This window comes from Mesocricetus auratus, unplaced genomic scaffold (assembly GCF_017639785.1).
Source record: "Mesocricetus auratus isolate SY011 unplaced genomic scaffold, BCM_Maur_2.0 Super-Scaffold_100013, whole genome shotgun sequence".
Classification (NCBI taxonomy): domain Eukaryota; kingdom Metazoa; phylum Chordata; class Mammalia; order Rodentia; family Cricetidae; genus Mesocricetus; species Mesocricetus auratus.
In genome coordinates this window covers 72707419-72818701 of record NW_024429196.1, presented here as the reverse complement: position 1 = coordinate 72818701, position 111283 = coordinate 72707419, and the positions used below count along the sequence as shown (strand labels likewise).

At 46.2% G+C, this 111283-nt stretch overlaps 1 protein-coding gene across 1 annotated transcript; it reads left to right on the top strand.

Moving 5' to 3' along the window:
- Positions 1-12663: 12663 nt before the first annotated feature.
- Positions 12664-107772, top strand: Auh (AU RNA binding methylglutaconyl-CoA hydratase). Its single transcript, XM_005066299.4, has 10 exons — positions 12664-12889; positions 23623-23690; positions 23801-23888; positions 41528-41614; positions 53285-53377; positions 54760-54816; positions 102226-102413; positions 103655-103705; positions 104484-104531; positions 107180-107772. Exons 1-10 carry the CDS (start codon positions 12703-12705, stop codon positions 107255-107257), a joined length of 945 nt encoding a protein of 314 aa, XP_005066356.1. The 5' UTR covers positions 12664-12702; the 3' UTR covers positions 107258-107772.
- The last annotated feature ends 3511 nt before the right edge of the window (positions 107773-111283 follow it).

The following is a 111283-nucleotide window of genomic DNA, read 5'->3' as shown; positions in this document are numbered from 1 at the left end:
GCCAGCCATTTCACAATGACAAGCACACAGTGTAAATGTTCTCATGCTGCCCATGCCAGGTCATGCAAAGGACCAGAAGTGCTGCCTGGTGAAATGGAGGTGGATTGTTGTGTGTCAGCGGTTAAGGACAAAAAGTCTCTTCTAAACAGAACTCCAAGTGATCTTGTAAGTTACTGTGGAAACATCTGATGGGGGCATCTGCGTTGCTTTTGAAATAGTTCACTGGATGTATGAGTTCTGCATTTGGATGTGGGTTTGTTTGCATGTCTCTGGGTCTCCATGTATTAAAAATCTATTCCCCATTACAAGAAGTTATGGGAGTAGAAGCAATCCCGCCATGTTTTTACAGGAGGAACCTTTCGAGGTAATATAGTATAAGATAAGGTCATCAGGTGCAGCCCTGTAATTGAATCCAAATGGCTTTATAAGAGGGAGGGAAACCAGAGAAACTTTGTGTGTGTGTGTGTGTGTGTGTGTGTGTGTGTGTGTGTGTGTGTGTGTGTGGTGTATAGATGTCCATTCCCCAACTTTACAAAATGAACCACTTTGAGTTTCAGCCAACAAGATGGTTGGGTTGAGCAAAAAAAAAAAAGGTTTGATGCTGTGTCTCTATTTTAATTTATTAAACTTAATTTTAATTAATTTCTTTTTAAGGCAGGGGCTGATATAGTCCAGGAGGGCCTGAAACTCACTTTCTGGCAGAAGTTAACCTTGAATGCCTGTTTCTCCTAAATCCTGAGTGCTGGGCTGACGGACATGTGTTCCATCATGACTGATTTATACAGTACAGGAAGCCAAAGCAGGGAGGACTCTGTGTGCTAGGCAACACTGGACCAACCAAACCTCATCCTAGCTGTCTCTTTTCTTCTGAATGTCCACTGGGTACTGCTTTTTTTTAAGCATACCCAAAAGTAGCTACATGCCTTTAATTCCAGCATTTGGGAGGCAGAGGCAGGCGAATCTCTGTGAGTTCGAGGCTAATCTGGTCTACAGAGCAAGTTCCAGGACAGCCAGGGCTACACAGAGAAACCCTGCCTCAAAAAAAAACCCTAAATAAAGTCAATAAATAAATAGATAAACAAATACATTAAAAAGAATACCCAAATGGCAGTTGTCCACCATGACAGGCACCCTGCATCAGCCTCCAAGTGGCAGCCGTTCAGCCATGGGACATGGGACAACTGTACAGAAAGCAGGGGTTCTTGCAGCTCCCTGCTGCAGCTGGATGGGAGCTAAAGTCTAGAAGAAGCTCCTAGTCTCCAGGCTTCAGCCTAGTTGAATCGGTGTTCTAATTTACAGACAGCTAGACAAGTGAAGTGACGTCAGGGGATGGCATGTGCAGAATTTCTCTACAGTCAAATGACAGGGATGCCTCTGATGGAAAGAGGGCTGACTCGTCTCCCGAATCATTGATAAATTCTATTGCTTAGAATAAAAGCAGGAGTTGCAGACAAAACCCTGCACAGAATCTAGTGATCCCATAAAGGGGCTTGCAGTCGGTGCTGAGGTAGAGAGTAAACATGTCCCATTGGCCTTAGTTCAAGATAGGAATGCTTGTGTGCTACAGTATAGGATGTGAAAATTAAATGATTAATTAATGAGTTGAAGGTATTGTGGTTTGCATGAAAGAGACTTCATTTTGATTGGCAGCTTCATCCTTGCCAGAAGCCAAAGGCCAACAGTGTTTAGAGCCCTGATTCCTGACTAGCTTCCTAAATGACTTTAGGGCTGTCTTTCCAGAGGGCATTGTTGTGTTAGAGTAGCAATAAAGGCCCACTAGGGAAAACCTCATGGTCAAGAGAACAGAACCTCTGGCCTGGGTGGAGACCTAACATTCCAGTTGGGTATGGTCAACCACTCTATAAAGGGACCACTCTTAGGAAGGTAAGCTCACCTTAGGCCATACTCAAGAGCTAGGCAGAGTAGTTCATAGTTTAATGAGATGCTGAACTCTTTCTCCTCTGAATCTCTGCCTTTAGCATAGTTGCTACCTGGGCTGACGCCAGGCAGTGTTATAAGTCTGCCTTCTTTTCTAAACACATCAGAAGAGGGCAACTTCTCATCTGCTCCTTTTTAGTCTTTTCTGGCATGCTTTCCTGGACACTTCTGGCTTCCTCGACCCTTTGGGTTTAGATTTTCTCTAAAGCTCCTTTCCTGGCCATGTGGCCGCTCTTGTCTGTTAATCCCACTGGTCAAGAAGAAGACCACGACCACAGTGTAAAGCCAATTTTGAAGCAAGCTTTAATTAAATACTGGCCAGGTGAATGTGCTCTGGCCAGGTCCACACCCAACTTCCTGGGAAATGGCCTAGAATCAAGTATGGCAAGGGTATAAGAAGGAAAACCCATAATCCATTGCATTTCCCATAAGGTCCAATCAAGGGCAAGCATACATCCTAACCTGTTTCCTGCCTATGTACCTTCTGCCAACATGTGATCAAGCACATCCGGTGCAGATGGGTCAAACAAATGTGTTTAGGGGAGTGAAAACATGTGGCTTGTTGTCTTCCATGAACAATAGCTTCCAACGTTTCAGGAACTGTCTGTCCTTGGGCAAGGTGCTTGCAGATCAGAGACATTTTTGTTTCATCTCTTAGGGATAGGAAAAAGATGTAAAGATATAATTGTAAAAACAGTATATACACATCTGTCCAGTATATACACATAATTGTCAAACTGACACGGCTTCAACTGAGGAACTGTCTAGACCAGATTGGCCCATGGACATATCCATGGGGGATCATATTGATTGTTAACTGATGTAGGAGGCCCAGCCCACTGTGGGCAGCATCATTTGCTGGGCTGTGTAAGGAAGATAGCTGAGCATGAGCCTGTGGGCAAACCAGGGAGCTAGCCAGCAAGCGGTGCTCCACCATGGTTCCTGCTTCAGGATCCTGCTTTGGGTTCCTGCCTTGACTTCCCTCCATGACAGACTGTGACCTGGGAGTATTAGATGACATAAACCTTTCTCCCCCTAAGTTGCTTTTGGTCAGAATGTTTTATTACAAAAACAGAATGGAAACAAGAACACACAGGTGTGTGTGTGTGTTTGTGTTTGTGTATGTGTGTGTTTGTGTAGCTAGGTATATTCAAATAAAATCTATAGGTAGAGGAAAAACAGAAAAAGAAGCCCTGATATGTTTCCTTACCCCAATGTATACTGCATTGGAAGTTACTTCTTCATGTTAAAGCTATTAGATCTCTTAAAGTAATATTAGCCTTTGAACCTGAAGTACTGGGAGGTACACACAGGTTATCTACAACTACTTGAAGTTGGTTTTTGATCCTGACTCTGCAACAGTGACCTTAGTTTTTGGAATGTATCTTTAATTTTGTTTTCTTCACTTAAAATATATACCACACAATATAGTTTTAAAAAATCTATAGGGGCCAGGGGTTGGTGGTGCATGCCTTTAATCCCAGCACTCAAGAGGCAGAGGCAGGCGGATCTCTGTGAGTTTCAAGCCAGCCTGGTCTGCAAAGGGAGTTCTAGGACAGGCTCCAAAGCAATAAAAAGAAACCCTGTCTCAAAAAAATCTATAGGGATTTGTGTTAGTTAGGGTTTCTATTGCTATGTTGAAAAAACATGACCAAAAGAAAAAGGTTTATTTGGCTTATACTTCCTCAGCACAGTTCATCATCATAGGAAGTCAGAGCAGGAACTCAAGCAGGGCAGGAACCTGGAAGCAGGAGCTGATACAGAGGCCATGGAGTACTGCTGCTTACTGGCTTGCTCTTCATGACTTACCCAGCCTGTTTTCTTATGGAACCCAGGACCACCAGCCCAGGGATGACACCACCCACAATGGACTGGGCCCTTCCTCATCAATCACTAATTAAGAAAGTGTCCTACAGAATCATCTACAGCCCAACTTATGGAGGCATTTTCTCAACTGAGGCTCCCTCCTCTCTGATGACTCTAGCTTTTGTCAAGTTGCCATAAGACTAGCCAGGACAGATCTAAAATGCCTGAAGGGAACAGGAAAACTCATCTCTACCCCTGACTTGACTTTCTATGTGGCTTGATGTAAAAAGTCTTGCAGCCTCTGGATTCATTCCTTCTCAGCAGAAAAAAGCTGTGCCTGTCTCTTGTTTGGGACTTGAGCAGAGCGCTTCTCAGCGATCCAAGCCTACAGCCTCACAACGAGACAGGAACACTGGCTCGGGAGAGGACATCCGACAGGATGGGAGTGGAGAAGACCCCACTTCTTGGGAAAGTGCACACCACAAAGGAGTCCCCAGCCCCCCCCCTTCAGTTGTGGTTTGCACCCTACGGAGTGCTCAACACTCAAGCTGCAGTTCAGGGGTCGGAGGAAGAAATTTCATTTCTGGGAAATATGGGAGTGAGCCGGAGTCTTGGAAAAGAGAGGTATAGAATAGGTGCTGCAGTGGTGATGGGAGGTTTGCCAAAATCCCTGGGGGCCTCTGGGCTCCATTTCTGCATGGAAGACTCAGCCACACAGCTAAGGCCAAAAGAACCCACAGGAGATTTCAGAACTGCACACTGTGCTCTCGAAGAAGAAAACTCTCTGCCCAAGTAGCTGCTCAGGGAGACACTGGGATGCCTGGAATGGAATCTAAAATTGTTAACTGGAAATCTCCATGCACACCTTTAATCCTTGCACTTGGGAGGCAGAGGCAGGTGGATCTCTGTGAATTCCGGGCTAGCCCATGAGCTTCTGGATGGTTCTCAGATCTCTACCTCCTGTCACAAGGGTAGGCATGTTGCAATTGTAGGTGTGCATCAACAAATCACACCTTTTGTTTTCACAGGGGTTCCAGGGATACAAATGGGGATCACCAGGCTTGAGAAACAAGTGCTTTTTTTTTTTCGACTGAGCCATCTCCCTGGCCCTAGTTTATTTGCGGTCTGTTGCAGTGTGGGATCTGAAATTAAATAACAGTCTCTTACATTTGACATTCAAGTCTACTAAGGCTCTATATTGCATTTGGAGTGGCTATTTATGTATGTTATTGTCAGGTCCAAAGGAAACCCCATTTCCCCAGATTCTAAAAGGCAGAAGGGGCAAATGGCTATCTGAGGTGCCTATTAATATATACAAAGCTCATGGTGGCCTCTAGACTCCCTCCATATCACAAGTACCTGTCTCACATTTCAAGGTCCTTGCTAGCTTCTTAGCCCTTCTCACCGCCTCCCCTACCTTAAATGCCCCCCAGCTCATGGGCTTTCCTCCCCCAGCTACTCCCACTCCTTATAACTCTGCTGTTTCTTGGTCTTCCAATTCTGTCTTCTGCTTCCCTCCTGCCTGTCTCTCCGCTCTCCAGCACTCTCCCTCTCTCTATCCCCCCCTTCATCCCCTCTGCTCCTGCTTCTGTCATGGCCAGGTTCAGGCTGCTTTCTATACTTCCTTCTCCTTCTTCTCTGAACTCTTGTGGATGCCTCTGAATGCTCTCTCTCTCCTCTGGATGCTCTCTGTCTGTCTGTCTGTCTGTCTGTCTGTCTGTCTGTCTGTCTCTCTCTCTCTCTCTCTCTCTCTCTCTCTCTCTCTCTCTCTCACACACACACACACACATCTACAATAGAAACCTTCCCCTTAACCATACCACAGAGTGGTCATCCGCTTATACAATTATCTCAATTTTTTTGGACACAGGGTTTCAAGTAGCACAGGTTGATTTTCCTGCCTCCATCTCCTGAGTGTTTGGAAGACAGGTGTGCACCCCGTCATTTAGTTTATGTGGTACTGAGATGGAGCCCAGGCTTGCTTCTCCAGTGCTCTGTGCACACTTAATTGAGCTAAGACACTCCCAGCCTTTGCACAGCATTAGAACCTTGAGAGGTGAGCCCTTTCGTATCTCCAAATCACCAAATAATGTTTTAAAAGTAACCAGTAAGTCGCACTGAGCTTTTCCTTTTTTTATTATATTTTTTATTTCAATTTTAAATAGCTTGTTCCCTCTCCCTCCCCTCCTCCCACATTCCCCTTCCCCCCCACCCTCCCACCCTATTGCCAAATCCTTCCACATAGGGGATATCTAGAATCTGTCACTTCACTCTGGGTAGGGTCCAGGCACTCCCCTAAGAGTCCAGGCTGAGAGAGCATCCCTCTTTGTGCTATAGGCACACGATGACTGTTTGTATTCCAGGGATAGACACTGATCCACAACTCAGGGCCCCATAGGTTGCCCAGGCCTTCTCGCTGACACTCACATTTGGGGGATCCAGATCAGTCCCATGCTGGCCTCCCCACTGTCGGTCTGGAGTCCAAGAGCTCTCCCCTGTTCAGATCAGCTGTCTCTGCTGGTTTTGCCAGCCCAATCTTTGCCAATTTGCTCATCACTCCTCTCTCTGTCACTGGGTTCCTTGGGTTCAGTTCAGTGATTAATTGTGTGTTTGCCTCTGCTTCCATCAGTCACAGGATGAAGGCTCCTGGATGGTTATAGACATCAAGTTCATTATCAGGAATGGGCATTCGAGGTGGTCTCTCCACTATTGCTTAGCTTGCCAATTGGTGTTATCCCTTTAGATCACTCGAGGTCACTCTGGTGCCTGATCTGTCTTCTATCCTATGATTCCCTCTTCCCCCTATTCTACCCCCACCCACTCAACTTCCTGATCCCCCATGACCAACTCTCTTCCTCTTCACCCCCTCTCTTCTTCCCAGCTCCCACTCCCCCCCCATCCCTCGCCGTGTTCCCCATCCATTCAGAGGATCTTGTCTCAATCCTCTTCTCTTGGGTTCTATGCATATATGCATATTTTTAGGTTCTTTCCTGTTTCCCAGACTCTCTATCAGTGGAAGTGCAGACTGGCACTATCCTGATCCATGTCTAAAATCCATATATTAATGAGTACATACCATGTTTGTTTTTTTGCGACTGGGTTACCTCACTCAGGATGGTTTCTTCCAGTGCTATCCATTTACCTGTGAATTTAAAGATTCCATTGTTTTTTTTGCTGAGTAATACTCCATTGTGTAAATGTACCACATTTTCTCTATCCACTCTTCAGTTGAGGGGCATCTAGGTTGCTTCCAGGTTCTGGCTATTACAAATAATGGTGATATTTTAATTTTAAATAGCTTGTTTTACATGTCAATCCCAGTTAAAAACAAAATAAAAACCCAAAGACAAAAACAAAACATGTTTTCAGGCCAGGCTTGGTGGTACATGCCTTTAATCCCAGCACTTGGGAGGCAGAGGCAGAAGGCCCTCTGTGAGTTTGAGGCCAGCCTGGTCTACAAAGTGAGTTCCAGATCAGCCAGAGATGTTACACAGAGAAACCATTATCTCGAAAAATCAAAAACCAAACTAAAACAAAACTGTATCATGGGTGCTTTCCCCACTACAAGAATCTATTTTTGTAGCACTTTTTTTCCTTTTGAGATTGGGTCTCACCAAGTATCCCTGGCTAGCCTGTAACTCTCTAGGCACACCAATCTGGACGCAAACACAGAGATCTGCCTACCTCTGCCTCCAGAGTACGGAGACTGAGACTAAAGGCATGGGCCACCACTCCTGGCAGCACAAGTGCTTTTAACAATAGGTTTGCTTCAGGTATCATGAGTGCAATAAAAATAACAAGAATAAACGTGTTTGAGAAAAATCAGCGTGTAACAGACTGGAGGCCTGACTGCAGGCAGCTGGCCCCTCCCCTGCAGGGGGGACCATGGAATCACCAGACTTCATCTTGACCTTGCTGCAACTCAGCCAGGCTCAGCAGCCCTGTACTGTGTTTTTTTTCTCACTGCGATACTTGTGAACAAATGCTTTATCCAGATATCCAGAGAGGCAATTATGGGCCTGACACACCAGTACTAAAAGAACAGCACTTCAAAGCCTTGAAGTAGATTCTATCTGCTGCTTTGGGGAACTGTTAATCTGAATAGTCATAGGAGAGAGAGAGAGAGAGAGAGAGAGAGAGAGAGAGAGAGAGAGAGAGAGCGCTGCTGCTCTATTATGAACCTTCTGAAAGCAGTGGCTTAGATATTTGAGATCCAGTCTCATGTAGCCTAGGGTGGACCCAAACTCAGTGTGAAGCTCAAACTCGCCTTAAGCTCCCTGGCCTGAGCTCCTGGTCCTGCTGCGTTTGCTGAGTGCTGGATCACAGGTGTGCCTGCTCAGCAGGTTCTACTCTGCGTGGATGGAAGCATTGCCGTACCAGTGTCTCCACTGTGAGAATACCCTGCCTAAGGTGATGAAGACCAAACACGCACCAGCAGATTTCCTAGGGAAAAGAGAGGCAGTAGCAGGGAGGTGGAGGGGGGTTATGAAGGAACTTTCACCTGATTTGCACTGGGCTCTGTAGCTTATAACAATGTGGCTGTTGACAGAATGCTTCTTATGGCTACGTGTGAGCATGTGAGACAGGGCACGTGTGAGCCTAGTTGGTTCAGGCTGCTGGCACTGTCACTGCCTGAGGCATTGCTACAGATTGGGTGGGGGTGCTAGTCAGGACACAGGGATAGGTCAGTAGGACTGGCTGCTGGTAACTGGGAGAGTCAGTCCTCTGTTGTGTAGTCTCTGTTGGTGAACACCTTGGTAGGCTGAGAACGATGAGACCTGGAGTTCTAGGCCACCCTGGCCTGTCATAAGACTTTATATAAATAATTTCTCATACTGAGTCATGACTCTCCCAAGTGCATGGAGTGAAATCCTCTGCCTTACTCTGTGGATATGAATTAGGGCTGGGAGGCTCATATGGGTGGAGCCTGACTGTAACATTGTTTGTTATTAAACTTGGGGGTTACAGTCAATGCCCCAAGTTAGGTCTAGCCACTTGTCTTCAAAAGAGCCAAATAAGAGTGGGAAGTGGGGAGCTGGTCAGTGGTGGTGCACGCCTTTAATCCCAGCACTTGGGAGGCAGAGGCAGGAGGTTCTCTGTGAGTTCAAGGCTAGCCTGGTTTACAGTGAGGGTTCCAGGACAGGCAAGGCTACACAAAGAAACTCTGTCTCAAAGAACCAAACCAAAACAAAACAAAATAAAAAAAGAGGGAGGTGGGGTGGGGGAAGAAAGGAGGTTCATTTAGAAGGGGAGCTAGGAGCAAAAAGATCCCGGGAAGCCTCTAAAACAGTCAGGTTGGCCAAGGCTATGAATATTTAAACAGTCCTGTGAAGGTGTGGTCTTGCCATATTATTTGGGCTCCAGTCTCATCATTTAAAGCTGCCGAAAAGTTGTGGGGACTGTGTGAGATCTCTTTCTAGGAGCCAAGTTTCCTCTCTGGCCCAGTACCCTTTCCTTCTCCCAGCATGAGACTTCTTAGGGAGACATTCCCTCTTCTTTGGGGCCCATTGTTTCAATCATCAGATTGAAAGACAAGAGTCCTCATCTCTGCCAGGCCTGCTGCAACAGGACTGCTGCCCTTCTGAGCAGAGGAAGGGACGCCAGGGACAGGCACAAACACTGGAAGAGTCACATGCCCACACCGGGAGAAGGTGACCATCTTCCATGCAAGAAGATAAGCCCTAGAAGAAACGGACTCCACCAACGCCTTGACCTTGGGTTGTAACCTCCACATCTACGAGGAAACAAACTCTGTTGTTTAAGCCGCCTGGTTTGTGGCAACCAGAGATGACTGGACACCCTGTCCTGCTCCCTTTACTGCACAGGACAGCAAAGGAGTTAGAGGACAGAATGCATTTCCCCTCATTAGACAAGTACGTAAGACACAAGGGACAATGAATCCCAGCGTTACAGCTGGACAGGGATCTAACCATAGATCTCTGGTTCTCTAGCAACAGAGAAGGGACTATCTATATCTTTCAGGAGAAGCAGGAGGGTGTACTGAAAGGCATATTAAAGAAGGGTAAAGAGAAATAGGGTTGGTTTCTAGACAGAGCTCTGCAGCCAAATCCCACCCTTCATCTGTGATGAAGATGACCAAATTGTTCTCAAAGTGTCCAGGTACCTCTTGCCTTTCGCTGAGTTCCATCTCAACAGACACATCAGAAGCTGAGAATACTCTCCTTCAAAACTCACTTAACACTTCTCAGGTGCTAAACATGCCAGCTTATCGACATGCCGCCCTGTTCAGTCTTGCTTGGGTTGTCACGATCCAGGCTGGGGTTGGGCGGTGGTGGGGGAGGGGGGTTTGCTGCTGCCAGCCTTTGAAAAGAGCCAAATTCAAAGTTGCTTGTTTGTTTGTGCATGTGTAATTGCATAAGGAGGAGGCCAGGGGACCTTACTTGATGTGCTATTTCACCTGGCCGGTTATTTGTGCCCTTTGAAATGTTCTTTGTAATAACTTGCAGTGGATTTAAAGCCCTTTCCTCGGTTCAGTGAGCAACTCTGACAAGAGACTGTCCCAGGGGAAGGGTGATGGGAGCTAATGCAGGGCTGGTTGGTCAGAAATTGGGCAAGCCTGGGAGCTCCAGTTGGAGGCCAACCTGGGCAGTGTAGGATGACCTTATGTAAAAAGCCAACTGACCAAATAAACAAATTGGGGGGGGTCTTTTCCCAGCACAATGGAGTCTTGTAATTTTATGTTGCCTCTGCATCTGTTTTAAAGATTAATTTAATTTAACTCTTATTTCTGAGACAGGGCCCAGTCACCCTTGATGCAGTTTGTTTACAGTTCTGCCTCACCCAGTTCTTCATTTGGTCCATTCAGATGTCAGATGTCTGTCTTACCTCCATATGGGACAGCCCATGGCACTGTCCTCATCCTACGATGATTGCCAGGTGTGCAGAGATGAACCCTCTGGCCACAGCAAGACTCAAACGGGGATTTTCTCTAATTAGAACCCACCTGGCTCTCCTCCTTAGTCAATCTCTTTCCCTCCTTCTCCCTCCCACTGGTTGGCCTCCTTTTTACTCCTACACCTCCTGTCTGCCTAGAGACTTCCAAACCAAATTGGAGAAAGCATAAATGTAACACTAACAATTTCAACACTTAGCGAAAGGAACATTGCTATCAGAAAAAGGATACAACTTAACTTTTAAGAACAACTTCCTAAGTGGCACTTGACAAAACTCACAGTGGAGGCTGTCCCAAGGTCATGACCATAGCAGAGGCAGACACTTGGAATTCCACTGGCTCTTTTCCTTCTGGATACGAGCCTAGCAGGTGGAGCATTGAAGGTGCCAAACATAATGTATTATATCAGAATTTCTATGGCCAGAGCGTAATCTACTGGTCTAGAAGGACTGGGAGTATTCTAAAGAGACATTCTATCTCTCCCTTTAGCTTTAGACTATGAGGTAAGTCTCCCCATGGAATTGGAATCGCCCCCCCCACTCCCACCGCCACCCACACACAAGAAATCTCATGCTGAAAGAAGGAAGACTGAATCTGGGGATTTCTCACAGACAACGCTGGGTCAGTGAGGAGAGGGACTACACATTAACCTGGACTGTTTGGCTATGCATGATTTTGTCTCTCTACTCAAACTTTAACTGGAGAAGGACTTGAAGCATCATTGGATCTGTTTGTCTTTCTTCCTAGTGTGAATGTGTTTGAATCAATCTCCCACTTCTGCTTCTCACTATTAATTTCAGTGATTTTAATTGGTTTACTGAGGACATGTGGTGATCGAGCCTGGTTTGTTGGGACTCTGAGGGTATTAGCGCCAACTTTTAAACTCCAGTAGCAGTGGTATAATTTGAAGACACTATTCCTAAATAGGCTTTCCCTGAGTGGACAGCTGAAAAAAAAAAGCCAGATAGCAGGAACTTCTCAAATAAGGCACTCTAACAAGTATCTTCACAGGTCTGATCTGAGGTCTCGGGAGGAGCCCTAGGCTCAGAACTGCACCTGGGCCTGAGCTCTGGCTGAGCTTTCCTTGAGGTGGGTTCTTGTTGGGACACTGACCTCCAGGAAGTCCCCATAGGTGGTCAGGAGGGCCCATTTCCCTATTTGCTGCTTCACTTACTAGGCTTATCAGGCACATCTAACGACAAGCAGAGGTCCCATGTTGAACTGCTCCCTCAATAAATCTAATCTAAGGGAAAGGAACAATTTTGCTCACTTAACACAATGACCTTGTGATGGGAGTCATTAGTATTGGAGCTCAAGGTCCTAGATTCAGCCACCTGTCCTTAATAGGCCAATTAGAGATTAGCTCAATGTGTCCACATTGGGAGGAGGAACAAAGGGGTCCTATGATGTCCTTGTCCCCTAGTCCATCTTCAAGGTTCTGATACGAGGTTTAGGTTTAAATAGAGGGCAAGTAGTATATCTAGCTGGGTAGTCCTGGTCAAGGCGAGGTCCCACCCATCACTGACCCATCATTATCTCCAGTCTCTCCTGCAAGATGGTCTGACAAATTGTCAGAACTCTTAAGTTCCTCCTCTGACTGGCCTCAAGGCTCCAAACTGCCCCGTCCCCACTTGGGATTCCGGAAGGAAATTCCATTTATTTGTGGATTTTTAACAGTCTGACACCCAAAGGGATGGATGAGTACAAGGGTGTGTCTTTAGAGTACCTTTCTCCCCGCAGGGTTGGTCAGTCACAACCCTAGACTATGGCCCGAGGAGTACAGGGAGGTAAATCCCTCTGATACTTGAGAATGTGTCCTCTTAGCATTTCCATAGCTTAAAGATGCCTCTTCTCTGAGGTGGCAGAGACTAATGTCACACTGGCAGCAATGCACACCTAGCCCTCGGTAACCACCAGGGCAAAGAGGGCCTGGGCGGGGCCAGACGGCGGGGGGCGGGGCCAGAACGCCAGACGCCCGTCGTGCGCGTGCGCGTCTTCATGCGGGGGCGGAGCCTGGCCGCGGGCGCCGGCTGTAAACAGACAATATGGCGTCTGCGGCTCCGGGCGCTTTGGGCGCCCTGCGAACCGGTCGCGTCCGCCTGGTGGCCGCGTGCTGTGCACGGCTCGGCCCGGTGGCCTGGGCTGGGGGTCCCGCCCCGAGGAGGGGCTACAGCTCTGAGGTGAAGACGGAGGACGAGCTGCGCGTGCGGTACCTGGAGGAGGAGAACCGAGGTGAGCTGAGGGCAGCGCGGGCGAGGCCGCCGAGGTCGGCCGGGCTGTCACAGCGGCCGCAGGGTATGGTGGCCCTCCCGGTTCAGCGCGCACGGTGATGCTGTTCCAGCCTGGGGTCTCTCCAGCCAAGGTCAAGGCCGGGGGGGTTTAGTACTGGGCCGGGGTTGCTTCTTGCTGTGTAATAGCTCCCTGCCACCTCTGGCGTCAGTGCGAGAGTTGTAGGAGCTGCAGCGGGGATGTCTTCTATTATGCGAGAGAATCTTAAATAAGGAGCATCGTTTTTCTTTTGCACATTTTATCTCGGAGAGTTAGTTTTTTGGGGTGGGGACTGCTGCACTCCACTTAAATCATTTTGGGCACTTTTAATTTTTTTTCCTTGCTGAGCCCCGTGGGGGGTAAATAAAGGATAGTCATCTTGTCCTTGAGCTCCGTATTCTGGGAGGAGACAGCTATTAGTGCCCGACAGAGGGTGGGGGGCGCTGAAAAGGTAAGATGTGGAGGAAGACTGAGGAAGTTTCTTTTAGTTGCAGTGTTGGCTTAACTATGGGGACGGAGAAAGTGGGGATAGGGTATTCCCCAGGAAGGGAGGGGGGACCATCACTGCATTTTGACACCCACTTATAGATTGCAGTCATCTGTTAAGCCAAAGGGGGTAGTCGGGATGGCTGTCCTTTAAGAAGCTCTCCCGTCTGTGGAAGGTCAGATGATGTTTGCCAAAGGCTGCTGAGAGCCCTGCAGGATGCAGGCTCTATCCCTCACTGTGTACACCGGCTGCCCTGGGACGGAAAATCCTCAGGCTCGAAGCTCTGGGATCACACAGGGTTGAGCCACTGAGCCCACTCCAAGGCATCCTATAGGCCATGGAAACTGACGGCTCTGGAGCAGACTTCCCTGCTCGCCAACCATCGAATGTGCCAAGCAGAGTTATGAGATGAGGTCGTTACTGTGCCCGATGAGGAGGTAGCCTGTGCGAGATGCTCCGCAGTATGGGGGATCACTTAGTTCCTTGTTCATTTAAGCCGCCTGAGACAGTGGAATGGTCAAAATGATGGAGTTGCCTATTTGGGAAGCCGCAGAGACAAGTCTGGTATGACAGAGTAGCAGGAAGCCCAGCTGGCAGCTTATACAGGCCTAGAATCATTACAGACTCGATTGACAGGCTTTTGGGTAATCTTAGCTGTGCTGGTGTTTCAGTTAAGTTGTATGCTGCAATGGTGGGTTACTTATGAAAGGGTTGGGAACAGGGCTAGTATGTATGTACCAAATTCTGTGTGCTTTTGTGAGTGCAAGTTCAACACAAATCCACCTAGATTATCTGGAAACTCCTTACGTTAGGATGTGATCGGACTGCAGGGGAAGGCAGCACATGGAAGATGATTTGATAAATGGAAATATTTTCCAACTATCTGAAATGTAAATGTCGGAAGTTAGGACATCCTGGCCTTAGGACGGACCCAGCATGCTTTGGGGCTTGGCAGAAATGACAGTGCAGGCTTTGCTTTGCTTTTACCGCTGAGCTAACTATAAGGAGTGCAGAGGAAACCGTGAGGGCCGGGTACCACAGGATGGGGTCTCTGAAGGGTTGATGACATAGGTTTAAGAGGGATACTGAGGCAGGTTGTTGGTGCTTTAGTTACTAGAGTTTTGCCATGAACAGACAGACAACAAACAGCTTGGCAGGAACCCAGGAGAGTTCAGGTCCTGGCACCAGAGACGCACAGTGTTGCGGAGGCTCTGAAGAGTGGAGTCAGGGTTTCTGAGGCAGGATGGTGGTCTCCTGCAGATCTTAGAGGATGGCTGTGGCTTCCCAGCAGGATCTTGTACCCAGGCTAGATGATTCCCAGACAGGAGGTAGGGGAAAGGGTTCGGCTCAGACTATGTCCACTTTGATGTAAACTCACTCCTTCTCCAGGTGAGCAGTCCAGTGCTCTCAGTGGGGTGCCTGGTGGTGGCCACGAGAGGGAAGGGCTGCTGCAGTTACTGCAACCTGAGTGGATTCCAACGTCACGTCCTTAAGATCCCCTGGTGGGTTTGTCAGCCTTTCAGGGATATGAGAACCCTCTGGGTTCCAGAGCAGCAGCACGCTTTGTCCGTAAGGTTTAGGCCAGTGGCAGAGCTAGGTATGTGCGGGATTCTGCAGACTTGCAGCTGTCCTTAGGGCTGTGTTGGTGATTTGCAATGGGGGAGGGGTCCTCAGAGAGCCACATCTCCCTGGTGGTCATCCCACTCAGTTTTAGAGTAGCCTAGTGGTCTTGGCTTGCAGCCTCACCCCCCCCCCCCCACACACTGGTGCGCTCACACACACTCTCCATGCTGGTGCGCTGGGGATCTTCTGCTTGCTGGCCTCCTCCTCTGGGCCGCCCCAGCTCTAGCCCTGCAGCTGCCCCTGACCTTGCGGTTCTGCAGCCCTTTCTGCTTAGGCTTCTGTGCATGCTTCCGGGAATGGCTTCTCCCTGCACCCGGGACCTTTCTTTTCTGGAGCGTGGTAAGCTTGGACTGTACTGTGGCCCCTTTTAAAGATGTCTTTGTGAAACCGCTGGGACAGTTACCAGCAGATAGCACCAACAAGCAAGTGGGCAGAGAAGCCATTCTTGACGTACCCTCTTTATCCTTCACTCTGGATGCAGAGATCTGGTGAGAGATTTCTTTGAAGGCTTCCGTGCTCTTTATTTACTCCACTTTTATCCACATGGCAGACGTATGCTAGCACACCTTTCTTCACGTTCTAAGAGATATATTTCCATGTATTTTATGTGATTATCTCAGTAAGAAAGTTACAGAGTTCTGAATTACTGAGGCATGATTGATGGGCCATAGTGTTCAACATGTACAGTTCGTCTTCGCAGGTGTGCTCTCTCAACACAATCCAAATTCAGGCCATTTCTACTTTTGTTCTTTAAAAGGATTTACTTATGTATATTCACACACATGTGCATATGTGTCTATTTGTGCATGTGAGCACAGAGCTCACTGGAGCTGGAGTTAACAGTGGTTTTGAACCACCTGATGTAGGTGCTGGGAACCGAACTCAGGTCCTCCTGTAAGAGCAGCAAGTGCTCTTGACCACTAAACCATCATTCCAGTTTCATTTTTAGATCATTTTCAAAAAGTCAAACTCAGTAACCCCTCTAGTCATCCACAGGATACTCCATTTGCTCCCTCTCAAGACCCCCGTCCCCCAGGAAAAAAAAAAAGGAGACCATCTCTTTTTTTGTCTCTGTAAGTTTGTCTACACTGACTGGCTCCGTTTCTGCTTCTTGTCATGAAAGGAATTGTTTTACTACTTTTATTTTCTAACTACTCATTTCTGATGTGTAGGAATCCTCTGGAGTTTTGTCCGTAGACATGGCTTTGCGTGCTTTGATAACTTCTGTATTTGTTCTAACGCTTTCTGTATTTCCCATATATGGCATGTCCTTTGAAAACAGTGGCTTTGCTTCGTTCTGAATGTCTTCTTTTTCTTGCCAATTCACACAGCTGGATTTACTTCATCCCACTGCTCTTGGTCTGTGGAGAATAGCATCCTGACTTTGTTCATTCAGTCTGAATCAGTTGAGGAATCCTTTTCCATTCATAGAGGGAATTTTTATCTTACTGAATTTTGTCAAGCACTTTTTCTGGAGTAATCTTGGTTTTTCTTGCTTAGCTTGCTGGTGTGATGAATCACTTTAAAGGCTTTTCAATAATGACCCACACCTCTACCCTGGAGTAAATCCCATGTGGTTGTGGTAAGTAGTTCTTTTGTTGGATTTGATATGCTTGTATTTTATTTGCATTTACACTTAGGAGAAATATTGGTCCTTACTTTTCTGTTTCTGTAATCTTTATCTGGTTTAATGCTACTCTTGTAGACTGAGGTAGGACATAGTCTGTTTGTTTCTATTTTTCAAGGAGCATGTTGAGAATTGCTCAGGTTTTTTGGTTAGAGGCTTATCAAATTACTCATCTTTAGAAAACACCCCTTTGGGGGCCAGGGGGATGGCTCAGGTGTTACAGTGCTTACTTACCATGCACGTGTGAAGACTGGAGTTTGAACCTTCAGAGCCACCCAGATGCCAGGAGGGCTTGCTGTGGTCAGTATTGTGATCCCATGTACGCAGGCAATCACGGACTAGACAAAGCTGGCTGGCTCTTTGCTCAGTGGAGAGAGTGCCCAATGTAGAGGCTATTGATGTCAGCCTTGAGTGCACACATACACATGCACACTTACACACAGATACACACACACACACACACACACACACACACACACCCTTTGTTGTTTCGGTGAACTTTCTGTGCTGATTTTGTTTTCCCACTGTCTTGATTTTGCCATTGTTTCTGCTGGTTTTCACCTCTCCCTTCCTTTGCATTTAATTTGTTGTCCTTGTTCCATTTTCTTTTCAAAAATTTTCTCTATTTTTTTTTAAATTCATGTACATTGGTGTTTTTTCTGTGTGAGGGTGTTGGATCCTCTTGACACTGTATTTACAGACAGTTGTAAGCTGCCGTGTGGGTTCTGGGTATTGAGTCCTCTGAGTCATCTCTCCAACCCCTCTCCTCTCTTCTCCCTCTCCTCTCCTCTCCTCTCCTCCCCTCCCCTCCCCTCTTCCTCTCCCCTCCTCCCCTCCCCTCTTCCTCTCCCTTCCCCTCCTTTCCTCTCCTCCTCTCTTCTCCCTCTCCTCTCCTCCCTTCCCCTCTTCTCCCTCTCCTCTCCTCTCCTCCCCTCCCTCCTCCCCTCCCATCCCCCCTCTCCTCCCGTTCCCTCCCCTCCCCTTCACTCTTTTCACATAGCTTTGCTGACTAGTCCACACTGGCCTAGAATTGTGATCTTGCCTCAGCCTCCTGAGTGCTGGGATTGCAGAATTGCACTACTGTGGGGTTAAGGTGTTTTCACCCTCGGTGCGGTCTGTCTCCCTGATGTTTCCTCGAGCTTGAGAAGAGTGTAAAGTCTGCTGTGACTGGGTGAAGCGTCTACGTTCAGTGAGTGGCTGGGTGAAGCTTTTGCAGTTGGTGAGCACAGCTGGGCTGTGTGGGTAGAAGTGAGTTACAGTCTGCACTCGAACAGGGTGCGGGTTTATCTCTTCCCAAAGCTCTGCTGGTTCTTCTACGGGTACAAGCGCATTAAGGAGTATGATGTCTTGGAGGAGCAGGACCCCTGCATTATGGAATGCCCCTTTCTTTCGCGAGGCTAGGCCTTGCTCTGAATTCAGCTCACTGAGATTAATATACCAGCTCCAGCTTTCTCTGATTAGTGCCAGCATGGTTTACCTTAAAAACAGTAATGTGCGTCTTTAGAGCCAGCCACCGGGTCTTGCTCAGTATGCACTCTGATGAATTTATTTGTTTGCTTGTTTATCTGTTTATTTTTAGGTGCTGGGTCAAATGCAGGGCTGAATCATGCAGGGCTGAAGTTTCCCACCAGCGGAGCCCTTTCTCCAGCCCCTGATGATCTCTTTAGGTCTTTGAAGCCTAAAGTCACTATTGAGATGATTGGATTACTGTGTATCACATCTGTACTTTCTGGTGTCTCGTTCCTTCACCCTCACCCACACGGTCTTGTTACTTAGGTGTTAAGTGTGTGCCTTCTTTTTTTTTTTTTGGCCTCAAATAAAACACAAATGAATTAAGTCTAACAATACATTAAAAGAACTATTTACCACAACCACGTGGGGGTTACCCTGGGGATGCAGGTGTGGGTCATTATTGAAAAGCATTTAAAGTGATTCATCACACCAGCAAGCTCAGCAGGAATAACCACAATTATCCCAGCACACTCAAAGCATTTGACAAAATTCATCATGATAAAAACTCACTGTACAAACTGAAGGATGCTCTACTGCCTGTGAAGGGCAAAGCCTGGGCACCAGCAGCATCAGACCAAAAGAACGGGGCACAGAAGTCACCAGTCCTTCAGCTGCACCCCCTTGCCCTCCGTATTTAGATGTAAAGGTGTGTTCTTTGTTTCTCCCGTGAACACCCACCCAGCCATGCTTGCATGTCTGTGTGCCTCTGCCCCTCTGCATGGCTGTTGTCTTCATGTTGCACTTCGATACTACTTTGATGTCTAGAATGGTTTTTGTCTGTGCAGTGACATCTAACCCAGCACCTCACTGTACACAGCAGGCAGGCCCTCTGCCCACCCCAACTACTGCCTCTCTGTGTGGTGCCTTGGCTGCTTCGTCCTCAGCCTGGCTGCGTTTTAGTATTTTCTTCATTCTTGCTGCATTGCTGCTTTTCAGGCGGACTTAGCACCACTGTGTTCAGAATCAGCGTGTGTTGAGTAGCTGAGAGGGAATTGTTACACCTTATGGCTTACTGTATAAGGACATGTTTAATTTGGCTAATTGTACTCTTCTGGTTTTCAGAGTTGTAGGCAGTGTCTGCCAGTAGGATTTGTCCAGATTTTGTTAGGAGTGTCACTTGGTCATCCTTCCAGCCTCTCCTCTCTGGCTGTTTCTAAAAATGTGATGTCTTCCCCCAGACAGCTTTAAAAACACCTCCTCTCTGCTCCCTTCCTACTAGGTTGTTTCTTACGACTATTTGATTCCATCTTTTAAAGAGTGGTTTTTATGGTAGTGGTGTTTTTCATGTGTTTTTTCTCTCTTAATGTATTGTTAAGTTCTCTTAAGTTGCCTGTTAGAAAAGTTGATACAGGGTTCAAAGGTTAAGACCCTTGCTGCTCTTTCAAGAACAGGTTCTATTCCTAGCACCCACATGGAGGCTCACAACAGTCCGTTTCCAGGACTCTGATGTCCCTTTTATGACATCCATGGCACCAGGCATACATGTACACAAATATACATGCAGCCAAAACACCCATACACCCAACTAAGCAAATTTCAAATTGCCTTTCTTGTGCATGTCTCATAATGTTCACAATCTCAGGAAACTGTGTGTTGGACTTGTGGATTATGACTCCCTTGGGAGCATTTTTCAGGCTGTTGATTTTATTGTGGGTGTCACACAGGTTCTGTCAGTAATTTTCAGTGGTTTATTAACAAAATGTTTTAGTAATAATGATTAACTTGGAATTTTTTTAGTAAAAATATACATCTTCATGATGAAAATTTAAAAGAAAGCATTATAGAAGCATGCCACATTTTCAGGCACTTTCATCAAAATGTCCAAACCTGTTCTGAGTTCTGCTGTGACTCACAACCTTTCTGGTTATGCTTTCTGAATTACTATTCTTTTGAGACAAAATGGAACATCGAGCCCCCTTTTGTCTCACACCAAAGAAGTCCAACACTGTCTATGTAGATACTAATGTAGGGGGCTAGTGTGTAGCACAGCTGGTGGAGTGTTTGCATGGCATGCTGGGAGTCCTGGGTTCAGTCCTCATTGAGTCAGAATCAGAGAATGTTTACCCCCTCCCCCCACTCCCCAACTACATAGTGAGTTCAAGGCCAGTCTGAGCTACATGAGTTCCAAGTTGTTTAGGTATGGAGAGCTGTGTAGTTAGCTAATTCTGTTACCATGAGTTTTGTGGGGTACGATAAACCTGTATAAACCTGGGTTCCTTCAGTTTACCAATGGTGTAGCTAACAATGGTGTGGCTTCCCAATGTCTTCTTCCATGAGTTAATCCTTTCTAGAGTGGTACCTACAGATATCTGCAGGTGAATTTTGCTGATCTCTTAGGCATTCTCTATCCAGCTGGCAGTCAAGATTAACCATTACACATGCCTGGTCTACACTGAGCTTCTGGGCCGTTGTCCAAGTGAAACCCGTTTGTCAGTTGTAGCTAGGTGTTCTGAATCAGCACTGAGTCCTCTGAAGGATTATGCTCTGGGTTTCTGCAGAGACACCACAATTCTCTATGCTCTCTTGTCGGACCTTAGTTCCCTGATAGATTTAAAGACTGCTTGTTTTGCAGCTTCTTTAGTTTTTAGTCCTTAGGACTGAGCGATGATTTCCAGTGCTGGGCTGCAAAGTGGAATTCCTGTTCTGAGTTTTAAGGCTGTTACCAAATGGAGTTCTTTTCTAAATTTATTTTTAGATTATTTATTGTTAATGTATAAGACACAAGTATTGCTGAATTCATTAATTAGCTCTGTATTTTTTTGTGGGTTTGTGGGATTTCCTTCATATATAGTCATACCCCTTGTGAGTGGGCAAAGTCTCTCTCTCTCTCTCTCTCTCTCTCTCTCTCTCTCTCTCTCTCTCTCTCTCTCTCTCTCCCTCCCCCCTTTCCTCCCTCCCCTCCCTTTCCCCAAGCTGCCTTGAGCTGAAGCCAGACTTTTCATCTTGGCCTGCGAGGACACTCTCTGACCTGTACTGACTTCTTTGTTTGTTTGGCTGCTCCTCCCTCCCTAGCTCTGCTCTCTCTGTGTCTGTTTTGTCTTTTCTCCTGGGTATCCTCTGCTCCGCATTCAGTCCTTGTGTTACTTTTCCTGTATGACAAAATACCTGACAGTAATGATGGAAACGAGGAAGGAGTTATTTGTCTTTTCTCCTGGGCATCCTCTGCTCCGCATTCAGTCCTTGTGTTACTTTTCCTGTATGACAAAATACCTGACAGTAATGATGGAAACGAGGAAGGAGTTATTTTGGGCTGGTGGTTTCAGAAGATTCATTCCTTGGTGTTTAGGGCCCATCATACATTTGGGCCGAACACCATGGTGGCAGGGATATATGGTGGAGGAAACTGAGCAGAGGGAGGGAGGGAAGATAGGAAGGGACCAGGGAAAGATACAGCTCCCACAGACACCACCATTCTCTCCAGCCAGGCCCACCTCCTACCCTTTGCTACTTTCCCTTAATGCCATCATGTAACCTGAATGTTTCTGGCCTGGTTGATCCCACCACCCTTCTCTGCCCCAAAGAAGCACACAGATGCTATAGAGTTCTAAAGCTGTTTGGCCTTTGGCTATGGTCTCTTATCTTAATCCTTAATCCATTTCTATAAATCTAAGTATCTCCACATGGTCTTATTTTACCAGAGAAAGGTTCAGGGACCTCTTACTCCGCTGGTGTCCTACATCTCGACTGTTCAGGTCTCCCCAGTTTGCCCCTGCTTATATTGTCTTTCTGCCCAGTACATCATTTCCTGCTTGTCTGTACAGACCTCCAGACCTCTATGGTTAGCTAGTGGCAGGCTCTGCCCAGCTACATCACTTCCTGGGATCACATGATGACACCTCTCTGCCTACACTTCCCAGAATCCTCCTTGTTTCCTAGTCCCACCTATCATCCTGCCTGGCCAATCAGTGTTTTATTCATCAACCAATAAGACAAACTTATACAGAAGAGCATTCCCCATCACCATCATCATACTAAGACTCTATCAAGGGTTATTTATTCACTCACTGGGTTGCTGGTAGGGGCCATCACAGCCACCCCTAGAGGTGTGCTTTGCTAGTTCTAGGCGTGTGTCAGTCCAGTCAAGCCTTCTTCCTGATCATTTCCATTTTCCTTCCTGTGCATCCAGCTCTGACTCTTCTCAGCGGTGTCTGGGGGAGCCTTTCCTTGGCCTTCTTTTGCCCCAGGCCATGTCAATGTGGTCAGAGTCACCATGCACTGCGGATGTTGGCGTGTGTTTAGTGGGCCAGCTGAGTACTATAGTGTGTGCTCAGTACATCTTGCCTGAGCGACTAAAGTGTCTTCAGATGGAAACTGAAGCTTGAATGTATGTAGTGTAGTCATTTGGGTGTGGCGCTAGATAGCCACCTACCCGTTAACGGCTCATATGAAACCTCTTGAAGATAACTGGCAGAGTGGTGGCTACCTGTGGGGCTGCTGTAGGATTACTGAGCTAGCACACCCAATGCTGTGGGCCCTGGGTGGCCGTCTTCAGTCAGTGCAGGTGTAGGCCTCTGAACCTTCGACAGCCTCAGTCCCCTGCAAAGCTTTTCTCCTCCCTGATAGTGTTTGGATGTGTGTAGTTGGCCTTGATTTAAGTCAGGAACAGATAAGGCCCATACACCGAGCTGGAGAAGGCATTTGTGACCCCCAGTGAACGTTTGTGCTTAGGGGAGAAGGTTGAGTGCAGGTCGTATAGAACTTGAGATCTACAGTTAAGGCCATCAAAGTCAGGTGTTTTGTAGCAAATGAAGGATTTGACACAAATGGTGAGTTTTGTGCATGGAACTGGCTTAGAAAGTTGGTCTGATAGTTACAGCTGGGGTGGAGAGCCTGGGTTCAGATGAGAGTTTGAGGAAATGGGGAGTGAGCAGGGAGAGCTTTTGTTACAGGGGAAGGATAATGAACTTTGTTTTATTTGGGTTGAGTCCAGATTGCTTGTGGATGTGAATACAAGTGTCGTCGGGTTAAGTGTGCAGGGCAGAGGTCAGGAGGAAGCCTGGCATAGACGTGCTAAGATTCTTAGAGCAGCAAGGCGCCTGTGGCTGGAGTAGCTGCAGGAAGCAGGTCAGAGGCCTGCGTGCAGCAACTGTTACTTGTGTATACCACTCTGGACGGTGATGAATGAAGTCGTGATTGCTGGTCTCTGCTGTGCCCTCCTAGTCTTCCTAGTGATTCAAACCTGTAAAACCTGCAAACCCATTGTGTTCCTTTCAAGGAGAAAAGTGGAAGGGCCCGTGACTCTCAAATTCTCCCCTTAAAGTGAGCCAGGAATATTAAGCACTTGCTTGGAAAAGGAAGCCATAACTGTAAAAATAACGACCCAGCTTTGCAAGAAGCCTTAGTTAAGGTGGCAGATTGGTCACGTGCAGGTTAGTCAGCTATACTCTACAGACTCTCAGCGCACCTCACTAACCCAAGTGTGTATACTTTTCTCCCCTCCTTAACTAGGAATTGTGGTGCTTGGAATAAACAGAGCTTATGGGAAAAATTCAATCAGTAAAAATCTTCTCAAAATGGTGAGTGTGAGATTAAGCTGTTTGCTTCTAATATTAAGATATATTGTTGACACAATTTTGAAAATGATTTTTTTTCCTTTTTCTTCTTCCCCCTTTCTATTTTGGTTTAGTTTTCGAAAGCTGTGGATGCATTAAAATCAGATAAGAAAGTTCGGACCATTATAATCAGGAGTGAAGTCCCCGGGATATTCTGTGCTGGTAGGTAAAATAATCTTTTGTTGTTGTTGTTTTAGATTTATTATCTTTCAGTGTATGTGTGGATCCATATGCTGTGTTGTGTAGTCACATGTGGAGGCTAGTAAGAGAATCCGGGATCTGTTGGGGCTGGAGCTACAGGCATTTAATAGAAACTACATTTCCTTGAAAAGCAGCAGGATAGCTTAACCACTGAGCCATCTTTCCAGCCTTCAGTAAGAGAATCTTACTGCCAAACTGTGGGCTGGTCGCATATTTCCTCTGCAGTGGCCCATTCTCCCTTAAGATGTTCTGTGGTTTGAACTATTACCAAATATTCCTCTTTGTCTCCTTTTTACAGTTTCATAAGAAAAGAATATCCTTAGTCTGCTAGCATTGGAAAGACACTTTTGCAACATATGGATTGTTTTAGAAGTTGAAAAAATGCTTGGAGCCATTAAGATAATTATTCGTAGTAAATGAACAATTCTTGTGAAACTTCAGTGGGAGAAACCAGGTCTCAGGCCACAGTGTTCTGCTCTGAGCATTTGATTGCTCAGAGACTCTTGAATGGCAACATGGGCCTCATCAGGGATTCCTAGGTGCAGGCCTGAGCTCTGGAGGTCGGTGTGTACAGTGTCTCCCACCCCATGAGTGTGCCCTTGGGTCACAGTGTTTTCACACTAGTGGCATGGTTGTACTCTCTGTCATTGCCACGTTTCTGTTTCCCCAGAATTAAAGATTGTTGTCCTGCAGTTTACTTTGTTAGTACTTCTGAGGCATGGTGTGGAATGGTTCTATTTGCCCTAGTAAACAATCGAGGCAATCATGACCAATAAGTAAGTGATAAAACTAATGTTTTCAGTAAAGTATGAACAGGGTGATTCCCTAATCATTCAGGGAACCGCCTATTATAGAGTTTCATTCATCACACAAGTGTTTATTTAATAAGAAGTAACTGCTGTGCCTGGGCCAGCTCTGAGAACACGGGATATTTACTGTTCTTTTGGAGGCGTAGTGTCTGTGGCTCATGCCCTTCAAGGTACTCATCTTTACAAGCCTGGCTTCACCCCAAACTACTGTAGAATTTTATGGGATTTGGGCACATCCAGTGCAGATGAGTTATATTTTGACTTCTGTAAGGTTTTACTACTTCCTTAAAACGCAGCATACCTAAAACGGTAATGCTTTACTGAGTGAGTAACTCAAGAAGGTGGTTCCTGCCCTTACATGTGACGAATGGTGTTCCCATTACAGGCTTCTGTTCTCTGTCTCCTGGGACAGCCGATGGGATGGCTGCTTCTAGGATCTTTCCCTGTGATTCCCTGTTCTCCAGAATTCCGGTCTCTGTGGAGCTTACTGTTCTCACAGACAACCACATAGTGTTTACATGCAGCAACCCCCTTCCACGTACTTTAAATCATCTCTGGATCACAGTGTAACAGCTGTGAAAATAGTGGCAACGTGTCACGTAGGGAATGTACACAATGGATTCAGGTGACATTTTCCTCACACGTTTCTGTCTTCTTGCTTAGTTGAATTGAGGTTGTGGAATTTGTGAATGCAGGAGACTTGCAGGGCACAGGCCACACCTGGTTCCTAGGAACTTAGACCCAGAGTGTTTGTTAGGATTCTTAGCCTGTGACCTTCAGGACCAGCTTTAGTCTGGAGTGGAGGGCTTTGAGGGACCGGCTCTGAGGCCTGCTGGGGCTTCAGGGCAGCTGGTTGGAAGTGTGGAGTGCTCTAGGGCTTTTAAGACTCAATGTCATGAATTCTAGACTGGAGATGGTGACATTCCAAAGGTAGAGCACTTCAGGTAAGCCTGCCATCCACTGGTACTGTCTACTGGTCCTGGTAGACCTCCTGATTGCCCCACGGTGATTATGCTAGCCATCCTTAGTTTCCCCTTTGTCCTCCATCTCTGAGCGATGCTGACTGAATGAGACTTTGGTGTTTTGGTACAGTCTGCTGTTGTCCATTGCAGGCTATGCAAATGCAGTAACATACTCTATTTGTCCTGTTAATTCAGCCTGATTACTTTATTCAGAGTTAATCTGCTATCTGGTTTATGTATGTTAAATGTTTTACACAGTCGGCGTATTCACATTTTAATTCATAAGTGTTTTTTGTTCAGTTTTGACTTTTGTTTTTCCTTCTGTGTTCTGTCAGATACTCAGTGTTTGTACTATAGACATTTTTTGGGGCAGTTTGTTTATTGTCCTAATCCACAGCTTTTCTCCAAAGGGCAGCCTTTTCATAAACACATTTGAGATAGTCCAGATGCTCTGTTTGTGTTTGTTTGTGTGAAGTACAATTCTATGTCACAAAAGAAACCTAATTGAGAGAATATTTAAGCTAATATAATTGTAAAGTCTTAATTTTGGTCAGCTGTGTTTGTTAGTTATTCAGCACGCACCTTGTACCCCACCAAAGCTTTAGTTACCTATTCAGGAGTACCGGAGGCAGTAAAACCTGGGCACTCTGCCCATCTGGATACCCTTTGAGAGCTCTGCAGCCCCCCACCTATTCTCTGCTGGTGCCTTGTTCATTTCTGAAGACTTAAAGCATCTGGAGTGGTCTTGCCTCTGGTTTCTGGAGCACAGGAAGCTGTTGCCTTTGAAAATCCTGTTTTGTGGTCTCAGGACACAATTTGAAATGGAACTCAGCTTATATTTGCGCCAGCTCATCCCTCCGACTGCATTCATTCGCTGTGCTTTTAGGGGCTGTTGACTTGTGTCTCAGACCATGTTCCTGTTTTCTGACAGCGTTTCCAACTGTAGACATTGTTTTTCCCTCCTTTCCCCTAAAACGCTGTGAAAGCAGGTAGTTATTGCATGCATTATGGAAAGGGTTCCCACATAGCATTAGTGTTTGGGCAGGGTGGTCTTGATTTCCCCCTTAAATCTCTTCTGTAGAGTTGAAACTGTGTTTTACTTACATTTCAAATCCAAATTTGAAAAGCAGATTCTAGATCAAAACATGTGAAAAAATATACAAAGAGAAGTCTTGCCGCCTCACCCTACATTCCATTCCTTCTCCAATAGGCATCTTACCATTTTTAATTCTTCTGTTGTGTTACCTTACTAACGCACACAAAGTCCAGGTGTAAACGTGCCAACTGGAGTGTTAATAAGCACATGCTTAGGGTGAAGACTGCGCCACAGTGTGGGATGCTGACAGCAGAGGGTGCATGCAGATGTCCCCAGTGTCACCTCAGCTGTGTGGACTGGGGGAGTACTTTTTCTTCAAACTTCATGAAATGGCAAGTTCATTTCATGGTATTAAGCATGTCTTTGAAGTAAGTTACTCTAAATAAAATACAGAGTGTATTAGTGTGTTTTTCTGTTTTGATAACTGACGTTGTAGTGGTAATGGAGTTCCTGAATTATTGCTAAAACTGTTGAAGGGAAAGGTCGGGACAGAAACAAGGCTTTGCGGAAAGTCAGATAAGCCGTGCGAAGAGATGGCTGGCCTCAGAGTGGTGTGTGGTGAGCAGTTCTCTTGACACTCCTGTGCTTCAGATGGAGCTCAGGACTTCTCCTTGCTCAGAGGTCTGTAGCCCAGCGCTGTCCTGTCTGAGACCTTGGTGGTTTTCTTTACCTTGACTTCTGACCTAAGACCTCAGTGGAGCAAAGCCCCCAAGCTCTCTGGAGTCCGTGTGCTCCCTTGCTGTCTCAGTGGCTCTGCAGACCAGGCACAGTGCGTGCTTCCTTGTAGGTTAGAGCCAAGCTTCTGGGCTCATGGCCGGCCTCATTGGAACATCACAGAGAGATTTGAGTGTGTGTGTGTGTGTGTGTGTGTGTGTGTGTGTGTGTGTGTGTGTGTGTTAGTGTGTTGGGGGATCAGCTCAGCATGGCCTTGTCTCCTGTTTTACAGGATTTGTATATTTGATCTTAAAGTTCGTCTCTATCCCCTCTTAGCATGCATACATCCTCTAAAGTCTGTTATTTGTAGATGTTTAAGATATGTTCAGTTTATAGTAATATCACTTTTAATGAAATTATGGAAAAGTTCTTTAGGTCAGGCTGCAGGAACATAGAAGCTTCCAGAAGCTGGTCCCTGTTTGTCTTTTGCCTCTGTCCTAACACCAACTAGTAAATGCCCAGAGCTGTTTTTACCATAATGTTCTAAAGTGAAAACGTAGCCAGCCTCGCCTTTGCCCCATCGCAGTTTCTGAACAGATGACACTCAGTTCTTGGTAGCGATTCCTCTGTGCAGGAGTCTAAATTGAGTGTTTCACTGAATGACACCAGTGTGGGTATTTTCCCCCAAAAGCCAAGGTCGTTTTGCTTCTGCTTTTGAATTCTAGTAAATTGTGTTATGACTAAGGACTCCTCACTACCGCCGTCAGCACACGTTGGTAAACGCTGTGTGTTCAGATGTCATGACGGGAATAGAATGTGGGAGTCTGACTAATGAAGAAATCTATTTAAATGGTTGCTTCAGTCTTTGGCTGTTGCCCTGGTGTGTTATATAGTCAGGTCTGTAGGAGAGAAGGGGCACAGGGTTATACTGCTGTTTTCTGTTACATGCAGCTTTTTACATAAAACATGGCTAAATATTTCCTTGAGGCCATGAATTACTTGTGATGACATTTACCACTTGTAAGTGTGTAATTGATGCTTTAGCCATGACGATACTCATGGTGTACTGAGTGTATTCATTTGCATAGTCTTCCCTATGTGACCCCCTTAAAAGGCTACTTTGTCTCCCCAGACAAAGGTTTGTGGAACTCTGCTGGGAGGTTGTGGGTCATTTGTGTCTGGCCTGTTTGCCTGTGTGCTAAGGTGATTTATATTTTCCTGTTGAGCGTTGCTTCCTGAGCTGCTGGCTTTCTGCTCAGCACATGGTAGTTGCCTGAGGTTTTTTTCTTTTTAGTTTTCTGTGGACCACATTTTCACCAGTCACTGTTCAGTCACTGTAGTAAATAACGGAGATGATGAACTCTGAAGGAGAAAAGGGTAATTTCGCTTCAGAGTTTTGGAGGTTTCAGTTCCGTGCTTGGGGGGCCTTAGGTTGGGCCTGTGGCAGCTCAGGGCATCATGACTGGGATGATGTGAAAAATCTTGGAGAGATGTTCACATTTAAATTGCAGTGGTTTTGGGCACATTCACAGACAAGTCTTTGTCAGTGTATGGTTTACCTCTGTTGGGTAAGCACTCAGGAGTGGAGTTACCAGGTCTTATGTAACTGTGCCAACCATGTACAAGGTTCTGAGTTAGAGGTCAGATAAAAAACAAAACAGGACCCTCCCCCCAAACTAAGAAGCTGTGTGTGTGTGTGTGTGTGTGTGTGTGAGAGAGAGAGAGAGAGAGAGAGACAGACAGACAGAGACAGAGACAGAGACAGAGACAGAGAGACAGAGACAGAGAGACAGAGAGACAGAGAGCGCATGTCTGAAGGTCTGAAGTCGTCCCCTGCCCTGGGTCCTGCTATGCATGCTGCCACACGTGTAGCCACGTGGCCTTGTGGCTTTAGTCTGCATTTCTCTCATGACTCTGCGCACCTTGTCTTGTGCCTGTTTTTTGGTACAATGCCAATTCAGATATTTTCTGTTTGTCCCTCCCTTCTCCATCACTACTTCCTCCCCTTTCTCATTCATTGTCTCCTTCTACCCTGCTCCTCCCCACCTCCCTTCCTTCTCCTCACTCATCTTTATAGGTGTGGTCTCCCTGTGTAGCCCAGGCTAGCCTTTAACTCATGATTCTCCTGCCTCAGCTTCCCAAGTGCTTGGATGGTGTCGGTGTGTGCCACCATCTTTGGCTTCCATGTTTGTATAGAATGCCTCCTTACTGAGTAGAAGTTCCTTATTTATGTTTGTAATAACTATTGTTCTTATCTAGCGTGCTTTACAAGTGTTTTCCCCCTCTCAGTGGCTTGCCTTTTCTTTTTTCCTTACATTTTGCTTTTGACCGAAGGCTGACATCAAGCATTGTTTAATGATTTGTGCCTTTCTGGTGGCAGCTCCAGAGTCACAGCTCCTTCCCCGATTCCCAGTGCTTTCCTTCCTTTTGAGCCTACGATGGATTCTGAGTTAGGTTTGTGTCTGTCTAATGAAGTAGGACTTGGAGTGTTAGGGCACAATAAATTTGTATATAGTTTCACTTTGGCCCTCTGTATAGAGCTCCTTGAGACCATGAAAATGCCCGTGTTTGGTCACGAGGTAGCCTCAGCAGGGCCTCTAAATGGATTAGAGGGCTTGATTGGTACCCTTGCCTTTATCTCCTAGCAAGTGGATGGGAGCCAGAGGTTGCTTTAGTCATTGTGGGCGCCTATGAAAGGGGCTGGGAGCCAGAGGTTGCTTTAGTCATTGTGGGCGCCTATGAAAGGGGCTGGGAGCCAGAGGTTGCTTTAGTCATTGTGGACACCTATGAAAGGGGCTGGGAGCCAGAGGTTGTATTCAGTCATTGTGGGCGCCTATGAAAGGGGTCTACTTCAAGAGCTCCTTCCCTGGACTCATCCATGTGGTGCGGGCTCAGCAGTGATGGGTCCCCCTTGCTCCTGTGGCCTATGTTGTTGATCTGTTTCTGAAGGATACCTTGATTGTAGTAGAGTTGGATATTGCTTGAGTTCCTTGGGTTGTTTTAGTGAATACGTTTGGGCATGGCTTTGAGGGAGACCCCACATTTGCATGATGGTTGGTCAGAAAGTCTTGTGATTGGTATTTGAGGGAAGACAGTCTTGCGTTGACTTCTGTGTGTACTAACTTTGGGAGCTTAGATCAGAGTTTAATTGAATTGTTGGATACTGGCTTGGCCAGAGACTGGAGTATTGGTGTGGATCCCTTTGGGGGGGGGGCTAGCCTTCAGGCACACCTGTGAGGGATTATCTTGATGAGGTTACTTGAGGGCTCCCGCATGCATCCCTGTTCTCTGCTCCCAGCTGCCTCTAGCTGCCCCCAGTACTGCCCTGCTTTTAGAGCTTGTGCCCTCAGACTGAACCAGATGAGCCCTTTCTCCCTTAAATTGCCTTATCCAGTTACTTTATCACAGCAACAGGAAAAGAAGCCAAGATGCCCCTTCTGCATCTGAATTTAGTCTTGCTCACAGGAGACGGAGTGTCACTTACCAAGGAAGGTCAAGTTGTTCAGGGCAGCCGGGCAGATGAGAGTGGGGTGAGGGTGTAGAACCTCCACAGCTTCTTTGGCCATGTCACTCTCCTGAGAACACCAGGTGTGCTCACTAACAAGACCTGAGCTTAGTGGTGTTAGTGGGGACCTTAAGTCCTTGACCATCGGTGACTGGGTGCTCACTTGCAGTCCATCACCCCTGTCCATCCCGTGGAGTGGGGTGGGGCTGAAAGCTCTTCGCATCTAATCACTGCTTTAGTTTCTGGTGACCAGGCCAACACTGAAGCTGTGCCCGGTCCCAGTAGAGTCACCTGATTGACATACCCACCAGCTTGGTTGGGAAGGCCTGCTCTGAATAACGAAGGGCACCATGGCTCCAGAGTTCAAAGTTTGGGACTCTGTACCAGAAAGTTGGAGTCAGCAACAGACAGAACTTTTATCATTATACAGATTGTTACTTATTTATCTTTATTTGACTTATTTATTGCATACACATATCCAATTCTCCTAGCAGCCATTTGTTGAAATGACTTTTTCCTCCCCATTTAATTGTTGAGAGACTTCACTAAAAGCATCAGATGCTATGTATGTCGAGTCATATCCAGGTTCTTTTTGTTGCTCCATTAATGAGCTGTCTCAGCTACTGTGTTATAGACATTGTATTAGTTTATTTTGTTGTTGTTACCAAATACCTGATAGTGTATCATTTGAAAGGAAAAGAAGTTCACTTAGTTTTGACAGCTGAAAATCAAAGTTCTGGCAGAACCATCAGGTGTGGTCTCTTGGTGAAGGTTCCCTTGCTGCATTACTTCCTGATGGATGATGTTATAGTAGCCCAAGCACATGAGTGACAGGAAACTAGAGAGCTAGTAAGAGTCACCAAACTTGCTGTTTTATCCCATCTACTCTCTTGGAGACTGACTGGTTCTGTGAGAACTGTTTGTCTTTTGGAGGTAGTACTCATGTACCCCAGAGATCTGTGCCTTCTGGGCTTCCCTAACAAATGCCCAACACCATTTCTAAGCACCATTACATGAGGGACCCAGCTCCCCAAATATGAGCCCTGGGAGGTCAAAATTCCAAACTATAGTGGCCATTTGGTTGAATTTATTTTCACACATTGTGTGATGCAATCATAGGTTGTATTTCTTTTTAATTTCACTTCTAGTTTTTTATTCCTAGCACATGGCTGTCCATACAACTGGTTCCATTGATACCAGTGTGAAACTTATGTTTTAGATTTAGGAGCCTTTAGGAGAAAGCTTGTTTCTTGTATCTTCGAGTGAGCTGGGTTTTTCAGAAGCTTTGCCTTTCATCCTTACTTCTCTTTACTTCTCATATAGGACTTTGGAACAGGTTGAGTCAACACGGTAAGTCCTGTCCTGGTCCTGTACTTGACCTCTGTCGAAGGCATTTGGTTAGCACCAGTCAGCTTGCAGCTGATGATATCAAAAAGATCCTGTACTTGACCTCTGTTTCCTAGAGATTAAAGACAAAAAAAAAAAAACAAACAAACAAAAAACAAAAACCAAAAAACCCTCATGGGCATGAATTGAATTTTGCCTGACTCTTGAGATGATTGTGTTTTTGTTCATCCCTGGAATGAGGCCTCTTGGTCATGGTGCTTTTGGGCAGCATGGAGAGTCATGATTTGCTGAAGTGAGTGAGGAAGTCTGCAGTTAGCTTCTCTCTTGAGTGTCAGGCTAATGCTGGGCTCAGAATGCTGCTTCTGGGTTTCTAGAAATGTATATATGAATCTTTGGTCATTAGCAGACGTAGCATAGTTCCAGTTACCTGTTTCTTTTGGGAGAACTTTGTTTGTTTACGTACATTGTTTTGTCAGAGTTTTCAAATTAATTTTCAGCAAGCTGTTCCCAGTCCTCCCGGTGCTTTTAATGTCTGTGGAGTCTGGAGTTGCTCACTGTATTTTATTTTAGTGTGAGACAGGACCTGTAGCACACACTGGCCGTGGCCTCACAGCTGCCCCGTGGCTCCTTAGGGCTGTAGGCATCACTGTCTTCTCTCTTTCTGCTTGTTGGTGGTTTTCTTGCAATGGGGTCTTCACCTGCAGAGCTGTGTGGCCTTTAACTTGGCATCCTCTTGCCTGAGCCTCCCAAGTGCTGAGATTACAGACATGCCCAGCTTGTTTTTTTTTTTTTTCAATCTTGATAAATTGTGTCTTTTTTCCTTAAAATATTGACAAAATAGTCATTTCACCCATCCTTTTAAAAGCTAGTTTCATTGCTTTGTGTATTTTTCTTTTCTGTTCTGTTGGCTTATTTCTCTGTGTGCTTTGGACTTAATCTTTCATTTCTTAAAGTAGAAGGTCAGGTCTTGCATTTGAGGCCTTCTTTTATCGTGTGACCTTTCACTGTCATTGTGCCTTTCCTCTCTTCTTTGAACACGCCAGGATTCCATTAACTCAGGACTCCTGTTGGTTCCAAGGAAGTAATTGATTGGCTGTCATTAACTTCTAACTCTGTTTCCATTTTCAGCAAACCTACTGAATTACTGTCCTAGATTTTGTACATACCGTTTTTTTTAGCACATAGGAAATACCCGTTAGTAATGACGTTGCTGGCTCACCTTGCCTTCCACACCTGTCCGCTCAGCACTTTCCCCCCACACAGCCCGAGTGATGTAAGCACACAGCTCCTGCCCAGCAGCGCTGTCCGGGTGCAGGCCGAGGCCCCTGACCTGCCCACGCCTGACTTCTGCTCTTACATGCAAAGGGGCCCGCAGATGTAAGTCGCAGATCTTGTGATGAGAGACTTAACTGCTTCATCTCCTGGTTCCATGTAAGATGATACAGTGTCCCCAAAAGATGGAGGCAGGGATACTGGGAGCCTGAAGTCACACAGTCATGCGAGGAGGGGACTCAAGCCCACAGAAAGCCAGTCTGGAGAAACGGAGAGGGGCATAGACACTTAGCCTACCTACCCTTGTGTCTCCAGAATCGCGGGCCTGCCAGCCCACCTAAAGATACTGGGGCATGCCCCATCTAGAGATACTGGTGGCTGCATCTTAAATCTGTGGTCACTTTCCTAGCAACAGCAGGGCAGCTGACACCAAGAGTGTTAGGTTTCACCTGCTCTGGTCACATCCTCTTCTGAGCTGATTCCTGCCTTTCTTCTCTGTCACCACCACCCCACAGCTCTTTTTCTCTACCAGGCAAAGCTCATTTTCTTCCTGACTCAGTGCACTGATTGGAAAGTGTTGGCCTCAGATCTCATATCCTTAGTGCTGTTTCCTACCTACCTAACCAGCCATTTTCCTTCCCTAGAAGTTTATTGATGCTGTAGAATTGGTTGTGAAGTTAAGAGCACTTACTGCAGTTGCAGAGCACCTGAGCTTGGTTCCCAGCATCCACATTGGCCTGCAGCCCCAGTGCATGCACTTACCTCACATGAATTTACCTGCATGAACGTGCGCATGCTCGCGCATGTGCATGCACACACACAGACACACACAAACACATACACACACATTTGTAAATAGTAAAAGTAAGTCCATCTTGCTGTTTGAGGCAGGGACTCTCACTGAAGCTGGAGCTCATCCATTTGGCTAAGCTGGTTGGGCACTGAGCTTCAGGGATCCCCTGGTGCTCTCCCCGATTCGGAAGTGTGCTTCCAACTCAGACCTCATGCTTGCCCACTCCACGCCCTTCTGACTTTCAGATTGTTAGTAGCCTGTTTGTAACATGCCGATCGTAGTGCAGAGTTTACAACACTGAAGCATACTGTCCTAAAATGCTGTTTAGAAAGGTTGGTAAGTTATTTCCCCTCAGTGCATTTGTGCTGCGGTCTAGATTTATGTTTCCTCATTTCATTTTATTTTGAATATATAAATATTAACATGGTTTCAGAAGTTAGAACTGCAAAGAGAGCATCTTAGAAATATTTGTATTCTCACTGCTGCACCTTTAGTTTTTTAATTTTTTAATTTTTTTCTGAGAGACAGGGTTTCACTGTATAGTCCTGGCTGTCCTGGAACTCACTCTGTAGACCAGGCTGGCCTTGAACTCATAGATCCACCTGCCTCTTTCTCCTGAGTGCTGGAATTAAAGGTGCAAGTCACCACTGCCTGTCTTGCATGTTTACTTTTGTCAGTTAATAGTACATTCTAGACATCATTCCATGTTAGTTCCCAGACCTGTGAAGATGACCTCTGTGAGAATGGGTGAGTGGGACTCTTCCCACGGAAGCCCAACTCAGAGTGCATGTAGATGGGGCAATTCATCTTGTGAAGAAGGTGGCTCTGAAGTAGACGACAAGGTTTGGGTGCCTGGCCGAAGCAGAAGTTGAGAGCGAGGGCATGTTGAGGAAAACTGAAGTGCTGTCCATCTGAGCCTTGCATCTGGCAGAATCCCACACCATATCTGCCCTTTGCTCCAGCTGGGGCCTGCTCAGGGTTTTGCTAGGCAGTTTGTTAAAGATGGAAACTCTCTGTTTATTAGAGTCCAAGGAGTGTATGTCCTGGAGCCGTCCCAGGCAGCTCATTCGCAAGTGTTGCTGGAGACCTGGGAGGCCACCAGGTCCTGCACCAGAAGGTCCTCGAGAGCCTCGCTTGCTCCTTAGCTTCACCTACCTGCTCTCTCTCACTGCATACTGTCTAGAAATTTCCTGTAATAACTGGTCTAGCCCTTAGGGTCCCCACTGGTCAAGATCACCCCCCTTTAGATATTATAGTTTATGTAGCAGAAAGTTCCATAGAAAATACATATGATGTGCTGTCTCATAGTAAAACAGGCTCTTTGCTTTCTTCCAATGGTGCATTTCCGTAAGCCCAGCACTTGATGGAGACAGGAGGTCACAAGTTCAAGGTCATCCTTGGGGCTCAGCAAGTCTGAGGTCAGTGTGCCCTTTCTGAGACACTGTCTCAGAAACTCAGAGGGAAGCCTGGGCTGGGGATGAAACTCCCGTGACATTGGAAAGGAGTCTGGTGGTTCTTGTGAGTTTCCACTTCCTGAGTTTTGTACGTTTTATTTACTTCCTGAGTCTGAAGAGCCTCCTCCCCAGGAGGGGCTGCTTCAGTTCTGTTGCCGAGCAACAGGAATGCATGGCTCCTGTGCATTCTTTCCCAGACTTCCCCAGCTTCTCAGTAGGTTACAGGGTTGAGCGCAATCTTTCTGAGTTGCCCTTCTTGTACAAAGGAAGTCGGTACCAATCTTCACTTTGTTCTCCAGGGAGAGGGAAAAGCCTTTGAGTTCCTGAGGGAGGCCTACACAAGTGTGACATTGAACACTTCCCTAGGGCCCTTATCCTGGTGATTTCCAGTCCTCCACTTTCATCTTCACTTACAGGCTGTTCAGTATTGACATGGACTATCGGATATTTCCTGAAGACTGTATGATTATTTCCCGCAGCAGTCAGCTGGCTAATCCTGCTGTAATAGAACTCCTTCCTGTGTACTGTGGAATATTTTTCTCAGCATGAGTCAAATTGAAAGTAAACCCTGCCCCATTCTAGCAAGAAATGGTTTCCATGCAAAGAAAATGAAGTCGTGAGATGGTGGGAAGATGAGATAATGAGAAGATGGGAGATGGTCCCCAACAAGACACACTTTCAAACACACAGTTTTACATGTAGTCTCTAAGAGTTACTAGGTTTGTAGCTTATGTATGATGTGGTCAGCTGTATTAATAGTATTGGCGATGGAATTCAATCAAGAAGAACTCTCATTTAAAGCTGCAGGGAAATTAGCAACACTTCAGTACATGCTTACTGGCAGAATAGGATGGAGTTATGAGTAAAGATTTCCAAGCATGAAGCCCAGTTGTGTCAGCGCAGTTTAAACTGCTATGGCGTGACTGTGCTCTGGGGGAATTCAGACGGGTGGGGATGCCACTGTGCCGGTGGTGGTGGCCTTTCTAGATTATTGTGTCTTGACAGGGGAATGCTTCTCTTTCAGAACTAGTTCATTCTGTAGTGCGAGGGCATCTTTGCTGAGGGCAGACTCTGAGCAGAGGGGCCTGGCCTCGCCTTTGCACTTCCTGGGGGGACAGTGGGCACCGTGCTGCAGCTGTCTCTGTTGCTGTCTCTCCCTCTCCCTCTGTTTCTCGATACAGGTAATATGCTGTTGACAGAGGGCTCTTGAAAGCTGGCTGTGATGGAGCTTTGTCACTTTCTTCCTAACGTATTTCCCTGATATATTTTGGGGACTTTCTTGCTATGTGAGTCAACAAGCTGTGGAGGCCAGAGAACACTTGCAGAAGAAGCTGCTTGTCTTCTTCCAGTTGGGGTCTAGGATTGAATTTGGGTCCTCAGGCTTGCCTGGCAAGCACTCTTACCCACAAACCAGGACATTATCTTACTTGTCACAGGACAGTGACCTTTGGTTCAGTGTGCTTCTTGCCCTTTATTTTAGCTGTTCTTTGTTCCTATATTTGTAAGCAATGTAGACTAAGATTGGGCATCCTCAGGAACTGGAGATGAAGTTAACTGTTGATAAAGACTTTGTGACATTGCTGACATGACAACACAAGCGAGTTTCAGGACTTAGTTGTGAGGGCAGAGTAGGGTCTGCAAATCACCCACGAAAGATCATCACTCACATATGCAAAAGCAAGAGCGTTTATTTTTTGAGAGAAAATCCCTGCATTCAGGGATCAGCTATACAACAAAATGGCGATGACCCTGAGAGAAGCTTGTGGGCTCCTTTTATACACAGCTAGGGGAATTCCAGGTACAGTTAGGTCATCTCCAGCAAACACAATTTGCTGAGCAAGGAACATTAATTTAAATTTGATTGGCTGTGGCACCTTTGGAAATGTCAGGGCAAGCCTGGACAAGTCCAGACATGTCTTGTCTGGGGGGGGATGACAACGGGGGACGGGGGGGGGGGATAGACACAGTTGTAGGAGCCACCCTTTTCTGCTTGGACGCCTCCAGTTCACGGTCCCTCCAAGAAATGCCATCTCGGCCACAGGAAACACAGGACACTGAAACTAAAGCCTGGTCTGTTGGCCTGTCACTCCAAGGTGGGTCATGGCACCTGTCAAGCCATGAATGGGACAGCTCCTCAGCCATTCCAGGGCCAGGATGAAGTAGGCCGTGGGGCTCAGGAGTGGCCAGGGAGGAGGCCACAGTCCTGCCCTCACGGAAGAATGGCCAAGTGGAAAACCAGTAGCAGAGCTGGGGGCCTGTGTCAAAGACTGGGCCATGGCAAGAGGGAACTGCTGGCCAGAGCCAGGCCTCAGGCCCTCGACCACACTCACCTAGGTACCCTGCTTCACCGCAGCTTGGGGCCGGCTCCGCCACCCCACCTGTGGCAGTAGCAAAGTTCAAAAGGATGGGTCATTGGGAACCCCTCCTGCTGTGGGTGGGTAAATGCTATAAAAGGACCCTGCAGGCAGGACTCAGTGAATGAGGGGAACTCCCTTCAGGGTGTCTGTAAGAAAGGAAGCAGAGTCAGGGGTATCACTACAAGCTGGGGGCCAGTCTGGTCTACACTCTAAGACCCTGTCTCTAAAACGAAACCCTGCCCGTGAGCAGCTTCCACTTGGATGAGTTCACAACCATAGGCACTCAGCAAGGCCCACAGGTGGGAGGAGTCCAGTTGCTGAAGGTTCAGGTGGTTATGAACAGTCATCACCTCAGACAGGCACATGGGATGCCCTGGGGTAGAATAAACGACAGAGACACTAGGGTAAAGCTAATGTCAGGCGGGGTCACAGGAAAAGGGTAGCTAGTATAGACAGGTCTCTGAAGATGAGTAGTCTCAGGCTCTAAGCACCCAGGAGGGAGAAGCTGCAATTGCTAGTCTTTGCTGCATTGGTCATTTGTTGTCATTCCTCATGAGTCTTGAAGTCCTTATGGGTAACAGAATGACCAATTTCCCATGGGTCCAAGGCCTTGGGGTCCAACATGGCAACAACCATCACTCAGATTGCTTCCTTAATAAACTGTTGCAGAGCCCATAGCTTCTATATGCACGGGGAAGTTAAAAACATCCATGCAGTGTGCTTTGTGTGAAAGTCAATCCACTGTAGTGGTCTGACAAAGAACCCACAGTGTTGTTGAGGTGGAGTGGTGGCTGTCTTTGCCAGCTTCTGTCACTGACAAATCCTGGAGATAGTCATTTATGAAGAGAGGGGTTGTTCTGGCTCAGAACTATGGAAGTTTTCAATCCATGACTGGTTGACCTTGTTGGGCTGGGTGAATGGGCAGACAGTAGGAGCATATGGGCAGAGCAGTTACTCACTTCTCAGGAAGGAGAAGGGGTTCCTTCAAGGGTATCCTCAATGACTTAAAGACTTTCTGGGTGAGGAAGCCTTGTCAGTGTATATCTTTGGAAGACTCTACAACCTCCTAAAACTCCTAACCCCTTAAACCACAGATGTTAGGTGATGTTCATATTAATGGATTAGATTTAATAATCCATTCTGTAGTGTTTATATACTTCAGAACATCATGTCAAACATGGTAAATATGTATAATTTTACCAGGCTAAGATAAATTATTTAAAACTACAAACATGAATGTAGTTTAGGGATCTAAAGCATTCATAGTGGTTATGTGGGGTTGGCTTATTCATCTGTAACACTGTACCGTTAGGATAGCTGTGTGTTCCAGCCATGTAGGGTTGGTACTTACATCTGTAATACTGTTATGTTAGGATGGGTGTGTGTTCCAGCCATGTGGGGTTAATGTATCCATCTGTAACACTGTACCGTTAGGATGGGTGTGTGTTCCAGTCATGTGGGATTGGCTGGTTTATCTAACAGTGTACTGTTAGGATGGGTGTGTGCTCCCATCAGGCCTACCTGTACTATTGTAGTACTTAGGGTTGGGCAGCATGTGCTCAGGGTTGATCTTGAACCATTTTTGGATGCCTGATAGATCTTTATAATTAATTTTTCTGTGAAGAATTACAATGTAACGAGGAAGGAAGATATTAGCAAGGTCTAAAGGTGGTTAAAGTGATTCATATGTTTCTAAAGGAGGAGTGGGTGACCCAGTTCAAATGTGAGGTGTTCCCTGGCTCCTCTTGCTGGTTTGTGATTTTTCAGTCTCTGGAGCTTTGCTCATCTCAAGTCTCTGTTATGCAGCTTCCTCAGCCTTCCCAGAACTGAAGAGACTAGGGGCTGGCTGTGGTTTGTGACTTGGCCAAAGGGAATGCTGTGGCTGCTTTGATCTTTATCCAGACCACTAGAACTTTGTGTGTTATGTGCAGTAGGCATTCTGCTGTTTGGAGTCTGGAGTAACTCCTCCTTTGCACTCACAGCTTGGGCTAACTGATGCAGGAGGCCAGTTCTTCTGTCTGGCATTCAGTGTAGCTTTCCCACTAACCTTAATCGTTTCTAAAAGCATTCGTCTTTTACTTTATGAGTGCCTTACCTGCATGCATGTGTGTGTACTGCAAGCATGCCTGCTGCCCACAGAGACCAGAAGATGGCATTGAATTCCCTGGAACTGGTGTTGCAGGCGGTTGTGAGCCAGCATGTAAGTACTAGGACCTGAGTCAGGGTCCTCTAAGGAGCATGAGGTCCCCTCAACTGCTGAGCCATGTCTCCTAGCCTGGCTTTTGTTTTGAAGTTGAGAGGTTTGTGTTTCATCTCTTCACTAGGACATTTAGAGGCTCCTATAGAGCTATTAATTGGTCTCGTTTCAAAATTGCATCTAGCTAAGTTCTCTGTCTTACTTGAGTATGAACACGAAACAGTTATAATGGAAGCATCAAAGCTCACTGCTTTTTAAATTTAATTTAGTGTGTGTGCTCCACAAGTGTAAGGACTTAAGTTTGGATCCTTAGCACTCTTGTAAAAACCGAAGTGTAAAGATACATGCATAGTCCTTGTACTGGGGATGTGGAGACAGGAGGACCCTCAGCTCATCATGGTTTTCTTGAAGTCCCTCTTATAAGAGTATGTCCTAGGTGTGTTAGCCGTCTGTTAGTGCTGTTTAGGTCCTTTCTAGGTTCTTGCTTTCCTTGTGCCGCACTGCACAGGCTTGCCTGGGCTTTTGACTGTCTCTCTGAGATCTCAGTGAACTGGGGCTTGTGAGGCCTGTGTTGAGCTAATTCCAGTTCTCCCTCTAAGGAACTCCTGAGGTTTGTTTTTATCTGTTTCAAACTTAGCATTGTGTGATTAAGCCATAGTTATGAAGTCATCCCTTGACTTTAATCCAGCATTTCTCAGGTTGGGTTCACAGTCACCATGGTGACTTCATTGTATTTTGCCATTTTCACTGCTTTGGCCGTGAGTCCAGAGCGGAGGTGGTGAAACTCCAGCATGTCTTCAAGATGCAGGTGCCAGTACCAATATGAAGTCACTTGTGACTTCTTAGTAAATAAACGAGTCTTTGGAAGGCTTCTTAGCCTGAGTTTGTGTAGAGCAGCAGTGGTCAGTGGGTGTAACATGGTCGTCCTCCATGGACAAAGGGAGAGCAGAAAGCTGCAGGACATTGCTGTAGGCCATCTGATCAGCATGGAGAAACAGGCCTTCTCTCCTTCCAGCGCTCACCACTGGGAAGGACATGCAGCATATAAGCTCAGTGGGCCTTCATGTGGCATTAGTCCTGAGTAAATATCTAATTTTTTTGCTTTACAATTGTGCTTATGTCACCATCTCATTTGTAAACACAATGTCTTGCAGGTGCTGACCTTAAGGAAAGAGCCAAAATGCATTCCAGCGAAGTCGGTCCCTTTGTCTCCAAGATACGAGCAGTAATCAATGACATTGGTAAGCACAGTCACGTCTGCATACGCTTACATTGGGCTCTACGTCACAGTTTCTCTCGGCTGCGCTCAGACACACGGTTAGATGACCGTGAGCTGTGGCTGCTCCAGCACTTTGTGTACTGCATTTGAAAAGAAAGTGTGAGCTGTGAGGGCTTGAGCTTCATCCCCACAGCACATGTGAAAAGTGGGGTACCTCAGTGTGTGCCTGTGATCCCAGCACTGGGGGCGCAGGACTGGCTGCACAGCCTGACCTAGGTGGCAATCTTCAGGCTCAGTCAGAGACTGACTCAGAAAGTATGTGGAGAGTGACTAGGGAAGACCTCTGCCCCGCCCCCCATACACACTTCCTCTTTTTTATCTTCTTTAAATTTTGATTCGTAGATGATTAACCAAGAGTTAGGCAGATGATGCAGGCCTGCAGAGTGAACATTCAGGGACTGTATGAGGCAGGAGGATAGAGGATTACAGGTGACAGACACCAGCTGAGGTTAAAGAGTGACAGCCCACCAAACCTCCTTCTCAGAAAAACAAAACAAAATAAAAGAACTAGTAACAGAAATATAAAGAAGATTGCTAGCTATTGCTCTTAAAACTAGTATCTCAGTATAAAAAAAATTATACACATTGACAAATCTGACGGTATTAGTAAAATTAGCAGTGCTAGTATTTTCATCACTTTGCTATGAATTCAGAAGGACCAAAACTGGTAAATAATTTTTAAAAAACAGGGAACTAAACAACATGACTGACAAGTTTAATTTAGTAGACTCAACCCTAAACCAGAGAGTATATATCATTCTCACAGAATTTTTGTAAAAATGTATAGAGCCAGAAGCGAAAGTCAGAAAATTGATACGTGGAGATATTCTTGGTTCACAGTACAGGTAAGTTAGAAACAAAATAAACAGATTTAAGACTCATGTGCTTAGATTGAAGAGGAACTTGGGCTGAGTTATGAGTCAGAGGAGAAGCTGTGAGAGAGAACTCAAAGACTGGATGGTTACATTACTGTGTCCAAATTCATGAGACTTGGTGTAAAACACTCCAGGGACAATTCTCAACCTTAAGTGTGGTGATATATTGTTTATGATCTAATAAAGCCACTGGAGATCAGTTTGTAAAGCCAGCCACATTAGTTAGCTATAGAAACTAGGCAGTGGTGGCACATACCTTTAATCCCAGGAGACAGTCAGATGGATCTCTGTGAGTTCAAAGCCACCCTGACCTACACTAGAGTGAAGAGTAATAGAGCTCCTGCCTTTGATACTAGCACTTGGGATCACAGGTCTTTAACCTAGCACTAGGTAGGTGGAGACAGGAGGATATGGCTGGGCAGAGAAAGGAATATAAGGAGGAGGAGACGGGAACTCAGAGCCTTTTGCCTCTGAGGATTCATGGAGACAGGATCGCCATTTCAGCTGGGTAGAGGTAAGAGCTACTGACTTGGCTGCTTTGCTTCTCTGCTCCTCAGCTTGAAGCTTGAACCCCAGTATCTCTCTCTGGTTCTTTTATTTTTCGTGCTACATTAAGTCCATGCCAGTGAGAGAAAACCCACTGATAGTAAATAGCTAGGCATAGCAAAGGTTAAAAAGCCAAGGCAGACGTTTTAGGAGAGCAGCAATGAAAGGGCCAGAAGTCAGTGACACACAAGACAAAGAGTGACAGGCCAGGTCCAGCTGCTCCTGAGAGCATGGCGTTTAGTAACATTCTGACACAGAAACTGCAGCGAATGTGAAGGAATGAAAAATACCATGGCAAAACTCGATGCCAATAGATGTGAAGGAAGAAACTGAGCCAGCTGTTGAGTTCCCTGACCCCTTTCCCCAACCCCTCATCCCCTGCTGTGCCATACCCACAGCAGGCTCAGCTTAAATGTCAGGGCCTTATATCTCAGATGTCATGGGGCTGTTGGAAGGAGTCTTTACATCCTGTACAGCCTTTCTACAGGACAGTACCGCGGGTGTTGGGTAATGAACACACAACAGATATGATGGAAGCAAGCTGATGTTTGTGGGAATTTGGGTAAGACCTGCATATTGAGGGAAAAGACAAAATTGGGTGTTCCTAGAAATGTGAGGGTGGTTTCCATTGTAAAAAGCTAAATTTAATGCATGATATTAGGCAATTAAAAATCATATATTCACCTTAGTATAGTGAGAAAAGCATTTGAGAACTGTCAGCCTATATTCATGGAAAAGCTTAGGAAATGGGAATAGATTTTCTCAGCCTGAGTCAGTGCCTGTTTCTTTATGGTAAAATGTTCGAAGCTGTCCCCTGAGCTTAGAAGCGAACTGGGAGACACTGTGGTGACCATTGTCAACATTGTTCCAAAGTCCTGCCTCTGCAGAAAGGAAGGAAACAACCAAAATAAAGACCGAGAAAGAAAAAAACCAAACACCAAAAGATGAAGCATTAAAAAGTAGAATAGTGTGGCAAGCTGGCAGGGCATGGGACCTGTCTGAAAAATAATTGCCTGTCTCCCCTGTGTCAGCAGTAGGCAAGAGCTGTCATTGTCGGTGCCCAAAAGGATGGCATTAGCTCTTGAAGCAAAGTGGATCTGGAGCACTCAAAGCATGTGCAGTGACGAAACTGTCTTGTGAGGCAGAGGAGTGTGTAGAGTCAGATGCTCTCCCTCTTTCATTCTGGCTTTGATCTCTGCAAGGGACCTGAGCAGAGCCAGGGCCCAAGTCCCTAAAGAGAAAGGACAAGGAGCTTTGCTGAAGTGACACTGCAGACTGTTTAGTGTACACACATCAGGGTGCTGTGCTGCTTGCTTTGGGCACACAGGTGACCCGAGCCCTCCAGGTGGGGCAGCAGATGGGACTTGTTGGGGGAATGGCAGACTGTTAATATGCCCAGAGAGGAAACTCAAATTTAAGATGGAGTGAGTGAGTTTCTTCAAAAAGGGAAGAAAAGGTGAATCAATTCTGTCAACATTGAATGTAAGAACGTCGATTTATTGAAATGTCCCGGGAGAAGTACTTGAAACAGCCGTCAGAATATATGCGCGTGTGTTGATTGGTAGACAGCCTGGAAGCCTGCGAGACGACACTCAGGGAAGTGGATGCAAGGCCCCTCCCCTAACTAAGAAACTGTTTGCAATTTACACCTTCCAGGAAAGGAAAAATCAGTTTTCTGTAGCAGAGTGTTGCTAGGAATGTCAACCACACTCCAGGGCAGGCCCCGTGCCCAGGAATAGTTGCCCAACACAAAATAAGCTCCATGGTTGGTTGGTCGGTCAGTCAGTCAGTCAGTCAGTCAGTCAGTCAGTCAGTCTGTCTGTCTGTCTATCATTTGTTTTTTTTTTTTGGCATTTTCCTTTGTCTTACTTTTTTGTGGGGAGGTTAAGGGGGGGAGGGAGTGGGAGAGTTTGAGCATGAAATTGGGTAGGTAGGGAGGTGGGCTGGATCTAGGAGTTGAGGGAGAGGAAAACATAATCAAAATAAATTGTGTGAAGAAGTAATTTAAAAAGTCCCTCACACTCTGTGACAGTGGCTCTCAACCTTCCCAATGCTGTGACACTTTAGTACAGATCTTCATGTTTTGGTGACCCTGACCATAAAATTTATTTTTGTTGCTACTTCATAATTTTAATTTTGCTACTGTCATGAATCATCATGTAAACATTGTGTTTTCTGATTGTATTAGGCGACCCTGTGAAAGGGTCTCGGCCCACAGGTTGAGAGCCACTGCTCTAGGGGCTTACTAACTTTGTTCAGCCTCATTCGCGGTCACAGATTTGTAAATTGCTCGATCTCAGCGGGAGGCTGTTGTATACCTCAGATCTCCCAGGTATTGAAGCGTGACGTGTATTATAACATTACAGCCTCCCTGACAAGATGGCGCCGTGAGTGACGGTCTGGAGTTCAGTGTCTCGAACCCACACAGTGGGAAAGGAGAACTGACTCTAGCAAGTTGGCCTCTGGCCTCCACACATACCTTCCTTGCATGCAAGCATGCTCACGAACACACTAAGTAACTAAATATAGGCAAAAACCCATCGTGTGGCTCTGAATTTCGTGGGTAAGTGTAGTGAGAGGTCCACCCAGCCACATCTGTGCACGTGCCTGTACATGATATTTGGTCTGGGGTCCAGGGCAGGCTCGCTCTCTCTTGGTTCCGGTCGGGTCATGGAGAGCAGCCTGAGTGTGGATCCTTGGAGCTGGAACTTGCGGGTCATTGGTTTCTTACGTAAGTGACTTCTCCCCGAATAAAATTAATCTAGTTAACCTAGTCACGTGTATCTTAATCTGTGCTGCTACAGATAAGCTATCAGAGATTACTTGGAAAGTTTCCTCTCACAGACACCTCTGTGGAGTGTAGCACTGACTTATGATGATTTCATTGTAGTCTCTGCCATGAGGGTCACAGTCTCTGGTGTGACGTCCAAAGGCATGGGTAATGTGACTGAGTTTAAAGTGCTGCTTGTCATTTATACACTTAACCATTATGTACATGCTAACTGCATACAGTGTTAAACGAAGAACACAGGTATAGCCTACAGGAGCTCTGCCTCCTTCCCCAGTACCTGCTGAGTAGCTTCGATTCTTATCACCATTCGGGATCACTCAACCCTTGTAGGTGTCTAACTTTTGTCCCACTATATCAAAAACCTCTGCTAGATAGTTCCATAGTGGTCCTGGCATGCAGGCCGAGGTGGAGTGCTCCCCATGTGTCCATGGCATGCAGGCTGAGTGCTCCCCATGTATCCATGGCATGTAGACTGAAACTGAGTGCTCCCCAGGTGTCCATGGCATGCAGGCTGAGGCTGAGTGCTCCCCAGGTGTCCATGGCATGCAGACTGAGACTGAGTGCTCCCCATGTGTCCATGGCATGCAGACTGAGACTGAGTGCTCCCCAGGTGTCCATGGCATGCAGACTGAGACTGAGTGCTCCCCAGGTGTCCATGGCATGCAGGCTGAGGCTGAGTGCTCTCCATGTATCCATGGCATGCAGGCTGAGGCCTAGTTCTCCCCAGGTGTTCATCTGGGTCATGTGATAACTTGGCTTTTATTTAAATTGCGTGCTGAGGCTGAGAGTTACTTGGCGAAGAGACGTTTTGAGTTTGCAGACTGTTTATGTTGCTCACCGTGTCTTCTGCCTGTGTCTGAGGGCCAAGGAAGAATCATGGGAAGGAAGAGCAAGGTTTTAGGAGTTATATAGCTTCTTTATGAGTTGCAGCACCCTGTCCTGTTGAGTGTGCTGGGTGCTATGCACATTGTGACTCTTGGCTGTGAACACTTTGCTTTTTACTTTTATTTTCATTTCTTCTATATATCTGTCTGTCTATCTGTTTAATCTAATCTAATCTACTGACAGTGTTTCTCTGTGTATCCCTTGTTGTCCTGGAACTCACTCTGTAGACCAGGCTGGCCTGGAACTCAGAGATCCACCTGCCTCTGCCTCCCAAGTGCTGGGATTAAAGGAGTGCACCACTACAACCTGACCACTCTGCTGTTTAAAACTGAGCCATGGATTTATGTGTTAAATTCTGCTGTTCCAGAACACCGCTCCAGAATTTGTCAAGACCAAAAAGGGAATTAACTTCACTTCTCATGGATTTTTCTATACTTCTAATCCCATAAGCAACACCTGAGGCTGTGTTGACTGTAGGCTTTGGTGGTTTCTCAGCAGCTGCCATCCTTCCTGCATGGGTGTGGTCATCGCAGATGTGCTGATTTTACTGTACACATCTTTAGACCTTTCTTTGACTCCTAGACAAAGCACCAGTCTGTACATGAAGGCTCTTCGCTTTGTCCACACTGCCTTGTTAAGGTTCTAGAGGCTTTCCTCGGCTTGGCTGCAGTGTCATACGTGTAATGTTCCCCCTGTTGTGTGTCGTCAACCTGTGATGTACCCCCGCCCCCCACATCTGACTCCTTCCTTTCTTTTGGCTTAGGTTTGGTTTCTCTGTGTCCCATCTCTATACTTTCTGATTTTTGTGACTACATTTTTTTGTTTGTTTTTTGTTTTTTGGTTTTACGAGACAGGGTTTTTCTGTATTGTTTTGGAGGCTGTCGGTCCAGCCTGGCCTCGAATTCACAGAGATCTGCCTGCCTCTGCTTCCCGAGTGCTGGGATTAACGGCGTGCGCCACTACCACCTGGCTTGTGACTTGTGACTACATTTTTAAAGCATTTTTACATTTTTAAAGACATACTTTTATTTTGCAGGTGTGTGTGTGTGTTTGTATATGTGTGTGTGTTTGTATGTGTGTGTGTGTGTGTGTGTGTGTGTGCACATGCCAGTGTAGGTACCCTGAGTCCAGAAGAGGGTGTTGGGTTCCATGGATCTGGAGTTGCAGACAGTTGTAAGCTACCCAGTGTGAGTTTTGGGAACTGGCCCTGCGTGCTGTATAAGAGCAGTATGTGCTCGTAACTGCTGAGCCATCTCTCCAGTTTAGTGACTTTATTTTTTGAAAAAACAAATGTCTTAGGTGATTTTCCGGTTTGTCCCATGCTGTGGTCCCACGTGTGGCCAGGACTCCCTGTGCCTGCCAGGTCTTTTCATGTCATCCCGTAGTGGCACCAGTCTCCCTCTTTGTCCTCTGGCTTATTTTGCCGCATTCTTATGAGGTTTTTCCCTCCATCTTTCCTGGCTAAAGCATCAGTTCACTCTCTTATTTTTATGTATAGACACAGCCTGGAAACTGGGCTGTGTGGGGAGAACTGGGCGCCTGCCTGGAGGTGCCTGTTAATAGAATGACTCCTCCACGAGGAACACTGCTGCTCCCGTCTCCACCACAGCCTTCCAGGGCCGTCTCCTTTTATTTGGATCTTAACCTAGTGTTAGCATTTAGGTGATGCAGGGGTTTGCCTGTGTCTCTAGGGCTAAGGTGGCTGAGTCTTCCAGGCTTGGATCTGGTTTCTCTCACCTGAGGGTGGTGGCACTCCCCTCTGTGGTGCCTGCTGGCTTCCCACTGCACTCTGTGTGGCAGCCCTAGGCCACCTTCCAGCCCAGTCCAGCCTGCCAGCCTCCACTAGAGCTGGGGTGCCCCGGCAGTCATCTTTATTCAGGGACCCGCCCTTTGCTCTGTTCTTGTGCTTTCTTCAGACTTTGGAGGGAAGGTAGAAAGCACCTTAAGTCAAATGTAAAGTTTTAGCTGCATCTAGGAATAATTAGGAATTTATTGTGGTTTGTTAGTGGAGATTGTATTTCTATTCTTGATTTTGGTATTCAGAGTTTTCATCACACTGCGTATGGACCTTTCTGTTAAAGTAATGACTTTCTGTTTTGTGTAGCAGTACTAGATTTCTAGTTGTTTGAAATTACATCTTATTATTTATTTGTGTGAAAGTCAGGGTGTTAGTTCTCTGCTTCCCCCACATGGGTCCCAGGAGTGGAACTTCTGCTGTCAGCTCTGGTTACAAGCGCCGGGCCAGTGAGCCATCTTGCTGACACAGAACACTAGTCCTTAAGGCAAACCAAGTTTAAAAGTCACCCAACCAACACTAACCTTCTCCTTATAATCAGATCATTTGCTTCTCTAGAGGGTTACAATTAACCTCTGCCCGAGGAGCCGAGAGGAGCCCCACCACCTCCAGTGCTGCGCTCACTCCAGCCTCGCTGGACCTGGGTATGCTGCGGGCTCTGAGGTGCACCGCAGGGCCTGCCATGCTTTCCCCTCTCAAAATAGGTCTCCTCTTTAATTATTGCTTTAATTATATTTTTAGGAGCATTTCAAAGGATTATTATCTTCCTTGTCATACCTGGCTCACTTCCTGGAATGAAACTCAAAATAGTATCTGATCCCGCTGTTGCGTAATACACTGAGTCATGGTTTCTCCTGGAGCTGTGGCCATGGCATTTCGTTTCCTGCCTCAAGTCCTTTGTAGGCATGGACAGCTGCCCTTTGGGTCTTCCTTGTAGCCCCTGTTCTGATAGTCTGCCTTTCCAAGAGTGTGTGGTTTTAGAATTCATAGTACTGTAAAATATTGACTGGATTAAGCTGTTCTAATTAAATAATACTTTAGTGGGGAACATTTTATAGCCAGCCTTCTCTCCCACAAATTTATGTTACTTTTGAAAGTTTCAAGAGGGATGTGGGCACAGTTACTCTTTTCTATATCCTTTTTGGATTTCAATTTATTGCCATTCTGTATTTCTTAAAAGTTGCAATGTTAGATTTATTGTATCCCCTTTGGAAAATTAAATTCCTCAAATTTTAAATGTCAGATTTTAAAACATTTTTTATTGATTCTACAATGTACAATCATAATAGGAAAGTGTTAATAGTTGTACCACCTGACTTAAGTCCTGTGTCTGGGGGGGCCAACCTCTTCACTCTGCGTCCAAGCCAGACCCTTGGCCAGCCTGTCACCGCGTCTTGCTGACATAATCAGCCTGCTACAGCATTTCTTACATCGTGTCGTTGGGGGCTGTACTCACTAAGCAACATCATGTCACATCTGTCTGTTACTGTGTGAGATGGTCTGGCTGTACAGATAGGGCTGCCTTAGCCCGAGATCAGGGCCAGCAGCACCACATGGCCTGTAGCTGGAGCTTCAGGGGGCTCAGACACTCTGGCCTCTGCAGGCAACTGTACTCATATGCCCATACCTACACACACACACACACACACACACACACACACACACACACACACACACACACACACACGCACACACACGCGCACACGCACACACGTACACACGCGCACACACACGCACGCACATGCACACGCGCACACACACGCGCGCATACACGCACACACGTACGCACACACACACGCACACGCACACACAGCACACACGTACACACACGCACACACGTACACACACGCACACACGTGCACACACACGCACACGTACACACGCACACATGTACACACACGCACACACGCGCACACACACACACGTGCATGCACACACGTGCACGCACACACACTAAAGTTTAAAAAAAAACACATTGTATGCATATATGAACTTCTCTGGTAAAAAAGAGAAAGAAAAGCAAGTGTTCACCAGTGAAAGGTCTAAAGGTTATAGTAGGACAGAATTCATTGTTAGTTTCATATAAAAAATGACTCCTTCCTAGAAATCGTGTGAGAGAAAATGTTTTCTCCTGACGGGGAAAGGGTAAGGCTGGTTCCTTTACACCGAACAGAATGGACTTGTAAAGGTCCCATCATCACCCCCATCCCCGACACAGGCCCATTTCCTGGCTCTTCTAAAGTCTACCCAGCTCTTGAAGGTCACTGAGTCCCACTCATTCTTAAGTGTAGGAATCGGCCCCGCTTGTTCTGCTGTCAGTCTGAAAGGGCTTGGGAGGAAGGGTTGTCACACAGGCTGTGCTTCTGAGGGGAGGCTTGTCCTTGAAGGACAGGGCAGATTCACCCTTCTGTCCAGTACACTCTGTGGGGAATGTCAGACAGATTTGTCACTGCCTTCAACAAGGAACGGGTTAATAGTACAAGTGTACCTAATGAATTTCACCTGAAAAAAAAAACCGCGATGACAAGGGCAGGTTAAATGGAGCAGTTCCCAAGGTTACCTAATGCTCTTCCAAGGGACATGGGTGTTTGTGAGCCACCTGACGAGGCTGCTGGGAAGGAAGCTGAGGCCCTCAGGAAGAGCAGTGTGTGCTCTTAACTATGGAGTCATCTCCGAAGCCAGCATATAATGATCAAGTTCACCCCCATTCCCTTCCTTCCAAGTCCTCCCATGTTGCCTGTAACATGAAAACTAAAAGACCTGGAGACAGATATTGGGGTTCAAGCTTCAAGCTGAAGATCAGAAGAGCAAAAAATCTCATTCTACTGCAGACTGAAATAGCTGATCCGCGAGCTCTCCCAGACCTCAGACTGAAGCCACTCCTCAGCGTGGCTGGAGAAGCCAGAGACTTCAATGTCTTCCTGTCCTCAATGTGGCTGGAGAATGAATCCCTGATGCTGACTACTGAAGACCCTGCTCCTATCTTTTATACCCTCTAGTGCTGGGATTAAAGGCCTGTGATCCCAGGTGCTGATGTGTGATCCCAGGTGCTGATCATTGTTGTGTGAGCTGTGTCTCTTTAGGACTGGATCAGTCTTAGGTAGATCTGGGTGGCCTTGAACTCACAGAGATCCATCTACCTCTTAATCCTGAGTCCTAGGATTAAAGCTGTGTCCCACCACCTCCTAGCTTCCGGATTGAAGGTGTGTGCCTGACTTCTATGCTTGTGACTGACTTTGCTTTCTGAATCCTCAGGCAAGCTTTAATAAAGCATAAATAATATATGACCACAATTTCCCTCTCTTTTCCTCTCAGTTTCGTGTGTGTTCTCCTTACCCCTTCTTAGTGCTATCCAAATGTGCATGGGTAGGGCCACCTCCTGGAGCAGGCCTTTCAGTGGTTACATCCCTACAGAAAACTGACCCTCCCTCCACAGGCAGTCATCAGTTGGTAGAGGTAGGAGTTCTTCTCTCTGTGCTGGGATTTGGCTAGATCTTGTGTGGTTCATGTGTGCAGTGGCCCTGTCATCCCAGCACATGTTTTGTTGCAGACATCCGTGACCCCTGGCTTTTATAGTCTTTCTGACACTTCTTCCACGAGGATTCCTGAGCTTTGGGGCTGTGATGTAGACGTTCTGTTTGAGGTTCACTCTCTACACATTGACCAATTGTGGGTCTCTGTTAATCTTCATCTGCTGCAAAAAGAAGCTCCTCTGATGAAGGCTGGGAGATCTACTGACTTTTGGGTATAAAGATAAGAATGTAAGGGGCAATTTATTATTATGTCCATTTAACAAAATAACAGTATTAACTTCTCCCCTATGACCTATGACCTAGCCAGCCATAAGTTTTGGATCCAGTTAGCAGTACCTGGCATACATTCTCTTGTCAAGCAGGTTTCATCCAATCAGAGAGCGTTATTTACTGCAATAACATTCATGCCACTATTGCACCAGTGGGCGAGCTCACAGATTCAGTCCTGGGTAAGATTGTTGATGTGTATATCTACATCAGAGTACCCATACAAGTCCATACACTAGGGAAAGGGCTTTGGGTGTAGATATCAGGAGAAAGGGGAACAATGGAACTGGAAGAGTTAAATGGGTAGGGGTTGGGGTAGCAGGGTAGGGATAGCAGAGCACCTTTGAAAATGCCATATGGAAACATGCTACTGTAGAAGATTCCAGAAATACTCTCTTGTAGGTTCTGTGAATGCTGCCTCTTCCCATGTCTACTTCTGGCCAGGATCCCAGGGCCAGATGGGACTGTGGGTGGAGCCTTTGTGCCACCCTTCCCTGGTGGTGGCACCTGGCCTGCATCGTCTGTGGCCAGCTGCCCTGTGTGCTTCTTTGAGTAGATGCCATGTCTCCAGGTGGCATTCTGAGCACCAAGCCCATTAAGGGTCAGGAGTTCCGAAGTGCCGCACAAATTACCCCAACTTGAATTCGTATGAACTAAACACCTTGTGAAAGACTAGGTTTTCAGATTATGAAGTTACAGAATTCAGTAAAATAATCTTGAAGGTAATTCACAAGATGGAATGGTTCAGAAGTGTTCCCCATTCATAGGTGGATTGTCTACAATCATTATGTAACGGTTTCAAAGAATATTGGGAATGCTTGTGTTTTATTGAAGAAGATAGAGGCATAAACTGTGCATATGACCCCCTGCTTAAGAATATGTTGTGAGTGAGCTGTGTTAAAGCTGTGGCTCTGAGTGAAGGATGATCTCTCTGTTTCAGCTAACCTCCCTGTGCCCACGATCGCAGCCATAGACGGACTTGCCCTAGGAGGGGGTCTGGAGCTGGCTTTAGCGTGTGACATTCGAGTAGCAGGTGAGCATTTATCCTGTTAACATATTTAAAAGGAGCTCAGGTTAAAGAATTAATTATAATGCGGGGCTATTTGCATGAAAACCAATAAGTTTGTGGAGAGTCTCGTGTTTCTTGAAGTCAGCCTGACTCAGAAATACAGTCAATTTCTCTTACATGTTAAGCCTAGACCAAAACAAAAAGGTGAAAAGGAGACTTGGGGATGAGGAATGGAGGTGTGGGGGTGACGAAGAGCGGTGAGGGAGGAGCAGATGGGACCCCATACACATGACGCTGTGAGAGTCTTGTAAGGAAGTCTGTTACTTTGTATGACGAATATGCTCATGAGGAAGCCTGCGGGGGGAAGGGGGAGCCCTGGGTCTGACCCTTGGTGCACACATGGGTGGCAGTGGTGAGCAGTGCGTACCCCTCAGGCCCAAATAGCTTTGCTCCCCTTCCTTTTCAGCAGGACATTAAAAAATCGCCCAGGAGCCTGATGTCTGCGTGGGAAAACTGCCTTTTTTCCAGCCTGGCATTTGACATTCCCACTCAGGAAGCTCCTTTGCCATCCTTTGTTCAGCCTTGGTGGAAAGAGACACCTGAATTTGAGTCAGACGTCTGATTTGGGACCCCAGGGCTTCTCTTTTAAAAGACTAATTTCCTTCCATTTAAAATAGAGCTCATGACAGTAGCAGTGCGTGTGGTCCATGGAGTCAGTGGACATGTTTGGCCCAGCGCTTAATGACTTTATTGCAGTGGTGGCAACTTTATCCCTTGAAGTTCCCTCTTTTTGCCCGATTCTGAGCATGTGTTGAGAGAATTGTGAAAAGAGTTGGTATTAGCCACTTGCTGGGTGCTGACCAGGGACCCTTGACACGGTTCGCTCCCTCTCGTGCCTGGAAGTCCTGTGAGGTTCTGTGGGGGTTGCAGGAGCCCAGAGGAGGGAGTGAGGGAGCTGGCATCTGAGGTCAGGCCGTGGCACACAGCCCGTGCTTTCGTCCTGCTCCCGGCAGGTGTGTACGCTCTGGGCAGCAGAGGGTCAGCCCAGCTCCCCCCTGCTTCATGCTGTCACTACATGCCGCTTGCAGGAGTTTAGTTTGCCTTTTCCTGACTTCATGTGGCCAAGCAGGTCTTGCGGCATGAGGTTGAGGTGTTAATTCTAGGTTCCTGAGTTCTTGTGGTGATCTTTACCCGATTCTTTCCTGGTACTGGAGTCAGGTAGGTTTTCAGTTGAGAAGTCAAAGCATGTGCAGCCCATTCATAAAGGCACCAAACTGTGGTAGCAAGGCTGTGGAGCCTTTTGTCAATAAACAATGTTTTCAGAAAATCTTACTTTACTTTCTCAAGTTGTCATATTACATATGGATGCCATGCCTTGCCACTTAATCCTCTTTATTTCTTTTTAGCTTCCTCTGCAAAAATGGGCCTGGTTGAAACAAAGTTGGCAATCATTCCTGGTGGAGGTATGAGTTGTTCACGCCCGCCTCTCAGTGTCTTTGACTTGTTCCCAGATGCAGGGTGCGGTGGGGAAAGAGGCAGGGGCCGTGTGGCTGAGCTTTGGGCAGCGTCCCCGCTCAGCACCGCTGCTGGGCCTGTGTGGATTGTCACCTGGGGATCAGCCTGCACTTGCTTGCTTTCTGTGTCATCTGTGTGGGTGCCACTGCTTGGGTGGTCTCCTTACAGAATCACGGCTGGTTTGCAACTCACCCCAGAGTGTCATATACACAGCTATGTCATACACAGCTTCTTTTGCTAACTTTGTGTCTGGTGTGACAGACAGCAGAGGTAAGCAGTTTGTAGGGAGGAACGGTTGGTTTGGGCTCACAGTTTCGGAGGGTTCAGTTCTGCTTTTCCGACCAAAAGTCACCTCACGGTGAGAGAGAAAGGGGGTGGTAGAGAGGGAGGGACAAAGGGACCTGGGTCCCTTCAGTACCCTATTTCTAGGTGGCCCTTCCTCCTACCTCCTCCTTGTAGTGCCTCTCTGGGGGCCAAGCTTCCTTGGGTGTTTTGGGACGTTTTGAGTTTAAACTCCCCTAGTTTTTTGAGCTCCCGAGTGTACACAACAGCTGGTGTTGGAGGAGGCACACTGCAGAGCTGTGTGTTTCAGTTCTCGGGGTGTGTGGGGTGGGGTCCTTTCCTTTTTAAAGTCACTTAAGAGTGCACTTTGCCGACATTGATACTTAAACACTTCATCCGTCCTGTGCCGCCCCCCCCCCATCTGAATGCTTTGCTGTGGTGATTCAGAGAATTTGTTGACATTCCGATTTTATGACACCATTCTTCAAGGAAGGTATCATTTAAGGATGGGGGCATTGCACCATAGTACCCTCCTTGGTAATTTTCACATATGAGGACAACTTATTAGCATATGAATGAAGTGACTAGCTTTCAGATGTGTTTATATCAGTAGGTCCTCAGCCTGCCTAAGCCCACTTGCAGAGTCTCGATCTGAGTGAGGTCTGCAGATAGGGAGGTCTTCCCAGATCAGTGCACCGGATGGAGCCTGTTCATCCCTGAGCGCAGTATTCCTGCAGCCAGCGTGTCTGCCTCTCACACATGTGGTCAGCGTGTCTGTCTGCTCACACATGTGGTCAGTGTGTCTGTCTGCTCACACATGTGGTCAGTGTGTCTGTCTGCTCACACATGTGGTCAGTGTGTCTGCCTCTCACACATGTGGTCAGTGTGTCTGTCTGTTCACACATGTGGTCAGTGTGTCTGCCTCTCACACATGTGGTCAGTGTGTCTGTCTGCTCACACATGTGGCCAGTGTGCCCGTCTGCTCACACATTCAGGAAAAGGAATCATAAGAGAATGGGTATGTCTGTAAAGAGCTGTCAGATAATACATGAAATAAAACTGAATTAAGAAGTGTGCGCTGATGTCTCTGACTTGTCTTTTCATGGTACTGGAGACAAACCCGGCATCTAGAGCATGCTTGGGAGAGTAAGGACTGGCTGGATTCGGATATAACTGATACTAGATGGCTGATGTGTGACTGCCCTGTGCACCTCCTCCCCAAAATGTGTCAGCCTGGAACTGTAAATGTGACCTCGTTTGGAAAAGGGATCATCACATGGAAATAAAAGGTCTGGAGATGAAATCGCAGGTATCTGCGTGAGCTCTAAATCCAATGACACAGAGTCCTTCCAAGAAGGACAGAAGGGAGTCCCACGAAAACAGGGGACTTCACATCTGTGGCAGGCTCCAGAAGCTGAGGCCAGAGCAGGGAAGTGATTGTCCCCAACCCTGGGCAGCACCCTCCACTGCATCTGTAGAAGTTTCTCACTCTCTTTCCTGTGTCCTCCTCCCCCCTCTCTTCCCTTTTCTTGTCACAGTCTTGTGTGGCTTGATTTATGTCTTGTCTTTAGTGAAATCTTTGTATCCCTGACAGGCTGGCCTCAAACCGTGACAGCTTGCCTGCCTCAGCCTCCCAAGGGCTAGTTGTGGGCGTGAGCCACTGTGCCCAGCTTGGTGCACATTTCATAGTTCTATTTCAGAACATCTTTCTGTTTTTTAACACTAGGTTTGCGGTATCTTATCCTAGCACTCCCGGGAGACTGGCAGGGACCCCCCTGCCCCCATTAACGTGTAAGGAATGTGTTTGACAGGTCAGTAGCTGGTGGTAGGGACTCTGATTTGGGCATTGACTGTATCTTGAACATGAAGTGCTTTGTGAGCACAGTATGAGATGGAGTGGTTGTGTGAGGGTAACTGCTTGTTAACTGACTGGACTGCAGTTCAGAGCTGGGGAGATAGTGAGTGACACCTGTCGCCTCCTCATATACTGCCTGCACTTAGCTGGAGATGGAGACACTAGACTTTCTCTAATGCACTGAGTTCTTTTGGGGGCCTGTCACAGTGGACCCATTGATCGGAATTTGCTTTTGTAGATTTCATTTAATTTGGACTATGCTTTCTCATGAATAGAATTAGTTTTCTAACTTTTTTTGGCTTGTGTTTTGTTTTTGTTTTTGTTTTGAGACAGGGTTTCTCTGTGTAGACCAGGCTGTCCTGGAACTCCCTTTGTAAAAGACCAGGCTGGCCTCAAACTCACAGAGCCTTGCCTGGCTCTGTCTCCTGAGTGCTGGGATTAAAGACGTGCACCGCCTCCTCCTAGCTAGTTTTCTAACTTTTACTACACACGTTCATAATAACAACTGGAGTGCACTGGCGTCTTCCCCATCTCCCTGTGATAGTCAGAGGTCTGTTACGTTATTTTGTAATTGAGTCTGAGGAGTGTATTTCAGCTGCTCCTTCACCTGCGAAGCCTTTGGTTCACGACTCACCTCCCAGCATGCTACAAGGGTGGGTGCAGCTTCACGTTGAGCTGGGGGTGGGGTGGGGGGGTGGGGGGTTGTTTCTTCTCAATTCACCAAGACCTTGTGCATGGTCCAGGTTCATTATTGTTTTGGTTCTTAAAATAAGCACTTTCTGGTTTAAGTTGCAGGACAGTTCATTTCAAAGAAAACTTTTCCTTGCTTAGAGGGGCGAGTCTGCAAGCTTGTGAGGGAATTACCTTCTGCTGTCCCACAAGTCGCCTTCTCCACTCCCCTTCCTTTCTCAAGGAGTCATTGTTTAGAAACACCCTGGGGCCCTTGGGTCGGTTCCTCCTGTAAAAGCCCTTGCCTTGCAAGACCAACTCCTGAGCCGGGTTCCCGGATCCCATGGTAGGTGTAGAGAAGCAGCCTCTGCTCCCTGGATGCGTGCATGCACACGTACACTGATAGATAAAATACATTTTTGAAAGGTCTGCTTCTGAATTGGTGAATTTTGCCACGCTTGAGAGGTTCTGAGTTACCTGCTTTTATGATCATTCTGTTGGCTGTTAAAACTATCTACATTTACTTTTTTCTTACATCTTAGTGACTAAAAGGTTTCCCTGGCCTCCACACAAAGTGTGCCAGTGGGAGGGTCTCCCAGAGAGACTGGCTGCAGTGTATTTTCCAGACAAGAGCTAAAAGAGACTGAAGGGACAGTCCATCTATGTATGTGGGAGTCTGGGGACATTACTGTGGGAAAAGTAAATGTCTCACTTTCCTTTTTAATGTTTTGGAGGAAGTGAGTATCTGAGCAGACTATGTGAAGTGATCAGGGTTAGAGAGTTCTTGTAGGTGGGGACGCTCCTCTCGGTTCCTGCAGCTCCACAGCGCTTGGAAGTTTGCGCAGGTGAAACTGTGCTTCCCATTTGGATTTTGGTATATTAGGTGGAGTCAGGAGAATTAGCTTCTGCTCTTGCTGCCGTTTCTTCACACCTGCCCTTCAGTGAACACTCACTCGCTAGCACACACGGCTGATCACACTAGCATTTGCTTTTCTTTGAGTTTGAGCTTCAGCATAAATAGCAGTATGATCATTTCTAACACTTTATAAATTAATAAAAGGTCCAACTGTAAAATGACTGTTTCTGAGGGACCACAATATTCCCAATGAACCACTCCTATCATGTAATTCAGGTTAGAATTCTCAAGTGTAGTTTTTGTTATGACTGTTGTTTGATGTTAAATTACTGTTATAAGTATGTAGTTTAATGGAAGGTGAAAGGGATGTGGATGTATGCTAGATTAGTTGACCACTATGGTCGTGTTGAGTCAGATGCAATCCAGAGGTAGGATACACTGTCAGGTACTCATGCTAGCCCTCCAGGAAGTTTGAAAGGTGGTGAGCTGCTCATCGCTGTCCCCGCTGAACATGTGACCCTCTCTTCCTCTATCCAGCCTTTCAGAGAACATCTGGGAGTATCGTCCATGCTATAGGCAAGTGGCGGTGATCACCCATGCTGGTACACTGTCAGCTCCTGGGCTGTGGGTTTATTCATGTGATGCCAGCTTCCTCACAAAACCCCATAACAGAATTCTCCATTACATAGTTGCATAGGTGGGATTGGTGGTCCTTTCCGGAGTGTCCTGGTGACCTTGGCAGTACCTGACATTGATCTTAACAGAGTCTCTCAGTTCAGTTTGTATGATGCTTACTCCTGAGTAAGTTGAGTTCTTTCAGCTTTGGTAAGAACAACTACACAGTGATGATGGGCTCTTTGTAAGGTGTCTGGGTGTCTAGTTATCAGCAGTGGTACTTTTTTCTTGTCATTTAGCATGGTCAATAAGATGTTTTCCTACTGTCTTATTCTGTTTCTATTAGAGTGATAAAGAGTGTCCAAAAGCAACGAGTTTAAGTCTGTCCTAGAGAAATCAGGGCAGGAACCTAAAGGCAGGAATGAAGCAGAACAGTGCTCACTGACCTACTCTGTGGTTTATTCAGCCGGCTTCCCTGTAGCACCCAGGACCAAGGGTGACACTACTCAAACTGGGCCAGGCCCCTCCACATCGGTCAAGACAATGCACTGCTGGCTTGCCCACAGGCCAGTCTGCTGGGAGTGCTTCTCACCTGAGGTTCTCTCTTCCCAGATGACTCTAGCCTATCTTGTGGTTGTCTTTGTTGTTTTTCCCTAAGCTCTAGATGTCCTAGAACTTGTTCTGTCAACCAGACTAGCCTTAAAAATCAGAGGTCTCTGTCTGCTGGGATCAAAGGCATGTGCTGCCACCACCACAACTCCATTTTAGGTTGATGGAAAACTCACCAGCCCTTACTTTTGTGAGATTGTCACTATACCTTAAAAACTGCACATATTTATGGTCTATAGTATGGGTGTTTTGATGCCTGCTTACATGTTGTATGACTAAGGAAAGCTTACAGCATTTACATCACCCTGCTGTCCTTGTCCCATCTCTCTCCCCTCCCCCACACCCTCCCCCTATGACAACACTGAAGTCTATCTCCCTGTCAATTTCTAAGGGTTTCTGTGTTATTAATAGCTTTTATCTCCAGTGCCTACAACAGGTCTCTAGTATCTTGCTGGCCCAGAACTTACTGTGTAGCCTGTGCTGGCCTCAAACTACTGATCTCTCCTCTTAGCCTCCCAGTGCTGGGGCTGAAGTGTGAACTTCCAAGCTGGCTCAGCTCGCACACTGGTTCAGTTAAGTTAGCCTTTCGCCATGCTTGGGTTCAGGTTGAAAAGCCTTGCTGCAAGTACTGAAAGGTGATGCCAAGGGTTTCTTCACATGACAGTGTTTGACTAGTCTACCTTTGGAGAGCTTTGTCAGCTGGGTAAAGTATCGACTAACTGCATGTGTGTTATTTGGCATCCTCTTAGCAAACTGATGGGGGTGAGCTGTACTGTAGTACTCCGATTCCATAGAGCCGGAAAAAGAGCAGCTCCCAATTCTGTTCTTTCCGCTGTCCAGCATGAGCGCTGGGGCCTCTGAGTAGCTGTGCACTTGGCACATTTTCCAGGAACTCTATGTTAAGGCGTGTCTATGAGGTAATGACTGACATTTAAATCCTGTGAGAGTGTTTTGTTGCTAACACAGTTCTGATTTTGGAAGGTCTGTTAATAAGCTTTGTTGAAATTCCCCTAGAATTTACATCAGAATCCGAGCTTATCTTAGAGCATCCTCAGCCGTGAGTCATCTTCATTCTGGGAGACTGAACTTGATTTTCAGAAATAGCAAGAGGTCTGTCTGTGCCAAAGCCAACGGATAAGGTCATTCAGGAAGGAGAGCTGCAGCCACCTTGCAGGCCTTTCCCATGTGGTGAAGGGTGACAATGCTGAGACCAGTGTGCTGTGTGTCTGTGCCTTTCTGAGGACTAGCAGAGAGCTGTCCATGCTTTCTGATGTGCCCTCCAGGGTCACTTCCTCACTTCAGTTTCTACTGGGGGGGAAGGGCAGAGGTGGGCGTGCGGGGGCTGGTTCCTGACTTCCTGCTGTGCTCAGGGCCTCTTCTGTGGGACTCCTCTTGTTGCTTTGGAATGTCCCTTCTGATACCAAGCAGGAGAGAGTACACATGTGCCCACATGTCTAACTGCTGTATTATGATAAAATTTGCAACCAAACAGAAAAGATAAAATTTAAAACCAGCAGTCCTGAGTTTAGTGAAAATAGTGTAGGTCCCTCCCATGAGGCTTCCTGAAGAGTCAGTTGGTAGCAGTTGACAAGGCCAGTATGGCTCCCTGGCCCTCTTCACCTCATTTCATTCCTGCCCTGCTCCCCACATGCTAAGCATATTTGTTCTCTTCACTAACAGCTCTTGGGTCCTGCAGGTTGGAGACAGTGGCTCTGCCTGTGAAGGAACAAGCTAGAGTCACCACGTGAACCTTCCTTTCCAGCCCAGGAGCTGTTGGCACAGAGCCAGTCCCAGTAGAAAGTACTAAAGGGCCTGGGTCTGGGGAGGGTGGAGCTTTGCAGAGGGGAGGCCAGCAGCGTCCTCACTGAGAGGATCCCACAGGAGTTAGGCTTAAAGCTTAAAGGGTCTGAAGAAGAATGTTTTAGACAAAGACAGTGCCCAGAAAGAAAGCTGAGGTGGGAGAGTGCTTGCAGCCACAGCAGGAAGCACTACAGGGTGAGGTCACCATGGGATTTGTCATGGCATAAGGACTTCAGTTTTCAGCCCGATGAGAAGGGGCCACAGCAGGTGAATCAGCAGTTTTAGAGGCTTCTTGTCTGTACTGAAAGTGGAGACGAGTGGGCCAACGCTACAAGCAGCAGTCTAGAATCTGTGGCCTCGTTAGGTGTGGCATGGCCTTGGACTAGGATGGTTTTGCTGAACTAGAACTGCGGTCAGATTCTGGGTGTGCTTAAAAGATAACTCTAGCCTGGCAGGTTGGATGGGACTATAATCAAGAGAGGTGTGTGGATAACAAGCCAGGGGGTTTGGAAAAAGAAATCTCCTTCTGAGATATGGAATGCTAGCAAAAATACTGTTCTGGATATTACTGTTTGGTTAAAATGGTTATTAAATACCTAAACACTGTCTTACTCAAATGTCTCGTTGGTTGCACAAATGCCAAGGATAGAGGCACAGTTTTGTCGGCTAGAAATAAAAATAGGGGCTTCATTGGTTTCCAGACCGTCTACTAAAGGATCCTGAGCACAGAAATAGATACCCTCCTCCCCCAGGATGGAGAACTTGGTAACAGCTTGTCACAGAGTCACACACTGTGTGGTGGCACCAAGGACATGCGGGCTGTGGCAAGAGGCTGTAAGGTTCCCCCAGAGCACCTTTCTGGATTGTTGGAGTCACTCACGGGGTTCTTCCTAGTGGCTGAGTGAGGAAGAACTATCCTGGCCTCCTAGAGGGAAGGAGCGCGGTTGTTTCAAGCCTTGTTGTAGGAGGGAGTGGGCAGGGTTAGGATTGGCCATGGGGCCCTTTAAGCTTCTTCAGCTGCTGAGCTAGCCATGGCATGAGACCTCAAGTTTGAACACAGTGAAAACTCCCTGAGATGTAGAAAAGCTTCAGAAAATAATGAAAGATGCAAAGTATCTGTTGAATATCTCTTACCCAAAGTGATGGTGTTGGGATTGTTTGAGATCTGCTTTTCTGATTGTGGAGTGTTAAATAGGACTCAACTGAAACTCTGAAATCTAAGATGCTCCCAAATCTCACAGTCTGATGTTTGTTCAGCAACCAGTAGGGTTTAGAATGGCCTTCAGCTTGTACCAGCAAACAGAGATGTTAGGACTGAGAAAACTACAGCAAGCTTGCTCTGTAGACTGAGGTGCAGGATGAGGCTAAGGGAGGAGAGAGAGTCTAGGTAGACAGGGCTGCAGAAATTTACTCAGTCTGAACTGAACAGCACAGGAAAAACACACAAGATAGAATTAAGAAAGTGAATCATAGTGACACTGATAGGGCTAATGATTATGTTTCCAAAAGTTCTAGACGGAGAGAAAAAAAACACAAGGCATCACTGGAAACTGAGAATCTGAGTGAGAGCTGACAAAGCTAAGAGGTGCGATAAAACAGAGTCCTAGGGGCTGCAGCCAGCGAGGTACATGCTTACAAGGAAGCAGTGGATAGAATGGCTGGCTGGTTCTTCATCAGAAACTAGTCCAGACACCAGTGGAGGCACTGTGAAATGCCAAAGAGGAGCCCTCATCCAGGGTTACCACACCCAGAGAGGATGGCTGGGCCAGACCCAGTAGTCGAACCTATTATCTCGCACTCAGGATTCTGAGGCAGGAGAATTGCTCAACACCCCCTTTCCCCCCTCCCAGACGAAGGAAGGTGAGATGAGGTAATTACCGGAATAAGAATGAACAGAATGTGTATCTCAGACTCAGGGCCGTTACTAAGTGTCTATGATGGCTGACAAAACTGAGGGAGCCTTTATGGGCATAGTTTAATTTTGGTAAAATTGACAGCTGTGTGCAAAAAAGCAATAAAGAACTTTGATTTAGTCTTGAAAACCTATGCAAGAGTGAGCTCAAAATAGAACACAGCTGTAAAACTACATGGGGTTTTTAAATCCCCAGAAGTCACACACTTGTTCCCCAGTGTTGGAGACCAAGGGGGCTTGGCCCCAAGAGCTCATGGGAATTCTTGAGTGTGTGAACTGCGCTCCCAGAAGGCAGAGTGCTGTTTGTTAGTACCTACTGTCTTCGGTATTTTCTTCTTGTTTTCAGCATCTTGTAACTTGCTGCTTTAAAAGCTGGTTATTTGGGCCAGCAAGATGTCTCAGAGGGTAAAAGCACTTGCTGCAAAACCCTGACTACCTGAGTTCAATCCCAGAAACCCATAGAGAGGTGAGCAAAGAGAACCAGCCCACCAGGTTGCTCACCGTGGTGCACATGAGTATCACACACCTAAGAACAACAAACATTCTGTGAGCAACCTGCACCATCCCTCCTGCCCAGCTGTGATCCCAGCAGCCTTATTTGCATATCCACACAGCACAATGTCTGTATCAGGTTAATAAACGGACTCGAGTACTGTGAAGTACAGTAGAAAGCAGACGTGTGAAAACAAGCTTGTTACAGGAGTCAGGTAAAATACTTTTCTTAGAGACGGTAAAGTAAATTCCATTAGTTCTGCCTGCAGCTGCCCCCACCTCAGTGCCTCCTGTGTTAGGCAGGCGTTCTGTCAGGGAGCTAATCTCCCAAGCTTTGGTAATGGGTCTCCTGATCCTCTAGTTCCTCTAATGTGAAAACGGCGTGAGCCCGGCAAACTTAGCTCACCCTTTTGGTGTGTTCATGAGCATTTCATCTGAGGACTGATGGTGAGTGCTCTGACCTGGAATGGGGGGATGGGAATACATTGCTTTCATTCATAAAATCTGCACATACACAGCCTCTCAGCTGTCACGTGCGTTACCTTCTGACTGGCCTGTCGCCCACAGGGTGCTGAGAAGTAAGGTCCTTGTTGCCTGGTGTGCTGTTGCTAGCTTCCTGTGTTGTGTTAGGGTGTCGATTGATCTGGTTTGCATTTAGTCATCAGTCAGTTTCTGTACGAGGTGTAAGGTGTGTATGTGCTTGTCCTGCATCACACGTTGAAGACTCTGTCTTCTCTGTCTTTGTGTCTCTAAGATATCCATGTCTCCATGGATTAGGTCAGACTGGCATTCTGTTTTATGAAAGTTTTTGTGTAGCTTGGTGCCAGTGCTACATGGTGACTCGTGAAATCACCTAAATTGGTTTTTCAACTTTTTTTTCCTGCTACTTGCTTTGTTGAATCTTGGTTCTTTGTGTTTCCACATAAATTTTAGAATCAGTGTCAGTTTCTGCAAGTTCCTGTAGCTGTGGTTTTTGTTTTGAAAGGTGGAGCTCATTCACTTGAGGTGACTAAGCAATGCTAGGGATTAAACTGATTGCTTGTTACATGCCAGAGTCACTGGGCTACATTCTCCTATCAAAGGACAGAGCACGTCACCAGACCTGCTGTTTAATGTGTGCTCTCAGGGTTCACCACCCTCAAAGGTGAAGTTAAACTGTGGTGGTGAGCTCTGGGGTGCCTGACTGTGATCAGGGCCTGCCTCTCCTTTGAAATGGACTTGCTGGCAGTTGTCACTCAGAAGGGAGCACTGTCTGTCCAAGTTGTGGAAGAAATGAACAGAAACCCTCAGTGCTTGCCCTGTGTATAGAAGGTGTTTGTAAAGGGTACTTGACCGTGCTGCTTGTAAGATCCATCTGGGGAACTAGAACAACCTCTTAAAATCCCATGCCTCATTTTCTCTTTTTTCATATTTGTCTTTTCACAAGAACGTGACCTTGAATGTATGTCTGGGCCCTGTGGATCACTAGACATGTCAGTCTATGGCAGCACAGCGTGCACAGCCTGTATAGGTCCTGTGTCCGTCTGTGTCGTCCTCTGTCCCCACCTACTTCTCTCTGCAATGCCGCCTCCCCAGCTGGGAGACCTTGAGTTCAGGACCATAACCTTAGCTAAAAAGGACGTGGTTATGATACAGTCTAGTGTGAGGTGCATTTATAAAGGAAAATATGAACCAATGCATGATAAGAAATATAAAACAGCAGCAGAAGGTCATGGGAATTTCAAATTCTCATTTATCTTTTAGTAAGTAAAGATTTTCTATTAGCATTTTTTCTTAAAGATATATTGTTTCTCTTCATTCCCTTTCCTAGTAAAGGATTTCCTAAAAGTATTTGCCTGTGTTGGCTGATGTCACTTGATTTTGGTTCAGAGAATAGAGAAATGTTAGTTGCAATGAGTAAAGATTGTTAATAGTTTGATACTTGGATTTCAGAGTTCTGAGATGCGGACCTGATTTGTTAGCACACAGGCGTATCTCTTATGTGTAACTCAAATACCGAGATGTGTTTTACCACACATCTGATTTTTTCAGCCTGAGACACTCCTCTTCACTGCGATAAGGAAGTGACATGACATTAACATTAAGAAATGTGCTACTTGAGTTGTATAGATATGTTTCTGTAACAGACAGCTGTTTGCCTGGGTGAACCCGACTTGATGGCCCTGGGTTACTCTCTAGAGCTAAACTGTAACCCTGGGTTTTCCGTGCTTGCAGTTGAACCCATTTTTACAGATGAAATGAGCTTTGTTTTTCATTTTATCTTGATGCCATCTTAAAAATATTTGGAAGAATTATTGTCTGGTCTCTAGAGTACTGAAGTAACACTGGAATCACTAGTTCCTTGCAATTTTATATTAGGCTTTCCTTGTATCTTGCCCTTTGACACTTTGGGATTTCCTTTTCACAGTTGGTACCTCTAGGGAAGCAGTTTGTCCAGAATTTCAGATGTGTTAATATTGCCATGTGTGTAGCATTGCCTGATATTCTCAGGCTCCCTCTGTTGTTCCTTCATAATTCTGTTTCACTTAGGCTTTTACCTCTTCATCAATTACATTTTTATTCATAACTCCCTACTCCTAACAAAAGTAAAAAGCTGTGACAGAGCTGAAACCAGGAGAACAATTATATCGTGTAGGTGGACTTACAAATAATCGCAGACTAATTATAAATGCTCAGTAGATAGCTTAGGCTTCTTATTAACTAGCTGTTACACTTAAATTAACCTGTATTTATTAATTTATGTGCTGCCATGTGGCTCATGGCTTGTTACATCATCTTCTACACGTCCTCTTTCCTCTGTGTCTGACTGGGCAACCCCGCCCTTCTTCTTCCCAATGGTCTCTCAGTCTGCCTCTCCTGCTTGACCTCTTCCTGCCTAGGTATTGGCCAGTTATTTCTTTATTAAACCAATTCCAGCAGCACACACTCACAGTGCACAAAGGGTTATTCCCCAGCAATGTCTTCTCTCACAACTCATGCGTTCATTTGCCTGAATATTCATTTTTAGCCATAAAAAGTTTGCATTTTACGTTAACTGACTACTTGTCATACATTTTAATGTAACACTATTATTATTTTCCAATTATGTTTTAAAAATCCAATTCATAGTCCCTTGTTTAACATAGTTTATTTAAGTACTCAAGTTACCTTAGGTGGTTTTTAGTCACTATCTCCTGCAGCATTATAAGCTGCTCAGACAGCTGTTCCAGATGCTGCCCTTAGCTCCTGGCCCAGGATGGCTTCCAATGCTGTCTTCCTGCTTCGGCCTCTTGAGTGCTGGCCGCTATGTACAGCTGCCTAGTTATTACTTTCCACCTCTGAGCTGCAGAGGTGTGTGTCCTGTGGTGTGTTCAGAGTTTGCCTATGCTGTGTAGTGCATTCCATCCAGGTGGCAGCTTCATTCCTTACTCAGGCAGAAAGCCTCGTTGAAAGCAACTTTGGGACAGTTGCTGCTGGCTTGTTCCTCACCTCTTGTCTTCTGACGCTATTGGGTTAGAGGCTTTTACAGACACCTTTATTTCTTACTTTGTGTGTGCGATGGTGGGTGCCGTGGCATGCCTGTGCAGCTCAGAAGACACCTTTGTGAAGTAGGTTCTCTCTTGCTGCTGTGGGTCCTGGGGATTGAACTCTTGTCAGGCCTGCATGGCAAGCACTTTGACCTTCTGAGCCACCCCTGCTCTGCCTTGGAGTCTTCAGTGTGCACCTTGCTTGGATATACCCTGTTACTGTGAATGAGTTCTGTACTTTTGGCCCTTTTTCGTTACGGTTGTATTTCATTGTGGTGTCTCTCTTCAGATGTGGCACTGGTAAAGATAGTCCACCAGTGATTTAGCTTGGGTTTTCTTCCTCAATTGCTCCCCACCTTGTTTTTGTGACAGTCTCTCACTGAACTGGAGCTCACTGATTGGTCAGGCTAGCTGGTGAGTCAGCTGCTGGGATCTGCCTTGTCTCAGCATCCCCTGGAGCTGGTTACAGATGTCCTTCACCGTGGCTTGCTTTTAAGTGGGTCTGGGAATCGGAGCTCAGCCCTTATGCTTGTATGGTAGGCACTTTACCCTTTAAGCCATCTGTCTTCCCAGCCCTTCTCTTGAGTTTTCTGAACTTGTTTTCAGTCTTGCCACTATTTTAAGGCTACATTGAGATTTGTTTAGTGTGAGTTTATACTAGGATTGCTCAGGATAAGTTGAATGCTAGGTTTTACTTTGTTCTCAGTTTTCATAATCTCCGTGATAAAAGTCTTGCTGATTCTTCATGGCTTCCCTGCAGCTGTGAGGAATCCAGGGGAAATAAGCATCACACAATTCAGAAGGGCTCGGGCTCTTTCCTTTGACACTGAGGACAGAGCTCAGACATCTTGCATCCCTAGTCCCTAGAGAAGGTGTCACATCTCTACTACTCTGAGGAGTCTGAGGAGTGTTCTTAAGGCATTCACATAGAAACTGGGAGGGTGGGGTGGTCAGCTTTTGTGTCAGCAGTATTTAGTGCTCTTAAGTGTGAATGCTTAGCACTGCTTGAAAGGAATCAAATGGTTTCTCTGAATTCTGTGTTTTCTAGGACCTTTAAGAGGCATTCCTAGGAATTCCCTCTGCATTGTTGGGATTTGTATTGGAGGTGTGTGCCCCATGCAGTCATGATTATGCGTGCCCTGTGCAGTCCTGGTGATGTGTGTTTGTTCCATGCAGTCATGGAGATGTGTGTGTCCCTGCAGTCATGGAGATGCGTGTCCCTTGCACTTATGCTCTCTGTCCACTGTTGCCCTAGTAGCTTGCTTGCTTGTGAGTAGGCGTGGCTTCCTGCCCTGCAGGACCCTGTGATTCGGATTCTGGGAGCCTGAAGCACCCTTTCCCCTGCTGTAAAAAACATAGATTGACAGGCTGTTTCCTTCCTGCCTTAGTTGTCCTTGTTTACCAAGGGAGAAAGGAGCAGATTACGATTGTCAAACTCAGCTGTACCTTTAACACCTCTGAGGTGGGAGCAAAGAAAGCATGAGTATTTGGGCTGAAGAGATGGCTTAGCACTTAAGAACACTTAAGGACCCAGTTTGAGTTCCAGCAGCCACACAGGATGGCTGACAGCCATCTGTAACTCCAGAAGGGGGTCATTCCATTCCATCTTCCAGGTTTTGAGGGCACCTGCACATATGTGGTGCACACACACACACACACACACACACACACACACACACACACACACACACGAACACCTACAACTTCCTTTTTTTAAAAGGTGAATATTCAGAATCTGTTTTTGTATTTGTGCCTGCCTAACTTTCAAGGGGGTAAAAAGCATTAGTCAAAGGTGGCAAAGACTGTTTTAAAAAGCAGCCAATGAATTTTTATAAGTCAGTGATTGCTCTGAATCAGTTGCCCCCTCCCCTTCCCAGTGTTTGTCATTTGGAGTGCTAATTAATTTTTGCTGATTTTCCTCATGAATGTGCACATATATGCATTAATTTTGGTTCCATAGAACACATTTTAGTTACAGCCCTTTTTGTGTGTGACTTTAAGGTATCATTTCTATCTCCAGTTAAAACTGCAGAAAACTAACTTGCTGTTCATTTGTGAGTTGTAGCTTTTCCAGACTGTCTTCAGTTCTTGTCACTTACTGTGCTAATTAACAGCCATACATGCAGCACCCTGGTAAGACCTAGTGGACAGTGTCCTTTTGTCCCGAAGCCCCAGGAGAACCCTGTGTTACAGGAATGCAGGGCAGGGACTTGCTGACACCGGGATTCTTCTTTGAGTCTCTGGGCCTGCTGTGTAAGTTTGAGTTTTTGTGATTTTGTTCCTACCTGGAACAGAGTGTTTGTGGCAAGGCTCTCCCTGCAGGTGTGAGACACATTCTTGTGCAGTCCTCATGGAGTCTTGTGGCCTGTGACAAGACTCCTCAGCATTCTTTCTGGTGTTTGTGGAGGCTGTCCAAAATCTTTTAAGTAAAAATTTCATGTCAGTCATACAGAATTGTTTTCCCTAGTGGCAGAGTAGCAGGGTGACTGGCTGATGGCTGTGTGCCCTGTGTTCTGCCCTCGGTGATGAGTCAGTGCATGGACAGTAAAGTGTCCCCTCATAGGAGTCTTCCCCAGGGCAGCTGTGGCTGCAGCCCAACAGAAAATTGTAAATTTACTTAAATCACTGTGGAGGGTTTGTGAGATTATTTTCCCACTTGTAATTTAATGGTTCTGGAGCATGAACTTTGTAGACTTTGTGGATGTTAAAAGGTTGGGCACACCTGCCACAATGTTCTGTGCTGACTAACTCTTAGATTTCCCCTTGGTCCTTTGGCTGGTATGTCTGGGAGACAGGTGTATATGTACTGAGTATTTTATTGAGTAGCACCTATAACAACCTTTCCTACGTGGGAGGGCTAGAGACACAGAGCTGCACAAGGGCAGAGCTGCTTTGGTTGAGCCTGCACTCTCGGAGGCAGACACAGAAGTGATTGGGGTGATTGGAGGACAGGCGTAAGAACAAAGCACTCTTAGGGTGCATGTGCTGCAAGGAGCCCGTGCTCTCAAGTCAGAGGTGGTGCGGAGTTCGGGTTCTGTTCCCATCTCTGCTCCCAATAGGAGGCCCAGAGCCCTCCCAGCTTTGAGATGTCCTTCCCCATGGCCTCCTGGGGTTTTAGAGCCCAGTGTTCAGATGGCAACGAGCAGTGTGGGAGCGGGGCAGTTTCACTTGATCAGGAGCAGGTGGAATGGGGTTAAACTCGCAGCTGCTGTAGAATAGAGGTGAGTTTTGCTTTGTTTTGTTTTTTAAGACAGGGTTTCTCTGTGTAACAGCCTTGGCTCTGTAGACCAAGTTGGCCTCAAATTCACAGAGATCTGCCTACTTCTGCCTCTTGAGTGCTAGGATTAAAGGCGTGTACCACCACCACCTATAGAATGGAGTTAAAGTACCATGAGAGTATAAAATTAATATATATATTAATGTTACTACAAGTATATATACATATATTACTACAAAAGTTTAAGCACATGCATCACGGACTTTGCTAAATCTGGGTTGTGTGCTGTTTATCCTGATGTCTGCTTTAGCTGGTGCCCCATATACCAATTATGTGTGGCAGCACCAGGCTTTATTATAGTTGCCTCAGCAGCTGCTTCTGTGTTTCTTTATTTAGCACACAAAAGTATTTAACACCTGATACATGCAAGTGCTGATGTAATATGTGTAACAAAGTCTAGGAATTGTAGAAAATTAAATGCATATTGAGGAGTGTGGATTTCTTTATGGAAGGGCTAATAGAATGCTATTATGCAGTAAACATATATGTTTACTAAAGTCATTATCATAGGAAAAGTCCCATTAAATGCTCTCCTATACTTTTCACTAAGTGTCTGATGACTGTTTATTTTTGTCAGCGTGAATATTAAAGAAAAGCTACGCAGAAGCAATCTTAATATCTTGTTGATTACATTCCAGGAAAAAAAAGGCAGAACATCAAGCCTGCACACCATTTGCTGTAATTACCCTGAGTGAGATGTTACTGGAGCTGTCAGGCGGTGATTGAGACTTACTGATGGTTGACACCAGCTGCATGCATTAATTGTCCCTGCAGCAAGCACACTTCCCACAGTCACCATTTGCAGGCACACACTTTGCTATTTACTGTGTTGTAAAGTGAGGATGAGTCCTGCTGCACCCAGATTTGGTTTCCCTTCCCTTCCAACACACAGTCCTTGCAGCCCTGTAGATGTGGGCTCCAGGCTGTGCTGCTGGGCATCTGGGGTGGGCATTTGTGCTTTTCGGAGAAATATTTGAAACTCTCTGTCTCTGTCTCTCTGTCTCTCTCTGTGTCTCTGTCTCTGTCTCTCTGTCTCTCTCTGTGTCTCTGTCTCTGTCTCTCTCTCTCCTTCTCCCACTCTCCGTCCCACCCTCTCTTTTGTGGAAACAGCTCTGACTGTCCTGGAATTCACTTTGTAGATCAGGTTGGCCTTGAATTCACAGAGATCTCTCTGCCTCTGCCTCCCAAGTACTGGGATTAAAGGTAATCACCACCAGTATTCATCAGAAGTCTGTTTCTTAGAAGGTTTCTTTAAGGGACTATGAGCAGTTAACTTTTGCTGTGTACATGAATTCTAATATATATTTTAGTATTTTTAATGGGGCATCTATTTTCCCAACTTCCAACTGGGCTTTTCTGTAAATATTTAATTTTTGCAAGATGTAAGTAGAGCTATTTTCAGAAGCATTGAGACACATCTGGTTTTGTCTGTGTCAAGTGACAAAAACCAGTTTGCAAGTTCATTTGGACACAGGTGTGTTTGTATGTGTGTCACTGGTGTTTGATCAGTAGGTAGCTCATATAGAAGTGGACAGGCTGTGCCAGTCTGTCAAGTAGAATCCTTACTTATACTTACCACAGTGTTACTTAAGCAAGGATTCCATGTATGCATGAATGTATGTATATATTTAGCTTAACATTGTGTCTGTTTTAAATCTTGTGAATTTGGTATTTGTGTACCTCTGCTGGGTAGTATTTCAGTGTTGCTGGCTGATAGCTGCTGAGGTTCTCTAGCTGTCTTTTGGGATCTGTTACATTCCCTGAAAATGCAGTTTTCCTGTTGCACAGGCCTGTTTCTATAGGAATGGGACCAGAACCCATCTGAGTCTTCACATGGCCAGGCAGCCTTACACTCCTCCATCCTGGCCCTTTGACCTTCCAGCGGGAGGTACTTGGGTGTCAGGTCCTGCGGCATGCTCAGGAACTCCCCCAAGCTCTGTCACTTCAGAAGCCCCATTCTTGATTCTGTAAACCTTCCATAAACCCTCTTTTCCTTATGCTAACTAGAGTCAGCTTGTACCTTTTGCTCATACACCTTTGCTAGAATGTAATGGTTTAAGAAATGTGTACTTCCAAAGTCAGGGGGTGTGGTGTACACACCTGCAATCCTGGTGTTTAGCCTATACTACATAGTGAGTTCAAGGCCAGCCTGAGCTACCTAGTCAGACTTTGTTTGTTTGTTATTTAAATTTACTTATTTTAATTTTGTTTGAGATTTTTCAGGCATGCATACATACAAACTGATTAAATCCATCCCCTCCTGTCTAATTTCTGTCCTGTCCACCACCATTTTTTTCCTCTCAACATCATGTCATCTTTTTTAGAATAAAAAACCCATGGCTAGCACTTTGCTAGAATGTGGGCAGCTTTTCAAGGCACACACCCCTGAAGAAAATGGCCTCTCCTCCCAGCAGCCATCAGTTGCCGATAACTCTTCAGCTAGGGTGGGACATTCCCCTTCCATATTGGGAGCTGGCTTGGTCTTATATACAAGAAGCCAAGAAACATAGCCTTTCAAGTCTAGTGCACAGGGTTAGTTTTATTACCCATGGCCTACTGCCAGACACACTGGTGCTGTCACAGTGATAAGTCTTCCATAGGCAGGTGTGTCCAGGCAGGCACTCACCACTGCTCTCCATAGCTTGCTTTTGGAGGTGTGGTTTGTGAGGTCTGGCTAGTGTTGCTTTCCGCTAGCCTGGCATGGGAAGCTGCAGCTGCCCTGGACGCTGGCTGTGTTTTATAAACAGGTAGTCAAACTTGTAAAGCATGTTGAAGACTGAATTTTTATGTGGTGAAATTTTATTGAAACAAACCCAGTTTCCTTTTCCCTCTTGTTGTTTTATTTAAAGTGACCCTGTCTAGGTGAGGAGAGTATGACTACACTTAAAACATTACATTCCGAAATTCATTCAGAATAAAATACGTAGCAGCCTCTGAAGGCACAGGTTTTCTCTGAAAAGAACCACTGCTTGGAGAATTATGTATTGAAAAGAAATGGACCATGCTTGTTGGAGTATGAGTGTGAGCTAAAGTGGGAAGTGCTCATTTACACCGACGTCCCTCTGTGTGGTGTTTGTTTTGAGTCACTGCCTGTCCTTGTCAAGTCTTCCTGCCTTGTATGAATTCTGTTGGCATTGAACATATCTCTAAATTCATCCATCTTTTGTGAGAGAGTTCACTAGAAGATGTCTTCTCAGATATGTAGAAAATGTTAAGCATCTAAATCATAGTGCCTCACGAGGCTACATCGCAGTGTGTTGTCATTTAGATCCGTCCTTACATGGTGTGTGAGGCATCATGTCTTTGGATATATTTAAGAGTGCCACAATAAAACATGCATGGCTTTCTTTAAAGCAAAGGGGTTGAAAAAGCTGCAGCTAGTATACTGCCATGAAAACTGGAAGCCTTTAGGGATTTTTACACCACCTTGTCTCTCCCAGTGGGCGTCATATTTGCACATTCTCAGTGTTTACCAATGCATTGGATTTTGTGCCTTCCTGTAAGGATTGAATTGCTTGTCCTTTTTAAAGGTGTCTTACAGGAAGGGGCACCCATGGGGTAGTGCTTTGGCTAATGTAGCTCAGTGTTTAGGCAGTGAGCTTTCTTCTTCACGTGTGAAGAGCTTATAGAGGCAAACAGGACCCTGAATGTGAAGAGTGTAATCACTTCTTGCCCTTGTGGACTTTGAGTCTTCCTCCCCCAAGCAGCCTCCTGGTCACCTAGAGCTGACTTCTGAAGCCCCATTCAACCCTGTAGTGAAGGTAGAAGTTAGTGAGTCAGATGTGTGAGTATTAGGGTCATCCTGGGTAGGATAGAAGGTGGAAGCCACAGGGCCACACTGCTGTCCTTGACAAGAACTTGTGGTAGCCTTAGAGGGCAAGGGAAACCTCTCTGTGCTGTCTGCTGGGGGCACTCAGGACAGCAGACCCCTGATCTCGGCTCCTGAAGTCAGCAAGGGTTGTTGTAGTGGGATGCTCTGACCTCTTCCGTTGAGTTATCACTCCCACATGTCTTCTTGGGGTGGCAGTAGATAGGACCCGAAGGTATCAAAGCACAAAGAACTAAAGCACGAATTAGCAAATTTCAAATAAATCTACTTGGCTGGCTGTTCATTTAGGGTAAGGCACCATGGTAAAGGGAGCATGTCAGCAAAGGGAAGGTGGGACTTGCTCTATGTTAGTGAAGGCTTAGAATTGCAGGCATTTATTGATCGAGCAGCTTGCTGTACTTGCGGCAATTATTTAATTCTCTTAAAGGGAAGCCAGATCTCTCCCATATACTAAGTCCTTTAAAGTTGACTGCATTTCCCAACAGCTCCAGGTTCTGACAGCACCTTGGTTACATGTCTTCTTTGCATATGTGCTACATAGGCTCAGTGTGTGGCAGGCACCTCCCTGGGCCAGGTTGCTGTTGGTGCTGATGCTGCATTGTGGTACTGTCTGGACCTGAAGTCAGGAGACGGGCTCTCTTGTTGCTCCTCAGACATTGCACTGGAGCACACATGGTAAAGTGGGACAGATGCATGGAGGACACAGGGTACTCAGTTATAATCACACAGAGGGAGGCAGCTCTACTCTCAGATGCACTGAGGACACAGGGTACTCAGTTATAATCACACAGAGGGAGGCAGCTCTACTCTCAGATGAAGGTGTGTCCCACGACATCACAGCTACCAGAAGGATTGACGGGGGCCTTGTTTAAACAGTAGAGACAGAAACAAATGACTATACCACAAGAAATACGTGCTAGTGGTTCTTTTAATTAGAAAATAAGTAGGAATACTGGAAAACCTTTAAATGAAGTGCAAAGACTATGTATGTATAATTGTATTAATGCGTGCATTTATATAGATGCAGATAATTTTAGAATTAAAATACAGGTTTCAACGTTTGACTTAAAAGCTGGTGATAAGGAGAGGGAAGAAAATAGCATACTATTGAGACAGTGTACTTCCCAGAGATAGCAAAGACACCTTTTTAGTTATCGAAGAACCCAAGACGATGCAGTCAGTGGAAAGGAGACACTGCATGTGGGAAGCCACTGAGAGAAGAAAAAGCAGGTTGCCTGTGTTCAAACCACCAAACTAGTGCCATTGATGTCATCTGCAACACTGGGTCAGTGACCTCACTGGCAATGGTGTGGGTATTAAACTTCCAAGCCCACCCCAGTGACACACATCCTCCTGAATTCTTCCTAAACAGTTACACACCAGCTGTGGGGATATGAGCCTATGGGGCGATTCTCATTCAGACCACAGTAGCCATTCATGTTGAGCCAGGAGTGCCAAAGACTCCTCTGGTGGCTGAACTTGGGCTCCCAGGAAGAGGAGTTAGAGATCCCAGGCAACCTCCTCTTGTGAGGAAAGGCTGTGCTTTTAAGCAGTATTCAAGAAAAGTGTCTGTAAGCCAGAACCATTTTAACATCCTAGAGAGGCCAGGAGATCCTGATGTTAGATTTGTGCCCCTCCACCCCCCCCCCCCGTCACCCCACCCCCCCAGGCATGTAGTACGCGTATATCTTAGTGTAGAGACTAGTGTTGCACTGGCCTGCAATGTGGCTGTGGTTGCTGTTTCCTCCAAGGCATGCAGAGCAAGGTCTAGACACTGCAAGCCCAGGCTCACTGTCAGTGGGGTCACCTTGGCAGAACTGAGAACCGAATTGTTTTCTATTTATTGACAGTCACAGCTATTAAAGGTGCTAGAGATGGGGAGTGGTGGTGGTATATTAGTTTTGATAAATTCAAAATTAGAGGAATAAATGGACATGTAAAAGTATTAAATCAAGAAACCACCAAATGAGTATTCTATTTAGGGGAGGAAACAGTAATAAGTACCAGAAAGGTGAACAGTGAGACTATTCAGAAACATCTAACTTCTAGTGCCCATATTGCATTTACCCCACATCATGTTTTAAAATAGCAACACTTTTTTATTTTGTTTTCATTTGGAATGCTCTGGATTCCATGTCTACCAGTGAACCCTATCCTAGTTGAAAACATTTATTTTCTAGCCCAGACTTATAATGAAGTTTTAGTTAAGAGATATGTCCTGATTGGTTTTTCATCAGCTTCACTTGAGCTACAACGATAGAGCCGGACACTCAGTTGAAACAATGCCTTTGTCAAATTGCCTAGAGATGGGTCTGTAGGGCATTTTCTTGAGTGATGACTGATGGGAGGGCTCAGCTTACTGGGGGCAGTTCCATCCCTTGCTGGTGGTTCTGGGATCTCTAAGAAAGCAGACTGACCGGGCACGAGGAACAAGCCAGTAAGCAACACTCTTCCCTGGCCTCTGCTGCAGTTCTTGCCTCCAGGTTCCTGCCCCGAGTTTTTACTCTGACTTCCTTCATGCAGTAACAGATGTAAACCAGAATAAACCCTATTGTCACCAAGTTGCTTTTTTCCTGGTGTCTTATCACAGCAGTAGAACACAAACTAAGATGAGACTTAACTGGATTACCTGTCTCTTTGAATACATGCATGGTACCTCAGGAAATAAGTAAGGTGGGACCTCCTCCTACAGGCATGGTTCTTAATTTGAGCAATAACAAAAAGTCAAACAGTTCTTTGTCGAATTGTTGAACCTAACACTCTGTATCTGGAAATAGTTGTGCTCTGCACTGGGAGGCTTGTGGTCTGGTCAGCCTGGTGTAGGCTTGAGCCAGGATCCGTCAGCACTGTATTCATGTAAGTGCTCTGAGGGCAAAGGTTTCCCCAGTGCAAGTGTTACAGCTCTGAAGGGAAAGGTGTCCTGACAGTCAGAAGCCAAGGAATACCACGGAGTCATACTACACAACAAACCTCACGCAAGAGATTTATTGGGAAGACACAAGGGTGGTGGCCCCTGCTGGAGCAGAAACAGCAGGGGACTGAGTAGGAGGCAGGCTTATGTAGGGTTTCTTGCAGGGAGGAGTTTTTTAAAGGGTGGGGATTGGTATAATTTCAAACCAAGCGCAGACATTGGTGAAATTTCAAGCTCAGGGACTGGTGGGTTTTTAGACTCAGGGATTGGTAGGAAGTAGACTCAGATCTTATACTCTACATTCCAAGCATCAGATAAACATTGTTGGTTAGTTGGAGTTGACTCAGGAGCAATTGTCTTCTTACCCTAAGGCCGAGTGGTTGAGGAGACAGCTAGGAACAGCACGGGGGACCTCAGTCAGAAGCACTGAACAGTGTTTACTGCACCCAGGAAAGTTAGCTCTTCCCATGACACTTGTGAGTTTTGTTTTTCAAGTAGTGATAAATCTTGTCCACCTGCCTCCAAACTTCTGTCATGTGACTGTGAACATAGGTTCTTCCCTCCTTCATCCTGACAGAGACTCTCATTTGTGAAAGCAGTTGGCTAGCCGCTGAGGACATAGAGTCTGGAACAAGTTAACTCTCTCATTAATAATGCTATTATAGTCCAAGCTGCTATTCTGGTCTTCAGTGGAGAGAGTTTTGAAGGTTAGAGGAAGTGGAAAGTGTTCTGTGCTTGTGAACATTGCTGGCACGGGCAGCTGCCCTTTAGTCTCACTGCCTGGAACAGGTACAGGGGGCAGTTAGGTTGTTCCTGTGTGCTGATCCACCCTAGAGAGCTTGTTTGGGGTCCCATGAGTGGGTGTGAGGGGAAAAGGGAGGCCACAGTAGCCAAGCTGGGGCTCCGCACCTCTTTAAGAGCTTCTGCCGCTCTCAGACACTTCCTCATAATTAGGAATATAAACCTCCATTAAAATTTTATATTAGAAGACATTTGTCTAAAACTGTCTCAGTTACACCTAATGCAAATCTCAGATGGGCAGACGGTTATTTAAACCACCCATTGAAAATGCTAAGTACTGATGTCTCTAGATGGGTTCCTAAAGGTTGTATTCTGAGAACTCGTTCCTGATTGAGGAGTGTGAATGGAGTGGGTGGTAAGCATGGGGTGCTCTTCTGCTTACTGCCTCAGCTGAGTCTTTTACTCAGTCCCCTGCGCTACTACTTGACTGATCTAGTCATTTTCCATTCTTCATCAGAGAGAAACACCCCCTCATTCTAGTGCATTTCAAAACCCCAGTTTCGCCCTGGTCAGGAGCACCTTTTCCTCTTGTTTAACCACACTGAATTAACAGACCAGATTTGCCTTATACCTTAAATGCCCAGGAAATTGGACACATTTATAAAACAGCTATTTTCAGGTACTAGACCACAAATATTACAGGCCCGTGATCCAATAGGAAGTCCTAGAATCCCTGCACCTTTCTGCATACTGCCGGTATACAGCGGGCCAGGGTGCTTTAGGTGGGTGACAGGTAGTAGTCACACAGATAGATTAACATATCTTCTTGTGAATTATCTTAATAATTATTAGCTATAGACAACTTACATTGTCATAGATTCTCGCATGGTGTGACTTATGTATAATTAAGTTTGTATTCCTTTCTCGGGTAACTTGTATATTATATTTTTGTCATATTATGTAAGGTCTTCTTTCTGTTTACAATGTTTTATGCACAAATATCCTTATCATATTCTATGTATGCATGCTTTTACATATATTTAAGATATTTTGTAAGCCGGGCGTTGGTGGCGCACACCTTTAATCCCAGCACTCAGGAGGCAGAGGCAGGCGGATCTCTGCGAGTTTGAGGCCAGCCTGGTCTACAGAGTGAGCTCTAGGATAGCCTCCAAAACAATACAGAGAAACCCTGTCTCGAAAAACCAAAAAAACAAAACAAAACAAAACAAAAGGATAGTTTGTATATTGACACAATGTAGGATATTTTTATCATGATGTACTACACAGTTCTACCTCTGATTAGGACATTTCAGTTCTACCTCTGTTTTATATTTGTGTATATAGTTTTATTGTGGTAATCATGGTCCTTGCTAAATTATTTTGGGAAGCTTCAGCCATTGTACTACTAGGTTCCAGAAAGCTATAGATATTTTCACTCACATTTCTTATGTATAATAGGTTAGTCAGACATAAATTTTGATCTTCAAACACTTCATAGACCTGTTGAATATGACATTTAAATGTCTTAATATTAGTACCCAGTTTACACGAGACACAATTACTCCTGACAGCACCAAGCTATTCCCAAGAAAATGTTGGGCACCCATGTCACTCCTTTTGGAGTTCATTTTCTCCTCGGCTAATGGCCTCTTGGGCAAAGAACTGCCCCCACCTTGACCACTGACTTTGGACATGCTGTCCTACTGTGCTTGCAGGAGATAAATTAGAAGACTGGTGAACCTTGCCAAGTCAGGGTTAGACAGCCTTTCTTCCTTCCTGCTTCTGTGTTGGTCACTCTGATACTCTAGGCCTTAGCCAATGCTGGTTGCCCCTATGCTGCTGTGAGACTCTGGGTGACTGTCCAGACAGCCTGCTGTCTCTGTCTTCTCTGCACCTTTTGGAAGTTGCTCACCTTCACTTCCTTCCTACCCTGATATTGTTATCTTGCTTCTCAGACCTTTGATGAGGTTGAAGATTAGACTGTCACAATTATTATTCTCTCTTCCTAGATAGAAATATTAGGTATAAGACTTAAACTTTCTAGCTTAGGACAACTCTATAATAATCTCTGTTATGCCTTCACCCTAGGACTGGATATGGAGTTCTTGCCTTTTGCTCTTGTTGCTTCCCTGGTGATAGGTCTTAGGTGTGTTTGTTCTTTCTTTTCCTTCTCTTAGAGCACACTTGATACTTGCTATCTTTGTATATAGTTCTGAATCAAGTCTAAATCTTTTTCTAAAACGGGAATTGTAGTGAGAGATCTAACTATGTACCTGTGGTGCTGACCACGCCCAAATGGGCAAGGTCACAGGTGCATATGTAAGTGAGCATGCCTGAGCATGCGGGATTTGAGTCAGGGACAGGCTTGCTTTCTCTCTTGGTTCCTTTTGGGTCACAGGGAGCAGCAGGGCGTTGATCCTGTGTTATCGGTTTCTCATGTAAATGAATTCTCCCCGAATAAAATTAACCTATATCATCCTAGTCCTGTGTTTCTTATTTGTACAGCCTCAGCCCAGCCCACCATGGCGGTAGCATTTCATGGGCAATGCCATTTCCTGGGCAGGCAGTCCTGGGAGCTAGATAAGTATGGCCTTTGAGAAAGCCAGCAAGCAACATTTATTTCTGTGCGATTTCTGCTTCAAACTCTTACCCTTAATTTCCCTCGATGAGGGACTGTGACCTGGAAGTCCAGGTCAAATAAATTCTTTCCTTTGCTACCTCATTTTGTCATGTGACCTTTGATAAAGATAGTCAACAGGGGGTGGGCTCAAAGACTCCAGGGCTTAAGAGCAAAAGGAGGGAGGTAAAAGATAGAGCCACGTGGAACACTCAGGGCTGAAGGAGCAGTCTTTAAAACAGAGCACTTGCAGGATAGAATTAAAAGCAGATTAGATGCTGCAGAAGCAAAGCTCGGTGAATTTGAAAGCACAGAAATAGAGAATATCTGAAGAGACATAAAGGAGAAAGTCGTAAAGAAATGACAGACAGAGCCTCTCAGCTGTGGACAATCTGATGCAGGACCTTCAGAACTAGAGTTATAGCTGACAGTGAAAGGAGGGAATGCTGACCAGAATTTTCCAAAATGGGTGCAAGCTGATGTTTTATTTTTTTAAATACTTATAACATACATAATGTATTATGGGAGATTTAAAAACACCATTTTTGGTCAGCTTTGTTTTCCCACAAAACCCACTGAGAAACACATTGCAGATTGACTACTAAAAAGCAAAACAGCAACAACAAAAAAACTTCAATGAAACAAAAAAAATAACAGCAAAATAAAACCATATCATATAGCTGATAAGCAGTCAGTGAAGGCAGAATGGAATGGAACTCATGATGGACAGATGGAAATTAAAAATTGGAATGCATAAGCAAGACTGAGTTTCACTAAACATAAATTTTCTATCCAATGCAGTTAAAAGGAAGGGATGAGCAGACTGAAGAAGCAACTGAGTTATGTGCTGTTTGCAAAGGGTGCTTTCCCTGTTGAGGCAGGACAGGTTGCAGCTAAGAGAAGGGAGAGTGTATGCCATGCTGTTGATACAGGGGAAGCTGGAGTGACAGTGAAGGTGACCTTCCATAACAACAGAGAACAAGGGCGCTCCTGGGAATGAAGGGTGACATTCCGTAGCAACAGAGCATGTCTGTCAGGAAGACACCAGCCTGTGCTCAGGCAGCTATAACAAAGTGAAAAAACGGGAATTGGGGGTGGGTGGGGAGGGGAATTGTTGTGAGTTTGAAGCCAGCCTTGTATACATAGCGAAACTGTTTCAAAGACTAGAGAGAGGGAGAACACACTACTTTAAAGTTGATGACTTTGTAGTTGCTAGAGCAAGACAACCTTTGAAGACATAGGAAACTTGGTCTGCCCTGTCTGGGCCTGACTGCGTCACGGACACCCCACATGGAACTCAGACACGTGAGATAGTCATCAAAACCAAGTTTTAAATGGAAGTCATGCAGAATATCTACTCTGACTCCAACAGAATCAGTGACAGAAAGCAATGACACAGCCCTAGACTCCCAGAAATGAAAACACTTGTTAGTCACCTGCGAGCCAGAGAAGAATTTCCAAGAGAAATGTAAAAATATACTTTGAAGTGAGTGGAATGAAAGCCTGGTAAACTGTTGAGCACAGCTAAAACAACGTAAAGCGGAGGCACAGCTTTGAGAAGCCTTTGCTAGGAAAGAAGTCTGTTCTAGAGTGAGAAAGGGAGGAACAAGAGAGGCTCTCAGCTAGCCCTGCCCTTAGGAGGGTGAAAAGCGGAACACACTGTGGAAATGGTAGGAAAACTAATAACCCACAGCTGAGTCTATTAAAATGGAAACGGTGACCACGTAGCAGGACAGAGAGACTGCCAGTGTGAGGATAGAAAGGCAACTACCCCCTCGCATCTCCAGGGCAGAAGATGACTCCAGGGGGAGCAAAGCTTGCAGGGTGCAGGTGCTATATTGTGCCGTGGAGTTCACCTGCTTGTAGGGTGCAGGTACCAAACCAAACTGAGAAGTAGAAAGTATAATGTCCATATTTTTAAATGAAATTTCAATTTATAGTTAAGGGTTTTTCTCATCAAGGAGACCCCAACTGCAACAACTTCACTGGGGAGGAGAGTCTTGGAGGTGTGGAGTGTTCCCAGAACACCCTACAGGGTCTTCATTGCTTTCCTACAGAAGGAAAGAAAGTGGGATATAGATCATAACTCTAGAAAGGTAGACTTCTGAAATGTTCAGAAATCATTAACACTTAACACTCAGCATACTAACCAGAAAGGACAAATGGTTCAGTGATCCCAATATTTGCAGGAAAAGCAATAGATAGAATTCAGTATTCATTCATGATCAAAAAAAAAATTCTTAAAAACAAGGAACTTCTTCAGCCCACAAATGTTGTGGAATATTTGCTTAACTATGCAAAGGTGTGTTGCCTTTGTTTATGTTGTGGAATATTTAACTATGTAAAGATGTGTTGTATTTATTAAGTTAATATGTGTTGCTGGTTTACCTTGCCTGCCTAAAGTACCTGTTTGGTCTATTAAAAATCTGAACACCCAGTATCGAGGGAGGAGATATAGGCGGAAGGAATTTCTGGGCAGGGAAAGTAAGTGGGAAGATGAATTTATGAGTTTAGATTCAGAATAGAGAGGGAGGGAGACAGACAAACAGACAACAGGGAGATGTTAGGAGCTAACCAGACAGACAGGAAGGTAAGACATATAGAATGAAAGAAAGGTAAAAAGCCCCAAGGCAAAATGTAGATTAATAGAAACAGGTTAAATTAAATAAAAGAGCTAGTGAGACAAGCCTAAGCCAAGCCCGAGCATTCATAGTTAACAGTAAGTCTCCATGTCTTTATTTGGAAGCTGGTTGCAGTCCAAAGAAAATGCCAGCTACACACAAGCTGCCCCTCAACTGCTGATCTGTTGGGTGGGGATGTGGGAAAGGGTGTGGTCCTGCTGTAGCTCCTGGGGCAGCACTGTGAATCTGTGAGGTGGGAGCTTCCCCTCTTCTCTGTGGTGGGTGATCCTTGTCTCCTTCCATAATGCTGTCTGCCTCGGCCCTGGCCCCTGTGGCAGAGGCTGCTGCTGTCCAGATCCTGGCTCTTCCTTCTTATAGCAGCAGCACTGGGCCACTCACCACACAGCACAGTGCAATCTTTGTTAGCCTTTCCACGGCACTGGGATGGCCCCGTGACATAACTGGCCTGCAGAGCTGCATGCAGTGCGGACTTGATGGGGTAATTACCTCCAGTCCCACAAGTGAGTTCTCATGTTGCTGGGAGCAGAACTACTAACAAGTAACTCTGGAGTACCCCACAGCCAGTTCTGGGTAGGGGCTGGGTGGGGTGGGCTCACTGGTGCCTGACTGGGGTCTAGAGCACTCTTTTGGGCTTCACTAGGTTGGGGCAGCTGTATTATCTGCTTGTCTTCTTACAGTCATCCTGGTTGTGTCAATGTGCTATTTTAGGACAGATTTCACGAAGCATCATTTATGTACTAAACAAACTATACGTGTGACTGCTGCAGTCTGGGCAGATGCACATTTGGTTTACAGTCTAAGCCTCACTGACTGATTTAATAGAGCAGCCGAAAGCAATTTCAAACACTTGCATGTACTACAAATGATCAATCTTTGTTGTTTAGAAGACGAAACTGAAATAAGATGTTTATACAATATTATTTAAATTTGATTAATTTAGTTCCTGTAAAATGGAAGATGAAATGCCAGCACTTAGAGCTGGTCCTCTGACACCCACATCAGTGTGCGCCAGTCCCTGAGCAAGTGGCTGCTTTTCCAATGTGAGAAAGAAAATGACATTTTCCAAAGCTAATTTATATTATACTTGGTTTTAAATAAGAAAGGTCATTACTAAATGATAACTTTACTATGTGCCAAGTTAGCATTTGATTAAAATAAAAATGTCATTTTATGGCTCCATTAAGCTCACAGGGGACATTTGAATATTGTGTGTTTTAAGAGTGTGTACATGCACAGCACGCACAGGCTTGCTTAATCAGGGAGACTGTGCATCAGGACAGATGTAGGGGTGTCCTCGGAACAGTCTCTGTCTTCTGTTTCAGACGTGTGCGTCCATCACTGCGTGTCTTTATCTTAATCAGCCCGCTGGTTCTGTGAGCGCAGGCTGCTTTCTCATCAGCAGCGTTTCTTGTATGGTGAAGCCCAGATCTCACATGTGGAGGCCAGCTGATGCACGCCACTGGTCCTTGCACATCAGGGGACAGCTCCCCTCACAGTTCTATTGCAGGTGCTGAAGTTTTAAAGCTGTAAGCAAAGCTGCATTTGGAAATGCGACTCAGCTTTCAGGTGGTTTTGAACACAGATCTTCTGTTTGCAAACTGCCTTCAGCACACTGTGCATTGCTCCAAGGATAAAATACCAACATATAGTCTGCTGTGAGGGTTGATGCAGGTGTCAGGGCTGCTGGCAGTGAGGCTGCCCCCCGCTGTGTTAACTGGGGAGGGAGGGCACTGAACATGTGCAGTCTGCATTCACATGCTCTGGAGTAGGCCTTTGTGCTCACTCAAGACAGCACATTTGCAACATTCTTTCTGCTGATTTGTTAATGGATGATCTCTCTATACCAGAAAGAACACTGGTTCTATTACCATTTTAATTAGGTAGAAATGCTATTACCTTCCCTTTTTCTTAGCTTCTTATGTTAATTTCTTTTAACACATTTCTAGTTTGTCTACTTGAGTCTTGCTGAATTCCTCACCATTAAGATGTGATTGGTAGGTGCTGGAGTGATGGATCAGAGCACTGACGAATCTTCCAGAGGATCTGGGTTTAATTCCCAGCACCCAAATGGCAACTCATAATGATAACTCAAGTTCCAGTGGGTCCAGCTTCCTCACACAGACATACATGTAGGCCAAATACTAATGTACATTAAAAAAAAAGAATGTGAGATGTCTTTCCATTTAAAATTTAAAAAGTAAAATAAAATCAGGCTGTGGTGGTGATTGCCTGGGAGGCAGAGGCAGAGGCAGAGGTAGAGGCAGGTGGATCTCTTGAGTTTGAGGTCAGCCTGGTCTACATAGTGAGTTCCAGGACAGCATGGGTTACACAGAGAAACCCTGTTTTGAAAAAACAAACAAACCAAACCAAAACTGGTGTTTGTGGCAGAGGATGGACAGTTCTAAACTATTCTGAGGCCAGAGGACACGGACCACCTACTGTGAGGTGGTATGCATAGGTTGTCTTAATGTGCTGTTCTGGAAGGTTTGGAGAGTTCCTTTACAAGGAGACACATGTGAGGGAGAGGCCTTTTCCTCAGCTTGTGAGGCTCCTGGCCATAGTCTTCCTCAGGGCCTGGGATTCTGAGGGTCATGCAGACACTGAAGTGATTCCCCCCCCAACATGAAGTAGGAGCAGGGAGGTACTTTTCTGTGCGAGGGGCCTGACTGTCCCCTGAAATATTATTCTAAGCTTGTATCTCTCCTTGAGGAGTTTATTTGTTTTAGATTAAAAATAGTGCGTATATCTGTGTGGCTATGTGAGTTTTTATGTACACCACATGTGTGCAGGTGCCCATGGAGGCTAGACTGTTGGTGAATCTTTTCTGTCCTGCCTGCTAGCTCCCAAATAACCACACAGAGACTTCTTATTAGTTATGAAAGCTTGGCCAGTAGCTTGGGCTTGTTACCAAGTAGCTCTTACAACTTAAATTAGCCCATTTTTGTCAATCTGCTTTTTGTGCTGTGGCTTTATTACCTTTACTCTGTATTGCCCACACTGCTTCCTCTCCCTGACTCTGCACGTCTCCTTCCTTCTTCTTCCCAGTGTCCTCTCTGCCCTGAAAATCAGCCTAGCTATTGGCCGCTCAGTTTTTTATTAAACCAAATAAAAAATCTTCACAGTGTACCAAGAGATTATTTCACAACACTGGACGGTGTTCAGTGTTGGATCCCCTGGAAGTGGGTTAAAGCGGTTGTGAGCTGCATGATGTGAGATGGGAACCCAGCCTGGTCCTGTGCAAGAGCAGCGCACACTCTCAAACACTGAGCCATCTCCAGCCCTCAGAGGTTTCAGGTGCACGCCATAACATCCTTCCCGCTTTGTAAGTGCTCTGAGGAATGGGCCTGCATGTTCAACAGAAGCAGAAGGTGCTCCTCACAGGCTTGGTTTTTGTAGTAGATGCCAGGGACTTAGAATGATTACTTGCCCACTTCATCTACACTGAGTAGAATTCCAACTTTGCACCCCTTTTAAAATAGTCATTGTAAATCATGTATGTGTGTGCATACACACACGTATACAGATGCCCATGGAGCCAGAAGAGGGTATCAGATCCTGCAGGAGCTGGAGTTCTAGTGATTGTGAGCTGCCCGATGTGTGATGAGAGCCATGTGGGTCCTCTGCAGGAGCCGTACACACTATGCTCTTCTGTCCAGCCCCTCTGTGCATCCTATTAAACATGACACTGTGAACTGCCAAGTTAGTTTTGCCAGTTTCCCTTGAGTGGTGGCTCTTCCGAGGTAGAAGTGTTTAATTAGGTTTACACATGCTAGCATGGCCTGAAAGAGTCACACAAGGGGCCAGGATGATGGCTTTGTCATTAGTGCTTGCTCTTCAGGCATGCAACAGCACACACCTGTAATCTCAGCACTGGGCAGAGGCATGAGATCAGCCCAGCTGCTCTGCTGGGCTCCAGGCTCAGTAAGGGACTCTTTCAGCAAACAGGGTGCATAGTGATAGAGGAAGACATGTGGTGTCAGCCTGTGGGTGTGTGTACACATACATGTACACTTACCATACTCACATGAATACATACATACTGGCCACACTCATATACAGAATAAAAATTTTTAAAAAATTGCATGATGCATTGTTTTCTAAAAAGTAATGGATCCCATTATGCCTTTTAACATTCATATGTTTATCTGATTGTCTGTCTGCAGTGCCAGGATGGAATCCAGGGCTTTGTACATGCTAGGCAAGTAGTCTATCACTGAGCTGTAGCCAAAACCCCTACATTGGATTTAAAGGAAAAAAATTAAAACAAAACAAAACAAAACAAAACAAAACAAAACAAAAACCGAGGAAACAGTAGTAATAACTACAATGGAAGTAGGAAATTTTGCCTATTCTAATTACATTCACCTCTGTGCCCATGTGACCACTGTCCAGGGGTGAAAATAGCAATTGAGATTGTTCTGATGCCCTGGTCTGAAAAGATCCCGCCCCCACTGCAGTCTTGACACTGTTGTTTGGGTTTAGTCATCATGTGTGTTGTACACACACACAGTACTCAGTGGTGTGTTCTTCAGAGGGACATTGGCTGCCCAGTTGTTCCCATTGTGTTCTCAGCCCTGTGGCTTAAAACTCTGCAGGACAGCTTCATGGCCATGCCTTCCTTAGATGTGAGGTAGCATGGTGGTGATGTGTGAGCCCTCAACTCACCGTGCCTGCTGCCGGGTCCTGCACTTGGTGTGGATAATGGGTACATGTAGGTGTTGGGCATGTGTGTAAGCACCTGATACACATAACTGGGCACTTGACCTTCCCCATGGCCTCTTTTTCAAGGTGGTTATTTCTGTGCCTCTGTCCTCACTCGTAGGTAAACATTGTTAAAAGTGACTCAAATAAAGAAGGAAGAAAAGAGAGATGATTAGTAGGTGCGTAGATTCTCTCAACAGCTTTGGTAACTCAGGTAGACATAAAGAACCATTTTGCCACACAGGATGCTGGAGGAACTGGACCAGAAGCAGCCTACCTGGTCGCCACATGGTATGGTTGCTCCCAGCATTTGCTAGAGGTTGCTTGCAGGACAGCCGTCCCCTGTGGAGACCACAGCCTGAGGACTCACAGTCCTTAGCAAAGAGCGTATTTGCATGTAACCTAACTGTACCCTTCCTGTCCTTTAGATCACCTCTAGTTTGCTGGTATACTTACACTGTGCAGATGTCTGCTAGGCAGCACTATTCAGAGTGGGGACAGGGACAAACATCCTTATGTGTTCAGTAATATTTTCAGCCCGTGAGTGCTTGAGTCTGTGGGTCAACCTGTGGATGGCTGTGGGGAGTAACTACATACAGTCACAGCACTTAGAGGGCAGTGGGGACCATCCATTGCTTGGTCAGTGTAAGAATTTGTCTCTGTCCTGAGTGGAATGCACAGAGGCCATAGGGTTATCAGAGAGCCAGAGAGCATGCTCAGTAGTAAATGGAAAGTCCCCGCTCCTGAGTGGAATGCACATGGCCGTAGGATTGTCAGGGAGGCAGAAAGCAGGCTCAGGAGTCAGGACAAAGCAGAGGCCCCCTGTCCTGGCATGTACTCCACACTTGGCCCCCTTTCCCTTTTTCTTTTACAGGCTCTTTGAGAAGCCACACCTCTGGCTTTTGTAATGAATACTTGATCAGCCATGATTGACTTGTATTTACCACTCTCCAGTGGCTCCTCTCAGAAGCCCAGCTCCTCTGTAAGTAGTGCAGACCCCACAGGCAATTCCTTCCTGAGCTCTTTTGGAAAATACAAAGCAGAGGGTGTGCTTGCCCAGGCAGCTTTTGCTTAGAGGAGAACAGATGGGAACATGTGGAGGTCCCTCAATGAGGAGGATGGGTTGCAAGTTAGGAAAACTTGGAAGAGCTTACTACTGACTGTGCCAGGGCACTCCAGGTATTAGGGGCGCCTATTGGGTGGTGCGGTGGGGTTGGCAGAGCACTGCTGCTGCACCTAGGGCACGGGCAAGGAGAGGGAGAGTGGCTCCGCGCATCCTGGTGGAGTGACTTCAAGTGACTTCTCTCTAGCTGGCCCTTCCGCACTCACAGCAGCCAGAGGTTTGCACGTTCTCTAGCACAGGGAGCCAGGCCCCATCTGTTAGAGTGAACAGCCCCTGGGTGTTGGGCTCACAGATGTTATGCAGTCTGATAGGCTTGTCTTGAGGGTGACTGTCCCATCTGCTGTCATAAGATGGAGAATATCACAGGCAGGACATGGTGGCAGTGCTGGGATTCCTGGTTAATTCAGAAGCTAAGTTTAGAGCATTACTTGAGCCCAGGAATTTGAGAGTAGCCTGGGCAACATAGTGCTGACTTCGATTACAATAGGAAGGACAGGTGTAGTGGAGGACACTATGATCCTTGTCTCAGTTAGGGTTACTATTGCTGTGATGAAACCAAAGAAACTTGTGGAGGAAAGGGTTTATTTGGCTTACACTTCCATATCTGCTCATCATCAAAGGAAGTCAGGACAGGAACTCAAGCAGGGCAGGATCCTGGAGGCGGGAGCTGATGCAGAAGCCATTGAGGGGAGCTGCTTACTGGCTGCTCCTCATGGCTTTCTCAGCCTGCTTTCTTATAGAACCTAGGACCACCAGCCCAGGGATGGCCCCACCCACAATGCACTGGGCCCTCCCCCATCAGTCACTAATTAAGAAAATACCTTATAGCCAGATCTTTTGGAGGATGCTTCTCAGTCAAGGTTCCCTCCTTTCTGATACCTCTAGTTTGTGTCAAGTTGACATAAAACTAACCAGACAGCTACATATTGGAAACCTGGAAACATCTCCTATCTAATAAGCTTGCAAACTCAGTTTTTCAAAGAGCAGAAAACAGTGTCTGCTTAGCTTCTTGTTGATTCTTCTCCAATAGTCACTTTGGGGTGGAAAATGTGAACTTCTTTAGGGAGATTGCATGCATTACCAGGTGGTTTCTTTTGCAGTAGTGATCCATGCTACAATCAGATACTACCAAATATGGGATGGGCAGTGACTGGGGAAATGGATCAGTCTATTGTTAAAAGGAGATTTTCTCCATCTGTCTCATTTCTGCTGGATGGTTTTCCTCTGCCCACCAGGTTCCACAGCAGTTTAAGAAATAACCACTCTGAGACTTAATATATATTTATAATTGTTTGGCCATTGGCTTAGGCTGCTTACTGACTAGCTCTCTCTTAATTATTAACCCATATCTATTAATCTGTGTATCTCCACATGGCCTTCACTTACCAGTGATGTCCAGGGATCCTGCCTCCCCAGTGGCTAAAAAGTGACTCTCCTTTCTCTTCCTTTCCCTGCCTCTTTTTTTGGAATTCCCACCTAACTAAATTCTGCCTGTCCATTGGCCAAAACAGCTTTATTCATCAACCAATAGGAGAAACATATATTCGCAGCATATAGAAGGACATTCCCCATCATCTCCTCTTTTCTGTTTATATAAAAAGGAAAGTTTTAACTTTAACACAGTAAAATTACATATAAGAAAACAGTTACCAAACAAGAATTATTTAGTCCATTTACAGTTGGCAAATTTAAAGAAAATATTTTTCATCCATCCTATCTTTGTGAGTCTAAAGGTTTATATGTAACATATCTTTTATTACAACCAAGGAAAACCATAACTATAACTATCTGTCTTCAACTCCATCAAAGGCCCCAGAAGTTACCCAGAGTTCCTCTGTAATATTGGGGCATCCATCTTCAGCCCATAGGCCCAGAATGTCTGGCAGAATTTTTGATGAAGCAGGAATTCTGAAGGACCTTCCTGTCCCTTGGCAAGTTCAACAGTTACTTTTCTTTGTAACGTGCTTAATGAGTGCAGATTAAGGAAGTCCACCAATGCCCGAATAAAAGAATAACCCATGGGAAACACTCACGCAATCAAGGTAAATAGCTGCCATGGTTCTCTGCCCCTGGAGGCGCAGGGTGCTGTGATACAGGATGCTCAGGCCACAACCCAGGTGAGAGGGCGAAACCCCTTCTCTTCCTTATAAAGGATCATGTCCGCACACTAAAGACACGCCCTAAGGCAGGCTCCTTAAATCTATTGGTGGAAAAAGTTGTCACTACAGTTTATAGTGCACTTGCTGTGTGTGTGTGTGAGCACCCAAGTTCAGTTTCCATATCCCATTTAAAAACGCCAAATGCAGTGGTGTGTTTGTCGTCCCGGCACTGGGGAGACAGAGACAGGAAGATTCCTTGTAGGTCTCTGAGTATCTGGGAAATAGCCTGTGTGTTGAAACTACAGGGTGAGTTCTAGTCTCAGGTGAGCACATCATCAGAACCCTTACTGCAATGCACAGTGAGCTTGCTGAGTGATATAGTCAATGGGTCCCTTGACAGAATGGTTTAATGTGACTACTTGGTTAAAGTAAATTTTCACGGGAATCAAAAAACCTGTACAGTTGTCTGACAGTTGCAGTGAGGGTTGAGGTGAGTGTTTGCCTGAGGAGGGAGACCACATTCTGAGCGCTTCCATCCTCAGACATGCCCTCCCCCCTAAGCAAACTCAGAACAGTTCTCTGACCTTTCTGCATTTGACCAACAGCAGTGGTTCTCAACTTGTGGGTCATGATCCCTTTGGGGGATTGAATGACCCTTTCACAGTGATTGCTTAAGACCATTAGAAAGCACAGATGTTCACATTGCAATTCATAACAGTAGCAAAATTAAAGTTATGAAGCAGCAATGAAAATAATGTTATGATCGGGGGTCACCATAACATGAAGAACTTATTAAAGGATCGCAGCATTAGAAGTCTTTAAAGCAAATGAAGGTGAAGGGAGACAGTAGTTGAAGCACATTGTAAATGCAACTTTTGTACTTGAATGTCGTATCTAGGACCTGCTTTTCATGTGTCTTCCACACATTACTGCTGCAGGTCACTTGTGTGCGGTCAGCTGACTGCATCAGCCCAGCTGAGAGGATGACACCCAGGATTCACTTAGGACCTCATCGTGTGCTCAGCCATGTCTGTCTGGGCAGTGTTCAGAGACCCTGCACCCTTTGCTTTTGGTTTTCCCTCTGTACCATTCCTGTAGCAGGCAGCCTTTGTCACGAAGGGCCATGAGCAGAAGAGTCACCCTGTTGACAGTGCTGTGCTCATGTGAACTGCATCCAAACTCCTGAAACGCTCATGCGCTGACTGGCACTGGGCTCCCCTGCCCTGCCCTGACTGCCATTCACACAGCCTTGTGCTCCTGTTTCCAATAGTTTTAGGCATTTTGGGAAGACAAACATCATTTTGAGGCATTTTGCTCCTTCCAAGACAAAAATAATAACAAATACAAATGTAAACATTTAAAAACAAGCCCTGGTGCAGAGGCAGCTCATTGGCAAGGGGTCCACATCTACTCCTTGTTCCCATTTAAGACTAAACTCCAGTCTCCATGTCTCACCATAAGTCAGAAAAAACAAGTGTGGATCAAAGATCTAAGTATAGAAACCCAAAGTAGAAACTCACAACAAAGTTCAGAGGGGAAAAAAATCTGCTCTGAGTTAAGAAGTAAGGTTTCTGAATTACCCAGCACCGAAAGCACTATCCATTTGAGAAGAAAGTAGAAACATAGTGGCTCTCTGATCTCAGAGTTCATCATCCACGTGTACATCCAACCTTAAGCCAAAAAGATTTGGAGACTTTGTTCTGAGCATGTGCAGGAGGATTAGCATAGACTTGCATATACTGTATTGTTTACATTAGGGACTTGAGAATTTGTGGGCATCTAACCCCAGAGGTCTTGAGACCCTTCTTCCCATGACCTACAAGATGACAGTCAGATCCAGCTGAATGAGAAATGTCTGTTGTCAGAGGACTGTTAAGTGGGGTGGGGAAGTGTGCACAACATGCGGGCATGACCGATGGAGGACCTTGTGCCTGCCATATGTAAAGAGCCCTTGAAGCTCAATAGGAGCAAGACTAAAGAAACCAGTTTAAAAAAAGAGCCAAGAGATTAGAGATTTCTTTGGAAACTAAAGAAACCAGTTGAAGAAAGAGTCAAGAGATTTGAGCAGATTCCCTAGGAAGTGGAGTGATACTGAACATTGGCGGTCCTGGGCATGCAGACTCAGCACGGCCAGGTCTGAACTCCACACCCATAGCGATGGGCTGCAACGAGGATACTCTGCATGTGAAATGATAGACACAGTTTAGGAAACTCCTTGGAGTTTTAGGTTAAGCAGCTGCCTACACCTGAGCGGTGGCCGCATGTGGTCTGCGCTGGTGTCTGTGAGTGTCTCCTGCAGTTACTTTTGCAGCTGCAGGCATGTTGTCCTGTTTCTTCTCTGCTGCTGTGTCCCTCCACCCCGCCCCCTCTCGGTACACATAGACTTGCTTTCCTCTCTTTGTTATTGAAATCTTGTCACAAGGGAAGACTTCACATACTGTGCCACAGTCTGCAGTTCAGTAGGTTCCCACTACTGGAATAGCCCTATAGGGAAGGCGTTCTGAGGGACTGTGACAGTCCTACTTGCCTCTTCCTCCGACCTTAGGTAGTTGCTGATCTGACACATGAGCAGGGTGTCCTGAGTTTGTGTATCTCGCATCTCTTTCCTAGCCAGATTGACATTTTAATGTCTATTTGGGACATTGCCCTCTTTACATTTTAGCCTGCTTGTTTTGATTTCAGGAGTTTCTAGTATAATAGGAATCAATTCCTTGTCTGCATATTTCTAGTTGGCAATGTTTTTCTTTTGTTTGCCAGTATCTCTCTTTGTTTTCTTAGGCTTTACAGAGTTTTTTAGTGCACAAACCTGTGTTCCTGGTTCCAGTCACTTATGGGCAAGTGCTGCAGGACAGGCCCACTCACACATCTGGTCAGCCAGATCAGCTGGTGCAGCGACAGCTGCGTGATGAGGCCTTCTTCCTGTGCCCTCCATCTTCCTGCAGGCTTGTGCTGAGACAGAGCCAGAAAGAACACCTGCAGGGAGAGCCCATTCCCCACAGCCCATCCCATGCTGGATCTGGGGAAGAATGGGGACATCGATGGTCTACACATGTGTTTTCAGGCTTGGCTGGAATGTCACACTGCCTCTGTGAGCAGGAGCCAGCGCAGCCTGCCCGGGAGGGTCATGCCAGTCTCCACAGTGGGAGGTGGGTGACAGTGCTGAGACCGAAGCTGCCAGGACCCAGGCTTTGCTCCCTTGGGCTCATTCCCACTTGGGCTCTGAGCGATGCACGTTTCTCACCCAGCTGCTAGCCTCAGCTAGGATATTAGTGACTGACGAGCTGACTCTTAATTTTATTGGCACGCATTCACTGTGCATGATTAGGGGTTTTGTTATGACACATGATCTGATCTGACACACGAGCAGGGCGTCATGAGTTTGTGTACCTCACACCTCTTTCTTAGCCAAATTGACATTTTAATGTCTATTTAAGGCATTGCCCTCTTTACATTTTTAGCCTGCTTGTTTTGATTTCAGCAGTCTCTAGTGTATTGGGAATGTGTGTTGGACTGTGCCTCTTCCTCTTAAGGGCTGTCTGCCCACACCGGCTTCATCTCCGACCACACCTTTGTCAACTAGATTTTCATAGACTTTGAAGAGAATAGAGAGGAATTAGTTATGACCTCAGTTCACTGCAGGTGTCTGCAATTTTCATTGTAAGCTTACAATTAGTATGCAGTGGGCTAATTATACACACACACTGTACACACACCCCACAACATTTTTGCCCTCCCTCAGCTATTATGTGTGACGGTGGCGGCAGACACTCATGCTCTCACATGGAAGCAGTGACAGTGTCAGCCAAGTCCCAGCAGTCCCCTAGTGTTCTCCTGGTCAAGGCACCTCCACTGTCCATGGGGTGTAGAACTCTGGGAATAGGCTGTGACGCAGGGATCTCACTGCCCTGCCTTCCAGGCACGTCACCCCCATGCTCAGCAGTGTAGTGAAGGAGCTGGCTGTGGGATGGCTGGAATGAAAGTGTGTCAGCGTTTGACGTCACCTCCCAATGTGCTTTGAGCTTGAAATAGCAGAGTCAAAACTGCGTAAAAACGTGTCTGTTTATTTATGAGCAGTCTCTGAGAAGGAAGTCTGTGGGTGGCCAGTGCTGTGGGGTTCCCCTACGTTTTATTATGACAGCTTTGACCAATGTACTGTAATGATACTGTTAATATATACCTGTTGCCTCTATGGGAAGGGCTGCGTTCTAAGATCCCCGGTGTGTGCCAGAAACAACAGGTAACTCCTGACCACTGCCTTCCCTCTAGGTACACACCTGTGGTGGCACTGAATGCAGAAACCAGGTGCAGATGGACACTGATAGCAGTGTAGACCGTCCCCAGCTGCCATGGGGCAGTAGTTACACGTCTCAAGCACACCGAAGGAGAGATCACGTCCTAGGCAGGGCAGCATGGAGCAGGAGATGTCGCCAAGCTTTACTAGTGTACGTCTATGAATCACTTCTGAGTTTCTCACTAGACTGCCATATCTTGGGGAACTGAGCCTCAGAAAGGGAAACTATGGATGGGGTGGGGTGGGGTGGAGAAGTGTCACGAGCAAGCATTGGTGGCTTCATTTTAGCAGTGCAGCCTGAGGGGTAGGCACAGTAAGCTGACACCTGTTTATGCCGTGGATGGTTTTTCTTGCTGGCTTGGATAAAGATTACGGTGTTTTGTGGTATATTTTGTTTTATGTTTGATTGCTCTAGAGGAGTGTTACTTGTCTTGCGTTTTGTTTTTGTTGATATATGACTCAGAGTTTGAAAAACTGACCAGTAGTAGTTGGATATGGTTTACAAAAATAATTTTTTCCAGTAAGTTAGAGTTGCCTCATCTTGCTGGGCTATGCCCCAGAGAGTGCTCATCCTCTCTTAATGTAAAGCAGTTGTGGCCTAGCTTCTCTCGGAGGACTTTCCTGTGCTGGCATTTACAGAGTGCCACTGGTTTCCCCAGTGACCAGTAATTCTAACTGCTGAACTCTCAAGCATCGTGCTTGTTTAAATGTGCTCATTTTGCTGTTTGTTTTTCCATCTTTAAAAAACCAAAAAAAAAAAAAAAAGAAAGAAAAGAAAAAGAAAATAGTGGGCAATTCCACTTGGGACTGATCCCAGGCACATGACCTCAGAGTTCATGGTGATGGTATAACACTGGCCAAGCCTTAAAACCACAGACAGTGGGAGATGTATCCATGGCAGAGTGAGAGGGGGACAGGCCACCCCCAGGAGGCACAGGTGACTCCCCGTCTTCCCTCCAGCCGCACTTACTGGCTGAGCGGAGCCCTGATCTTCTCTCAGAGCTTTCTGGCACTGTCACTGCTGTTCTCCAGGTGACATGGTCAGTTTCATACTTCCATTGTACTCGCAGAGCCTTTATCCACCAAAGGACAGCCGGGTTAGGAGTTGGGAGGCTCTGGCCCCTGCTGGTCAGGTAAGGCATGTGAACTGGTCTACCGCCATCCGCTCACGAGTGTGAGTGAGGATGTGTGTGTGTGGCTTGGTCGTGGCAGTTCTGTGAAGGCCAGGTTTTCAATTTGATTTCATATAATGTGGCCTCCTAGGATTCTTGCATACATAGTGTTATGCTGTGTGGTGTGTAGGCATCTCTCAGTAGATGCTAGTTGTGTGTTCATGACCCTTCTGCTGTCCTAGAATCTTGTGGTTCTCACCATGTGACCTACTTTTGTTAGGAAAAATAAAACTTTTCATGTCTTCATCTCTGAGTCATTGTTTGGTTGTATTTTGGAAACATTAAATGTTTTTCCCTGTTCTTTTTTTTTTCAATAATATTTTGCTGGCTGATGGTAACGGCTGACATTTGTGAGAAGAAAGTATGCGGTGGTTGGGTTTGCAACACAGTACACGTCTGCTGCCAAGGGTGCTCCACTCTGTCTGAAGCCCTTAGGCCCCTCATTGAACGAAAGCCGCCAGCTCCAGTGCTGGGGGGTAAGGGCTTTTCGTGTGTGCATGCGCTCCTCACTGTCATGGGCAGCTAACATGTGCGTTCCCTGTGATGAGCTGTCTAGAAGCAGTGTTTTCATGCTGCTCTCTCCCCACGCCTTCGTTGTGTTTTGAAGATGCTCCATGTCCTTCTCCCCAGCCTGGAAAGAGTTTCTAGAAAGAGAGATGTAGGAAGGATGCACAGTATGTGCCCATGGTCTGCACCACTCCTGGCCGCAACTGGACGCCACTGACCCCCCCTCGGGGAGGTTAGGACTGTGGCCTCCCTCTCATGTCTTGTCTCTCTCGAATCACTCCACTGAGTCATGCCATGCCAGGGGAAGCCCTCTCATCTGGCTCACTGCTGCAGGACATAGACTGTTAGCCAGAGGCCAAAGAAGCCTGCAGTGAAGGCCTTGGCCTGTGAGGCTCAGGCAGACAGCAGGCACAGGCCTCCTGGGCCTGGCACCTGCAGAACCTGTGAGACAGAGCCATTGTTGTGATTAGTGGGGTCCTTGGCAGTGCTCACTAGCTGACTACTGCCCCGCCATCCCGTCATAGGATGATGAAAGCTTTTCTTGGTAAAGAGCTTGGTAAAGACGCTGTTACCACCAAGCTGAGTTTGGAAATACTGTTGCAAAATTGGTTTTCAACACTTACCATATAAGAAATGTGTGTGTGTTGCAGAGAAAGGCTGGGGAGATGACTCAGAGGTTAAGAGCACAAGCTTGCTGCTCTTGCAGAGGACCCAGGTTCAGTTTTCAGCACCCAGGTGGTGACTCACAGCCACCTGTAACTGCAGCTCCAGGGGATTCTCTGGCCTCTGTAAGTCCACTTACACACACAGTTTTCTTCAAAGGTAAGAAAAACAGAGCAAAGTGACAAGCAGACCTCACTGAGTGTCCTGGCTTTGTGACAGCTCACCACGTCAACTAATGGTCCTCACCGTCAGTGTGGAAGCTGTATTTCCAGCAAAGCCACTGTGTCAGAGTGACTCTCTCCGCGGTTCTTCTAAGGCTGTGTTCCCCAGCTGCACAACTATGTCACATTACACACACAACACCTGTTCTGTTAGGTAGAGTTGGTAGTTGGCACAGAAGGAGACCCAGCTTTTGGTGTTTGTGACAATCTATGCCATGTCTGAAATGGAGGAGTGCCACACAGGAGAGTAGACATGGTCACAGAGAGTATAGTGGCGTGGTACCTTATGTTGGCAGCATGAGCGAGCTAGCTGGTGCCGTGCAGTGCTGCAGGGCTTGGTGACTCCCTCTTCCTGGCAGCCTCTTCTCTGGATTGCCATTGCCGAGAGCAAGCTGACTTGGGATGGTGTGTTGGTGACGTAGGCCTGCTTGCACTGTCTCTGCTTACATGAGACTTGCAGAGAGTCCACTTGGCCTGTGTGGGAAGCGGCTCTTGGGAGTTGCCAGTCATTTAGTCTCTGGATGCTCTGAAGACCCCCTTGGAGTTCGACCTGCAGACTGCACATGGCTCAGAGGGCGGCTGTGCTGCTGTAGTGGCTGGAGATGGTCAGATGCTCTTTGGCTGTCTTCCCATAGCTTTTTAAAAGGAAGACTGTTCATCTGCTCTGCAGTGATGTGCTTTTAAAATGTTAAAAGACACCAGGCTGATTATAGCTAGGGGTGTAGCTCAGAGGCAGGGCTCTTACCACAGTTAACAAGGTCCTGGATTAGAGCCCCAGAACATCAGAAAGAGAAGTTAATACATACAGTGATGTCTGAACAAATACTTTTTGTTACAGAAAAGAAGTCCATAGAAATATTTAAAAGGCATCGTTTTGTTTGCAGCAGGGAAGCTTTAACTTGTCTTTCACAAACAGTGTGCAGGGCACTGGTAGAAAAAAAGGCTTTAGTAATTAATCCCTAAACTGGAAATCTGTGTTAAGTGTTCTAATTTGCCTCCGCTTGCTTAATTGAGCTTGTGAAGATAATTGAGTCTCTAACCTGTGCCTTCCTGTCCATTCCTTAATCGTTCTAGCTTTTGCTAAGTGAGGTGCCAGTGAGAGCCGGGCAGAATCTCCCTCCGTGGTTCAGCCAGTTGATTCTTCTCCTCATGCGTTCAGATCTTGCCCCCTCCCCTGCTGCCTCCACGGCTTTACAACATGCCAAAAGCATGGGGGAGTAGAAAACAAGGGGACACTCTAGAAAGTGTTTGTGGGGTTGTGACATGGAGTGTTCAGGGCCTGTCAACATAGAGGGGAGAAAGTCAGGTGTGTGAGCACTGGGCCCTGTCCTAGCGAGAAGGCCGGGCCCGAGGCCTCTCACACAGCTCTCAGCATCTGCTGCATGAATGGCATTCACTGCACTGGGGGGCTCCCTGTTTAAGAGATGGGACTTATAAGGAGTCCCTGGGGTCATAGGCGACTGCTAACCCTGTAGGCAAGATTCCTTGTTATACAGCCTGTGTAGCCTTCAACTTGAAGTCTGTGTGACAGGCATCCCCTTTTGTTAGTGTGGGTTCTTCCGTGAGGTCAAGAGGGTGGAAAGACGAAGGACAAACAAACCAGAGCAAGCTTGGTGCTTTCTAAGTTTACATTTCGTTCTGGATGGCCCCAAATTATGTCCAGTTGTTTGCATATTATGCTATACTCAATTATGAACGTCAAAGCTTTCTTAACGGAAGTTGTGTCTGTCTGCTGTTTCTCCTCTGTCAAAAGCCCCTGCCTATTTTATGTAGCTTACCCTCAGAAGGCTATTTTCTAAGAGCTCTTGATGCCTTCCATTAGGTTAAATAACAGAAAATGCAAACCAGGTCTGACATTCCAGTATACTTTCACCCTCCTCACGTAACGCATAAATGTGGGATGTAAGTGATGTGATCAAATCGACTTTGCCCATTTAGTTCGTGACTGCTGGTGTCTATCCACTTCCACTCTACTAGAAACAGGCCCAGTTTAGTTCCTCCTGCTGTGAGACACGTAGTAAGGAGAGTCCATTTCCGAGCCCCTGTAGCTTCATATGAACCAGCCCCAGCCAGTGAAAAGCACAAGTAGATGTTATTGGCCAGTGCTTAATTAAGGGCACCAATAAATGGAGTATTTTTGCCCCGCCCCCTTCTTTCTTCCCACTTCATGGCTTGCAGCCATGGTGGCTTCAGCAGCAGTTTTGAACCCCTGAGCTAACATAGAGACGGGAAGATACAAAGTGTGGATGGTTGGAGAGAACCTGGTTTCTGGTCTTATGGAAACTGTTCGTCATCTTTGTGCATTCTTGAGAACATTAGTCCCTCAAATTTTTGTTTTTTTACTCTGGGCTTCAAGAAACAGTTACATCAAGGTGGTGAGATGCATGCCTTCCTGAAGAGGCTGCATTTAGTAACATGGGCAATGGGAATGTTGAAGATCTACTGAGATCACATGGAAGTGCCGAATAGACGGAGCCCCCTCCTCTGGCTCATTAGTCAGTGCTCACCCTAGAGGCATAAGCCTCAACTCAATGCAGATTATTTAAGAGAATACTCGGCACATGCTTGTGAAAATTGTGGTTGTCCCACATCTTCAGCATCACAGAGCACGAGTGTGTGAGCATGGATCAGGACCTTACTAGAGCCCACGGGTTCCCACCATCCCAGAGGGCCTGGCTCCAGCCTCACCAGGAAATTCTTTTTTGTTTGTTTGTTTGTTTTTTGTTTTTTTTGTTTTTTGTTTTTTGTTTTTTTGTTTTTACGAGACAGGGTTTCTCTGTATTGTTTTGGAGGCTGTCGATCCAGCCTGGCCTCGAACTAACAGAGATCCACCTGCCTCTGCCTCCCGAGTGCTGGGATTAAAGGCGTGCGCCACCACTGCCTGGCCCACGAGGAAATTCTTAGTGTTGCCAAGTGTCCATCAGGTTAAACTCTGCAAGTTAGGGATGATTTTCAAGAATTAAAAAGTTGTTGGTTGGGGCTGGAGAGATGACTCAGTGCTAAGGGCCCTTACTACTCTAGTAGAATAACTAGGTTCAGTTCCCAACACTCATTTGGGCACCTCACAAAACCTGCAACTGTAGCTCTGGGAATCTGGTACCTATTCCCAGCCTTTCCCCCAGATGGTGCTGCATTAGATTGGTATATGGATGGAATGTGTTAGCCTCTGACCTGTGTTTACCCCGAATTGGGTAGTTGTACCACTGTCTGCCCTTGGAGGTAAAGAGTCACTGAGGTACTAACTGATAGAACTAAGACCAAGTGTGTAATCCTGACGCTACAGAGCAGTCTTCCTCAGTAGAGAGAACACATCTGAATGAGGAGGAGGTGAGTGAGTGAGTGAACTAGTGAGAGAATGAATAAGTGAGTTTGTGAATGAATAACAGAGTGAATAAGTGAGTTTATAAATGAATAACTGAGCGATTGAATGAGCGAGTGAGTGAATGAATAAGTGAGTTTGTGAATGAGCATCTTCAGTAGTGTAGAGGCTGCAGGAACAGGGAATGGAGGACAAAGCCAGTTTTCATCATAGTGCTTTCATTCCTGCTAAGTTAGAATTAGCTTGCACTTAACACACCATCAAGGATTCTCAAAAGTTGGTGAACTGACTTTGTCAAAATTTGGTAAATTCTTCCTAGACTGGAATGGAACCGTTTCTGGTGGGTTAGATTCATGGTAGCCCTGCTTGTCTGCTGCTGTCTGCTGGCATGGTATTGGCTTTTGCCAGTGACTGGGAGGATGGCCTGACCTTGCTAGACCTGCCTTGGCCTGAAAAATATACCAACTGTGTCCAGGTGCCCAAACCACTCCGTGACATGACATTCTTACGTCTTCGGTGTTACCAGTTGTGTAACTTGGGACACTGGAGTCTTTCTTGAAGTACACACATGCTTCTGGCCCTGGGTTATTTTTAGGAGGGAATTATTTCAGATCATCACATGCTGTTCCTCTCTCTTCTACCTTTCAGGAGGGACACAGAGATTACCACGTGCCATTGGGATGTCCCTGGCCAAGGAACTCATCTTTTCCGCACGAGTTCTTGATGGTCAAGAAGCCAAATCTGTGGGCTTGATCAGCCACGTGTTAGAACAGAACCAAGAAGGGGACGCTGCCTACAGAAAGGCACTGGACCTGGCCAGAGAGTTTCTACCTCAGGTATCTGTGTCCGTCTGAGATCACTCCATAATGCTCTGGCATAGTGTAGCACCCATCTCATAAGCTGAGGTGGCCCTGCCTCTTGGGTATAGCAATTAAAATAAGATTTGGAGATAATCTGAGGGTTGCACTGGAGACAGACACACACTGGACACATGGCATGCCTGCCCAACACACCCACACACCCCCACACACACTATAATTTCTCAGCAAGTTGTTTTAACTTGTTTATCGACTTATGCTCTATTCATCTTCATAGGACAGTGGTGGATGGACTGCTAGCTCACATGAAAGCGTGCAGAATGACCCCGTCTTCCACTGAGTCAGGAGACTGCATGTGTGCAGTCGGGTGGAGGCCAAGGCTTGCTGTTGGTGTCTTCCTCCATTGCTCTCCACCTTGTATGTTGAAGAGAGATCTCTTTCTTAGGCTCCAAGCTTTGTAGTTCAGCTCTTCTGCCCAGTCAGTGTGCTTTCTACCTGTTTCTGCCTCCCCAGATTCTGGGATTACAGGCTGGCTGCCACACCAACCTGCCATTCATGTGTTGGATACCTGAATTCACAGGAAGAACATTACCCACTCACTGAGCCCCCTCCTCAGCTCCACTAATCTAAAAAGACCATTTAATTCAAAATACAGCATCCAACTGACACTTACCTCCTGTAGACAGATGTAAGCCAGGACCAAGGATCTCAGTTGTGTCTGCAGAGTGTGGCCGTCTCTAGGGTGGTGAGACCAGCTGAGCTGCCACACCATGTGAATGTTGCTGTCGTTCTCAGAGAGCACAGGCATCTAGTTCTTCCCTCCAGACACACATGAGAGGACATGTCTGTGTCAACCCACCACCACTGCAGTCAGCTGTCCATGCTGAGAGGACACACCCGATCAGTCCCTGTCCCCGAGATGGCTCTCCATGCTGCAGGGGAGAGGTAGCAAATTCGTAAGTGATGGCGCAGAGCGCCACTTGACAGCCCCAGGTCACCTCCTGACCAGGCTTCAGCATTCCCACTGGCTAGTGTGGTGCTGAGCAGGCATTTAAAGAACACATGCCTCCCACTGCCATCAAGATCTAGTTTGATCAGTGACAGCCACTGTGAAGTCAGAAAACCAGTTTCCATCTGGCGTCTCGGTTGTTGTTAGCCGATCTGTGGATCCGACATTGAGAATATGGGGATTGTACTGAGATATTCTGCACAATTTGTAAAAGGTTAATTAAAACTTGTTTCTTTCCTTTGGATTTCAGGGGCCTGTTGCAATGAGAGTGGCCAAACTCGCAATTAATCAAGGGATGGAGGTGAGTGTTTCGGGTACCGTAGAGGAAGGATGCGGATCCTCAGAATCACGCTTAGATGTCTGTGTTATTTCCCAATGCTCTAGAATACAGCTGCTGCCGTATTGACTGAAGCTTCTGGGATTCCTTCCAGGGCCATAACTACAAAATTCTTATGTCCCTGTATTTTGTAGCAACCTTGTTCTCTTTGATATGGCTTTATAGTGGGGTCCTCAGCCAGTTCCTTGGGAAAGACTCCTCAGCCTCTATTGGTAATTCAAGGAGAGCCACCTAGCACCCTGCTGACTATTGCCTTCTACCTGGAGTCTCTGTGTGTGTGTAAGGAGAAGCACTGGCCAGGCTGCTTTGAGTGTGTTTGTGCACACTGGGAACATGACTACAAAGAGAGGGGTCCTGGGCTAGGGGAACAGTGGTCAGTGCAGATTCTCATAAACTTTGGAACTCTAGTGTGTGCATGTGTGCGTGTATATGTGCACTTGCGTGCATGTGCACACGTCTTCATTTAACCCTCGCTGTACCCCTGATTTAGTGAGTGCTGCAGCTGGCACCTTGTGATGTGTGCCTCTAAAGCAGAGAGAGGTCATATGGCTTTCCCCAGTTGTACAGCTCCAGATGGTGGAGTCAGGCTGTGACTTTAGGAGCCTAGTCACAAGTCTCAGGTTGCATGTACTTCTGAGCAGTTGAGCTGTGTTGAAGGATTCTGTTATTTTATACTTGGGCTATCCAGTTTGGGTTTACATTGAATCTTCCTTATTCTGCTAAACTACGTTTTTATTCTCAGGTCGATTTAGTAACGGGGTTAGCCATAGAAGAAGCCTGCTATGCTCAGGTATGTAACATGGTCATTGACTCAGTGAGTGTGCACATTCCAAGTTACATTCATGCCATGGTAATCCCAAGGGACTCTCTGTGCACGCCCATCCTCAGGGGGACTCATCCGGGTTGGAAGTAGTTGCTCCTGAGATTTTGTCTGTGTGCACGCCCATCCTCAGTGGGACTCATCTGGGTTGGAATTAGTTGCTCCTGAGATTTTGCAGAGGTGCCCTGCCAGGTGCTGATGGCATTTGTGGCTCATTGGCTATCCCTGGGGTTCTGAGCCTTCTGTGAAAAAGAAAGCCATGTAATAATGTTGATGTGCCCCCACACCCCCAAAAGCAAAAGTCTTTTTCAAGATCGAGTACATATTCACCATCAAAGCTCTCAATAAAGTGTGAGCAGAGCAGGCCTGTGCTGACACAGCTCTTACCCATCAGGGCTAGGTGAAATCCTCTCACTGTCCCTTCAGCATCAGGTTGGGAGCCAAGCTAATGCAAAAAGATTGAAAAGGTAAAAGTGAAACTATTGACATAACTGAGTAAATTCGAAAAAAAAATCAGCAATGGAAGCCCTCCTCAGAAGTTACAACAAGATCGCACTAATCCTGACTCCAGCAACAAGGGAAGTATATGGCTATTATCTTAGTAGTCAAAACATCTAAAAAAGTATACACAAGCTCTAGAGGAGAAAACTAGTAAACATGGTGGCAGAAACCGCAATCTGTATTGTTAGATGTCCGAGTTCGAGGACAGGTGATTCAGTGTCATGGAGAAGTGAACCCTCAGGGTGTGGTGGTGCACACCTTTATGTCAGCACTGCAGAAGCAAAGGCTCATGTGAATTCCATGTCAGCCAGGCCTATTCATTGAAGCGGGACCTTGTTTCTGAACAAAGACAAGACGACGTCTGTACATTTAATTCGAACACAGCAAGCGTCTTGACTCCTTACTTGATGGATAAAAGATTGATTCCGAGTTCAAAGCTATTGAACAGATAGCAGATAGAGCCAGGAGACCAAGAGTCACCGGGTCAAGACTTTGTGATGATGCTGGAGAAAGACCAGGGGCCCAGGGGCTGACTTGGGAGCCCCACACAGTCAAGAAAAGGGCAACAGCTGCTCAGTGGAGACAACAGCACAGAGCACCTGGGCATCCATGTACATGCAACCCTACCCTTTGCACAAAATGTGGGAAGCCGAGTATGATCTGAGCAGCTGTGGAATGCAGATGGTGTGGAGGAGTCCAGCCTTCGTTTTGGCAATGTCAGGCCTCAAGAGAGAAGAGGGGTGGGTTTGACACTCCTGAGAGGATGGAAAGGGGTGAGCCGGAAGGAAGTCTTTCCAGAACACGAGCCCGATGAAGGACTCACATCCAAGATACTTCAGGAACTGTGAAGGCTGCACAGTAAGGTAATGAAAACCCACTTTAATAATGGACAGGAGGGGCTGGAGAGATGGCTCAGTGGTTAAGACACTGGTTGCTCTTCCAGAGGTCCTGAGTTCTATTCCCAGCAAACAAATGGTGGCTCACAACCATCTGTAATGAGATCTGATGTCCTCTTCTGGCATGCAAGGATTCATGCAGACAGATACACTTAAAATAAATAAGCAAACAAACAAATAAAAAAGAATGGACAAGAGATCCCAATAGCCACAGCAGATAGATGGGCAGATGGCAAAGAGCCGTATGAGACTATGCTGGAAATACTTGTCGTTTGGAAACTGAAGACCATGTGTGCAGTGAGTGTTTAGTGACCAAACCTCAGAACAGTGACCACTGACGCTCACCATGGTTTTAGTAGTTTTGTGACCCCAAGATAGGTGACTGTTTGAGGTGAGCCCGAATGCTCTCTACCATGTTGCCCAGCAGCCATGTGCTTTGATGTTTACCCAGATAAGGTGAAAACACATCTGCCCAAAAACCTGCAGCTAAACTTTATTCACAGTTACTAATTTGGAAACAGTCATAATGTCTGTCCTTCAGAGTTAGACCTAGTGGCACCTGACTAAATTCCAAGAGAGTTCAAGGTTAGTCTGCTGTAACTTGGGACTTTGAAGGTAACCTCCGCTACATAGTGAGGCCCTTTCTCAAGAATAAATAGATGGATAAAAAGACATCCTTTGGTAGTGAATTATCACCTGGTGCATCCGTGAAGTAGAATATTACACAGTGATGAGAAGATAGGACCTGTCAAGCAAGGAAAGAAGTCAAGGAGCCTTGAATTCCTGGTGCTGAGTTTGAAAGTGCTGAGTGATTCCAGACCGTCCAGTAAAACCCTGGAAGCACTGTTTAACAGATTGGAGATGAGTGCGGAGAACAGAGAATGCTTGGGGCAGCTGGTGATGAGCCTCTGTCAAGACTCACGGAACACACAAGCGCACTGACTCTTCAGGGACTGTTGACACTGGTGGACTAGAGGGAGCACCGGGTCTCCCCATGCTGAGCTTTTCCTTTGTTTAACCTCTGAAAATAAAGTGCCTCACTTTTTAAGCATGTTCGAAATGGGAAAAAAAATGTTTGGATAAAAATAGTTTGGCCACACACTTAGGAAATTTGCTCAAAGGACAAGTGGCCTTCCCAGCCCCTGCTGATGGCTTTCGTAGTTAATGTTGATGCACTGTTGTGTTTGCAGACTTTAGTGTTTCGTGTTTTGTCTTTCCTAGACCATCTCAACAAAAGACAGACTGGAAGGTCTTCTTGCTTTTAAGGAGAAAAGGCCCCCTCGCTATAAAGGAGAATAGGAGGCAAAGGCTGTGACACCCTTTAGTGCTGGAAAAGCCTGAGACACCCTGCAGTGCTGGAAGCTCTTTGGATCAGCTGTGTCTGGCACGGGGAGTCTCAGTGACCAAAGTGGAGAACGTGGGCTCTCACTACGCCTGCAGCAGGCCCATCTGTGCTCAAGCCACTGTGCACCATGTTGTATTTATTCCGATTTATAAAGCTAGCAGTGTCTGTGGTCAAAACATTCAAATTAGGTGTATGTTTTTAATATTTCCCGCATATCAGGCTTTCTGTCATTAATTTTTTAATGTGAATAATTTATATTGCACACTCTAGGGAATAATTGATTGTATGTCTACTGTGCTGCATTAAGAAAATAAAACTATTTCTGTATACCAAAAATGTGAAGTTCTACCAAATACAGTTGCTGAGTAACTATGTACATACTGACAGACACTTGTCCATTACCACCTGAGGACCGGGGTGGACATTCTGAGTGGAACTCCCCAGTGTCAATAAAGTCAATGGAAGAGCATTTGAGAATCTGTCTCTTGTCCCTTGCCCAACTCTTCAGAATGGATCGCTGTGTGTTGGATTTCAGAGGAAAGTTTCTATGCCGATTTTGTCAAGGAACCATGTGACATGGTCCCAGAACAGGGGGTGAAGGGTCAACCCATTGGGGGGCTCTGCTTGGCTTAGCCATAGTGTCTTCTGCAGTCATATCCAGGGCTGAGCCTCAGTATGCTCTGACAGAACTTGGTGCTTGCTGAAGACTGCAGTGGACCTCCTGTCTGGCAACGTGCCCGCACCCTGCAAGCTCTTGCCTCTTCATCTTGAGGCTGCTCTGCTATTTGAGAGCATACAGACGTGATTCTTAAAATTCTCAAGAGAGACACAGTGGGCTGACCACCACCTGGCCTACAGTTGCTGCCTGTCCTGATGGGGGGGGGGGCTGCCGAGATCTTCCCTGTGGGCAGCTACTCGCTCACTGCCTCAGTCACTGAGGCTGCAGATCCGCATACTCTCTGGGGCTCTTGTCTGCTGTGCACACCTGACTCCCGCAGAATCCTTTTGGTGTCCAGACATTTCCTGAGAAAGCTGCTGAGCTCTTCATCTCCAGCCTGAAACCTTGGCCAGTGGAGTGAGGGGTCTTGCTTGTTTTCTTAGCCCTTCAGGGATGTCCTGTTCATAGCATGCTAAAAATGTCACTTGTGTGCTCGCTAGGCTGGAAATGATGCTGTTATTGGGAAAGGGTGTGGATTTGTATGCCAGGCAGCTTGCTGGTTGGTTACTATTTGATTTCCTATTAAGTTTTAAGGCTGAAAGCAAAGTCCTGTAGAAACTCCATATGGGGAACGAACAGAAGTAGGGTGCTGGCTCTGGATGGTTTTCCTTGCCTGGGTTGTCTTTTGCTGACACTCCCAAGGCTAGCCATTGTGAAAGGCTAGCTTATACTCATGGCCCTTGCTGCTCAACTCAGAGTGTCTGTGTATATTAATGGTCACATCCATTCTTTTTGTTATATTCTCTGTTTTGAGATAGCCTCAAGTAACCCAACCTGGCTTCCACCTTGGCCAAGGTAGCCAAGCATGGCCTTACAACTTCTGATCACCCTGCCCCCACCTCCCAAATGCTGGGATGGCAAGCATGCTTCAGCCACCACATCTGGTTCTGCAGTGTTGGGGATGGGTCCCTGGGTTCATGTATACCAGGCCAGGATGCCACCAACACAGCTGCAGCCCCAGCACCTGGAGCAGCTGAACGTGGTGGATAGGTCTGTGGGGGGGTGTTAAAGAAGGCATGGAAAGGGACTAAGGACATCAGGCACAGTTGTCCTCCAAGTAACAGAAGCAAACAAGAGCGTTTCACTTCATCTCAGCATGAGACCTGCTGGTTCTGAGGGACTGACCCTGTAGAAGTCAGGTCACCTAGTGTCTGCTCGCTGAGTGTAGAGCATACTTGAACTCCTAGTACTTGAGAAGTGGAGGCAGGAGAATTATGCTTTTGAGGCCAGCCTGTTCTCCACCATGAGACTGCTTCAAAAACAAACAAAAAGGTGTTAGAGAGGCCACACGCAGAGCACTTGCTGTTCTTCCAGAAGATTGAGTTTGGTTCCCAGCACTAACATTAGGTGGCTCACAACTGCCTGTGATTCCAGCTCCAGGGGATCCAGTGCCCTCTTCTGGCCACTATGAGCACCTGCACATACATGCACACAGACATATACTAGATATTTTTTGACAGGGTGTCACTGTGTAGACCTGCTAACCAGACTGCCCCCAAACTCAAGAGAAATTTGCCTGCCTCTGCCTCCCAAGTGATGTGGTTAAAGGCGTGTATTATCATGTCAGGGCCAAGATTTATTATTTCTGATTGTGTGTGTGTGTGTGTGTGAGTGCATGCATGGTGAGGGTTATGTACAAGTGTCGGTGCCTGTAGAGACACTGGATCTCCCTGAAGCTGGGCTAGCAGGGTGATTGCGAGCCACCCAGTGTGGGTGCCTGGAATTGAGTGCAGGCCCTCTGCAAGGGCAGCAAGTGCACCTCATCCCTGAGCTATCCCTGTCGCCCAAAATAAACCCCCCTTTAAAAAAAGAAAGGTTAGAAATGTTTAATCCCAGCACTCAGGAGGCAGAGGCAGGCAGATTTTTGTGAGTTCTAGGACAGCCTGGTCTACAGAGTGAGTTCCAGGACAGCCAGGGCTACACAGAGAAACCCTATCTTGAAAAACAAAACAAAAAACATGCTGGAAGCCCTGGTTTTCTGTGTTATTTCCTTGACTTCAAGGGTTGTCTCAGATTTATGTTTTCTACAATGATAGGTCTGCTTTCTCCACCAGTCAAGACTTACCCCTTTTATCTATCAAATACACCTTAGCAGGCAAGGTCATTTTCCCAGCAGCACTGGGGATGTTGCTTTCCAGTGATGGGGTATCTATTCTTGGGTACAGGACTTTGGGAAAAACGTACTTTTTTGGATGGCTGTCCCTCAGTTTGACCTTCATGTCCACTTTGGTGACATACCCTCCATTGGCTCTTATTTGGAGTCCAAAGATCCTGACAGGCTGACATTTTTAAATAATAAGTCCACTATTTGTCTACTGATCTGGTTAAATGTTAACTGACGAGTATGTCTGTGTTTATTGGGCTTTATCAAAAAAAAACCAATTCAGGTTATTTTCTATAGTATATTAAAAATAACTGTGTGGTAGACGTGTCATGGCAGAAAATACTGGAAAGTTATTAGTTGATGCACTGAAAACTTAAGAGCTGTTTCATATCAATACAGCACAGATTGCGATTGAGGGGCAAGAAGGAGGGTCGTTTAAACCCTTTGCTCAAAATATTCGTGTTGCAAGCCCTAAAATTCTCACAGATGCCTGTCTTGGTGTTGTTACAGCCCCTCCCTTCTGGAAAGTTCAGAACAGCTGGAGGCCAGCACTTGAACCTCAGATAGCTGGTGTTTGATTGTCTTCTAAATTTTCAGGGCAACGGGAAAACACTGTGGACCTGACAGGGCAGATGGGGTAATCCAAAGACAGTGCACAGAGATGCCATGGAGGGGCCGCCCTGTCCCTTGCTCGTCCACATTTAGAAGAGGTGGGTGGTAAGACGGCCCGCCCTTGGTGAGTGACAGACCTCTGAGGACACCTGATGGGGGATGTCCTTCTGTGTATGTTTCTTTGATTGATTGATGAATAAAACAGTTTGGTGGGTAAAAAAAAAAGGCGGTGGCAGGAGAATCACGAGTTCAAGGCCAGCCTGGGATCTTGTACTGTCTTGAGTTCCGCTTGTACTGTCTTGAGTTCCGCATGATGGCGATCACACATGGTACACCTCATCCTCCAGCCCTCTTGGTGAGGTCGATGTCCGCTTTCCGCAACACCACATGAGCATAGACAACTGCACACAGAAACCAGCATGGTTGTTTGTGAAGTCCTGCCGTAAAAGCAGCATTCGGCAGACAGTGTGACTAAGTGGTCATGTGTGCAGCCCTGGGTTCAGTTCCCAGGACCGCAAAATACAAGATGCTTTATGTAGGCATATT

Bases quoted from the DNA above. Each gene is read 5' to 3' on its own strand.
- Auh (XM_005066299.4), top strand. From the start codon at position 12,703: ATGGCGTCTGCGGCTCCGGGCGCTTTGGGCGCCCTGCGAACCGGTCGC. The intron at 23,691-23,800 runs GTGAGTGTGAGA...ATTTTGGTTTAG, and splicing joins GTAAAAATCTTCTCAAAATG to TTTTCGAAAGCTGTGGATGC. The intron at 102,414-103,654 runs GTATCTGTGTCC...TTTGGATTTCAG, and splicing joins CCAGAGAGTTTCTACCTCAG to GGGCCTGTTGCAATGAGAGT.